This window comes from Theropithecus gelada, chromosome 4, assembly GCF_003255815.1.
Source record: "Theropithecus gelada isolate Dixy chromosome 4, Tgel_1.0, whole genome shotgun sequence".
Classification (NCBI taxonomy): domain Eukaryota; kingdom Metazoa; phylum Chordata; class Mammalia; order Primates; family Cercopithecidae; genus Theropithecus; species Theropithecus gelada.
In genome coordinates this window covers 34,705,687-34,849,865 of record NC_037671.1, presented here as the reverse complement: position 1 = coordinate 34,849,865, position 144,179 = coordinate 34,705,687, and the positions used below count along the sequence as shown (strand labels likewise).

Here is a 144,179-nt window from a genome sequence, read left to right as displayed (position 1 = left end):
GTTCATGATTAAGTCTAATGATCAATGAGCTTAATTTCCATGTGACATTTAACATTTATATTTCTCTAGATTTGCTCCAACCCTCATCACACAAAGACACAAAAAAGCCTATCAGTATTTAAAACCAGGTATTTGAATATACTTGAGGCACTCTTTCCATTCTTTAGGCTCATATATTTATTTTCTACATAAAGTCACTCCACTTAACTCTCAGTCCTGCTTTTGGAATCAAGAAATTTTATCATTTTTCTTTATGAATTGCTTAGGTTCTACCTGAAAGGACAGTTTATGTTTTCAATATATGCAGATTGCAGGAAACACTGATTATTTATACTCTTGGTACTTGTTGCCCTGAGCTAGCTGTAAACTTTCGTGAAAGGTTTGGCACCTTGTCAGGTGTCCCTGAGAAAAGAGCCTCGTTCCCTGGACAGCATTCAAATTCTGAAGGCATCCCTGACTCTTGAAAATCTAAGGAAGAAGGTGGCACTACCCACCTGCTCAGCAGATGCCAAGGTGAACGTCTGTGGCAAATTGGAGCAACAAAGATGCAGAAAGTTAGGGGCCATAAATCAGTGAAAGAATTGGTTCTAAGATTGGTTCTGACCCCGAAATCTGCCTAATTGTCCCATAGAATGAATGTTTGGTGGGGGTTGCATAAACATAAAAATTGATCCTCCTTGGTCTTAAAAATTGAAACTTACATTTGTGTTGTCTGAGTTACCTCCTCAGGAAACTGACCCTCAGACAAGGAACTGAAACTCATCAGCTCACCACATCCAGACGATGAGATGCCAGACCCTTCATCTGCCATGATCGCTTCCTTGTGCCCCGCAATTCCTGTTTTCCTGCACGTCATTCTCCTCAGCTGACATCACCCAAATAAAAAGGCTTTTCTTCTGGCAATTTTTGTTGTCTTCGTAACTGGTTTTCTCTGTGGTGAGCAACAGCCCCTAACCCCTGGCATTTCAGTCACAATGCACAGGTGGCATGCCAGGGCTGAAGGGAGCTCCAGTACTTTGCTGAACAAAGTTTCCTGCCAGACCTCTGCCGTCACTCTTCCCATTTCATTTTCATTGTTCCCCAGTCCTGCCACAGTGAAGGTTACCCAAAGGAAATGCGGAGCTATTCATTGCAGAATTATGCTCATCCGAAAAGACTAGAAATAGTCCACATGTTCATTAACCAGTGACTGTTGAGTAAATATAGTAAGGTCACACAATTCAGTGCAGTGCAGCTGTTAAAAAGTAACAATCAGGGAAGACGGAGGGGGCGGGGGCGGTGCGGGGGGCAGAGAGGCCCTAGAGAAAAGCGCTTGAGGCTTAGGTTTTGTGGCAAATAGTAGCTGTGTTAGCAGAAACTGCAGCTGAAGGTAGAAGCTGGAATTGGTTCTGGAAAGCAATCATGTGACTGAATGTTGGGGAAACCAGCCCTGCAGCACCTGGCAGGTACCCCGAGTCCGGCAGAGACAAAGGAGTTAGAAAGAGACAGAATAAGAGTTTAAAAGGTGGGTCCAGGGTACCAGAGCGTTCGAGGCTTGCTCACGGCCCAGAGCTCTCCAGAGCTCTCGGGTTTACAAGCTGGTTTACAAGAGCTTGGTTTACAAGCTCTTTGTTCTTAGGGCAGATGGGAGCGGGAGAAAGGGATGAGGAAAGGGATTAATCCGTGAAGGAGAACTCGTGAGTCATTCAATAAGATGTACAGCAGTGGCGGTTTCTGTGAATTTCCTTGAGCAAAGGTGTGTGTCTAAACTACTTAAGATCTTTAACTTATTGGGACTGAAACAGGTGGGAGCAGGTTTCAGGAGGAACCAAGTTGTTTGATTATACTCCGCTGCTTCAAGGGAGTGTTACCTCCCTGAGCAACTGTGGCATGCCGCTGAGCGGTTATGCTCTCGAGGCATAAAGACATGAAGGCAATAAGGAGACTTTTCTCCTCAGATGCCACCCATACTCCCTATGGGTGTCTCACAAAGGGGAGACCAACTCATCTGGCACCCCAGAAACTCTCTTTCCCACAACTGAACACTGGAGCAAAAAGCGTAACTCACCATGGAGAGGTTCCTAGCTTTACCAACCGTTCCTGGATTTCCTGGCCGTTGTCCTCTGCTCATTTAGGTATTTCTCCATAATAAACAAACTCAGGATTATTTTCCAACCCTTATTTATCTGAACCAGAGAAAACTCTGGCCATCACTGCAGTCACAGATAATAGTCTCCCCGTGTGGGCATGCCCCGTCCTGGTGAAATGCTTCCTGTTTCTCTGCCTTCTGACTGTGTCGACTACACACCACTCATTGTACAGAGAATTACTTCAAATAAACTGATATTATTTGGGCAAAGAGTGAGGGCTGTGGGACTATTGAGGCCTTCTGGGAGATAGTGACCTCCCTAAGGTGGCTTATGTGCTGCTTACACAGCGTGGTCAGCACACAACGTGGTCAGGAAGTGACTGGTTACTGTGGGAGTGTGGCCCTATTGACCTTCCAGCAGCCTCAGTGCTGACACAGTTCTAACCATTCCAAACAAACCAATCCACTTGACTTTTATATTGTGAAAGGAAAATAAAACTTGGGACTCCAATTCACTCTGCCAAGAGGAAAAAACATGAAGCTGAAAGCAGAGTCATGCAAGAAGCTGCCTTTCCTTTTGTTCCTAAGCAGATAGCTACATTTAAAAGATTAAATATCCCTACAGGTAGCTACCCTATGTTCACCTTATCTTATGTAAAGTACCGATTTACTGAGTGCCAGACAAATACACAATAGACTCTTCCCCTACCCGCTGCTTTTCTCTTGCATCTTGTGGATTCAGCAATGTGATGTTACCCTCCCCATTCCCCCTCCAGCCTGCTTTTCCCCTTTAAATATTGAAGCCTTCTAAATCATCTTTGGAGAAAGCCACAGACCCGTCTTCTGGGCATCATCCTAAACCCTAGCAAAATAAACTTCTAAATTGATTGAGACCTGTCTCAGATACTTTTTGGTTTAAAGTATTGTAAATATGGGCCGGGCGTGGTGGCTCACACCTGTAATCCCAGCACTTTGGGAGACCGAGGCGGACAGATCACGAGGTCAGGAGATCAAGATCATCCTGGCTAACACAGTGAAATCCCGTCTCTACTAAAAAAATACAAAAAAATTAGCCGGTTGTGTGGCAGGCGCCTGTAGTCCCAGCTACTCGGGAGGCTGAGGCAGGAGAATGGCAAGAACCCAGGAGGCAGAGCTTGCAGTGAGCCGAGATTGCGCCACTGCACTCCAGCCTGGGCAACAGAGTGAGACTACATCTCAAAAAATAAATAAATAAATAAAAATAAAAAAACTTTAAACAGTATTATAACTATGGTCTTTGTACCTGCCTCACTGCCTCCTCCCCATTTGATTTACCAATGCCCAATGAAGCCATGTTTCTAGCATACAAAACCCAGGAAAGAAATTCTACAAAACTTGCCAAGCAAGAACTCAATGTTGCACAAAACTCATAATGATAGTGCACCAGCACACCAAGAGGGGAGCCAATTCACAAATAAGCACGAGAAAATCTAGGTGAAGGCCATTTTACCAGCCCTAAAAAAGCTATTTCTGTTTATGAATTAAACTATAATTGATATGAAAATATATAAAGTTATTCAGTTGTTAATGGATACTTAAGTTGTTTTGATGTTTTGCTATTAGGAATAAAGTCATGAACTTGCAATAATTCTTCTTGATGTATGTTCAAGAGTAGTAATGTAGTATCATAATGTATATATATTTTCAACGTTACTATGTTATGTTGATTTGTTTTCCAAAATGATCCTAACAATTTATATTTCCTTCAGAGGTCTGTTGGTAGAAACATTGACCCACATCCTTGCTAGGTTTTGATATTTTTATTCTTTTTTCAGTGTGGCGTTTATTTACACTTCTCTGACTTATAATGAAGAGTTTGAAATTTTTTCACATATTCACATGTCATTTATACATGTTGCTATAAAATGTTTCTTCTTGCCTTTACCAATTTTTTTTCTCAGATAAATATAGTCCTTCACTAATTGATTTGTCAGAGGCCTTTCTATGTTCTGGGTACTAATCCTTTTCATGGTTTAATATGTTGCAAGTATCTTTACCCAGTTTACCAAAAAAATTTCCTCTCTCTAGTGAGTGATTCCAATCAGTATATAAACACGCCACCGCATTTCGTTTTCCCTAAATCCAACTTTGCTAATGAATTTTTACTTCTAATCTGAAGGAAACCCTTAAAAATACTGGGCTGCACCTGTTATTTCCATTCCTCCCCATTCTTCTTTCACTCTTCACAGATCAGGCTACAGTTCACATCTTTAACTGAGCTCCTTGTCATGGACATGTGTTAGCTCAATGTTGCCAAATCCAATGGTCATCTCTAGGATGTCATTTTATTCGTCATATCAGAAGCATTTTATGTAGTTAACAGCTACTGCATCATTGATGTATTTTCTTGACTTGTTACTAAACCTTACTGTCCTGGGATTCTGATCACACAAGAATAACAGCCAGGTTTCAGCCTGCCTTGCCAAGTCCCCCATCTTCCCAACCTCTGAATGACTGAGGGCCTAGGACTCAACTCTTGCATTTGTTCCTATGCATCTTCATTCCAGAAGCTCTCATGCATTCCCATAACTAAGCACAATTCTTTGTTAAAGTTGCTCTAACTTACATTCTAGCCTTGACATGTTGCCTGTAGCTTTGAAGCGTGACTTGAAACCAAGCTTTGCATATTTCTTCTGTTCTTTCTCAAATACATTTTGGCTATTGTAGATCCTTTGCGTTTTCATATAAATATTAGAATTGTCTATTGCTAAAAAATACCCAGTGGGAATATTGATCAAGATTGTGTTGAGAATTGGTATTTCAAAAATATTAATTCTTCCCAAATCAAAACATATTTTATCTCTTTATAGATTTAGAATTTTATCAGTTTCTCTCATCAATATTTTATAGTTTCACATCACACATCTTTTGGTTCAATTTCTGTCTAAGTATTTTATGTTTTTATTGGTATCATAATGAAGTGATTTTATATTTTTTATGTGATATTCTGCTGTGGTGTATAGAATTACAATTTGTTTTTGTATTTTACCGTTGTTAAATTCACACATTCTGGACATTTTCAATAGCTCTCTTAGGGTTTTTTATATAACCAATCAAGTTTTCCAGGCTACAATGTTTATTCTTTGCCAAAAGGAGTCTGAAATTATGTGAAATCTGCTTGGTTTAAACTAATTTTTAAAATAATATCAGTGTGAGGCTGGGTGCGGTGGCTCATGCCTGTAATCCCAGCACTTTGGGAGGCCGAGGCGGGTGGATCACAAGGTCAGGAGTTTGAGACCAGCTTGGCCAAGATGGTGAAACCCCGTCTCTACTAAAAATAAAAAATTAGCCAGGCGTGGTGGCAGGTGCCTGTAATCCCAACTACTCGGGAGGCTGAGGCAGGAGAAACACTTGAACCCAGGAGGCGGAGGTTGCAGGGAGCCGAGATCGCGCCACTGCACTCCAGCCCCAGCAACAAGAGCAAAACTCTGTCTTAAAAAAATAATATTAGTTTGGAATAAAAAGCCAGGTCAATTTAAAAAATAAAGAATATTTTCAAAATAGTTTCCCATGCCCAATTTTATGCTAAAATACAACCATAGTTAGTTAAATGTTTTATATATGGTCATGAAACTAAATTGTCCCCAATTATTTTCATATTCCAGTTTATATCAATTTCAATGGCTAGGCTCTCCTTTGGGGTATAGTTCTCCTTTCATTCTGCTAATTCATTAATTATCCTTTTCTGTGTGTCCACAAATGTCAGAGCTGTTTGAACCAGAGCAACTCCATCTTGAACAGGGGCTGGGTACAATAAGGCTGAGGGCTACTGGGCTGCATTCCCAGGAGGTTAAGTCATTCTCAGTCACAGGATGAGACAGGAGGTCTGCACAGGATACAGGTCATGAAGACCTTGCTGATAAAACAGGTTGCAGTTAAGAAATGGGCCAAAACCCACCGAAACCAGCATGACCACAAGAGTGACCTCTGGTCATCCTCACTGCTCATTATACGCTAAGAATAATGTATTAGCGTGCTAAAAGACACTCCCACCCACGCCATGACAGTTTACAGATGCCATGGCAACATCCAAAATTACCCTATGTGGTCTAAAAAGGGGAGAAACCCTTAGTCCAGGAGTTGCCCACCACCTTCCCGAAAACTCGTGAGTAACCCACCCCTTATTTAGCTTGTAATCAATAAATGCTAAACCTACATGAAGTATGAACGATTCCTTACGTTCCATCCCTTGCACCACATCCTCCCTGAAGCCTGTCTTGATTCCTTCATAGTTACTGAATTATTATAATATTAGTGCCTACGTTCTCTACTCTCAAGTGCAAATGACATTAAGAATTGAATTTATAATATTTTCTGCTTTGCTACCTTAAGAGTGCCTGGTATTGCGACGCGATCACAACGAATTTAAGACAATGAAGCAGTCAGTCCTCTCTCCCCATCTCCCTCATTTCCTCTCTAGCTCTCTCTCTGTCTCTCCTTCTCTCCTCCTCCCTCTCCCCTGCATTCTCCCAGGGTGATTCGGGGCAGAATTCTGTTGGGGCCTTTAAGAGAGAGACGCATATTCAGCAGCGGCAGCTGCAGTTTTCCAATTCCTGCCCCCATCCGCGGCTTTGAACTGCGTTTACTACGAAATATAAAAACACAATTTTAGAAAGAAAGAGATCAACAGTTAAGATTTGAGACTTTTCTGAATGGGACTCTCAGTCCTTCCCGCCACTCTGAAATCTCTGTGCGGTGGTAAAATCTTGGAGGCGGTTCTTGAACAAACCTGCCGTCTACTGACCGTATGAGGAACTGCAACAGCCCAATGGGAATGCACTTCGCAGAGATGGAGATCCTGTCAGAGGCACCAAGAGGACCAAGTAAAAGACCCCAGGATGAATGGCAGGTTGATGGCTGCAAATGCAGGAGGCCTAGTAGATCGGTGTGCTTTTCTTTAGCCTTCTTTCTCTCAATATTTGGAAGGGTCCCCTATTTCCAGTGTGAGACATGCCCGGATATCTCAGTGAGTGCAGCTTCTTTGGGGTCCTGGGAGGAGTGAGATGGTATTAACACATTCTATACACCCTCTCCCCGCAGTTCCCCAAGGGGGGCATCTGCGTTAGTTTAGGAGTCAACTGAGGTGGGCTTCACCGAAGCTTACATCTCTTCCTGGGAACTTTAGTCTTACAGGCTCCCAACTTCAGTAAAATCTATTTTAGGTAATTTCATCATTTTCAAAAAATAATAGATGATCATTGTGATTGTCTTAAACTTCTGTAACTCTTTCATAAAAGTAAATTTAAAAGTAAAATTTTATTTTATTTTTTGAGATAGAGTCCCAATCTGTCACCCAGGCTGGAGTGCAATGGCGCAATCTCAGCTCACTGAAACCTCTGCCTCCCAGGTTCAAGTGATTCTCCTACCTGAGCCTCTGGAGTAGCTGGGATTACAGGCGTGCACCACCATGCCCAGCTAATTTTTGTATTTTTAGTGAAAACGGGGTTTCACCATGTTGCCCAGACTGGTCTCAAACTCCTGACCTCAGGTGATCCACATGCCTCGGCCTCCCAAAGTGCTGAGATTACAGGTATTAGCCATCGCACCTGACCTAAATTTTTTTAAATTAAAAGTTTTAGAGGAACTGGTTTGTCAGACACTTTTTGTAAAGTATATGACAGCCATGTATGTAAAGAGCTCAACTTAGACTATAGGTCAGCCAGAACTAAGAATACCTCAGTCCTCCATCCCTAAATGTTTGGGCATTTTACTATTCAGAAGTTCTACTGCCTGCCCTTCCTCCCTTCTTCTCTTTTCTTTTCTTTCTTCTTTTTTCTTTTCCTTTCTTTTCCCTCCCTTCCTCCTCCCTCCCCACTCCCTCCCTTCCTCCCTTCCTTCCTTTCTTCTTCCCTTCTTTCCTTCTTTTTTTGCCAATCAAGAAATAATGACCAGATGCGCAGATTGAACTGTGGTCATGCTGTGAGGAAAGGCCTCCGTCCCGTGAGCACCAGCCTCCCCTCACTGGCCTCGGGAATCCCAGGCCCCCACTCACATCTGGGGGAGGAGGTGTAGGGCTTCTGCAGGTGCTCTCTCTCCTCCAGTCAGGCAGCAAACCGAGGGGGACTGTGGAGGACAAGCCACTGTGCCTCCAGAAGATGAGAGCTGCTGATTTTTCTTTCCTTTCCCTGAGGAAACGATACCTGTATAAGTCTCACTGTTGGGAGACTCCACAAAGTCATCATCTTTCCGGTGAGTTGATCTGAGAGCTCTCAAAACATCTTTCAATTAGGTCCCCAAGAAACAGCTGATGACGTCGCCTGAACTTCTCCATATTCATAGTAACTAACACTCCTAACATTGCTTGGATTGATCTTGTTTTCTTATCTTCAGTTCTAACCTCCTCTATTTTTCTATCCACCTTCTTTCCAAGGCCTTCCACTCCCAGTAATGACACCTTATAGCTATATAGGGATTTTGTATCATGATTATATTCTTACACTATCCTTACAACGGTACTTTAATGTGAGTCATCCACATACCATCCCTGTGTAAAAACTAAGAAAATTGAGACCCCTGAAAAGAACAGACTTATCCAAAGTAAAGCTAGCCCAAATGTACAGCAAAGCTAGAATGAAAATATCAGTCAGCCTAAACTCAGGGCTTCTTTTGTCGTCTAGGGGCTGAGGGAGTTATGAATGTGGGTCACAGGGGACCGCCGCATTTGAAGAAGGAAGGGTCTGTAAGTGAAGCCATGAAGCCGACAGTGAGCCCGTCTCTGCTGCCCTCTGGTGGCCAGGCCGATCCATGACTCCCCTCTCCTGTTCCTCCTGCCCCCGCCGGGTGCTTGTTTTTCCCTCTCCTTAGTTCTAGCAGCTTGTGCCTTGTTTTCCCGCTTCTCCTGGAAGTGGACTCTAGTCAGAATGGCAGAGATTGTGACTCTTTTTCTTCTCTCCCGCACACCAACATCTTCCGGCACAAAATGGCCTCCCATAACATGTAGCATAATTTAGGACACAGTTCTTATCTCAGCACAGGCAGACCTCCGAGAAAGTGTATGCAGATGAGTTGTGAGAAAACACGCACACGAGTGTAAACAGAGCTTCTTGACGCGGTGAGTTGGCGCTGATGTGACTGACCATAAACAAAAATTCAAATAATTCCAGCATTTGGTGCCATAGAGATGATACTACAGAATGCATGCAATGAGCAGCATCTTTTCACACATTCTGGTGTATAAAGTAAATGTCTATGTTTTCCTATTACGGATTTTAATTTGTATGCCAAGCACTATTATGTCTTCTGACAGAGGAGTTCATCTGGTAATTTCCAGATAAATTCGGTGGCTTTCACACAATTAGTTTAATAGCAGCCTCTCCTTCACCCACCGTGTGATTTCTAAGTTCTGAGGTGGGAGGTGGTGCAAGGCTGGTGTAAAAGTCTCTCCTCATATTTGCATCATCAGCTCCCATAATATGTCACTATCCCGTCGTGTTTCCTGTTCGTCACTGTCCTTCCCACAGTGGTGATGATCATTGTTATGTCCTTGATGCCACTCTCCCCTTGCTGGAACATTCCATGCCAGCATTTTAGGCAGCAAACTTTCATCCCACGGTTGGAGCCTTCCAGAGTCTGCCACTTCTTGCCTTGGGGAACTTTTCCTTTGCTGCTACTCTGAGAGGGACATCTGTGGGCATCGCTACCATTCTGGGAACCAGAGGTGAAGTGGGGTTCATTCCCCTCTACTCTAATTGAGAGAGAACCAGGGTAAAGAGACCCTCCTATCCTCACCCATGTTTAATTATGTTTCTCTTCTTTCCAAACCTCTCATCCTCTACAGTGAAGAGAGGGTCTTTGTCGAGACTGAAGGATGGAGGGGGAAACCCTTACATTAAGAATAGTAACCATAAGTCAGGGGACCCAATTATGGGCTGCTCATAACGGGAGGGGAAAGAAACTTCAGGAAAAAATCGGCTCAAACCTTGTAACATCATAATACTGCATATGCTTTTATTATTACATTGACATGAAAATCTGCAATTAAATTAAAAATTGTTCTGGAGAACTCTTGAAATCCTGAGACTATATCTGAGACCCCCTCTAGCTCAAGGAACACAGACTTCAGGGGAATGTAAAGGAAAATCTGGCAGAAACAAAAACACACACAAAATGTGCCTATCATTATACTCTTCATGCCAGATACTCTGCTGAGAAGCTTGTTACATTTCTTTGGTAAATATCTGAGAGCAATTAAACCTTTTATTACTCAGCAAAGGGAGATAAAGTACCTGAGTAAAAAGAGCAATAAAGTAGCCCACAAGGGACCTTGGCCCGGTGCTGTGATCCTGGAGAGGGCAGTTCCTTTCTCTGGGCCTCTGTTTTCTCATCAGTGGAATGAGGGATGGCACATTTGATATTCCGTTTTGCTTCCAACTCCAGCCCTATGAGTGCCATGCTCTGGTGGAGACTTGGCACTAGTCGGGAATCTTTGATGTGTGGCAAGGGAAGGGTGGACAGCACCCGCACGAGGTGCTGTGGGTCAGTGGGGTCTGCGTGAGGACCTAACTGGGGAGTTGCAGATGAGGCCTCCATAAATACCTTGGCTTTCTGGGGAAGGTGAGAATTGCCGGTGTCATCATTTTGTCTGCAAGTCTGCAGAATTCACAACCGAACCCAGCCAAAGTCCACTTGTCCCCTGAGTTTCACTTTTGAGAGGATTATAGCTGGTAGGAGGTGAATGTGCTATTCTGATTTTCAGAATGCAATCTCATTTTCAGAGGGCCTCCAGGATTTGGCTCTGTCTTCAGCTTGGGTAAGACGGCTTAAATCCTCCTTCACCCAAAGTCCTGGGGGAGCTGCAGCCGCCTCCACACTCTCTGGCTCTCCCACAGTTCTGTCTTTGATCAGCACACCCCGGGGCTCTGACCTGTTTTTGACCACCTGCTATGGGAATGAAGATACATCTCACTGCAAGCTCTGCCTCCCGGGTTCAAGTGATTCTCCTGCACCAGCCTCCCGAGTAGCTGGGACTACAGGCACCCACCACTGCACCCAGCTAATTTTTTTTTTCTTATGTATTTTAGTAGAGACAAGGTTTCACCATGTTGGCCAGGCTGGTCTCGAATTTCTGACCTCAAGAGATCCACCACCTCAGCCTCCCAAAGTGCTGGGATTACAGGTGTGAGCCACCACACCCAGCCTATTTTATTTTTTTTAGAGACGGTGTCTTGCTCTGTTGCCCAGGCTAGAACGCAGTTGCCCAATCATGGTCACTGCACCCTTGACCTCCTGGGCTCAAGTGATCCCCCACCTCAGCCTCCTGAACAGCTAGGATACAATGTTGCACTGGCATGCCCAGTTAATTTTTTTTTTTTTTTTAGAGATGAAGGTCTTGCTATTTTGCCCAAACTAGTATTGAACTCCTAGCCTCAAGTTATCCTCCTGCATCTGCCTCCCAAAATTCTGGAATTACAGGCATGAGTCATTACACCCAGCCTAACTCTGTTGAATTTAATATGCCTAACATTTTTCTTTTTACAGATTGGTGTCAAAAGCAAGACCCAATGCCAGACTCCAGTGACCCCAGGAACACCGGGCAACTGGGCACCTGCACAGCTCATTGTGCTTTTCACTCTCTTGTTTGTAGCTGGAGTTGTAGGTAATTTTTTTCTCTTGGGTTCTGGCTTCCATGGACATGTACTTATAAAGTCTACAGTAGTGTACAGTAATGCCCTAGGCTTCACATTTGCTCACCACTTACTGACTCACCCAGAGCAACTTCCAGTCCTGCAAGCTCCATTCATGGTTAGTGCCCTATACAAGTATAACATTTAAAATATATATTTTATGGCTGGGCACGGTGGCTCACACCTGTAATCCCAGTACTTTGGGAGGCTGAGGCAGGCAAATCACGAGGTCAGGAGTTCGAGACCAGCCTGGCCAACATGGTGAAACCTCGTCTCTACTAAAAATACAAAAAATTAGCTGGGCATAGTGTCAGGAGCTGTAATCCCAGCTACTTCAGAGGCTGAGGCAGGAGAATCCTTGAACCCAAGAGGGGAAGGTTGCAGTGGGCCGAGATCATGCCACTGCACTCCAGCCCTGGTGACAGAGTGAGACTCTGTATCAAATAATAAAATAAAAGATAAAAATATATATATATAATCATATTTATTGCTGTACCTTTTCTATGTTTAGAATACACACACACTTACCATTGTGTCACAATTGCCCATAGTGTTCAATACAGCAACATGTCGTACAGGTCTGTAGCATAGGAGCAATAGGCTATCCATATAGCCTAGGTGTCTGGTAGGCTGTACCATCTAGGTTTGTGTAAGTACACACTATGATGTTTCCACAATGATGAAATCACCTAATGCATTTCTCAGAACATATCCCCATCATTAAGTGATGCATGACTCTGTGTGTGTGTGTGTGTGTGTGTGTGTGTGTAGAACAACACTATTATACAATGTGATCTAATTTACACTACAAGCACAAAAAAGTGAATCCTGATGTATGCAAGATGTAAAATTCACCTAGGAAGTTTGGGAATCCCTGTCTGGAATCTAGACTATCACCAAAGAGTCTAACTGCATCAGGAATGCATAAAATAACTTCACTGACAAGAGAAAATGGTGCCAATTTGTAGGAAGTGAATTTAAGGATTTGGTGGCTGATCCAGCAAAAAGTTATGTCAATGAGGTGACAGTAGCCCACATGAACTTTATTTTGGCAAAATTTTGACAAGTTTGTACATGTGGGAAGTCTCTCACAGCATGAAACTGTCCAGGGGCTACAGAGATACCATCTAGAAGGAGAAGACGACATGAGAATTCAGGGACAGAGCGGGAGATGAAAGGAAGCTCACATTATAGGTGATATCACTCAATAGCACAATGGGGAGGTTCTGACTCAGGGCACTCTGAAGGACAGCAGTGACTTGGGTTTTTGTTTGTTTGTTTCATTTTTGTCCTAGAGTTTATCTTATCCTGGCTAGCACATGTCAGGTACAGTTTCAAGGTGTATGCAAAGCAGGCAAACTTTAAATAGCTAAAATTCTGTTCATTTGGGTTATATTTAAAACAATTCCATATGTAACATTTTTAGTTCCACACTAGTAGGCTTTTAAACTGAAAGTCTTAGTCTGCTGTGGAAAAATAAACAGCCTAAAGGTCAATATATAAGACACATTTTTGGCTCATTTGTATAACACAGCTTTGGAAATAAGAACGGTCTATAAGAATAAAGACAAAAGGAACTGCAGATCATTGTACCTTAGTTGGATAAATTGTTTCCTACAAGGATATGAATCTACAACTCTGAAAGGATAATACATGTATACTGGAATTAAACAATTAAGTAAGTGGATGGTGATGGTGGGAGTGATAGACAAGCAAGACACAGATAAGGTAGGTTATAGATAAGCAAAGAGAAAAGCTAGAATGACCCGGGTGTTACCAGACTGGACTTGGAAACAGTATGAACTCATACTGACCTTATGGTTACATAAATATTTATGGATATGTATATATTCATCAGTTAATATACACACATACATTTATTTCCTTGCTCTACCAGCCAAAAGCGCCTGGAGCAAATGACATCCCAGTAGCAACTCACACACCTAGAGCTGAGATTTTGGTTTTGAACACCATTCTCCAATAAAAGGAACCAGGGCTCCTTGGAGAAATGGCTGGTTCTAGGCTGAAGCGTGTAATACCAGAAAGTAAGAAAATGCTCAAAACAACCACAACAACAAGAACAGATACAACAATAATAAAAGTAAACACAATGATAGGAATATGTCACAAAAGCACAGGGGTCAGCTGAAAGACCTCCCAATGGACCACACTGGAAAATTTAAAGTAAAAATAAAAGAAAAGTTATTATTGAATTATAGCCCAAGTATAAAATAAATATCAATGATATTTACACTGAAATAAAAATGATTACATAATTTAATAAATTGAGAGAGATTAGACACATCTTCTGTGTGGGAAGAATTCCAAATAATTTATGTAGAAACCGTCCTCTCAAAAAGGTGGAATGTAACTTTCCACTTCTTAAGTGTGGATTGTACATAGTGATTTTCTACCAAAAAGTACAGTATGAGAAGGAGTAGAGGAAGAAGTCATTTTACAGTGAAGAAATCTGACAAACATTTCCTCAGCCAGGTGATCAAGGTTAACATCATCATAAGTCCTGTTGATTATAGGTATCCCTGATATTTTGTGATGAGAATTGTCCTATGCATCGGTGGTTTTATCCCCCAAACAAATTGTTCCTGTCTAACCATTTAAAAAATCAACAAAACCCAAAACGAGAACATGCTATAAAGTACCTTCCTCAAAACTGTCAAGGTCATCAAAAACAAGGAAAGCCTGAGAAACTGTCACAGACGAGAGGAGCCTAGGCTGACATGACAACTAAAGATAACGAGGCATTCTGGATGGGATCCTGAAATGAAGAAAGAACATTAGGTAAAAGTAAGAAAAACTGAGTAGAGTACAGGCTTTAGTTAGTCACAATGCAGCAGAATTAGTCCATTAATTGTAACTATTGAACCACACAAATATAAAATGTTAACAATGGGTGAAACAGGGCGTGGGTACATGGGAACTCCTGTACCATCTTTGCAACTTTTCTATAAATCTAAAACTATTCTAAAATCAAATCTGACTTCAAAATACATGTAAATAGACATACATGTAGTGCAGTCCTCAATTCTTAAAATCAACTAACATATTTATTTGTTACATATTTATTTAAAAATTAAGAATTGATTGAAACATGGGGACAATAAAAAATATATATACATATACATATATAAAGAAGTATTCAAAAACCAATAGAAGAGAATCTTCCAGAGATAAGGAAAGTTAGACATCTACAGATTGAAAAGACTCAGAATGGTCAGAGTAATAGGGTCATGGTAGAAATCCTCACCAAATTCATCTCCATGAAAAAGTCATCTATAAAACAGCACGAATCAAACAGGCATCCCATTTCCCATCAGCATTACTACATAATAGAAACCAGTACAGCAATGCCTTCTAATTTCTAAGGTGATCAAGAGTTTAATATTTAGCTAGAATACGAATAATATTTTAGGAGAAAGAATATTTTTAGTTATGCATGGTCTCAGAAATCTTACCTACTATATAATCTCTTGGGAAAATATTGAAGATAATACTCCAGAGGAATGAAGACCTAAGCCAAGAGACTGGATCCAGTCTAGTTAAATAGTGATAAGAATTTCAAAGTAACAAACGGCAGGAGATTCGGAAAGTATTCAAGTTTGCAGAAGCTGTGACTCCATTAAAATTGTAAAGTGGAAACTCAAGGATCTATTTCTGTTAAGTTTTAGCTGGAAAGATTTGTATTAAAGGACATCACATGGCATACCAACTATTTGGTAAGCAGAAAGCTAGACACTGACACATTCAGGCAGTAGTAACACTCCTCAGCATCGTGAGAGTTCTTTAGTGAAGATCCTCCTGCCCTGTCATTGTTTGCAATCAGCTTGGAGAGGAGAGCTCGTAATGTGGAAAAACAACAATAAGTAGGCAGTGTGTTCAAAGAGGGTGGGAGCCCACCAATGACAACTGTCTATGGTGTGAGTATAGAAGATTCAGGGAAAAAAACCATCCTGGATAAAGTACACGCAGAGTGGGAAGAGAAAATACTATGAGATAGATAAGTGTTTTAAAGAAGTATGGGGCATGATTTTATGCAATTGCTAAAGTATAAGAACAGATAACTCATTTGGTCTAATACTAGGAAAATTCTCCTTCAGAAGAAATTTTGATATAATCATATATGTTTTCTGTCAGTATTCAGATTTTACAGATGACCAATGAGCAAAAGGTAATAAGACTCTTGTCCTTTCAGGAAAGAATATCAATACTAATATCCATAACAATATAGAAGTAAAAGTGTAACTGGTGTAACTAGTGAAGAGTGGACAGATGCTTTTGTAGGAGTGAAGGAGGAAAATGGAGGAATGTCTGAAGCGAATATCCACATAGAATGTGTAAGTCCCAGCAATGCTGATATGATTCTATAGGCGATTGCCCTCTGGTGTTTGCAGAGTGTACTGCAAGTACATAAGCCTAAGAGTATTAGCTAAGCACATGAAAACGTGTTTCCCAGTGTGTTTTATTTAACCTGTTGAGAGACGCTAAGAAAGAACCAACTATTAGAGTCATGTTAGGCTATCTTATATGAATGTGTAAATTTAAAATAAATGCGCTGTTTAAAACTTACCAGTAAAACAGGTGTTACCATGCATGAGGAAGCAGCAGCAGGGAGGAGGGAGCCCCGAAGTTGGTGTGCATGGGAAGGGAATGTCTCATGGAAAGGGACTATGCAGGTCTGTCTGGGGCCATGACAGGGAAAGAAGTATAAAAATGAAGAATAAGGGACTCTTGTTTGGAAGAAATTGGAAAGCAGACAGAGAATTCCTCCTTAGGGAATAGCACAAAGAGAGGATCTTTGATGGGCAAGAAATACTTCAGTAAGAGGATCAGAATTCAAGTTAATTCCACAACCAAATGCTGAAGCACTGTCATTTTTTAAAAAACATGAAAAATATCAATGGTCACCAGTTGAGACTTCATAAAAACTATGGAAGTCTAGGTGATCCAACTTATGTATTCAATATAAGAATTCTTTAACTTGAAGTTGAATATCCATCTTAAGTTGAATATATTCAGAAATGTTCTTTTACAGTGATAGGTACCCCTGTCCCTTATCCATGTAGGACTACAGAGCAGCTGCTGAGATCTGGAAAGATTCCCTGAACCTTTTGAGTTTGTAAACTCAGTCTTTTTAGTTAGAAAAGAGGCAAAGAAGCTCCAGGTTGCTGGATATATTTTCCAATCTATCTTATTGCACCTTTATGATTCAAGAAATATATTTTACCTATGGAAAGGAGTATCTGTAATAGTCATTTTCAAGTAATGCGGGGAGCTAGACCTGTATGCATCTTATATAGGCCTCTTATATACAAGCACTCTTAAAATGTTTGGAGTGTTAAGCCTTTCCTAGGTCTGCATATTGAATTTAACACCCACATATAAGTTTATTCCAGTGAGAAAAAAAAGAAACTTTTTATCAGAGTAATCAAAAAATGATCAGGGCCAGAGAGTCATGTACCATTTCCCCCTTGAGCTAAGTAACCGTCTCCTGAAGCTGCTTGCTGTGTGGACACTTGACTGACTGCTATGAAAAGTAGCTATACATTAACCTAACAATGCCATACAATGGACACCATTACTCACACCTGGTAATTCAGCAATGTGCAGCCAATCACTCATCAATGTTATTTATGTAAACCAATGAGAATTCCTGACAATTTTGTCCCAGCCCACTCCTTATCCCTTTTTTGCCTTTAAAAACCAGCTTGTAACAAAGACCGAAGTTTATATTCAAGGTTACTTAGGTCTGAGTCTTCCAGGTAGCTGTCCACATTTTGGCTCAAGTAAACTCTTTAAAATTATATTTGTGCCTCGGCTTCTTCCTTTAGGTTGACACAAGTCTTCCTTTGAAACTTACATATCTAATAACCTCATTAAAGATTTGGGTTTTCATCTCCCAAACAGACATAGGTATGCAGGATATTGTGGAATATCTATTTGGTCTTTGGCCTCATTTCCTGGCATAAAACTCCTAAAATTCTTAGAAACTCCAGAGTGGTGTCTTTTTCTATGTTAAGGAGTTGACTGGTGGCTGGCAGCCCCTGTGTAGCTTCTGGATGGCCACTCATTGCTGGAAAGCCCAAGGAAGGATTAGAGGAGTGGGACTTTCAGCCCCACCCTCAACTTCCAAGGAGGGCAGAGGGCTTGTTAGGGTTTGGATATGCTTTGTTTGGACCCACAAAGTTTCATTTTAAAATTTGAACCCCAGCATTGGAGGTGGGGCCTGGTGGGAGATATCTGGATTGTGGTCATGGATCCTTCGTGAATGGCTTGGTGCCATTATCATGGGAGTGGGTGAGTTCTCACTCTTAGTTCTCTCAAGAATTGATAGTTAAAAAGAACCTGGCAGCTCCTCCTCCTCTCTCTCTTGCTTCCTTCCTCTTGCCATGGGATGTCTGCTCCCCTTTGCCTTCCACCATGAATGGAAGCTTCCTGAGACCCTCGCCAGAAGCAGATACTGGCACCATGCTTCTTGTATGCAGAACTGTGAGCCAAATAAACCTCTTTTTTTATAAACTAACAAGCTTTGGGTATCCCTTTATAGCAATACAGACTAAGACAGGGCTGGAAGGTTAAGTTGACAGTCAATAGCCAGTGATTTATTTAATCAGCCCTGCCTGTGTAATGAAGCTTTCATATAAACCTAAAAGGACAGGGTTTGGAGAGTTTCTGGATAGCTGAACACACAGAGGTTCCTAGAAGGTGGTACACGGGGGAGGGCACATAAACTCTGCACCCCTTCCCCTATACCTTGTCCTGTGTATCTCCTAATTGAGATCCTTTGTAGTATTCTTTATAATAAACCAGTACACATAAGTGTTTCCCTGGATTCTGTGAGCCTCTCTAGCAAAATGATCAAACCTGAGGAGGGAGTCATGGGAACCTCAGTTTATACTTGGTCAGTCAAAAGCACAGGTAAAACAACCTGAGGCTTGTGATTGGCACTGGAAGTTGGGAGAGGGGCATTCTTGTGACACTGTCTTCTCAACCTGTGGGATCTGATTGAGGTAAACGCCACTGGAGTTAAATTGGAGGACACCCAGCTGATTGCTTGTTTGCTGTATGTGGAAATAACCCCACACATTTAGTCACAGAAGTCTTTTGTGTGGATTGTTGGGGGTGAGAGCAGAGGAAAAAGCATTTTCTCCCCACAGTTTGTGTTGATTTTCTATCTCAGTGTGGATGACGTTATTATACGTTTTTCCCTGTATTTTTGTTTATTTTTATATATGTTTTAAAGTTTTATCTTGCTTTCAGTTGACATATAATAATGGTACATTTTCTGGGGTGCAGTGTGATGTTTTGATACATGTATACATTATATAATGATCAAATCAAGGCAGTTAGCACATCCATCACCTAAAAATTTTGTAATTTCTTTGTGATGAGAACATTCAAAATCCTCTCTTCTAGCTACTTTGTAACATACAATACATCATTGTTAACTAGGTCATCCTACTCTGCAATAGAATTCTAGAACTTATTCCTTCTCTCTAACTGTAACTTTGTACCAGTTGACCAACCTCTTTGTACCAGCTCACTCCTTGTCCCCTATTTGGCTTTAAAAACCTGCTTCTAACTTCTCTCTTCCTCATCCTCCCCAGGCTCTGGTTATCATTTTGTAGTCCCTACTTTTATGAGTTCAACTTTTTTAGATTTAATGTGTTAGTGGGATTATGCAGCATTTGTCCTTCTGTGCTTGGCTTATTTTACTGAACATAATGTCCTCTAGATTAATCTATGTGAAATGACAGGATTGTATAATTTTTAATGGCCGAATATTATTCCATTGTATATATACGCCACATTTTTTGAAATATATTCATCCATGGATGGAAACTTATGTCAATTTCCATATCTTGGTTATTGTGAATAGTGTTGCCATAAAAATGGAAGTGCAGACATCTCTTCAACATACTGATTTTTTAAAATATATACCCAGTTGTGAGATTGCTGGATCATATGGTAGTTCTATTTTTAGTTTTCTGAGGAACCTCCATACTGTTTTCGATAATGGCTGCACTAATCTACGTTCCCGACAACAGTGCATGAGAGTTCCTCTTTCTTCACATCATCGCCAACATTTGTTATTTTCCGACTTTGGGGTGTTATCCATTATAACTAGGGTGAGGTTCTTCTTTATCTAAGCATTGATACTAATGTTGGAGGGTTATGATGTTGCAGATTTACAGACTATATGTCACAGTTGATAGTAGCAGTTGGCAAACAATGGCCCACAAGTCAATTCTGGTCCACAACTGATTTCTGTAAGTTTACAACCTAAGTATAATTTTTACATTTTTAAGGGGCTGTGAAAAAAAGAATGATATATGACAGAATCTATATGTGTCCCACAAGCTTAAAATATTTATTATTTAGCCATTTACAGAAAAAAGCTTGATGATCCCTGGTCTATAGAATTCATCTCCCCAGAGATACGCAGGGCACTTTCTGAGCAGCTGTACAAGGTCTTCCTAATTGTTGAATGTTTTACATTTTGCATAAGACTCTATTAAGACTGGATTTTCTTTCCAGCCTCTGCATTAGATACCTATTTCTCTTTTAAATTAATAAAAATTATTTATAATGAGAAAACCTAACCCAGATTATTCTGATTTATTAATTCATTCCATTTTTACATGATCTCTTGTTTTTCTCCTGTGTAGCAAGAAGTTCTATTCAAAGAAGACCAAAATTAATACCTGTCAATTGTTCCTCTAGTCTGTAGTTCTGTACACTATGGTGATTCTTACATAAATAAAATTACATACCTGAAACATACTATAAAAGTAGCTATATATTGGTTCTTTGTAATATTCGACATATAGGGGTACTAAATCTGCTTCCAGATTTTCCAGGGGTAAATAACTTCTCCTGTCAGCATGAAGCAGACATATCAGTCTAGGCTGACTAAAATACTTTTTAAAAGGACAGTATTTTCCTAAACAGGACTGTTATGGGGCTTGAACTCAAACTGCCAAGTTTCATAAATAGAACCAAGTATAATATAAATATGCATAAATCTTCATGAGAGTTATGATACAAAAGGAATTTAAGCCACTTCCAAAAATACTATTATAAACATTTCCAATAAGCTAAGACATAGTGAATACTCTTTTATATTTCATTTATTATTTTACATATTTGTATTATTTTATTTTATGATTTGGGAAACAGTAAGTTTTATGACAGGGATTAGCATTTATTAAAATAACATTGGGTTAGAGTTCAATTACAGCATATTAAATTATTTGATGGACTTTATGTTGTTCTTCTGATATATTCTACTTCATTATTTACTAAAGCAACATTGGTGTAAAGCACGTCCTGTATAAGTAGCAAATTTTTTATGTATGCATAAGACCTACACAATAATAATAAGTATATGTTCCTGGAATAATGGAAGATTTTGGAATAGTCTGATGCAATTCATAGCAACTTTCAAACCAGGCATTTGAAAGGACAGTACTGCAGGATATGTTAATATTTGCCCATAAATAGTAAAAGAGAAGATAGGCAGCAGATCCCCTTTATGAGCAAAGTCTCCATGAGAGCTCATAAGAAAGAAGAGGAAACAATGGGGCTCGAAGAGCACTGTTTTGACCAAAGAAATAAGGTTTATTTTATGCACCATGGTCAATGTAAGGAACAGCAGAGCAATAATTTTGCAACACCCCGTAACTGATGTTCTTTCACTCCTATATCTTAAAATGAACATGAGTTGTACATGCATAGCCAGCAACCTCTTTCAATTTTTCTTATAAGAGAATCTCAAAGGTCTTTTGAAGGAACCATACCTTGTTGTTTACAGTACATGAATTTTGAGTGAGGCTCCAGATCCTGGACTATGGGTGAAATAGGAGATTAAGGCCTAGCTAGTTCATGTAACAAATCTTCTTAGCCACAATAATTGTTTCAGAAATAAGTGTGTTACCTATGTTTATCCATTCAAAGGGAATCTCTGGATTTGAGAGAGAGACACAAGGATGGGAAACTCAGTCTCTTTCACTGGGCTTAAATCTCTTCAGATACAAGACTGGCTCCACTGTGGATCACCCCAAAGATGAACTCTACTTCCATTTGAAGCCAATTTGAAGGAGAGCAGAATCAAGAGAAGACAACCTGGGGCTGACACTGCATCACATCTGGAAGCTACTCAGCTTTGACATTTTTTTCTATCACAGAAGACATTAAACTCATTTTCATCTTTGCATGTATTAGGCTTCCTATCACTTTTAAAAGGAAAATTTCTAACATGTACATCAATATTTCTTATTACTGCTGTTGTTGAGTACCTAATATGTGGAAAGCTGACTTTGGTAACTATAAGGATTTTATTGTTCTTCTACATTTTTCTGACAGCCAATGCCATAGGTTACGGCAACTGCTTCCAGTGATATGAAGAGACTTAGATGCTATTGTCTATGTTCCATATCTCACATGCACGGTCATCTTGTTTTTCTCTTGCATTTCATATACCAAGATTATAATCTTTGCATTTTTGTTTATTTCTGAAAATCATAAATTTTTCCCCTGAAACCTAGATTGTGGTAATGGGATATTTGGCAATTTAAGAGAAAAACAAATGGTTAAGTATATATTTTTTGGTAGAAGAGGTCTTGGTTGGTTTATGGAGTTAATTATTTTTTCAATTATTATGAGGACTACCCAGGTGAAGTAAGGATTCATAGTTAAAATTGAAGACTTTAGTATTAATAAGAAAGATTAAAAGAAACCAAAGATAACAACAATATAATTTGTCCACGTTAATTGTTTAAATTTATGAATCTTAGTGAGCCAAAATGTCAGACTATGTTTAATGGGTTTTGTTAGTTTTTTGAAATGGAGTCTCACTCACTCTGTAGCCCAGGCTGAAGTGCAGTGATGCAATCTTGGCTCACTGCAACCTTCGCCTCCTGGATTCAAGCAATTCTCCTGCCCCTGCCTCCCAAATAGCTGGGATTACAGGTGTGCACCACCACGCCTGGCTAATTTTTTGTATTTTTAGTAAAGACAGAATTTCACCATGTTGGCCAAGCTGGTCTCAACCTCCTGACCTAAAGTGATCCATCTGCTTGGTCTCCCAAAGTGCTGGGATTACAGGCATGAGCCACCGCACCTGGCCAGACATACATTTTCAGAACACCACTTGCAAATATGTGTCGGCAGTGTGTGGTAGTTGAACATCAGTGTGAGAAATATGTTAATAAAATTATGAAATATGTTTGAAATACGGTTTAGAGGCATGACCGGGAGAAGATTCATTAAATCCATTGAGTAATGTACACAGGGATCCAGAAAGTCTGTTTCAAGTGTATTAGAAAAGTTTGGCAAATTCCACTAGTTGTCCATTTTCAGTCAATCCCAGGTTTCCTCATCAGCCCAAGTGCTATCCAATTGCTAATTTATTTTTCCCTTTCTTAATTATGCAAGCAACCAATGAGTATGAGGTGGGAGAGGAAGATGTGGGCGTGAAATCCTTCTGAATGTTAAATCCATATCTGCAGAAATTATTTTTAAAAGATTTTTACGTGGAAGTTTGTAGAAGCTGATGGGACCCAAAATAACAATCGTATATATTTATGAGGCATAATGTCAAGTTTTGACAGATATATGTACCTCAAAACTATTTATACATATATTTCATACATAGCATATATATGAAGACATATGCTATACATACAAAAGACATATATAACTATATATAAACAATATATAACTACATATTCATAGATACATATAACTATATACAAACATAAAAATATAAAAATAAATCTATACATTATATATAGTGGAATTATTAAACTAAGCTATATAGTGAATGATTGAATTAAACTGATTAACATAATCACCACTTCATATGCTTATCAATTTGTTCTGGTGAATAGACTGAAATTTTCTCTTCGTAATTTGTAAAATATACATTATTATTAGCAATATATTTCAAAAACATATTCCTCTTGTGTAACTGAAACTTGTACTCTTTGACCAACATCTTCTCATCCCCCCCATCATCGCTCCACTTCCCCGGCCTGTAACCACCATTCTGCTCTCCACTCCTATGAGTCTGACTCTTTAGATTCCATGTATAAGTGAGATCACAGTATTTGTCTTTCTGTGCCTGGCTATTTTACTTAGAATAAGAAGAATCAGATTGCACCTAGCTCAGTTTACCCTTTGACTCTAGGTATAGAAAAAATAAAAACACAAAAATCAAATAGAAATTATATGTGTGTGTCTATCATCTATCTATCAAATACCTCTATTTAAATTTAAATACCATCTTTGATATTGCCCTGGAGGATTATTATCCACACCGTGATAATTTAGTAGATTGGCCCAGGCAATAGATCAACATTGGTGTTACCATACAATTTATAAATGTAGTTTTTAAAGAAAATGTCAAAGTATGTGGTTTAATTTGTAAAGTATATATTCTTATTTGGAATCTCTAAATGTAATATGTTTGTTGTCTCAACAGTATTACCCTGTTTCCAAATATTGCTTAAGGAGCCAATATGTCACAGAAGTTTTGCAGCAAGCAAATAAAATAAAACAAAATATGTATTTATTTTTACTTTAAAAACTATACATGCCTCTTTATTTATAGAGAGCTATAGCTACATCTGGATATGTATGAGACAAAGTTTTTTTACATTTAATCTATATATTTTGAACTTTTTAAAAAGATTTATTCCTAGGTAGTGTGTAATTTTGATGATAATGTGAATTGTATTTTCTTTTCAAATTGTATGTTCTCTTCATTTCTGTCTTATAAAAATATGTTGGTTCTTGGATATTATTCTTGTATTTAATAACTTTGGTAAACTTATTAATTGCAATAATTTAGCTATAGAATTTCTTGCAATTTCTAAATATACAATAATGCCCCCTTCATATGACGGTTTTATTTGCTCTAGTCCAATATTTGTTGAGAGTCCCCACCTCTGATATGTATCCTTTTGTCAGAGTTTGTTATTGAAATACTAAGATACCCTATATTCCTGTTATTCTAGAAGTTAGGAAACAAAATCAGAGCTAAAACTTGCCAATTGGTTGGACCCAGTAACCCAGACAGGGGACAGACTTTTCTTGTTAGATCACATTTAAGCCATGTAGGCTTGAGACAGATTCTGGAACCTGCAGGAAAGAAAAATGTGTTTGCAGATACAAAATACGGATTTAAAAAAATCACTGGAGAAAGAAAATATCTATGGCAAAGGGCCTAAGATTAGAATCTACTACACTCAGCTAAGTTGCACTCTCATCTAAGAAGTTCTTATCTAAATAACTGCCCTTTAGAATCCCTCTGTTAATCAATAAACAGCTGTATAATTAGACATTACTTTCTTTTCTGACAACTACTCCCATTTACTCTATTTCTGTTCACCTTTCTTTCCTTCCTTAGTTTTCAGACATTGTCTCAGATGTATCCTTAGACCCTTTAACCCTGGTCTGCATGAAATTCCATACTTATATTTATGCTTTCCTTAATGCCTAAGTATTGGCAATCTTTGGGAGTCATTCCCTTATCCCCAGTGGGGAAAATTTAAACACATTTCACCACTTTAGTAGTTCACAAACTAGACAAAGGCACTGTCAACGATTGCTTGGATAACTCTAACAGTAGTCTCCTTGCTTCTTCTTTTCCTCTTACTACTGTCTTTTCTTAACACAGCAGCAAAATTGTTTTATGTCTTTATGCAGACATAGGTAAAAACATGTCATTTGCCTACATAATGACCCATCTTATCTCTTTATTTCACTTAAGTTAAAATCAAAGTTCTGTCAGTAGCTCACTAGATGTTACAATTGTTTTTTGAGGCGGGGTCTTGCTCTGTTGCCCAGGCTGGAGTGCAGTGGAACAATCATAGCTCACTGCAGCCTCAACCTCCTGGGATCAAAGGGTCCTCCCCTGCCTCAGCCTTCTGAGTAACTGGGACTACAGGTGCATGCCACCATGCCTGGCTAATTTTTTTTTATTATTTTGTAGAGACGGGGTCTTGCCATCTTTCCCCGGCTGGCCTTGAATTCCTGGGCTCAAGGGGTCCTCCCATCTTGGCCTCCCAAAGTGCTGGGATTACAGGCATGAGCCACCATGCCTGACTGATCCATTACCTTTCTAACTTATTTTCCTACTGTTGTTTTCCTGGCTCAATTCATACCAGTGACACTGGCCACTTTATATTCCTTGAAAACACCAGGCACATTCCTACCGTATGGTCTTTGCTGTAGTTGTCTTCTCTGCCTGGAAAACTCTTCACCCAGAAATCCACTTAGATATCCACCCTACTTCCCCCAGGTATTACCGTCTCACAGAGGTATATCCAGAATACTCTATTTAAATTGAAATCCCTCTGCAGCTGCCAGTAGTTCTCTTTCACTGACTTGCTTTTTCACTTTTCACACGGTTATCACCTTCTAAGATATTGAAATGGGAAAGGTCTCCTTGTCCCCCTCACAGGGTTTGCAACAGCGGGAGTGGCTCACTTCTCAGTGCCCTGCTGCTCAAACCTCTAGGGAGAGCATACAGACGGGCAGGCTGTGGGACTCTGACCTCATGTCAGCATCTAGGGTGTATGTTTACGGTTCCTGAAGCCCCAGTGGGCGTGTGTTACTGTGGGCTCTTTTAGTTTTGCCATGTGTAGGCAGCTAGTGTTAACCAGCTCAGTTAGACCCTCTGCCTTATTGCAAGGACAGAGGGTTCTCTGTATCCCAGGTTCTTGCCTTGGTGTACCAGAAAAATCAGATCACATGTGGGCTTGAAGAATGAGTGCAAGATTTTATTGACTGGAAGTGACTCTTAGCAGATGGGGGAGCCAGAAGGGAGACAGAGTGGGAAGGTGGTTTTCTCCTGGAGTCAGGTTGCTCAGCAGCTGGGTTCACCTCCAACTGCCCCGGTCAAACTCCATGTTGTTCCGTTGGTCGATGGCCTGCCAGCGTGCCAGCATCTGCTGGTGCCTGTTGGTGTGATCTTCAACCAATGTATCCCTCTCGACATCCAGTCACTTGTGTATTCTTCCACTGATGTGTTCCTCTCGACATCCAGCTGCTTGTGTCTCTGCCTGCTAGGGTCTCAGGATTTTTATAGGCACAGGATGGGGGCATGGCAGGCCAGGATTGGTCTTGGGAAAGGAGTGTCTGTCCTCACCTAGGTCTGTGGGCACAGGCCCAGGGGTGGAGCCCTAGCCAGGGACCATGCCCTTCCCTTACCAGCACCTCCCTGCCCCTCTTACATATCACCTCCCCTGTCTGAAGAGGTATATCTAACTGCTGTTCAAATGTGGACGATGATGGGTCTTAGCTGCTTCCTGCTGATAGGGGCATTGTTTTGGGGAAAACAGCAGTCAGATTCTTCCCAGAGGTATATATAAGGGTTCCTAGCAAATGGGAGCCATCATCCAAGGCTCCGGATCCCTGACCATTTGGAGGTTGATGGCTTCTAGGTGTGAGAGAAGAAACAAGTTTCATAAGGTTAAGTATGCATGGATTATACATACTTGGGTATGTACACCCAAGTTATACATACTATATATACATACATACTATACATACTATAATAAATACATGTGTTATATAAGGAAAGAATTTAGTGCCAAAGATTACAGAGATAAGAAGTGAAATATATTAAGAATGACATTGTACCCTGAGGTGTTTTACCCTGGTGAAAGAAATTAAACGTTGTATGGAAGTGAATAAACTTTTAGAATGAGATAACAGTTCTGGCCATATCTTTAGTAGTTAACAGGTGTACCCTGGGAATTCCGGGGTTTGTGGGCTTGCCTGGTGGCCATTAAAGCTTCTGTCTCTTTCCTGTATTTCCTCTCTCTTTCTTGGGCCTCCCTGTCTGTATTGTAAAAGACTGAGGTGGCCACTTTCAGAAGGTCCTCTAATGTACTATCCAGTCCCGGGGCCCGTTTCTACAACTTCCTCCTGATGTCAGGAGTTGCCTGAGTAATAAATGTATCCTTTAGGGTTAGCTGTCCCTCGACTGAATCAGGAGATAGACAGGTATGCTTTACCAAGACCTCTCTCAGCCTCTCCAGGAAGGCAGAAGGATTTTCATCAAATCCCTGGTCAGTCATGGAAAACTTAGTATAATTGAAAGGCTTGGTCTTAGTCCTACAAAAGCCTTCCGTTATGCACGTCTGAAAGCGTCTCCTCTTCTACTCTTCCACCTGTCATTGGGATCCCATTTAGGGTCATTCAATTTTACTGCTTCTCTTCCAGTTGGATAATGTTCACTCCCTTCCCTGATGCCATATGTGATACAAAGCTCATTCCCAAATCTCTTTGCTGCTTGCAGAGCGGCCTGCTTTTCGGTGTCCATCAGGTTCTGATTCAAAAGTAGCATAACATCTCTCCAGAAGAGTTTAAATTTACGGGTGAAAGTCTGGAAACCTCTATATATCTATAAGGGTCATCTGAAAGCTTGCCAAGATTCCCCTTGACATGCTTTAAGTCCTGCAGGGAGAAGGTGGCCTGGATCTTACTGGGTGCAAATTCACTGGGCATTTGTTGGAGGGGCAAGACTGAGACTGGTTGAATGTTGAAGGTGTTCCTCAACACACACACACACACACACACACACACACACACACAGAGTTCCTTGACACTGACTAGCATAGCATTTGCTTTTTTGGTTCTAGGCATTGTCTCTGTTCAATCATTAGCTAATGACTAAGCTAACTGGGCAGAGACATCAAACGTTACATTCAGGAAAGAATGGAGACTTTACAAAATTAGATCAGAAAAATCTCTAAACAAACAAACAAGCAGTAATACAACAAATGCAACAACAGCAAACTCTGTAGATGGAGGAAATCTGGTTTCTAAGTTGCAACATTATAATATTCAAAATGTCTAGATTTCAGCAAAAAATAATGAGGCATGTAAAGAAAAAAGAAATCATGACCCATGCACAGAAAATAATAAAAAGAAACTGTTTCTGAAGAAGCCCAGACATTGGAATTAGTAGAATAAGACATGTCTAGAAAATAAAGTATAAGAATGATGTCTCAGCAATTTGAGAATATCAGAAGGAGAAATTATAGAAATAAACAGCAATTCTGCAGGTTAAAAATACAATAGCCAAAATGAAACACACACACACATACACACACACACACACACACACACACTAGAGGTGCTCAACAGCAGGAAAATTTCTGCAGGCAGAACAAAGAATCTTTGAACTTGAAGATGGGACAGTTGAAGTTATCCATTCGGAACAATAGAAGAACAAATTTCTTTTAATGAACAGAGCGTGTGAGACCAATCTGATATCATCAAACATCCCAACATAAACATAATGAGATTCACAGAAGAAAAAAAAGAAGAGAAGGGAGCAGAAGGAATATTTGAAAAAGTAATGGTCAAACCATTCAAAACTTGATGAAAAATATTAATGAGACATCCAAGATGCTGAACGAATTCCAAGTAGGAAAGAAAGGAGATCCACGCTGAGACACATCATCATCAAACTGCTAAAATTCAAAGACAAAGAGAAAATCTTGACAGTAGCAAGAGAGAAGAGTTTCAACATGGGCAGGGGATCCTCAATAAAATTAACAGCTTATTTATCATCAGGAACTGTGGAGGCCACAAAGCAGTCGAATGACATATTTAAAAAGCTAAAAGCAAAAAGAGATATCAACTAATAATTCTGTACCCATCAAAACATTCCTTCAAAAATGAAAGACAAATTAAGACATATCTAAATAAAGAAAAACTAAGAGAGTTAGATGCTAGTAGACTTGACCTGTAATACACGCTACCGGGTCTCTTTCAGGCTGAACTGAAAGGACACGCAACAGTAACTTACATTCATATGAAGAAATAAAAAACACTGATAAAAGTAACCACATAAGTAAATAAGACATATGTATGAATGTGGCTGGGCATGGTGGCTCACGCCTGTAATCCCAGTACTTTGGGAGGCCGAGGGAGGTGGATCACATGAGGTCAGCAGTTCTAGACCAGTCTGGTCAACATGGCGAAACCCTGTCTCTACTAAAAATACAAAAATTAGCTAGGCATGGTGGCTCATGCCTGTAATCCCAGATATTCAGGAGGCTGAGGCAGGAGAATTGCTTGAACCCAAGAGGTGGAGGTTGCAGTGAGCCGAGATCATGCCACTGCACTCCAGCCTGGGTGACAGAGTGAGACTCTGTCTCAAATTAAAAAAAAATATGTACGTATTCTTGTTTGTGGTTCATTTTTTCATATCTGATTTAAAACTACATAAAGTAATAACTACATATGCATAAAGTATTTAAAACTACATAAAATAATAATTATGAATCTAAGGAATCAGAGTTATTATATATCTAATAAATACGTTAATGGGCATATAATACATGAAGATATAATTTGCCATAATAACTACATAAAGGAGGGCTGAGGATACATAGGAGCAAAATTGTATATATTATTGAGATTATATTGGTATTAATCCAATCTATATGATTATACATTAAGATGTTAATTGTAATCCCCAGTGAAATTAGTAAGAATGTAACTAAAAATTATATAGTAATATGAACAGAAAAGAATCAAAATGGCACACTAGGCCAGGCATGGTGGCACATGTCTGTAATCCCAGCACTTTGGGAGGCCGAGACGGGCGGATCACCTGAGGTCAGGAGTTCAAGGCCAGCCTGGCCAACATAGTGAAACCCAGTCTCTACTAAAAAAAACCCAAAACATTAGCTGGACGTGGTGGCAGGCACCTGTAATCCCATCTACTCGGGAGGCTGAGGCAGGAGAATCACTTGAACCCGGGAGGCAGAGGTTGCAGTGAGCTGAGATCGTGCCATTGCACTCCAGCCTGGGCAACAAGAATGAAACTCTGTCCAAAAAAAAAAAAAAAAAAGCACACTAGGTAATATCAGTTTTACACAATGAAGGCATAAATGAAGGAATTGAGGGGAAAAATAAGATGAATTTTAAAAAGCAAAATGACTGAGTAAATTCTAGTTTATCGGTAATTACATTAAATGTAGAGAGATTAAAATCTCTATTAAAAGAAATTGGCAGAAAGAATTAAAAGAAAGCAGGATCCAGTTACATGTTTTCTATTAGACTCACTTTAGATTCACAGACACAAATAGGTTGAAAGTAAAAGATACAGACAGTAACAAAAGGAGCACTGGAGTGGCTATAATAATATCACACAAAATATACTTTAAGACAAAAAATGTTAGTAGAGATGAGGAAGGGTATTGTACAGTGAAAAAGTTTCAATGTATTAAGAATATATAAGATTTATCTCTCTATTTATCTCCCCCAAAATACATAAAGGAGAAACTGACAGACTTCAACGGAGAAATAAACCATTCAAGAATAATAATTGGAGATTTCAATACCTACTGTCTATATTGCGTAGAACAACTAGACATAATATTGACAAAGAAATAGAAGACTTAGACAACAGGATAAACCAGTTGGACACAACAATTTTCTATAGAACACTCAACAACAGCAAAATGCACATTCTTCACAAGTGCCCATGGAACACTTCGAAGAATGAGTCATATGTCAGGACACAGAATAATTCTTAATGAATTTTAAAAGACTAAAACCATACACATTATGTTCTCCAACCATAATAAAATGAATTAGAAATCAATACCAGAAGGAAATTTGTAATAATAACATACATGTGGAAATTAGAAAACATACTCTTGAATAATCCCTGGGTCAAAGAAGGAATCACAAAGGAAATTATAAAATACTTTGAGATAAATAAAATGAAAATAGAAAATACCAAAACTTATTGGATACAGTGAAAGTAGAGCTGAGAGGGCTATTTATAGCTGTAAACATCTACATTTTAAAAGAAAAAAATGTACCATACCTTACACCTTAAGATACTGAGAATTAAAAGATCAAACATAAAATAAGCATAAAGATAAAAATAGATTGGAGTAAAAATTAATAAAACTGAGTAGAAAAGCAATAGAGGATATCAATTAAACCAGAAGCTAGATTTCTGAAAATATCAGCAAGAATGACATTTAGCTAAGATGAGAGAGAAGGCGCAAAATACTAAAATCAGGAAAGAAAGAAGAGACATTACTAAAGACTTGATATAAATAAAAAGGAATATGAGAAATGCTAAGAACAATTATATGCTGAAAAATTAGACAAACTCAATGAAATAGACAAATTCCTAAAAACAAACCACCAAACGGACTCAAGAAGAAATAGAAAATCTGAATATATCTATAATTAAGAGTTTGTTTTAGTGAATTTAAAAAAAAAACAAAAACAAACAAAAAAAAAAACTCCAACAAAGAAAATTCTGACCCAGATGGTTCACTGGTGAATTCCACCAAACAATTACAGAAAAATTAATACCATAGTTTCTAAACTCAAAAGGCGGAAACACTTTCTAATTCATTCTATGAGGCCAGTGCTACTCTGATATCAAAGCCAGAGAACGATAACTTGAGAAAGGAACTACGAAGTAATATCCCTTATGAATATAGATACAAAAATCTTTAACAAAATGCTAGCAAACTAAATCCAATAGTATGTTAAAAGGATTATACACGGTGGCCAAGTTGGATTTATCAGAAATGTAACATTGGTTCAACATATAAAAATCAATTAATGTAATACACAGATAAAATAAAATATAGGAAAAATACATACCAATTATCTCAATTGATGTGAGAAATATCTGACAAAATCCAACATTTTTTCCTGTTTTGCAAAACAATGAACACACTAGGAATGGGAGAATGCATACTCAATCTGTGAATTTAATATTGTATTTAATATTGAAAGCCTTAAATCTTTCTAAGTTCAGAAACAAAAAACATGTTAATTCTCAGCCGGGCACAGTGGCTCACGCCTATAATTTCAGCACTTTGGGAGGCTGAGGCGGGAGGATCATCTGAGGTCAGGTGTTCTAGGCCAGCCTGGCCAACATGGTGAAACCCTGTCTCCACTAAAAATACAAAAATTAGCTGAGTGTGTGCCTGTAATCCCAGCTACTAGGGAGGCTGAGGCCAGAAAATCACTTGAAGCTGAGAGGCAGAAGTTGCAGTGAGCCAAGATCTCACCATTGCACTCCAGCCTGGGTGACAAGAGCAAGACTCTGTCTCAAAAAAAATAAAAAGTGTTAATTCTCATCACTTATAGTCAACATTTTACTGGAGGTTATTCTCAGAAAAATTAGGCAACAAAATTAATAAAATACCTCCATCTAGGAAGTACAATTATTTTTATCTGCAGATGATATCATGTTAAATATAGAAAATCCTAAAGAACACACACCCACACACACGCACACACAGACATACATGCACACACACACACTTAAAGCTAATAAGTTTAACAAAGTTGCAGAATATAAGATCAAGACACAAAAGTTAGGTACCTTTCTACACACTAGCATTGAAAAATGAATGTAAAAGTGAAATAAGGAAAATGTTCCATTTACACTACCACCAAAATAATAAAACATTTATGAATAAACATAACCAAGGATGACTTTGGACTGTTTGTTCTTTTCTCTTTTTTTTTTTTTTTTTTTTTTTTTGAGACACAGTCACACTCTGTCACCCAGGCTGGAGTACAGTGGCACTGTGTTGGCTCACTGCAACCTCCACCTCCCAGGTTCAAGCAATTTTTCTGCCTCAGCCTCCCAAGTAGCTGGGATTCACATCACCATGCCTGGCAATTTTTCTATTTTTAGTAGAAACGGGGTTTCACCATGTTGGTCGGGCTGGTCTCAAACTGCTGACCACATGATCTGCCCGCCCCGGCCTCCCAAAGTACTGAGATTATAGGCTTAAGTCATCATGCCTGGCCTGTTCTTCTTTTTCTAGTTCCTTGAGGTGTAATGTTAGGTTGTTTATTTCAGATCTTTCTCTTTTTTGGATGTAGGTGGCTTCTGCTATAAACTTCTCCTTTAGAGCTGCTTTTATTGCATTCCATAATTTTTGGTATGCAGTGTTTCCATTTTCATTTGGCTCAAAATGATTTTTATTTCTCTTTTAATTTCATTTTGACCCATTCATTATTCAGAGCATCTTATTTAATTTTCACATATTTGTGATTTTTCCAAAATTCCTTCTGTTATTTTCAGTTTCATTCCATTATGTTCAGAAAAATATTTGATATAATTTCAATCTTCTTAAATTTGTTAAAGACTTGTTTTGTGGCCTAACATATTATTTATCATAGAGAATGTTTCATGTGCTTTGAGAACAATGCAGCTATTGGATGAAATGCTCTGTATATGTCTAAGGTTCACTTGGTCTAATGTATGTCAAATCGAGGGTTTCCTTACTTATTTTATGTCTGGATGATCTCTACATTGTTGAAAATGGAGAATTGAAGTCCACCAATATTATCATATTGCAATCTATCTCACTTTTTTGATTAATATTTACTTCACATATTTAGGCATTCTGATGTTGGGTACATATATATTTACAATTAATATTTCCTCTTTATTGGCTCACCCCTTTATCCTTGTATGATGACCTTCTTTTTCTCTTTTTATAGTCTTTAAAAATCTATTTTTTCCTGACATAAATATAGCCACAATTGCTCTCTTTTAGTTATACTTTTCATGGAATATCTTTTTCCATTCCTTCACTCTCAAGCCTATGTGTGTCCTGAAGGCTCAAGTGGGTCTACTGTAGACAACATATTGTTGGATCTTGTTTTTTCTTTTTTTCAAAATCATTCAGCCACTCTGCGTCTTTTAATTGGAGAATTAAATCTATTTATACTTAAAGTAATTATTTATATATAAGAACTTATTGACATATTGTTAAGTTTTTTACTGTTTTGTAGTTCTTTTGTTCCTTTCTTATAATCTTGTGTCTTCCTTTGTAATTAGTAGTATTTGTTAGTGGTTTGCTTTCATTTCTTTCTTTATCTTTTGTGCATCTGCTGGAAATTTTTTCTTTGTGGTTACCATGAGGCTTATAAAAGTTATTTTATAGTTATAATACCCAAATTTAAGCTATAACGCCTTAACTACAATACAGTACAAAGACTCTACATTTTTGCTTCTCACACACATATACAGTTTATGATATTGGTATCTTTATATATCTGCAAACCAATTACTATAGCCATAGTTATTTTAAATACATTTGTTTTTTAACTTTTGTAAGAGTGATTATACACCACCTTTACAATATTAGAGTATTCTGAATGTGGTTATATATGTACATTTACCATTGGGTTTTATATTTTTTCTTTTTCTTTCTTTTTTTTTTTTTTTTTTTTTTTTTTTGAGACGTAGTCTCACTCTGTCGCCCAGGCTGGAGTGCATTGGTAAGATCTTGGCTCACTGCAAGCTCTGCCTCCCGGGTTCACACTATTCTCCTGCCTCAGCCTCCCGAGTAGCTGGGACTACAGGCCCAGCTAATTTTTTTGTATTTTTAGTACAGACGGGGTTTCACCATGTTAGCCAGGATGGTCTTGATCTCCTGACCTCATGACCCACTCGCCTCGGCCTCACTTTTTCTATTTTTAGGTTGTTACTTACTGTCCTTTTGTTTCAACTCCAAGAACTCCCTTTAGCATTTCTTGCAAAGCTGGTCTCATGGCGATGAAATCCCTCAACTTTTGTCCTCACATGTCTTTATCTCTCCTTCATTTGTCATAGATAGCTTTGGCAAGTATAGTATTCATGGTTGGTATTTCTTTTTCTTTTAGTACTTTAAATCTGTAACCCCACTCCCTCCTGACTTGCAAGGTTTCCGTTGAGAACTCTGGTATTGGAGATCTCTTATATGTGATGTTTCTTTCAGAATTCTCTCTTTGTGTTTGACCTTTGACAATTTGATTATAGTATATCGTGGAGTATGTCTTTTTTGAATTGAACTTGCTTGGGGTGCTTTGATCATCTTCAATCTGGATGTCCATATCCCTCTCAAGATTTGGAAAATTTTCAGATAATATTCCATTGATTAAGCTTACTGCCCCTTCCTCTTTCTCTTCTGGTACTTCCATAATTCATATATTTGTATGTTTGATGGTGTTCCATAAGTATGCATAAAACACTTATGGAAAAATAATCTCAAACTTTTTGAGTGGAGCAACCTAAAACTAGAAGGCATCACTTTCCTCTTCAAGTGACTGACTTCTTAACCTAGAAATCACCACCACAGGATGCATATAAGACTGAAACAAAATGTGGCTTTGTGAATACAGTGTGGGCTTTGGAGTCAGAAACTGCCATTTGTTGGCTGGGTAACTTCTAGTGTCTTTCTCCATCTCAAAGAATTTCATTGTACAGTTTATTAGGGATTAAACAAGTTTGTGCTTATAAGGTACTCACTATAGAACTTTGTAGTCAATAGATATGAGTATATATATAAGGTGTTTATTACTCTCCTTGTTCTCCACAGTGGCTTATGACATCCCATTTACTGGCTCACTCTTCCTAGCACCACAGACCTCTGGACTGGATTTCTTCTTGCTATCTAACTCCAACAACTTGGCTTCTTTTGTTCACCTTCATTTGTTTCAAGGCTCTTTTTTTAACTTTTAGTTCTAAGGGTACATGTAATTGTTTGTTATATGGGTAAATTGTGTGTTGTGGGGTTTGGTGTACAGATTCTTTAGTCACCTGGGTAATAAGCATAGTACCTAAGAGATATTTTTTCTCCCTCCTCTTAGCCTCCATCCTCAAGTGGGCCCCAGTGTCTGTTTCCCTCTTAGTGCCCATGTGTTCTTGTTGTTTAGCTCCCACTTATAAGCGAGAACATATGGTATTTGATCTTCTGTTCCTGCTTTAGTTTGCTTAGAATAGTGGTCTCCAGCTCCATCCATGTTGCTGCAGAGGACATGATCTCATTCTTTTTTATGGTTGTGTAGTATTTCATGGTGTATATGTACCACTTTTTCTTTATCTGGTCTGCCTGTTTTTAAATATAGACATTCTTCTCATTTTTAATTATCAAACATTTATAAAGTGACTATTCTGTGGAAGGTTCTCTGCCTCAAGAGTTACAAAGATTAGGCCGGGGGGAATGGCTCACACCTGTAATCCCAGCACTTTGGGAGGCTGAGGGGGGTGGATCACCTGAGGTCTGGAGTTCGACACCGGCCTGACCAACAGGGAGAAATCCTATCTCTACTAAAAATACAAAATTAGCCGGGCGTGGTGGCACATGCCTGTAATCCCAGCTACTTGGGAGGCTGAGACAGGAGAATGTATTAAACCTGGAAGGCAGAGGTTGCAGTGAGCTGAGACGGCACCACTGCACCCCAGCCTGGGCAACAAGAGTGAAGCTCTGTCTCAAAAAAAAAAAAAGTTACAAAGATTAATGATATAGAATCTCTGGCCTTAAAAATCTCTGAAAAACTAGAAATAATTCTAAAGCCCACATAGAGTGAGTTCCCTTCCAGTATTCTATACAAGTTCAAGGTCCTCCAAAGTATTCTTCAATCTTCCTAGCCTTTTGATCCTCCTCTGCCTTTTATCCTGCCTTGCTGATGTTCTAAGTCTCTGTTATGACACAGATTCCAGAACCTTCACAGGCCACACTCCCATCATTTGCTTAGGTCTGATCAATCTGCTCCACACAATTTCTCAGTGATCCTCTGCATCTCTGCCTACAAGGGCCTCCCTGACACCCAAGTTCATATTGCTCAGAAACAGTGAACTTGAGTTTTTCGTTTTATCTTGATCTCTCTCTGACAAAGAAATCCAAATGATGCGAGACCTGCTGAAGACAATACATGGAAAATGACAGTCTTGGGTATGGACTAACTCCCTCTTTGAGGCTTTCTTGACTCTAATGGTTCAGGAGTCTCCTCTTAGGGACTTAGGGACTTTAACACGACTGCTTTATCTTCCTTGCCTACTTCCTTTTCAAATTCAGTATTTTTTCTTTCAGTCTTATTGATTCCTCTGGAAGCCTGGGGGAAACAACCCACAGTTAACTAAGCTGTGGGCTGATCGTGCTGGTTTCTCCCTTGGTTTCTAGAGGTTAAACTGAACAAAGAAAATAACCATCCTCCATAGCACTAGGAAAATTCCTTAGCCCATTATCTCACTTCCTGTAGTATGGTCACTCTATAATCTACCTCAACTCAGAAATAATGATTTCCTCTCATTTTCCCTATTAATAGGGGGGACCATCTTCTAACTGCCCTATAGATGGGGCATTTCAGACACTAAAGGAAGAAAGGGAGTATACAGTAGTACTGAGTACACCACCTAGTTATCCTTCCCTCCCCGATGAGTTATTTAAAACTAGAAAAAAAAAGTTCACATAATAGAGGCCATATTGATTACTTGCTGTTCATTTTAGTGGTACATTAGAAGAAAATCTCCAAAAGTTGATTTGGCAGGAGAATTTTCTCACAGGACCAAATACCTAGAAGACTTAGTAGAGAAATGCCTAATCTGCCCTGATTGGAGGTGTGTTATTACATCTTGAGATGGATTCACCTATTGTTTGTTTGAAGTAGTCTTAATGTGCGTATAATCTACTTTCTTAGTCTTTCAGAGTTCAATATTCTTCAGAGTTTTTACTTTCACAGGGAGATTTATGGTTGGTTTTTTCTTCTTTCCTTTCTCTCTCTCTCTCTCTTTCTCTGTCTCTCTTCTTTTTTTCTCCCCCCAGATCCTTCATAGCCACTGCCCTTTATAACCATATGATACTAAGATTTTTCTTTCCTACGACTGCAAGACTCTATCTTACAGCAATTGAATGCAAATCAATGACACATAAACAAACACAAGTTAAGCAATCCCTCCATGTTTTATCCTACCAACCACAACAACAAACCTCACAAATATCCATCTTATTATGAGGAGGTTGGCGAGTGATGACTGAAAGGTTTTTCTGTGATAAGAAATTTTTGTCCTTTGCTGTGGCTTTCATTAATAAAACCATTTTGAGTCAGCATCCTTTAGTCAGGGTGCTGAAAGTTTTTTATCACTCACTCATAAAAATGTTTTGAGTATACATTTCCTATGCAAGTATATTTATAAATATTATGAATTCACAGCTATATGTATATATAGCTATACATACACATATATACATATCTAGCTATATATATACACACATATATAGCTATATATATACAGAAAATCTTGCAACTTTAAAGGTATGAGTTAAAATTACACAGAAAATAGAAGTTCTAATATTTTCCCCATACCACAGTGGATAGCTTCGTAGACCACTGATTCTCTTTAACATTCTTCCTGCCTGGGGAGTAAAGGGTTCAATTGAGGAGGAAATCTGTCAGCTTGTTGACTCTACACCAAGGGTACACAGCATCTGAGGTTCTTAGCATGTGACCAAAGAACCAATGTAAGAGCTAAAAATGGGCAGGGGCAGGAATGTGAGGACAGCAATACCAGGCAAATAAATGAATAAAGGAGTTGAAGCAGCAGAAAGGGGAAGGAAAAAAAAGTCTATCTGGTGGATAGTAAGAGGTGATCAGAAGTTGTTTCTGGTAATTTCCTGGTCTAAATAAGCATGTTTACAGGTGAGTTTTTGTTTTCAGAAATAATTTTGGCTGTCATCCTGACTCTCCTGGGACTTGCCATCCTGGCTATTTTGTTAACAAGATGGGCACGACATAAGCAAAGTGGTGAGTAATAATGAGTCAAAATGAAGATTTCCTGTGAAAACCACAGAGGAAGGAATGCCAGGATTCAGTCTGAGTTCATCTCTACTTATCAAACAGCTAGAGACTTTGCCAATATTCTGGGAATCTGTTTCAATACTTGAGTCAAAGAATCTCTGACCTATTAGTGATTCTCCCTGCACTTTTAACTCCCAAAGTTTACATTATCAATAATGTCAAACAAAAAATCACAGATAGGCTGGGCGTGGTGGCTCAGGCCTGTAATCCCAGCACTTTGGGAGGCTGAGGCAGGTGGATCACAAGGTCAGGAGTTCAAGACCAGCCTGACCAACATGGTGGTATCCCGTCACTACTAAAAATACAAAAATCAGCTGGGCGTGGTGGGAGGCAACTGTAATCCCAGTTGCTTGGGAGACTGAGGCAGGAGAATTGTTTGAACCCAGGAAGCGGAGGTTGCAGTGAGCTGAGATCACACCACTGCATTCCAGCCTAGGTGACAGGGCAAGACTTCATCTCAAAAAAAAAAAAAAAAAAAAAAAAAAAAAATTCACAGAGTTTAGCAAAAGTAATAAGAATACTTTAAAAGAAAATTACCTGAGCTCCAAGGGAAATTACCTGAGTTTAAAAAATAAATAAATAAATAAAAGTGAGAAGACAGTAAGTTGGTAAACACCAATATCTAGTATTATATAATAAGAATTGGAGACTTTCAGTGACTTAATTTGGGGAGATGATAAGAAGAGACAAATACAGAGTAGTACTTGTCAATGAAACAGAGATGGAGCTCATAAAAGCTAAGACCTATTTCTATGCCACAAAGTCCCTCTTTCCTGGATTTTTCTGTTTCTCTTCCACAACTTTCTTTTTTTTTTTTTTTTTTTTTTTTTTTGAGACGGAGTCTCGCTCTGTCGCCCAGGCTGGAGTGCAATGGCCGGATCTCAGCTCACTGCAAGCTCCGCCTCCCGGGTTCACGCCATTCTCCTGCCTCAGCCTCCCGAGTAGCTGGGACTACAGGCGCCCGCCACCTCGCCCGGCTAGTTTTTTTTGTATTTTTTAGTAGAGACAGGGTTTCACCGTGTTAGCCAGGATGGTCTCGATCTCCTGACCTTGTGATCCACCCGTCTCGGCCTCCCAAAGTGCTGGGATTACAGGCTTGAGCCACCGCGCCCGGCCTCTCTCCCACAACTTTCTAATTAGCCATATTCCCTCCCTGTTTCCCACCCTCAATGCCTGTGAGCCCTCAAAGCTTAAGTATTATGAAAAGACAGATAAAAACAGGGCTGATGGGAGATGTGGAAAATGGGTGAAAGCAATAATGCATTATATCAGGAGGACCACCCTGGGAGACAAGAAGCACAGCTTAGAGTAACGAGAGTTGGATCAGAGGAAGAACACTTCTCACAAGTAACTAATAAAAACATTTTGCCTAATTCTTCCACAGAAATGTATGTCTGCAGATACAGTTCAGAACAAAGTAAGTACTTATACTCACGAGAAAAAGAAATACAGTAAGTATTTATAGAATTTTCACAAGTCAGCCGGGCGCGGTGGCTCAAGCCTGTAATCCCAGCACTTTGGGAGGCCAAGACAGGCGGATCACGAGGTCAGGAGATCGAGACCATCCTGGCTAACATGGTGAAACCCCGTCTCTACTAAAAAATACAAAAAACTAGCCGGGTGAAGTGGCGGGTGCCTGTAGTCCCAGCTACTCGGGAGGTTGAGGCAGGAGAATGGCGTGAACCCAAGAGGAGGAGCTTGCAGTGAGCTGAGATCCGGCCACTGCACTCCAGTCTAGGTGACAGAGCAAGACTCCGTCTCAAAAAAAAAAAAAGAATTTTCAGAAGTCAAGAATGAAATCTGTCTTGTTTACAGTTGTGTTTCCAGAACCTTGCATAGTGCACCATTGCATGAACTGAACTGCTTCTAAGTGACTGGGAGAAATCTACCTGAGGTTTCTGAGTAGTACTGAATGCCAAACTGGAGTTGGGGAGAATTAATTAATACTGGGCAGGCCCGCATAATTCTGAGGCCCTCTTCAGATGTTTCCTGGTCTGAGAGCAACAATAGAGATATTAACCCATGGAAATAGCAAACTCCTCAGGCACTGAAGCAGATGGTTCAGTAAAAAGCCTAAATCTATTCGTGAAGAGGGTCTTAGTAAGGTGGCCGGACAGAAAAATCTAATGTATCCTAGAATAACGAGAGTGAACACAGTTAAGGTAATTATGATTGAGGAGAGTACCAACTTCAGGATGTGAAGAAGACTTTCCATGGAAAGGTCTGGAGAGATGCCAAAGTTGCTAAGAAAGATAGCACAGGATTGGTATAAGGCAAAAAATAGGAGACTAGCTTCTGAAGTATCAAGAGGTAAAAGAAACTTTGAAATTCCTTCTGACTATCATTTAGCTTGGCTAATATTATAAAACTGATGATTGGCACAGTCACTTATCATCATCAGTTCCTGCAACTTATGCACAATTCCTAGTTCCAGCAAAGTAAATTAATTCACATCATTATTCACCATTAGGAGTTCATGTTTACATTAGTTCTCAGAGTCTTAAATCCTCATTAATAAGAAGCAAAATCATGTGCTCTCCCTTTTTTTCTAGGTGCTAGACTTCTGGACTATGAGGATGGTAGAGGTAAATAGATTAGCAACTACTAGAGCGTTAATGAAGGAATACACTCTTCAAAGAGTGAATCAATTCATCTCCCTTTGAGCATGATTTGTTGAGTCAGCATATCTTTCGTTGTTATAATATCCAAATGCTTATCACTCCTCTCTCTCTTTCTCTCTCTCTCTCTCAAGAAAAATTGAGCATTTTTCTCAGAAAAGGTAAATAATTATCCTTCTTAAGACCATCAGAAGAATTCATTTCTATCTTCTGTTTACCCTCAACATATTAGAAAGGTTAAGGAACCTCTCCGAAACAATTTCCTGGATGTTTAAAATGTGGATAAAATGAATATGAAATGGAATAGTATATGTGAAAATACACTTTGAAAGCCATTCAGTGTAAGAGGTAAAACAAAAAGCTTATCACCATTTAAGAAGATGAAATTTATGCTCAAAAGATTGAGACTTACTCAAGTTCACCTAGCTGAGGAAGGAGCTGGATATCAAATTCAGGTTTTGAAATGTGATAGTTATGAGAAGACAGCAATGTCCTGTCTACTTTTTTGAGGGAACACACCAGTACCACTAATTTCAATGTACGATGGCTATCCCTAACCCTCACGCCCCAACACTCAATGTTCTCTTTCAATATCCACTCTCTAGGGTTGCCTATAGATGTTCCCTCGGCTCTCTTTCTCTCTCTCTCTCTCTCTTTCTCTCTCTCTCTCTTTCTCTCTCTCTTTCCTTCCCTCTTTCTCTCTCTCTGACTAGTCCTATCTCCAGAACTCAACAAGAACCACTAGAGCTACCTCTCATTCTTGTTGGAAGCCACTAAAGTTGTCCACACCAGGCCCACCAGCTACACCAGAACTATAAGGTCATGAGATTGTGGATGTGGAAATAATCACACACACATACACACATACACACACACACACTACAAGCATATAGATCCCGGAGAGTTGAGGAAAGAAAAGAGAAAGTAACTCAGTTACTTCGCTTGCTGTCCATGCCCCACACTTGGACTCTTGGTCCATCCTTCTTACCTCTATGATTCATCTATCATGAACAAGAGTGAGGAGCAAAGTGCCATGGCATTCCCTGTTTATTTTCTGAAATGGAACCTAAAGAAAATGGGAATATCTGGGAAACTAGCAAATCTTTTAGTAGTTGGATTGAGACTAATGATAAACTGTTTTTGTTTGTTTGAGACGGAGTCTCACACTGTCGCCTGCGATCTCGGCTCACTGCAAGCTCCACCTCCCGGGTTCACGCTATTCTCCTGCCTCAGCCTCCCGGGTAGCTGGGACTACAGGTGCCCGCCACCGTGCCCGGCTAAAACTTTTATATTTTTAGTAGAGACGGGGTTTCACCGTGTTAGCGAGGATGGTCTCCATCTCCTGACCTCGTGATCCGCCCGCCTCGGTCCCTCAAAGTGCTGGGATTACAGGCGTGAGCCACCGCACCCGGCCAAGTCACAATTCTTTCAAGCAGGGGAAATTTTGGAGCTGAAGAGTGCAATGATTAAACTTAAAAAAAAAAGAGAGAATAGAGAGCTTCCAAGATAATGGATCAAGTACAAGAAAGAATAAGAGAAGTCAAAGACCAATCATTTAAAATTATCCAGTCAGAGTACAAAAAAGAAACACAAAGAAATGAAGAAATATGTATAAGATTTATGGGACACCATCAAGGAAGCTAACTTTTTCATTATTGGAGACTCAGAGGAAAAGAGAAATAAAACAGAATAAATGCTTATTTAAGGCATAATTGCTAGAAACTTTCCAAATCTGTAAAGAGATATAGACATCTCGATATATGAAACTCAAAACTCTCCAATCGTAGTTAACCCAAAGAAGTCTTCTCCAAGACATTATGTCAAATTGTCAATAATCAAAGTTAAAGAGAGAATCTTGAAAAAAGCATATCACATTTAAAGGTACATCAAAAGGATATTAGCACTTCTATACAGACATTTTCTAGGCCAGTACATAGTGGGATGATATATTCAATTTGCTGAAAGAAAAAAACTGCCAACCAATAACTCTTTACCCATAAAGCTGTTTTTCAGATATGAGAAAGAGATAGTCCTCATCAGACAAACAAAAGCTGAGGGAGTTTATCACCAATAGATCTCCTTACAAGAAATGCTAGAGAATGTTCTTCAAGCTGAAATGAAAGGCCAATAAATTAGTAAAATGAAAACATATCCAAGTATAAAATTCACTGGTAAGGTAAATATACAGTCAATTCAGAATATTATAATACTGTAATGATAGTGTATAAATCACTTTTAATGCTAATATAAAAGTTAAAAGATAAAAATATTAAAAATATATCATTTGTTAATGGATATACAATTATTTTAAATGTAAAATTTTGACACTGAGAATGTAAAAAGTAGGGAGAATAATATGTAGAGTTTTTGTATGCAGTCTATTTTAAGTTATTATTAGCTTAAAATAGACTGTTGAAACCATGTTTTATGTAAGCCTATGGTAACCACAAACCAAAAACCTATACTAGATACACAAAACAGAAAGATATTAAAGCATACTACTACAGAAAATAAGCAAATCACAAAGAAAGAAAGGAAGAAAGGATATACAAAACAGCCAGAAAACAACCAAGCAAATAGCTATATTGAGTCCTTAACTATCAATAATTACTTGAACGTAAATGGATTAAATTTCCTAATGAAAAGACATAGAGTAGCTAAATGCATTTAAAAACAAGCTGCAACTATATATGCTGCCTATAGCAGACACACTCCAGCTCTAAGGATACACACAGAATGAAAGTAAAGGGATGAAAAAAAGATGCCCCATACAAATGGAAAACAAAAGAGGGTAGGGGTGGCTATACTTATATCAGGCAAAATAGACTTTTAGTCAAAAATTATAACAAGAGACAAGAAGGTCATTATATAATTATAAAGGGGCCAATTCATCAAGAGGATATAAAAATTTTAAGTACATATGCACATAATGTCAGAGCACCTAAATATATAAAGCAAATATTAACATAACTGAAGGGAGAAATAGACAGCAATATAATAATAGTAGTGGACTTCAGTAACCCATTATCAACAATGAATAGATCATCCACACAGAAAATTAATAAGAGAGAAAATAAAGTTACCAAGAATACACAATAGGGAAAGGATAAATGTTATTGGGAAAACTGGATATCTATATGCAAAAAAAAAGAAAGAAATTGGCCCTTATCACATACTATACACAAAGATCAATTCAAAATGGAATAAAGACTCTAATGTAAGACTTGACACCGTAAAACTCCTATAATAAAACAGGGAAAAGTTCCATGACATTGGTCTTTGCAAGTTTTTTTATATGACACCAAAAACACAGTAACAAAAGCAAAACTAAGTGATATCTCATCAAACAAAATTGTTTCTGAACAACAAAGGAAACAATCAACAAAATGAAATCCAACTCACAGAATGGGAGGAAATATTTGCAAACCATATATCTGAATAAGTGGTTAATATTTGTCTTAATCTGTTTCAGTTGCTTACAGCAATATCTGAAACTGGGTAATTTATAAAGAAAAGAAATTAGGCCGGGCGCAGTGGCTCCCGCCTGTAATCCCAGCACTTTGGGAGGCCGAGATGGGCGGATCACAAGGTCAGGAGATCCAGACCATCCTGGCTAACACGATGAAACCCCGTGTCTACTAAACATTCAAAAAATTAGCCGGGCGTGGTGGTGGGCGCCTGTAGTCCCAGCTACTCGGGAAGCTGAGGCAGGAGAATGGCCTGAACCCGGGAGGCGGAGCTTGCGGTGAGCCGAGATTGCGCCACTGCACTCCAGCCTGGGTGACAGAGCAAGACTCCGTCTCAAAACAAAAAAAGAAAAGAAAAGAAATGTATGATTATTTCTTACAGTTATGGAGGACGGAAAGTCCAAGGCTGAGGGGGCGCATGTGGTGAGAGCCTTCCTGCTGGTGGGGACTATCTGCAGAATCCTGAAGTGGTACAGGGCATAACATGGCAAGGTGGCTAACATGCTATGATTAGGTCTTTCCTCTTCTTATGAAGCCACCAGTTCCACTTGCGTGACAACTCATTAATCCATTAGTGGATTAATCCATTTATGTGGGTAGAACCCTCATGATATAATCACCTCTTTAAGGCCTCACTTCTCAATGCTGTCACATTGAGGATTAAGTTTCAACCTGAGTTTTGGAGGGGACATTCAAACCACAGCAATATCCAAAATATATAGGGAACTCATACAACTCAAAAGCAAGATACAACTCAAAATACAGCTCAAACAAACTGATTTTAAAATGGACTAAGGACCTAAATACAGGTTGGTTCACTGCACAAAGGGCTAAGGGAATTGAAATCCCCAGCAGTGTCTCTGGGGTGGGGCTGCATTCACCTGGAGGAAGGAACACCTTTTCCTAACATGCACCAAAGCAACCTGTAGGCTACTGGAAGCCTTGGACAGCCAGGGAGGGAGGGATTTTGGGGGAAGGATTTTGGGGTAGTTCATTTTTGTGTGGTTGACAGAGTTGACAGCAAGCAAAGTGACTCAGTTACTTTCTCTTTTCTTTCCTCAACTCTCCGGGATCTATATACTTGGGGGGGGGGGTGTGATTATTTCCACATCCACAATCTCATAACCTTATAGTTCTGGTGTAGCTGGTGGGCGTAGTGTGGACAACTTTAGTGGCTTCCAATAAGAATGAGAGGTAGCTCTAGTGGTACTTGTTGAGTTCTGGAGATAGGACTGGTCAGAGAGAGAGAAAGAGGGAATTACCTCAGGTAATCCACCCACTTTGGCCTCCCAAAGTGCTGGGATTACAGGCGTGAGACACCGTTTTTAAAATCCCCATAGAACCATGAGAAACAAGTAACATTATTATAAAACAGAGAATGTGTTTTGTACTTGATTCCCACCAGAATGACTACTAAGTATGGAAGGAGAGCGCTCATTTTCAGAAAAGAAGCTGAAAAAAAAATACCGTTGTCTTTACATTTCTAAGTAGATCTTTAACTATACTTTAGTGAAATATCAAATGATATTATGATTCAACATAATTTAAATCAATTACAAAGTATCAATATTACTATTTGCTTTTACACTTTCATGAAAACAACAGTGATAACATGACTAGTTTTTCATGTAATTTGCTTTGTCTCTAGATTTCTTAAAAAGTCTGTTTCCATGACATCACTAAGAAACAAGTCTTAGATCATAGGATGCACATTCAATTGCAATCAATATACACATTTGTATTCATTATAATTTGCCATATTGTCGTTGAACTTGAATTCTCAATCAGCTGAGTAAATATTTTACCATTCCTTCTTTTATTTGACCTCAACCTACCTTATAACTATATTCCTTTGTTTTAATGTTTGCATGCATAGTTTGTTATTTCTTCTCACTACATGTATTTACCTTAATTAATCTTTGCCTGGTTTTTTATGTCATTAAACTTACAAATTCAGCCATGAGAAGATTTTGTCTCCAGTTTCCTGCCTAACTGGGTATTTGAGGGTGTTGATTGGGTAATTCTCTGTAGTGATACCAAAACTACAGGAATAGAATATCCAAATTGATTTTTCTTTCTTTCGTTTGTGTTTTTAGAGGGATCCAAAAGAGACTACAGTAAGTATTATCTTGTTTCTCAACAAAAATGTGCTTCCCATTAGTAACATTTCCCTAGATTGTAAACGCTTTGGAGGAAAGAGAAATCCTGTCATATGTCAAGTCATGTGAATACTAAGCAATAGATAAAGTTTTCTAGTGCTGGTTTAGAGTGATCTGGCTGGGAGAAAAGGAAAACAATAGAAGAAGTGATGAGCAAGAGAAAAGGAAAGTAATAAAGATAAAAGGGAGAGAGAGAAGAAAATAGAGAGGGAAAAAAGGGAGGGAGGAATTAGGGCAGTAGGAATGGCATCTGCCTACTAAAAATTAAACCCATTTGTAGAGATGGAAAGCATATGCAGTAGCTGGTGGGAGTGGCCATCAGTACCCATCACCAGATCAGTGATGACTCCCAGGGCCTAGGCTTTAACTCCTGAGAAGGGGGTAACAGCAACTGAAGCTGATATGCAAAGATTAGGGATCCAAATTCTCATGATTCACCTCATGTTTTCTGTGTGTGTATTTTAGCACCATCAACCAACTCTCTAGGTAAGTGCTTTGTGGTTTTCTTTCAATTCTACTGTCATCTGGTTTGCAAGCCATATTGTTTCTGTATTTTTTCTCTTTTAAGAAAGATTTTAAAATTAAGTATAAAAATAATTAACACTTGTATATCCACACCTTACATGTGACAAATTGATAATATTCTTGTTATATTTCTCAACTTATTATAGACATATTCCACTCCCTTCTTCCCAAAGGCTTATTAATATACTTTAAATATTTAAGTCTATTTACATATATTTATAGTCTCTACCTATCACTGAACAAAATGTAGTATTATTTTTTAGATGTTTAATTTTACAAAAAATGGCATCTGTCTGATAGTATCATTGTGGTTTGCATTTTTCTCTCAAAATGTAATTTTGAAATCCAAGTTATACACTTTGTTGAACAATATTCCACCCTATGAATATACAATATTTTTCTATTATTTTCTCCTACCAATGCATTCTCAATGTTTCCAGTTTCTGCTATCACAAATAATGCTGCAAAGATAGTCCTTAAGTAGATGGAAAAGAGTTTATCCAGGGTACATACCCCGAAGTAGGATTAGTGATCACATTGTATATGAGCATTTATGTAATTTATGCATAGTTTAAATTTTACTAGCTATTAATGAATTAAGCCCCTTGGTAGCTACATAGAGGCATACAGAAATAAATAAAAGTTTCCAATTTCTCTGCATTAGTAACAATCCCAGATTTTGTCATATTTTTCTATTATTGGCACTTGAATACGTGCACAATTTTTTAAATCTGCATTCCCTGCTCACCCCTGAAATTGAGTATCTTCTCATAGGCTTACTAGCTAGTTAGGTTTCACCCTATATAAATTGCTTGTTCATTTACTTTACTCATTTATCTATCAGTTATTGTTCTGTAGTAATTCTTTATTATTATTAAAGATCAACTTTCATATGTTACGTTAAATATTTGCAATTATCTCCTCCAATTCTATCTCTTAGCTTTAAATTTTTATGGTGTCTCTTGACTTTTAGAAGGCCTCCACTCACTCTCCCCCAACACCACACAATTTATTGTAATAAAATTTGTCAATCTCTTGTTTTCTTTTAGAGTTTCTGCTTTTTTGTTTGTTTGGCCTTACCTCGGTATCACAAAGATTTTGTCTAATACTTTCTCTTAATAGTTCTTAAATTTCCCTTTCTGCATATAGGCCTTTAATCCAAATGGGGTTTTGTTAATTGTTTTTTGGTTTTGGTGAGTGATTTCAGAAATAATACAGGTGAGATCTAATTTTCCGCTCATCTGGAAAACCAACTAGATGAATTTCTTCTCATCTTGTTCCAGCTAGATTTATTGACTGGTGTGTTCTTTCTCTGCTGATTTGTAATGCCATCTTCATCTTATATATTTGGTTTTTCCATGAATTTTACTTTCTGTTCCAGTGATCTTTTGTCTTTTACTGAACCAATACTACATTGCTTTCACTACTAAAACTGTAAAACATTTATTATTTAAAAATAGCACATTATCTTTGTTTTTTTTTCAGAAATGTGTTCAGAAATGTGTTCTTCGACCTTTTCTCTTACACAAGAATTTTATAATTTCTCAAGATCCATAAGAGTCATATTAGGATTTCACTGAAATTTCATTGAGTCGGTAGATAAATTTGTAAAATCAGTTCTTCCCATGCATTAACATGGTTGCCTACTATTCAAATTTTCTCATATACCCTTCAATAATGTAATATAATTTTCTTCAGAAAGGTTTTGCATATCTTTTGTTGGATTAATTCTTATACAAATACTTGTTTTTTGTTTCTGATGTGAATACTATCTCTCTATGTGGATTTTACAAATAATTATTGTTGGAATATAAGTTATATGCTGTATATCTGAGAGTAGATTTTGTATCTAGCCACCCTGCTGTGCTCTTAGAGTTCTAATAACTTTTAGATTCTCTTGAATTCTATATGTAAAACATCATGTCAACTGCAAAATCTGATAATCTTGAGTTTCCTTTTCCAATTCTTAAAACCATTTTCTTGTCATAGCTTGGGCTATGTACATCTATGGGTAAAATTCCTTCTCTTTACTTTTGCTTTATTTTTGTTCCTTTTTCTAGCTTGCTATATGAAACTCTTAATTAATTTCCAGACTTTCTTATCTTCTTTTTTTATTTTATTTTTATATGGGATACTTTACAAATTTGCATGCCATCCTTATACACGGGCCACACTAACCTCTGCATCATTCCAATTTTAGGATATATGCTGACAAAGCACACGCTCTTATTTTCTAATATAAATATCTAAGTAACTTCTAAATGCTGCTGAAACTCATGTCCTCATATCCACTCATATCCTCATGACTATTTTTTGACTTAAATTCTACACTGTCTGATATAAACATTGTTCTAACAACTTTGTTTTAATTAGTATTTTCCTATTATACATATTTTTCATCCTTTTATTTTGAATCTTAAGAGTTTGTTTTTGTCTTGTGTCTTTTTTAAATGGCATATTGCTTGACTTTGTTCATATTAACAATGTAAAATTTTCCATTCCCTAATAGATGAATGTAACTCACTTTATATTGTGAATTTTTATATGTTTATCTAAATGTTTCCTTTTTTTTTTTTTTTTTTTTTTTTTTTGAGACGGAGTCTCGCTCTGTCACCCAGGCTGGTGTGCAGTGGTGCAATCTCAGCTCACTGCAACCTCCGCCTCCCGGGTTCAAGCAATTCTTCAAGCAAGCCTCAGTCTCCCGAGTACCTGGGACTATAGGCGCCCACCACCATGCCCAGCTAATTTTTGTATTTTTAGTAGAGACGGGGTTTCACCATATTCACCAGGCTGGTGTCGAACTCCTGACCTTGTGATCCCCCTGCCTTGGCCTCCCAAAGTGCTGGGATTACAGGTGTGAGCCACCGCGCCCAGCCAATGTCTCCAATTTATATTGTGTTTTCCACTTACAGTACTATGCTTTGTTCTTTCATTTTTAAATCTTCTTTCCTACCTTCTGCTGGTATATTAGATTTCCTTTACAAACAAGCCTGGATGACTTTCATATCACTTCTAACAACATTAGATTGACTAGAACTCAATCATATAGCCACACCTAACTACAAGGGAATTTTGGGGAAATAGTCTAACCATGTTGTATTAGTTTTCTATAGCTGCTCTAACAAATTACCACAAACTTAATGGCTAAAACAACACAAATTTATTATCTATCAATTCCATAGTTTATAAATCTGTCATATATGTCTCACTGGACAACAATCAGGTTGTCAGCTAGACTGTATTCTTTCTGGATGTTCTAGGAACAAATCTGTTTCCCTGCTTTTTCAGCTTCTAGAGGCTGACCACATTCCTTGGTTCATGACTCCCTTCTTCTGTCTTCAAAGTGAACAAAAATAAATCAAGTCCTCACATCACATCATTCTGCCCTTCCTCCATCGTAATACCTCTTTCTCTTTCTATCTTTCTCTCTTCTGTCTCCTGCTTCCACTCTTAAAAATCTTTGTGATTATATTGGGCCCACTCAGATATACCAAGATCATCACCCTACTTTAAGGTGAGCTATTAGCAACTTTAACTTCATCTGCAATATTAATTCCCTTTTCCCATGTAACCTAACACATTAAACAGGAAGATAATCCCAGGTTCTTACAATGCATGAGGCCTGTGGCCTTGATTTCTGCTGGTGATCAGGTGTTTAAGACTCAGTCCTCCAATAAGATATCACATGGGTGGTGAAACTTCTCATTCATTACCAAGAATATGGGTTCCTTCTTGATATATTTTTCTTGAATATATTACTTCTCTTTTTAGTTTTCAAGTTCAGTTCTACTTTATAAACTTTAAAAACTACCGTGTTCAGAGTAGTCACTTAAAGGAGAGGATGAAATATCCCCCTCTATAGCAAGCACCCTTTCAGTAAGCCCTGAGGTTCTAAATACTTTCACTACTTTGACTCTAGCTTCTAATATTATTTAAAAACTTCCTGATTTGGTCTCTTGCTATTCTTCATCTCCATAGGGCACAAGTGAATTTTGGAAAGTGGAAACCCCTGTTGAAGCAGTTAGGTGGTAATTGTTTGGTGTAACAAAAAATATTTTTGAACAAAGGTGAAAAAAAGAAAATTAAGGGAGAGAGGAACAGGTGGAAGAAAGGTAGAGAAGGAAAGAACAAAGCAGAAGAATCACCAATGAAAGAAGACTTATAGGGACAGAAAAATGTCCATAGATTGAGAAGCTAGCAATCTCCAAATATATTTTTATTCTGTTACTCACCAAAATTGAAAGACAGGTTGCATAGATCTTGTAGTCCCACCTTACCACAAAAGTATTGCAGTCCATATGTAGATATCCAGCTGCTTACCACATTGCATTGCAATTGATAACAGGAAATGAGTTGTGACTCATTTCTATCCTCTTTCCCACAACTTTTCTGCAATATAGTGTCTACGGCATCTAAGTTCTCCCTGGGACAAACAGAACTCATTCTTGTTTTGATGTGTTTTATTTTAGCACTGTCTCGATCAAGTATTGGTAAGTTCCTTTACTTTTCTTTAATTCTGCTGACATTTAGCCCCCTTTAATCAAGAGGATATCTTCCTAAACTTCCCAGACTTCTTCACTGAAGCACAGCAGAAGTTTGAACTTCACGTTTATCCAATTTCTTTGTTCTCCATAACCAGACACCTCAATAATCAGTCAAAAGTAAATGCAAGTTTCTAGTGGTTTATTATGATGACACGAAGAGAGCAATTTCCAAGCCTGAAGTGTTGGAAAAACAGAGTAAATAAAGAAGGATGAGAGCAAGAAGTTAGTAAGAAAAATAAGGTGAGGATGAAGATAATATAGAATGAGGGATAAATGATATTAGCTGTGTCCTCAGAATTTCAAAGCTTTGCATGGCTAGCCAGAAAGAACAGCCTTCCCTGAGGCATCCCCAAGTCAGGCTGGCAGCAATGGAAGAGATGGCTAATTCCCTATCTCCCTGAGCTGCAACTGACACTAAGGGTTTGGTGCTCCCAGGTGTTCTTGGTTCCAATACTCATCCCTGCCCTGTCCCCTGCGAAAAAAATAAGAAAGAAAGAAATGGATAGTTTTTGAGCCAGACAACCACATGAATTTTTTGTTTGTATTTATTTTTAGGAGAGCAAGGGGGAAATTTTCATATTTCCAAATTCTAAGTCTCTTTGGTGTGTCACAGAACTAAAGAACATTCCCTAACCCTGCTGAGCTCTTGTCCCTCACCTCCTTTTCCTTCCCCATCATTGAGCGTTTTGTCTAAAATTAATGAGACCTTCAAAGAATGAGACGTCCACTGATTAAAGAATAAAGAGAGGATTAAAATGGTTTTAGCTGGCAATCATAGTTTCAGCAAAACAGTAATAGCTTCATTAACTTAGGAATAGGAGGAAAGAAGAGAGAGGTTTGTGAAGAGACCAGGGAATGGGAGTAGGGGACAAGGAGAGGGTTGTAATTAAAGTGGGTCGTGTTCCTTGACTATTTACAGATATTACACATGAGGAAAAAATGAAGTTTAAAGATATTATTTAACTTGACCAAAGGCATATAGCTAGTAAAAGAGTAAAACTGAGGTTCTAAACACTGGCCTTTGGACTCCAAGTCCTGAGCTTGTCCAGCTACCCCCAGGACATCATTAAATATATTTACTCTTCCAATCCAAAGTATTCTTTGGAAACAAAATGTTTGTTCCAAGGAATTTAGAAAATTATGCATATGTTAAAAATATATTACTTCAATTTTTAAAATGTAATTTGAAAATCTTAAAATGTAAATTAATATAAAATATCAGAATTAGTGTGCTAATCCAATACTGTGCCATAACCTTATCCCATGAATAAGGCTGTTTTGTTGTATATATAACTGTTAACAAGTGCCCTTAGAAAGCTATTAAGCTCAATATTTTATTACTTTTATGATTAAAACATGTTTTATCTAGTTTTGGTTTGTTTTCATCTAACATACAGAAAGGGTAAAATATTTGGGGGTTGAAACATGCTAAACAATAAACTCAAATCTTCAATTCATCCAGCAAAATCTGCAGAGGACCCATGTGAGACAGGCTTGCCATAAAAACCCTCCAAAGGGGAAATTTAGAGCATTGCAGCTGCTCTGCCTAAGACAATATAAGTACTGTCAATATAACAATATAAGTATTTCATAGACAGCATAGATTCTAGTGAGGTAAGACAGAAAATAAACACGTAAGCAAACAAATACAATAATTTCCCTTTCTAGATTAATTCCTACTATGATTATTAGACTATCACAGTACATTCTACGGAGAAAACAAATTAAGATAATATGATACAGCAAGACCAAGAAGTGAGGGCCTTTAGCTAGGAGACGGAAAGAAATTTCCCTGAGGAGATATTTGAACTGACACTGAATGGTGAAAAGGTGGCAGCCACAGGAGGATCTTAGGGAAGAGTATCTCAGGCAGAAAGAACACCAAGTTCCTGAGAGGGGAAGAAGAGTAGCTTGTATGAGAGATTGCTGAAAGCCAGTTGTGAATGATGGTGGAGGAGTCTGAAAGGTAGGGAGAGGCCAGATCACAAAAAGTCTTTTAGAAGAAAATATGGAGAACACTTCTGAGCACCACAATAAAAGCCATTGTTTTCATCAGGGAAGGGATAAAGCCACATTTATGCTGTAAAAAGGTAACCCTGTCTTCTGGTAGAGAATGAAATGGGAGAGAATGACCATCATATTTATTTATGATAGCAACAAGGAGAGAAGTACAGAGTAAAGTCTCATATTGCTTCAAAGACAACAGGGGTTTCTACTGGAGAAGATATTGTTTGGAAACAGCAATGGGGAGCAAAAATGACATTTACCTACATTCAGGCATGTATATGGGTATGGACTTTTTCTAAACAAACAAACAAACAAAAAACCAGACGTCACAGCCTCAACAACAGAGTGAGACCCTGTCTCTACAATGAATAAAAAATTAGCCAACTTGGTGGTCCCAGCTACTTGGAAGGTTGAAGTGGGAGGATCACTTGAGCCAAAGAGGTCAAGGCTACAGTGAGCTGTGATTGCACCACTGCACTCCAGCCTGGGTGACAGAGTGAGATCCTGTCTCAAAAAAAAAAAAAAAAAAATCACTAAGAGGGCTGTAAGAGACATGGTTTTTTAAAAATGTTATCATTTTTAATTGACAAAAATGTATATATTTATGGTATACAACATAATGTGTTGATATATGTATACACTGTAGAATGACTAAATCAAGCTGTTAACATATCCATTTCCTCACACACTTTTTGTGGAGAGAACTCTTAAAATCCACACTCTTAGCAAATGTCAAGTATAACATATTATTAACTATAATCACCATGTTGTACAAAAGATCTCCTGAATGTATTGCTCCTATCTAACTGAAACTTTGTGTCCTTTGAGCAACATCTGAGATACAGGTTTTTTTTGTTGTTTTTTTTTTTTTTTTGGTTTTTTTTGAGATAGAATCTCACTCTGTTGCCCAGACTGGAGTGCAGGGCACAGTCTCAGCTCCCTGCAACTCCACCTCCCTGCAACTTCCACCTCCCGGGTTCAAGCAATTCTTGTGCCTCAGCCACCCAAGTAGCTGGGATTACAGGCGTGTGCCACCATGTCCGGCTAATTTTTGTATTTTTAGTAGAGACAGGGTTTTGCCATCTTGCCCAGGCTGGTCTTGAACTCCTGGCCTCAAGTGATTTGCCCTCCCCAGCTTCCCAAATTGCTGGGGTTACAGGCATGAGACACCGCACCCAGCCTTGAGATACAGTATTTTAAAGGACAGTCAGGCATATTAAAGCAAGATGGTGAAGAAAACGTTTGGAGAAGTTCAAGATATAGGAAAATTTGCTGATACGAATTTCTGACAGCATGGTGTGTTTTAGAGAGTAAGGAGAGGTGGAAGGAATGTCCAATTAGGAATTTAAAAAAGCATTATGATAATAAGCATCCTTAAGATGAGGATTATCTTCAGATGGTGAGTAAATTAAATGAGGATGTGACCCATTTGGGGATTAATCTCAAAGGATGATGAGTAATTAGTTACATAGAGTATTTAGCTGAAAGATGCATAGGGCCACCAGGAAGCTATTCATCCCTGAAGCTCAAGATGATATGTGGTCCTAAAGAATGGATGAGGCCCTCTTGAGAGATAATTCTCATAGGCAATTCACTGGACTGTGGTAACTTGAGAAAGGGCCTCTCAAACCAGGACCTCAAAGGACTTGATCCTATTATTTCTTTGAAAATCTTGAACTAGCATAGTGCCCAAGATAGAGGCGGCTGCGGTCCATTACCCGTACATGTATAAACAGATAAGGACTGCAATCTGAAATGATGATATAATAATATGTGTTGAGCATTATGCTCCAGGCTCTGTCCTAAACACTTCTTCATAATAATCCTAGGAAGTAGATATTATTATAAATTCTATTTTTAAAATGAATAAACTTAGGCATAAAAAAAAAAAAAAACAGGCAGAGTAACACAGCTAGTAAGTAGGGGAACCAGGATTCAAATCCAAGCATTCTAGTAGTTGATGGCCCATTGTACTTAATGAGACCTAATCAAGGGTCCCCTTTCTAAAATGATTTCGGTGAGAATTATATACTTTGTAAACCAATTAACTCAGACTGATGTGGATTTTTATTATTATTGCTCAGTGCCAACTCCAGGAATCATATTTCAGTTTATTTTCTATTTCTAATTTAGGAAAGAGAAATGAGAGCAAGCAGATAATAAGAAGGAAGTACATAGGGAAACTAAGGAAAGTTTAATTAAGCCTAAGGTCCTCCACCTCCTCAAAGCAAGTAGAGGAAAAAGAAGAAAAAAAAAAACTAAGGGCCAAGCATGGTGGCTTACACCTGTAATCCCAGCATTTTGGGAGGCTGAAGTAGGAGGATCCTGGAGGCCAGGAACTCAAGACCTGCCTGGACAACACAGTAAGGCTCTGTCTCTTCAAAACAATTAAAAGAATTAGGGCATGGTGGCATGCCTGTAGTCCTAGCTACACAGGAGGCTGAGATGGGAAGATCACTTGAGCCCAGTAGTGAGAGGTTACAGTGAGCTATGACAGAACCACTGACCTTCAACCTGGGCAACAGAGTGAAACCCTGTCCCAGAAAAAAAAAAAAAAAAAAAAGACTAAGGTCTTCCAAGTTTTCTTAAGAGTTTCAACCTTTACAAAGGCTGAGAAGAAAAGGAAAAGGGAATCACCTTCTCTGCTCATTGTTAGTCCTACATGTCATTCTGGGCCTTGGCCACACCATCAGAGTACAAGATGCCTAAACAATCCATGAAAAAAATCACACTACAGCTGGCACAGAGGATCTGATACCCCCTGGGGAAGGTAGCATGAGGGATATTTTTTCTGATCTTCTTTTCAAAGGGGGATTAACGCTGATGCTTTTAAGGAATTGATGTGCCCTTAGAGATGTGGGTATTTAACACAGTTTACAAGGGAATTGAGCCAAGTTCTTGGTTGTTTCAGTACCATAAACCCTTATTTGTCTAGGGACCTCGTCCTCCTTATTTGCCTCTTTCTAGGCAGGCCCTATTTCTAGAAAGTCAGCCTTTTTTGCTTCTCCAACCAAAACGTACCCTAAGGCTAAAAGACCCAAGAACACAGGGCTTTCGTTTGTGAATGTAGCCTTATTGAATCATAAAAGTTGAGAAGAAAAATTATTAAACCCTGTCATAGATGAGTTAAATGCAGTTCCAAAAGATGGTGAGAATTATCAAACTTTGCATAGTCATTTAACAGTCAATGTAAGACAAATAAGACTAATATCCAGACTTTCTCCACTGAATATAGTGAGGGTTCATTCTATGGTAGCTTGTACAAATTACTATCAAAGTTAATATAATTAAAACTTCTACAAGCTTTGCCCTAGAATTTAGGTTATTTTACAAGGGGAACATTTTAAAGATGAATAAAAACAACAGAAAAAACTGTTGGGGAGGGAAGATGGTCAATATGTTAAAGAAAAAAAAATTTTAAAGGAATATTCCAGAAAGAAGAGAAAATTGTAAAGAATATGAGGGAAAACGTGCTGAACTTAAAGTGAAGAAAACTGGAGGCTAAAACTGCCTTTAATTTTTTGCATACTCAGGCACAGCCCTTCTCTTTCTCAATCTCGGTGTTCTTTTCTTATAAAACTAGAACCTTTGTAATATTGCCTTTCTTTGGTTCTTGAGGCTATCACATTAGGGAAAAAAGACTCTCCAAACTGAAAAGATGAAAGAAAAAGGGAGGGAGAAATGGAAAAGACAGGAGAAAGGTGGTGAATGAAATCAGAATATTGGAAATATAGTTAATCTGAATATTCCCCTGTAACTTTCACCCCTGCATAGTGTCTAAGGGGGAAAAGACATGGGACCACCTGCAAGTGTGACCACTTTATGAGCCTACCTACAGGGGAATGGAAAGTCTAATAACCTAAGGGAGGACCTATTTCCAGGAAGACTCTTGCGAAATTGATGGATTATTGAAACTTTAGACTGACTTGAATAATTGTTATTGTTCTTTAGCTTCAACTCAAGGATCCATGAGTAAGTTTATCTTTTTGTTTCAAAATCTAGTGTTGTTGGGCTCCTACACAAGGCAGAGGACTTTTCCCTGTCTTAACTATTTTCTGTTTCCTACTATGTCAGTGTAACAGGGCTTAAGACTCATGATTCTCCACCTTGTCCTTCATTAGCCATCTTAACTGGATCATGCCCACCTTTATCACCTTTCCCCCCCTCTAAGACAATGAGACCTCCCACTTGCTTAAGCAAATTCCTTCATTCTTGCCTTTGACCACATCCTCTCACTCCCTTATTTCTTCAGAAGTCATTGCTTCTCTCTTCTACACCTTTAAATATTTTCCTTCCTTTAACTGCTTCTCCTTAAGGTATAGAACAGGTTTGATTTTCTTCCATCTTAAACAGATCCTAACTACGTCCCTCTCTAATCGCAGCCTACCTTCAAGGGAGGAAATTATGCTGTACACTCTGACTGTGGGCTTAGAAAAAAGTTACTGCTCACTTCTTATCTGAACTATACACTATTTCTCCATGAATTGAGAGTAATATAAGACCTACTAAAAATCACTTTTAAAATACATTTGCTTGTTAATTATTTTCAATTTACAGAGGACTATTGCCTAGAAGTTAAGCATGCAGACCCTAGAGTCAGGCTAACTAGAGTTGTATCCCGGTTCCCTACTTACTATTTGTTTGGACATAGGCAAGTTACTTAATCACTCATTAAAATGTCAAGTCAGTTATATAACTAATTTCAACAACTAGTTGAAAATTAATCAAATAAAAGAACAGAGAAGAGGCTGGGTACTGTGGCTCACGCCTGTAATCATGACACTTTAGGAGGCTGAGGCGGGTGGATCACCTGAGGTGAGGAGTTCGAGACCAGCCTGGCTAACATGGTGAAACCTCGTCTCTACCAAAAATACAAAATTAGTTGGGCATGGTGGTATGTGCCTATAATCCCAGCTACTAGGGAGGCTGAGGCAGGAGAATCACTTGAACCCTGGAAAGGGAGGTTGCAGTGAGCTGGGATCGCACCACTGCACTCCAGCCTGGGTGACAGAGTGAGACGCCATCTCAAAATAAAAGAACAGAGAAGTGAAGGAAGCTGAAAAAAATGAATGGAGAAGAGAGGAAAACCAAAGAGGTAAAATTTAAATAAACCTTCTGGAACTGATTTCAATTGGTTGTCAAAAAAAAAAAAAAAAAAGAACACATTTTCTAAATGAAGGGAAGATTGTGACAGGAATGAGGAAGAGAGAAGTGAGGAAATCGGGAAAAAATCCAAAACAGATAACTTTGGCTGGACAGATTTTTTTTCTGATCTATGTGCTTTTCCTACAAAATTTTTCATATTGACTTTTACTTTTGTGGTTGCATATTAGGGTCACATTTCCTATTAGCAAAGTTGTTTCTTGTTCAAAGACGGAATTAAATATATCATATTTCATTATTTTTTTCTAAAAGGCATCAAAACTTTCAGATGCTTCACAGTCTGAACAAGTTTATTACTCACAGGTTTTAATTAAATGTGACCCAACCAATACCTGTCCTTAAAATAATGAAAAGAAAGGGATTCACTTGCCCTATCCCGACTCAGGCCACAACCCATATGATGCTGATCTCAAACTGCACTGTTGCTGAAGTATAGATGGTACTCATTTAAATCATCTCTTCTTATCTGAAAATACAGCTCCCAAATTAGCCAACAGTAGCCCAGTGCCACCTGTAGATGTGTTTTGTTTGGCCAGCACGGCATTATATTAAACTTTGAATTTGAATGCCTCTGAGTAGGGCATGGACTTTTCACCATCTCTATCCCTTGTAACTCTAGCAGATTCACAATCATGAGACCTGCTGGACCCCTTAATGCAAGTGAGTTTGTGATCCCCACAAAGATAATGAGGAATTCGGTCTGGTATGGAAAATGTGGTACTCTCTAAACGAACTAACTTGGATGTTCCCATTAGGAAGAATATCCACAGAGACAGTGTCCTTAATCCAAAACACATAATATTCAGTATTTTGGCAGGATATGTACATCCTAAGTTTTTTTATCTGCTTCTTTGCTCTGTAAGGCAACAAGTAAATGCCTTTCACTGCCCTGCTTATTTGTCTTCAGCTGGGAAACGGCACAAAATACTCAGTTCAAGAATTTCCTTTCTTGGCCCAGTACGGAGGCTCATGCCTGTAATCCCAGCACTTTGGGAGGCCGAGGTGGGGGGATCACTTGAGGCCAGGAGTTTCAGACCAGCCTGGTCAACATGGCGAAACCTCATCTCCAATAAAAATACAAAAATTAGCTGGGCGTGGTGGCGCATGCCTGTAATTCCAGCTAATCAGGAGGCTGAGGCACAAGAATGCCTTGAACTCAGGAGGCGAAGGTTGCAGTGAGCCGAGATTGTGCCACTGCACTCCAGCCTGGGTGACAAAGACTGTCTCAAAAAAAAAAAAAAAAAAAAGAAGGAGAGAAAAGAAAAGAAAAGAAAAATTCCTTTCTCCTCATTATTCCATATTACTTTAGGTCAGGAATGGAATATATATGACCTGTGTTACATTTCTGCTCATGCCTTTGCCTATGGCAGACATCAATAATTGATCATGATTCTCTTACCTGCTCAGCCCACATGTATCCTAAAATTCTTCTCATCTCCAGATAGTCATTACTAATTGATCAAAATTAAATATGCATAACTCAAGTATACTTGTCACTCCTAACATAGGTTAATGTCTTAAATCTTAAAAATCTTAAGTATAGAAAACTGTCCTTTTAAAATTATCCTTATTTGGTGGTGGAAGTGGCTTCACCTTCTCAAGAAACTGACAGTTCAGTGATTGATGGTCTAAAATACCACATAGAAAAACAGACATCTCTTTCCAAATGCTGAGGGTAGATCCTGTTGTTTCTGGGGAAAGCTACCATTTCCCTCCCAAAACAGCAATGTAACAAATAAGCGAAAAATAATTATACACAAAGAAGGAAACACATTATTCAATTATTTTAAGATAAAAAATTGCGAAATTTTCAACATCTTAAAATATGATTGGGTATTTCTCAAGACAGAAACAAGAGAGATTAAAATGACATAATTAAGGTACTAAGGTACACAAGAAGACAGGGTTATTTTAAAGATTAAAATAACACAAATTAATAAATCAAAAATAAAAACACAATTAAGTGCACATTATAATGCTTTGCTGTCAGGACTCAGAACTTTTCAAATGACAGTCAGAAATAAAAGGAAAAAATAAAGCAGAAAAAAAGTAAAACAAAGTAGCTTACTACTTTGCCAAAGTATTTCATTCATTTATAGTTACTGAATATTTCTTTCCATAACATTTCTAATACAACTTTTCAGCTTTCCTTTCTGTTATTACTCCTGATTTTTCACTGCAACTTCATAATATAAGTAAGACAGAGGACACCACTTCTGTTTTAGAGATGAGAAAATTAATGTTCAAAACATTTAGTGACTTGCCCAAAATCACAGAGCTAAAGAATAGCAAAACTGGGACTCAGGTCTTTAACCTCAAGACTGTTTGTACCACACCTGGGGAGGAGGAGGAGGGAATGGGATTATCTATCTCCATGCCTTCTGAAAGTCTAAATCTAATTTAGTCTAAAGTCTAATCTAAATCATATCTAATAATATACTTTTCAATTTTTATTACAGGTAGTACAAAATGTTTAAAAACAATTGAAGAACCTCTCTGTAAGTTTCCCATATACACAACTCAGTCCTTTTTTTACTGACTCCTAATAATTGTACAAATTTATGGGATATATGTGATATTTTGATACATGCATACCAAGTGTAATGATTTGGATGTTCTACAATGTGCCTGCTACCAGAGGAATGGGGAGGGTGGTGAGAAGGCACATAAAGGTGGAGGAAAGGAGAAAAACTTGCAATTTTACTGTTCTCTCTTTATTTTACCAGTATGAGGAATTTGAGGCTGATTTCAAGATCCTATAAGTGACTGATTAATTTTTTCATTTAGCAAAGGGGAAATTCTTATAATAAAAACTAGATTAATTAATGAAATTGTGAGAAAGATTCTGGGGCCAGGGAAAATTATCTATAATCTTTAGAAGGATTTGACAGCAGGAAGATAATGAAAATTGAGAATAATAACTGCAGGGAGTATGATTTTCACAGTCTCCTAAGGAAAAAAGGAAAATGCCTACTTACGTTCTTGCTGCCTTTTCATGTAAATCAAATATGTAGTAAATGCTGGATCTGAAACTCCCTGAGATAAACACCCTTGAGTCATGCTGTCTCTAAACTCATCTTTTTTGTTTGTATTTTAGCCAGAACTGCAGGAGCCATTAGTAAGTTCTTTTTCTACCCTTTAATTCTCATGTGCTTTGCTCTACTAAACTGTTAGAATATGTAAGACATTCATATTTCTAGGTGTTTTTGTTTCTTTCACAAATTGTCCATTCTTTTCCCGTTCTTTATTCCCTATTCTTATCTTAATAAACTGCGGTGCCTCTGTAAGAAAGTACTATTACCTTTAACTTTTCCAAACTCTTGAGATTCAACAGCAAAAGGAAAAGAGTGAAGAACAAAAAATGGTCAAGTGAAAGGAAGAAAGATTCCCCTGTGAGAAAACCCAGTAACACTCAAAGGAAAGAGGCTTGATGGTGGCCATTCTACTTAAGACCCACCAAGAAAATTTCAGTGACATGCAGTGAGTCCCAGCTCACTGACCGAGGATCCCAGACTGTCACTGATGTTTGTGTGGGATGTATATCCCCTGCTATGAACAAAGAATAAATCTGAAAGAAGTATCCAGATAGAATTTTAAATGAAACTGTAGCGTACATCTCCGGAAGAAGCATTGGTTGGGAACAGAGAATAAGGGATAAGTGAGAGGAAGTTGATTTAAAAAGGAAAAAAATAATGGTAAATGGAAACAATGACTTTTATATGATCTGAGATTTTACCAGCCCTTTATGGCCTTGATGCTTAAAGTGAATCCAAGGACCTGCATCCACATCACCTTGGAGTTTTAGAGATGCAGAGTCTGAGCCTGTTGCCCACCCCCGACCTACTAAGTCAGACTTTGCATTTTAATAAGATGCCCAGGTGATTTGCGTGCATACCAAAGTTTAAGAACCATTGCTCTACAGGATTTTAATTCTCTGCCCTGAGAGAGGAAATAAAAAGATGAGTGCACTTGGTCCAAATTTAACCGGCTTTTCCAGCCCTGCCAATTCCCCACACCAAGAGTGATCTTAAAGTCAAAGACAAGAAAGATGAAACTCATCAGGGTTTAATTCACTTTCTAACACATTTCCATCCTTCATTTTTGAAGATGTTCAGAGGTTGAGCCCCTGAGGCAGCACTAACTCTAAAGGAAAAAGAAAAAAAGTGATTTGAGAATTAAAGCTCATGGTATATCACATCCTATGTCTACTCCTCTTGGAGTATTTATACAAATGAAACATTATTAAAATAATCAAGTCAAACTTTGAGAGCAAATACTGGGTAGGTATCATAAAAGCACATATTAGGCCAAGCACAGTGGCTCATACACGTAATCCCAGCACTTTGGGAGGCCAAGGTGAGAGGATCACTTATAGCCTGTGAAGTGTATGAGGTGTGGAGAGGTGTAGAGAGGTGTGGTGGGGTGTGTGTGCGTGTGTGTGTGTGTGTGTGTGTGTGTGTGGTCATAAATAAGAAGACTGTTACTGCATTATTAACAAGTAGGTGGGTCTAGTGTCTCAATTCCTTTGCCCACTACTCATACCTATAAATGTCTTAAGTCAACCTAGCAGTTTCTATTCCCTCTTATATGGCAGGCCAAGTTACTCTATTGAATACGGGCCAAAATCACTACAGAGACAGAAATTCCCACTGTCTCCTTCCGAAGATGAGGCTATAGATTCTAGCTAAGCAAGTTCAAATTAGCCAGCTGGAAGACAGGCAATGGCCTGTGTAATCTACTGAGATACAAGCAGGACACCCATCGGGAAAGGGGAAGGAACGCTGCCTGACCAAATGTGCATCCCTACAGTTCCAGCTGGCAGATTCCAGCAGTAACCAGGGTCCTCCAAGATGAAGAAGGAAGCATTTGTAAACTTTATTTGTTCCTCCACGAAGTGGAAATTTTGCTCCTGGTATCTACATTTGTGATGTTTTCCCAGAAAGAATTTTAATGCAAACAGTATTTTCTCATTAGTTCTATTTTGTTTTTTCCATATTTTAGCTGGAACTATTAGACCTATAAGTGAGTTCCTTTTCTGTTTCCTCTAACATTCTTCGGCCTTCTGTGGGATATGGGGTCCTCTCTACATCCTAACTGTTACCATTTCTACCCCTACAGGATTTCTCACTCATACTTCTTCATTGTATTCAAATCTTCTGACACCTTCTGATGCCCAAGCCATCAGACACAATATCCTGAATTGTTACTGAATTTAGGATAAGGGAAAGCCACATAATTCATGTTTAAAATTGTATTTTATTTTAATTATTTATATTTATTATTTTTTAGTTACCTAAATTTCTCATTTAAGATGAATGCTGAATGATTTAAACTGGTAGGAGGGTTATGTGGCTTCCAGGCTAAGATTATCTACAGTCCCACAGTAGTTGTTCTCCTCTGGTTGAATTGTTTCATAGTTTATTTAGAAACAATACCGGTAAAATGAAAATTCTATTAATGTCAAACCACACTTTCCTCCTTTTTGTATTTCAGTGCAATTCACAGCCCCTATTCGTAAGTATCAACTTTGTTTTTCCACTGTAGTCCCTTTGATACCTGACCTACGAGGTCTTGGGGCCTGATCTGCTCTGCATTTTTCTAAACAATTTCAACTTTTATTTTAGATTCAGGTGGTGCATATGCAGGTTTGCCAATGGGTATATTGTGTGATGCTGAGGTTTAGGGGTGACATGCTTTCTTAACACTGTCTTTCTCAGTTCCCCTAGCATTCCTGTTACATAGTTTCCAAAGAGGCCATCCACGAAGTGTTAAGAAATCTCACAGGCCAACATTTAAAAATATAAACCAAAACAGCCCTCTTAGTAATAGTCATAATGATCCCTCAGCAAGAGAAGGTACATCTTTCAAATAAACCATGTCTCTAAAGAAACTGGGGGTAAGGGGCAAGAAAATGTAAGAAGAAAAATAGAGGCATAACAGATTAATATGGAGTGAGTCTTTCCCAACCCTCTGAAGATTTCCAACCATCACTGAAAGCAGGAGGAGGCCTCCATCCCTGTAGGTCCCTTATATTGTGCAACAGGGAGCCTGCCTGAGGCTCGCCATACAAGCAACTCTTGATCTTCCCATTGTTTCTATTTATGATACTCCCTAGAGCGAGTGTTAGGCAATGGGAATTTCCTTCACAGTGGTGAAGCATACGGATATCTTTTTCTTTCTCCTTCTCTCTCTCTCTGTCGCAGCTGGAGCTACAGGACCTATCAGTAAGTTTGCTGTCTGATTCTCCACAGTGAGCATTTTACTTTCCTGCAGTATCTTAGGGATCGCTACCTGGTTTCCATGTTGGGATTTCAAGGGTTTGGAGTTCACATTTTCTTCAACCTCTTATTTTTCTTCGACCTAGCATTTCAGTAAGTCATGATTAGCTCTGTGAACGTACACTTCACCAATAAAAACAAATTACAAAGTGGAGGATGAACCCTTGCAGATTTTCAATGGCTCCTCACCATCACACAAGGGATTTTTAGATGAGGAGGCCCTTATATGTACTAGCTTGCCATAGCAAGAAAGTCACCATTTCTACTACTCAGCTGCAGCTGAACTTGACATTAGTGATTCAGATTCCTACTGGGGAAAGTATATAAATGAAAGTACATAAATAAAAGGTATATATAAAATATATATATAGCTACTGATTTCTTTTCTCTTTTTTCTTTAGAGCTCTCTCACAAAACCATTGGTAAGTCATCTGATTCTCAATTATAATACCTTTTGGTACTTTACTTAGAACATCAATCTATTTTTAATTCAATTATTCATGCCCAAGGACTCAAGGATCAAGTCCTTCTGCCACCTCATAATTTCACCCAGTGCTCCTTCAGGTTGGACTCATCCAGGTTTTGCAATAAAAATATATTTTAACTATGAAGCTGAAATGCAAAGTGAAAAATATCCCGCTAGAGATGGTCCTAAGCTGTTTCCACTTCAGCATGTCATCTAGCTCTGTAGAGCCAATATTTAATAAAGATTTAGAACCCAGCACCTAAACTTCCTGCTTTGCTTTCCATGCAAATGATTTTTCCATTATTAGATAATCTTCACTTTGTAAAATAATGCAAATTTTAAGTTTTCTTTCTTTCTTTTTTTTTGGGGGGACAGAGTCTAGCTCTGTGGCCCAGGCTGGAGTGCAGTGGCATGATCTCGGCTCACTGCAAGCTCTGCCTCCCATGTTCAGGTCATTCTCCTGTCTCAGCCTCCTGAGTAGCTGGGACTACAGGGGCCCGTCACCACGCCCAGCTAACTTTTTGTATTTTTAGCAGAGATGGGGTTTCACCGTGTTAGCCAGGATGATCTCGATCTCCTAACCTCGTGATCCACCCGCCTCGGCCTCCGAAAGTGTTGGGATCACAGGCTTGAGCCACCGCGCCCGGCCTTTCTTTCCTTTCTAATTGCCCTGAAAAGTTCTCTCCAGAAGAGTTAGGCTCTATTTTCAGCAACTTTTAGCAACCTAGTCACATTCTTTGAGTGATCCCTATAATGTCTTACTACTGTTTTTCTAACACTCGTGTACATTACTTTGTTGCATCTAAACAACATCAAATGGCAGTGGGTAAGGCAGTTATTATCCTCATATTTAGAAATGAGGAAACTGAGGGCCAGGAATCATTTCTCAAAAAAATAAGAGGATGGGTTAGTTAATAAAATTAAGACTAAAGTTTTTACTAACTCTTCATTCTTTCTACTATCTTTCCATTTTTGGGTGTTATAACAGGTTATTAACAGTGAATAAAATGAACTTCTAATGTTGAGATTAAAAGGTAGTAAAGGCCTAGAGGAGATAAAGTGAGAGAATGAGTAACACAAATAGTAACAGATAAAGAATGAAGATGCAGGTTAGAGAGAGATAAATAGGAGAAAATTTAAAAAGAACAAAAGTAGGAAGAAAATTGGAAGGAGAAAGAGTAAGTGAATTGGCACATAAGAGAATAAAGAAGAGAAATGAATATGTTGAGAAAGAGAATAAAAATAAAGGTACAAGAAGTCACAAATTGAAACTAGAAATGGGAAGAAAATATAGAAAAACCGAAGAAACAAAATACATTTTGAAGTGATCATCTATCCAAGGATTTAGTAACTTATGTCAAGAGGGCAGGTTTCCTAAGAGTTCTACTTCAGAATCAAAGATACATATTTGTAGATACAGACAAAGCAACTATTAGCATAATATCTAAACGTATAACTGGTCTACTGCTCATAGCCAAGGGCATCCAGATCTGGAAAGCCACCTTCTAGGTGTTTCACACAGAAAAAAAAAAATTCAGAGTTAAAAGTTCAGGGATTATTGATCAAAACTTGAATGTTTCTCATCCTGAGTGATAGTGAAGTGAAGGATTATTAACTGCTATGCCCACTGGGTGAGGATATGGTCTTTTCAGATTCAACTAACCTTGCAGACTTACAAGATTACCATAGCTCTCATCTGGCATCAGTCTACTCAGTAGGACCTAAGGCAGGACGCACAGCTTGCCAGCAAGGGCATTATCAGCTATCCCTCTGCTGTGGGAGCAGTACTCGCCATGATCTATGCAGCTGTCCACATAGCCACCTAGGACCTATTCTGCTTGGCCTTCTGTTAGATGAATTGGGAGCTGACCTGGCTTAGAAACCCCACAGGTCTACCAGGAACTAAAATCTCCTATAAGAACCCCATACACATTACCTGCAGGGATCCCGTAAGGAATATGACCAAATACATGGGTCACTGCACTCAGGGAAGCCCAAAGTTATAGCTTCTTAATACATATTTACAGTTCTCCCAGTTCAGATGCAGTCTGACATCAAGGATCATTCTTATGCAAGCAGTGTTGCTAAATAACATAACAGGCTTTCGGCCAGGCGCGGTAATCCCAGCACTTTGGGAGGCCAAGACCAGCGAATCACAAGGTCAGAAATTTAAGATCAGCCTGGCCAATATAGTGAAATCCCATCTCTACTTAAAAAATACACAAAAATTAGCTGGGTGTGGTGTCGTGCGCCTACAGTCCCAGCTACCCAGGAGGCTAAGGTAGGAGAATCACTTGAACCCAGGGGGTAGAGGTTGTAGGGAGCCAAGATCATGCCACTGCACTCCAGCCTGGGCAACAGAGTGAGACTCCGTCTCAAAAAAATAAATAAATAAATATAACAGGCTTTCGATATTTATCAGGTCATCAAGTGATCAGAGCTAGAAAACCAACTGAAGGTCAAATTCTCATTAAAAACTGAAAGTTTTGGCCAGGCATGGGCTCACACCTGTAATCCCTGCACTTTGGGAGGCTAAGGCAGGAGGATCACTTGAGACCAGGAGTTCAAGACCAGCCTGAGCAACAACAGAGCAAGATCCCATCTCTACAAAAAAATTCTTTTTAATTAGCCAGGCATAGCGGCATGCAGCTGTAGTCCTAGCTACTCAGGAGGCTGAGGTGGGAAGATCACTTGAGCCCAGGAGGTGGAGACTATAGTGAGCTATAATTGCACCACTGCACTCCAGCCTGGGTGACAGAGTGAGACCTTGTCTCAAAAAAAAAAAAAAAAAAAAAAACCAGAAGGTTGTGTTGACTCTTTGCTCACAGACTCTAAAGCTAATCAAAGCAGCAGTCACTGCTCTATCACTCTCCAATAAGCTGGAAGCTGTGCGAAGAGGAAACTGGATTCTTACCTCCTATTCTAATGTCTACCTCTGGAACATATTAGTTGATCAGAAATAAAGATTTTAGTGAAAGAACAGTCCCTTGGGAAAGAAATATTTTCTACTCCTGCTGACAGGAAGTGTTTCACCTTTCCCTCCTATCAGTAATGTTAATACCTAATAACAAAGTTTCACCTTTCCCTGGTATCTCTTAGGTTGGCAAGAATCCTACAAAAACCTTCACCTTGGGCTGACATACTGCAGTAAATGCTAAATATCCTTTTTCCTTTTTTCTATAGTTAACATAGTTGGATTAATTCTCCCTAATGATCTCATAACTGATATCACTTCTTCTCCCCTGCTCTACCCCTCAAAGCCTCACTTCTAGGATAAAATTAGTGAAAAATATACTGCCCAGTCAAATAACCATACTAATATGCCAATTTGAACTTCTTTTTAGTGCAAACTCCAGGACCTATTGGTAAGCTGCCTGTATATATCAACTTATCTCTGTTGGCTTCTTACTATGTCTGAAGGAGACTGGCTCCAACTGTTTAAGTATCTGGGTTAAAGAATCTAAAAATCGTATGTCTTAGACTTTCATTTCCCCATATCCTAACTGTTAGGTTTTGGAGGGAAGGCAAGGGTTAAAGAAAGACAGAGAGAGAGTGGTGGCTCTACAGCAAATGCAGGCTTTATGTCCAGCATAAGACCTACAGAAGTGGGGAACTAGCCTAATGCCAGTGTCCACCGCTGCTTACAGGCTGGGGATACTTATAGGTATGGGTGGGAGGGGTCTGGGTAGTATGGCTTGCTGCCTGGCAGGATATTGATAAGATGTTCCCGTGATAAGGGGGTTCTGGCCCTTGTTCCTGCAGAATGTGGTGTTCCTTGTACTTTCTCCCAGCAGAATATGATAGGGAGGTTTCTTTAGTTGGCCCTTTGTCCACCTTGTAGTCAGGTGGTTAGGCAGAATGTTTCTCACAGCCTGAACCCCTGTGGAATGTTTCACTTTGACCAAGGTCTTCAAAATAGCTGGAGGCTTACAAAATGGTGCAGTTTGGATTAACACTGACATCTCTCTGGGCAACCAATTATATTTTAGCAAATGGAAATTCCATTACCTTAAAATTCATAACAGACAGGCATTGTTCTAATAATGATTATAGTGGCTTGTCAATAATCATTAGAATAGCTTCCTAAGGCAAAGGTGTAATCGAATCTGGAAAAGAATATAAGAAATGAACAAGAATATAAAAGAAAGATAGCTGAGAGTGAAACAGAGTGATGTGAGGAAAAAAGACTGGGGGAATATGGGGAAAGGAATACAATTAAGGATCTCACCTCCAACACCTATAATGAAAAGCAAGAATGAAGTGGTTATGCTAACTAAAACAGGGTTAATAATCTCCTAGAAGAAGATCTGGTTCTTATGGAGAGGCTACAGTACAGCAGTAGTGCAATGAAAAATATTTAATCCTGAATAATGAGATTTAGTAATTCCTGAGAAAATCATTTTCACTGCTTGCCTTTGAAAAACAGCACTAATAGAGGTATTTTTGGGCCAGGCGCAGTGGCTCACACCTGTAATCCCAGCACTTTGGGAGGCCAAGGTGGGTGGATCACCTCAGGTCAGGAGTTCAAGACCAGCCTGGCCAACATGGCGAAACCCCATCTCTACTAAAAATACAAAAAATAGCCAGGCATGGTGGCGGGCACCCGTCATCCCTGCTACTCAGAAGGCTGAGGCACGAGAATCACTTGAACCCAGAAGGTGGAGGTTGTAGTGAGCCAAGATCACCCCACCGCACTCCAGCCTGGGCGACAGAGTAAGACTCTGTCTCAAAAAATATAAGTGTGTGTGTGTGTGTGTGTATGTGTGTTTAATTTGTTTGTTTCTATTTTTTAGTACAATATCCTGGACCCAATGGTAAGTACCTTATCTATCCTTCTCCCTCCAGGCTCCTTGATCTTCTACAGTGTCTAAAGGGCCTGTTCCCTGTCTGAAATGCCCTAGATATGTCTTACTGCCATAAGAGCAGTTGTTTTATGCATGTTTTTATGCTTCCTGGTTGCAACCTACTGAGAATTCTCCAGGGCTATTTTTTTTTAAAGAAAGAGAGTAAGAAAATTTCCCCAGAAATAGTCATAATGTCTTCTATAACAATACAGAAGAATTTTCTAAAGTAGCAGAGAGAGAATAATAAGGGCAGCTTTCCAGTTCTGAAGTGCTTTGTAGTTTCTAAAGGGCCTACTCAAAGATAATGGAGACTATGAGGAGGAAATGAGAAAAGAAAATCAAATTTTAAGAATAAATACAAAAGGGAGAAAAGACAATAAAATTTTACAGGAAATACTATTCTGGGTCTAGTCTAACCTGAGTTCTCCGGTCTTCTCTCCAAAGGCCTTTCTCTTTCCTCATGTCCTATCCTGCTCTCTATCTCCAAACACCTTTCATCCCCACCACACGTGTGCGCATGCGCAAACACACACGACAGAGAGGAAAAGAAAGGACAGAGCACCTTGTGGAACACGTTATGGCAGTAATTGGGCTGTAATTACAGGAACTGACAGAAGCATCACATATGGAAGATAATAAAGTGAAAGTCCATATTGTGACGAACTAGGGAGAAACCGGTGTTAAAATATACGGCATCAAACCAACCCCAGGACATGGGAAATTCTGAGTCTAGAAATTAAGGGGTAGCATTAGAAAGTTTAAGTCAAGCAGGAAGGATTATCAGAAGGCAAGTTGCATATATTCAAACAAACATTCCTTCATCTAGCTGATCTCCTAGCATATATCAGATACTAAGCTGAGCACTGAGGATAAAGTCATGAATAAGGAAGAGAGAGATTTGGTTGGTCTCTGGTGCCATGGAGTTTACAGTCCTATAAGATCACTTGGGAAAACAAACCCAAAATGTGTAGAGGGCAGGCAGCATCCCACACAATCATACTATGACCATTAAAACTAGATGTTTACTGCCCTAAATTCTGGTTCTAACTATCCTTTTTGTGCATGCGTAAGAGCCATTTGTTATTGACTATTCCCCCTGAATCAAGACTGATTTCCTCAGTACTCACAGATATTGCCAAGACTTATAGCCTTGGAAGTTCTCATAATTATTACTCAGAGGATAAACATAAGCCAGCCCACCTCAGAGGATCTCACTGGGGCTAAAGGAAGGGTCACATGTGGTCCAAAGTTCCCTAAAAGCCACCATGTGCCAGAGAATCTACATGGATACATGAATTCCCTTTCCCTTTTCTCCCCTGCCTGACTCCCTCTCTCCTATGTGTAAACACTGTAAAAATATGATAGTGTATAAATGAAAATTATATTGCTATTTTATTCCTTCCTAGCTTTTCCCTAAGTTATAAGTGATTTGGAGAAAGTGCAAAATGAATTGATTAAAATTTAAATGACTTTAACAAAAATTAGTGGTTCCCAACAGCCCTAGTAAAGAGAGTAGGAGGAAAACTTTTCAAGTCAATTGAAAGGTAGAATATTCACTATTTGGGTAATGGGTACACTAAAAGCCCAGACTTCACCACTTTGCCATATATGCACATAAGAAATCTGTAGTTGTACCTCTTAAATATAATTAATTAATTAAAAGGTTAGGTAAAAAAGAGTGACTAAAGAAAATGAGGTCGGGGCCGGGCACAGTGGCTCATGCCTGTAATCCCAGCGCTTTGGGAGCCCGAGGCAAGTGTATCATGAGGTCAGGAGTTTGAGACCCGCCTGACCAACGTGGTGAAACCCTGTCTCTACTAAAAATACAAAAATTTGGCCAGGCACAGTGACTCACTCCTGTAATCCTAGCACTTTGGGAGGCCGAGGAAGGTGGATCACTTGGGGTCAGAAGTTCAAGACCAGCCTGGCCAACATGATGAAATTTCGTCTCTACCAAAAACACAAAAATTGGCCGGGAGTGGTGTCGCACGCCTGTAATCCCAGCTACTCAGGAGGCTGAGGCAGGAGAATCGCTTGAACTCGGGAGGTGAAGGTTACAGTAGGCCGAGATAGTGTCACTGCACTCCAGCCTGGGCAACAGAGTAAGACTCCGTCTCAAAAAAAAAAGATGCTGGGCGCAGTGGCTCACGCCTGTAATCCCAGCACTTTGGGAGGCCCCATGGGCCAGATCACTTACAAGACCAGCCTAGCCAACATGATGAAACTGTGTCTCTATTAAAAATATAAAACTTAGGCCAGGCGCAGTGGCTCATGCCTGTAATACCAGCAGTTTGGGAGGCCAAGGCGGGCAGATCACGAGGTCAGGAGATCGAGACCATCCTGGCTAACATGGTGAAACCCCATCTCTACTAAAAATACAAAAAAAAAAAAAATTAGCCAATTGTGGTGGCGGGTGCCTGTAGTCCTAGCTACTTGAGAGCCTGAGGCAGGAGAATGGCATGAACCCAGGAGGCAGAGCTTGCAGTGAGCCGAGATCACGCCACTGCACTCCAGCCTGGGTGACAGAGCAAGACTCCGTCTCAAAAAAAAAAAACAAACTACAAAAATTAGCCAGACTTGGCGGCAGGCACCTGTAATCGCTTGAACCCGGAAGGCAGAGGTTGCAGTGAGCCAAGGCCATGCCACTACACTCCAGCCTGGGTAACAGAGCAAGATTCTGCCTCAAAAAGAAAAAAAGAAAGAAAATAAACGAAAAAGAAAAGGAGACTGACAAAAGTACATATAAGTATAAGTTTAAGACATTAGGAACCTCTAGAAGTGTTTCAAGCATTTACTGTCACTGAGTGAAATAAGAAGGAAAAATAAAGCCTCACTTTATCACTTTATAACTAATCTCCTGCCTCAGACCAGCAGAAACAGGTCTGAGGCTACAAAGCACAAAGTAAGGCACGTAAGACTGGACATGCACTGAGCTGTCAGATCTTAGCGCCCCCCATATCCTCTCTGCAGTTACCCTGTTTAAGCCTATCAAGGGAGAACTGAATTCACTTGTTTCTACACATGTTGATTTCTCCATTGTGTGTTCCTTCTGTTTCTTACCACCAGCTGAAACTTCAGTAATGACTGGTTAAGTCCCATGCCTATTATAGGGCCTAGCATACTTTTCCTCTCTGTTCATTTCTGTCTTGTGTGTGTAGAAACTCATATTCCTTCATCTCTTTTGCTTATTCCACTATTTAGCTGCTGCTCCACCCCTAAAAGGAATGAATAAAGGAGAATACCAAACCCACTGATCAACCCAAAATAGAGAGATATACTTCAGAAACTACCCTAAGTTTATAGTGACTTGTCAACAAGGGAAGGGAAGGATATTTGTATGAATAAATGAAAGCTTTCACAGAATGGCAGAAATAGGGAGAAGAAAGGTAAAGGCAGCACAGTTTAAAGAAATTACCAATCCCCTGCAGGATTTCCAGCAGTAACCACTCACTGCAAAAAGGGAAGAGATAAATCATCTCCCTTCCCTACAGCCTCCTATACTAAGCAGAAGGCAGAATCCCCACAAGGCATGATGGCAGGTATATTCCCCAGCACAGAGCTCTATGCCCCTGCCCTAAGAAGGATGTTTCTTCCATTGCCATTTCTGATATTTCCTTTCAGGAAAGTAGTACAAAAACTAGCTCCTCTTTCAGCAGCCTGTACACATTGATTTATCTCTTTGTTTTTCAGCTATCGGATCCTCTTGTGAGTTTGACTATTTCCCTTCATGATTGAAACTCAATTGTCTCCAGCAGTGTCTAACATATCTTAAGCCAAAATGTATGCATTCACATTGTGATACGATAAACTTCCAATTTCCTTGGTCCCTTATTTTTCCATTACTCAGAACACAAATACATTATTTTTTTTTTCAGCATCACAATCAGACTATTGCATTTAGCAATCAACAGCATGGGTGCAAAAAAAAAAAAAAAAATGTACATCAAAACCCTTTGTTGGATTGCTTTACACTTTCCACAGAACGGAAACTAAAATAACCTGTTATACAATTAGTCACAAATACGGTCCTTGAGTTTTTTGCCCATACACATGAGTATTTGTCTAAAATATGTCTTCTTTGTACCAGCTAGACCCTGCCACCATTGTGCTTGGCTGAGTTCACAAATCTGTTGTAACCTATAGCTTCCCTGTCACTTCTCTGGCTCTCCTCTCCTACTAAGCTTTGTTTCCTAATTAAAATCTTCTGCCACTGCCATAGCTACTGCTGCTACTGGAACCACCATAACCACTTTGGCTTCATGGTTTTGCAAAGTATTGGCATCCACCACCACAGGGGCCAGAGCTTCTGCCTCCAAAGTTTCCTCCCTTTGCGGGTCCAAAATTTGAAGGCTGATTGTTGTAATTGCCAAAATCATTGTAGCTTCCACCACCTCCAAAATTGCTTCCATCATTACCAAATCCATTATATCCATCCCCACTGCCACCATATCCACCACCACCATGGCTGCCATCAAATCCACCACGACCACTAAAGTTTCCTCCATGACCAAAGTTGTCATTCCCACCAAAACCACCTCCACAACCACCACCAAAGTTTCCAGAACCACTTCGACCTCTTTGGCTGGATGGAGCACTAGCCATCTCTCGCTTTGACAGGGCTTTTCTAACTTCACAGTTGTGGCTATTCATAGTATGGTATTTCTGAATGACAGTCTTATCCATGGAGTCATAGTCATCAAAGGTCACAAAGGCAAAGCCCCTTTTCTTGCCACCACCTCGGTCAGTCATGATTTCAATCACTTCAATTTTTCCAAACTGTTCAAAATCATCTCTTAGTTGATGCTCTTCAGTGTCTTCTTTAATGCCACCAACAAACATCTTTATCACAGTTAAGTGGGCACCTGGTCTTTGAGAATCTTCTCTTGTGACAGTTCTCTTTGGTTCCACAACTCTTCCATCCACCTTGTATGGCCTTGCATTCATGGCTGCATCTACCTCCTCCACAGTGGCATATGTGACAAACCCAAAGTCCCTGGAGCGATTGGTGTTTGGATCTCTCATGACCACACAGTCCAGGAGTATTCCTCATTGCTCAAAATGGCTCCTCAGGCTCTCATCAGTTGTTTCAAAGCTCAATCCTCCAATGAAGAGCTTCCTCAGCTGTTCCGGCTCTTTAGGAGACTCTGACTTAGACAAGACGGCCGGGGAAGAGAGACTTTAACGATGCTTCTTCCATAGCGTCCATGGGCAGAAAGGCATAAATACATTATTAATAAGTTTCTAGAACATTCACTGACTTGTATAAAAAATAAACAGAGAAAAATGTTTCTACATGACTCTAAAGAATGTTAATTAGGAACTTTCCATGCAGAAGGAAAAAAAAATGAGAGGAAAATGATATAGATCCATTTCTGCTTTCTAGAGAAGTCATCTATACAGGCAATTAGTCAGTTATTTGTTTCTCTGTGGTGCACTTATCAAAGTCCACTATGCCTATTGGAACTTGAGATGCAACATGGAACTTGAAGTTCTATTTTCTCAGCCTTTTGTTTTCCCATTGTCCAGAATTCAACCAGCTGATAATTAGTTTTCTGGAAATTTCTAGTGCCTTTGATTTAAAAAAAAAAAACAAAAACAAAAACAGTTCAAGCAAGTATATCATAGTGATATTTGCCAATAGAAAAAAAAATTTGCCAATAGAAAAAAAAAATGAGTAGGAAAAGAAAAGAAACAAGAAGGGGGTAACAAAAAATATCTTTGCTTGTTTTTCAGTCATATCGCATCCTCACACAATCAGTAAGTCTATGTGTTCATTTAATTCTCCCCTTTAGGACTCAGTTGGTCTCTAGGGGAGCCTGAGAGTCTTTATCTGACCATATTGGGATACAAAGGGCTTGAGATACATCTTGGCCCCTTGCTGTCTCATTATCAAAACCTCTCTAGATTATTAATGATGTACTGGAAAGTTTTAAGACTACCAATTTACAATCCCTTGCAGGATTTCAAGCAGTTATCAGTCACTGCAAAAAGGGAAGAGATAAGTCAGAGCAGAGAAAAATATTTTACAAAATTTCAAAGCCCATCAACAAGAGACTATCTTACCAAACACCACATGTTCTCACTCATAGGTGAGAACTGAACAATGAGATCACTTGGACACAGGAAGGGGAACATCACACTCTGGGGCCTATTGTGGGGAGGTGGAAGAGGGGAGGGATAGCATTAGGAGAAATACCTAATGTAAATGATGAGTTAATGGGTGCAGCACACCAACATGGCACATGTATACATATGTAACAAACCTGCACGTTGTGCACATGTACCCTAGAACTTAAAGTATAATAAAAAAAAAAAAGAGAGAAAGAGAGAGACGATCTTAAAAAGGGAAAAAATGGTAGGAGAGAAAGGAGTAGATAAGAAGTTTCTATAACCCTTTTTCATTTGACCCTCCTGCTGAATCTGGTCTCTTTTTCCACACTTAAATTCCAAAACATCTAAGAAAATTTTGTATCATCTTTTAGAGACTTTAGAGGATTTAAGCCTAAACTTTAAATAACAACTTTAAAAAATTATAGGGCATTTCCTCCATGTTTTGCTTTCACGTGACACATCATTCTCTCACCTTTTAAATAACTCTATGGAAAAAATCAAACTTACTATTTTATTAAAAAATAAAGAGCAGGGGAGAAAGTTTATCAGCAGGTCAAAATGATATATTACAAGGGACTTAACAAATGGAAAGACAATTTGAGCAAAGGGGAAACCAAAAGGAGATAATTTTCTCTGGTCTATTTACAAGCTGGATTCATCTCACCCGCTATCAGTAAGTCCATGTTTTCAGCACTGTAGGATTCTAGAATCTCTCCTTTCCCTGGTACGGCTAAGATTTCCGGGTTTGGGGTGCCTACTACTTTAACCATTTACCTTCCCATCATCAACATTCCATGAAGTTACTGATGATTTTCTGAAAGTTCACATTGTGCTGATTCATATTAAAAGTAAATGAATACCAAAGGGAAAGTTTTCCCTATTGTTATAATGACCCCACCAAGAAGAAACTCTCTACATAGAAAGGAAAATATCATGGAGAAAAAACAGTTGCTAAGATACCTCTCTGTTTTTCAGCTGGTCCACCTTCAGCACCCTGCGGTAAGTTCAATTTCTTTTTCTACTGTTTTCTGTTGTCGTTCTTGTTGTTCCCTGCAAGGCTTAGAGACCTGTCTCTACCCTGCTCATTTCTAACTGTGTGTGCAGCTGCCGGACTCAAAGCTTCCAGTTTCCTCTGCCTTCTGCTCATCCAGCTTCTCCCTGAGAAGGAAGTTATATTTACATAGTTTCAAACATATATTTACTTTGTATCTCCTCTAGAACTATTTAAGTGCTTTAATTACATTATCTCATTTAATCCTCAGAATAATTCCACTAACCCCTTTGTAAGAGATAAGAAACTGAGCCAAATACTTAATCAAGAATACTTAGTCATAGAATCATAATTCGGACCCAGAACGGTGTACAAGATTCTTCCCTACACAAATATACCTCCCTAGAGGGAACCTTGTTTCCTTCAAAGAAATCTTCACTGATATCTAATTTGGTTTTTAGGTCCACCCGTGGTACCCATAAGTAAGTATAACATCTCTTTTTCTTCTTTGGTTCTCTATGGTCCCCTTCATTTCACTTCTGTCAAAGTGATTTGAGTTTCCCATTCTTCTCTTGCTTCCTTATTACCCTGCTTGCCCTATAATTTTTTTAAAACACTAATTAAAAGCGGGAGTAAGCTAGCATTCATCAACAATAAACTGAACAATACTATGAAATAACAAGTAGGAGGAATTTTCAGGGGGGTGAAGAGAGAAAGAGAGAAAGAGAGATGAAATCCAAAATGATGTCTAAATGGAGAGAAACCTTCAGTGTTCCTTCAAACATTATAGTGCAAGGATCCAGTGGTCTTTTCCCAACACTATGTCCAAAGCTATTCAGGTCCAATAAATGAAGAGGGCCTTTAAGGAAACTCTACCTTTGATTTCATCATTACATCATCACTGTTAAATCTTACCTCTAGTTTTGCATTATAAAACTAATCTAAAACCAAATGATCTATAGGGTGGTTTGGAATACCTCCTTCATTACTCACCCAAGTCCTCCCCTCACAGACTCCAGCAAAATATATTAGATAATACTATGTGTTTTCTATTTGAGAAAAATTAAGTGGATTTTTGTTTGCTTATTTTTCAGTAATTTCGCAGAGAACCACAAGTAGGTACCTTTACCTCTCAAGCTGGTCATATGTGGAGACTTATCTTAGATGTTTCTATTTCTAAATGCCTCATATTTCTCATATTCATTTGCTTCTACATAACCCAAAGTCTTCAATATTAGGACTGCAAGTCAGCCTTTTTGATTCGTAACTGTAGTATTTCCCATTATAAACTCAGCTTCCAAGGTAACACATATGAACAGTGACTCAGTATTTAAACCAGATCAAGCACTGACAATGATGATATTTAATATAGAATTCATGAAACCACCTTTCACACTATGTCTTAGTTTTCCAAAATGCAAATCTGGTTCTCATATCTCAGTTACAAATGATTTAAGCAAACCCAACATCGCTCGGATTCCTCAGCCTGAAATTATATCACATTAATATTAAAACCCAAAGTTCCTGTCAAGGTTAAACACGCAGATGCCAAAAGAGCCCAGGCAGGTCAGTAAATGAGCGAGATGAGGTGCGTCTCCTGGGAACTGTGTAAAACTGGGAGGACACATACAGTCTGAAGAGGGTAGCTGTTGCCCTGCTCCAGCCAACCTCTTCATGCAAGAATTCACATCCAGAGTTGTCAAAGCATCTCACTTAATCCAGAGAGTAGGTAAAATTTTCCAAGCTTTAAACATGGCAGACATCTCGGTTACTCTAACAGACTGCAAACATACTTATATACTCCCCTCTAGTTCCATCTAAACACATTCTGGATATAGTTTTCATAATAACATTTTACTCATTTCAATAATGTTAGGACAAAGGCATTGGTATTTGAGAGAGGAGAATTGGAGCTATTCACACGGAAGTAGCCAGTGTCTCTCCAAAGTCCTCATCCACACATCTTTCCGAAGTCTGAGCAAAGAGGCTGATTGGCTAAGTATTCTCACTGCACAGATGAAAATACAGAGACAGTGGCTCCGACCCAGGGATGAGGCTGCAAAATCCATATGCCCATGTTTGGGCATAGACCCTATAATTGGGTACAGGGACCAAGGCCCACCTGGTCTCACAGCTAGAAATTACAAGCCAAAATCCAAATAGAATGCATAGTGTCCTTTTCAGAGAAGTCATCAGAGAGTATGGGCAGGAAAAAGATGTAAAAATCCAAGACCCAATAGATATATAGGGTCTTAGACCCTATATATCATCCTAGTAGAGAGGATGAAAAAAGCATGCCAAAGTAACTAGGGATTATACCACCTGCTTTTTGGATAGCTAAGTGTTGGCTGGCCAATCCCATTACTGGGTATAGACTCAAAGGAATATAAACCATTCCATCATAAAGACACATGCATGGTTTCGTTAAACACAGAACTATTCACAATAGCAAATACATGGAATCAACCTAAATGCCCATCAATGGTAGACTGAATAAAGAAAATGTGATACATATACACCATGGAATACTATGCAGCCAAAAAAAGAATGAGATCATGTCCTTTGCCGGAACATGGATGGAGCTAGAGGCCATTACCCTTAGCAAACTAATGCAGGAACAGAAAACCAGATACCGCATGTTCTTATTTATAAATGGAAGCTAAATGATGAGAACACATGGACACACAGAGGGGAAAAATAGACACTGGGGCCTGTCAGAGGGTGGAGGGTGGGAGCGGCAGAGGATCAGGAAAAAATAACTAGATTTAATATCTGGGTAGCAAAATAATCTGTACAACAAACCCCCACGACACAAGTTTACCTAAATAACAAACTTGCACAGGTAGTCGTGAATTTAAAATGAACATTTAAAAAGTGTTACCTGGCAATATCTTTAAATGAAAAATATACAGCCAAGCTTAAACATAAGAAAGGTGGGTAAGAATGATTTCCAAGGAGCAGAAATTGAATATAGGAACACATTGTAAGAAGCAGCTAAAGTTAAGCTCTTGATGGGAATAGTGAGGGGATGAAAAAATAGAGGTAGCAGCTTTGCCTCAGGAGCAAAGGTAGGGTTTCAACATTTGCTCCCAAATGACAGCAAAAGCCTCAAGATCCAACATGCGGAAAACTGAAATTAGGCCCCTCTGAGTAAAGCCAGTAGCAGAAAATATACTGCCTCCCCATGCAGAGAAGCCAAAATATCTTCACCCATCTGCCCCAAGCATGAAAACAGAGCCACCCACACAAGTCCAGAGTTAGATCTGTCCAGGGTGCAGAGCCCTGGTGGAGGTGTGCTACCCATGCAGTGTGCATAATATTCCGAGTCAATACAACTGAGATCTGGTTCAGTGACAGTGTACCCAGGAAGTTAGGAAGATAGTCAGCAAGAAGAGATCCACAATCCAGGGTATTTATATCATAGAATATCCATGAAAGCTAGCCCCCAAGGAATAAGTAACTACTAAAAGTTATGAAATCTATGAGGAAATCCAGCACCATGTGAGTGATACCTCACAAGCCCCCAACAAATTGGAGAATTCCAGCCCAGAGAAATAGAACTAGAGCAATCTGAAGAAGACTAAAATAAGAAACCTAACAGCATTGAACAAGTCAAACACTAAAAGAAAAAAAAGTCTTCAAAGATATTAATGCATTTAATAAATATATGTATTCAACAAATATATATTGGCCTATTCTCGGCCAGGCATTATCCTAAGCACTGGAAATATAGCCATGAGCAAGACAAAGTCCTTGCACTTAAGGAGTTTATATGTTGAGATAAAACAGGCAAATAACGGCAAGTAAACATACAGTAAATGTCAGGCAGATAAATTCATGGAGAAAAATAAGAAGAGTAACAGACTAAAGAAAGATGGTATAGAAGAGGGACTGTGCTTCAGGCAAAAGGAACAAGTACAACATGCACAGGCCTGCTATGGGGATGCAAAACAGCCAGCCAGGCTAGAAAGAAGGAGGCAGAGCAGGAGGTAGGGCCAGAGTGACAAGAGCCAGATTATGTCCGGCCCTGCAGTCCTTAATCAAAATTGCAGATTTCATTCTAGGTATCATGAGAAGCAACTGAAGGGCTGGAACAGGGTAATGATAGGGTCTACTTTATAATTTTAAAAGATCACTCTGTTGTTGTGGAGGATTAACTGGGGTGGGAGTGAGGGCTCAAGAGAGGAAGCAGAAAGACCAGTTAAGAGGCCTGAAACTAAAGGTGAGTGTGGCAAGGAGAAGAGTGATCAGAGTAGAAGTGGGAAGAAGGTCTTCAGATTTTATTTATTTTGGGGGCAAAGCCAACAGGGCCTGCTGTTCGACTGAATGTGATTTTAAGGGAAAAAGAAGACACCAAGGGTTACTCCTAGATTTGGGGTCTAAGTAACTTGACGAATGAGACTATTTATTGATTTCGGTAGCGTGGAAGAAGAGCAGATTTATAGCATGCTATTGTGAGTTCAGTTTTGCATTATGTTAGGTTCCAGATGCCTGGGACATTTAGGACTAATTAATTAGTCTGACCTTAGTGGGCTTCAAGCATGTTTTCTGGCAAATATCTCCTCTGTCCCTTAATGATGTCTTAGAACCCATAATTTTATCTTTTTTATCTTTGTAAATAACAGCTTTATTGAGATGATATTCACCTATGACACAATTCACTCATTTAAAGTGTGGAATTCAGTGCTTTTTAGTATATTTACTGGGTTGTGCAACCATCACCAGAATCAATTTTAGAACATTCTCATCACCCCCCCAGAAAAACTCTGTTTAGCAATCACTTCCCACTATCCCCCAACCCAAAACCCTCTCCACACCATGGCCCCAGGCAACCACTAATCTTCTTTCTGTCTCTATAGATTCAGCTGTTCTAGACATTTCATATAAATAGAATCAAACAGTAGGAGGTCTTTTGTGACTGGCTTCTTCCGTTTAGCATAAGGTTTAACAGGTTCACCCCCATGATAACATGCAGCAGTAATTCAGTTCCTTTTATGGCCAAATAACATTTCATTATATCTTTGGTTGGCCTTTTTTAGCTTTTCCTTTATTTACTTGTAGGAAATATTATGATAAATAGTATCAACTTGCTTTCTTTATTTTTATTTAAGTTTTAAGTTCAGGGGTACATGTGCAGTTTTGTTATATAAGTAAACTTGTGTCACGCGGGTTTGTTGTACAGATTATTTCATCATCCGGGTATTAAGCCTAGAACGCATTAGTTATTTTTCCTGACCATCTCCCTCCTCTCACCCTTCAGCCTTCAATAAGCCCCAGTGCCTGTTGTTTCCTTCTGTGTCCATGTGTTCTCATCATTTATCTCCCATTTGTAAGTGAGAACATGTGGTATTTGGTTTTCTCTTCCTGCATTAGTTTGCTAAGGATAACACCCTCCAGCTCCATTCATGTTCCTGCAAAGGACATGATCTTGTTCTTTTTTATGGCTGCATGGTATTATATTGTGTATATGTACATTTTCTTTATCCAGTCTATCGTTGATGGGCATTTTTTTATTATTATACTTTAAGTTCTAGGGTACATGTGCACAATGTGCAAGTTTGTCACATATGTAAACATGTGCCATGTTGGTGTGCTGCACTCATTAACTCGTCATTTACATTAGGTATATCTCCTAATGCTATCCCCTCGCCCCCGCAATAGGCCCTGGTGTGTGATGTTCCCCTTCCTGTGCCCAAGTGATCTCATTGTTCAATTCCCACCTATGAGTGAGAACATGCGGTGTCTTATTTTCTGTTCTTGCGATAGTTTGCTGAGAATGATGGTTTCCAGCTGCATCCATGTCCCTACAAAGGATACAAACTCATCCTTTTTCATGGCTGCATAGTATTCCATGGTGTATATGTGCCACATTTTCTTAATCCAGTCTGTCACTGATGGGCATTTAGGTTGATTCCAAGTCTTTGCTATTGTGAATAGTGCCACAATGAACATATGTGTGCATGTGTCTTTATAGCAGCGTGAATTATAATCCTTTGGGTATATCCCCAGTAATGGGATGGCTGGGTCAAATGGTATTTCTAGTTCTAGATCCTTGAGGAATCACCACATTGTTTTCCGCAATGGTTGAACTAGCATTTAGGTTGATTCCATGTCGTCGTTACTGTGAATAGTGCTGCAATAAACACACGTATGTTTCCTTATGATAGGACAATTTTTATTACTTTGGGCATATACCCAGTAATGGGATTGCTGGGTCGAATGGTAGTTCTGCTCTGGGGTCTTTGAGGAATTGCCACACTGTTTCCCACAATGGTTGAACTAATTTACGTTGCCACCAACAGTGTAAAATTGTTCCTTTTTCTCCACAGCCTCCCCAGTATCTGTTATTTTCTGACATTTTGATAATGGCCATTCTGCCTGGTATGAGATGGTATCTCATTGTGTTTTGTCTTGCATTTCCCTAATAATCAGTGATGTTGAGCTTTTCTTCCTATGTTTGTTAGCTGCATGTATGTCTTCTTTTGAAAAGTGTCTATTCCCTTTTTTGCCAACTTTTTAATGGGGTTGTTTGTTTTTGTCTTGTAAATTTGTTTAAGTTCCTTACAAGCGCTGGATATTAGACCTTTGCCAGATGCATAGTTTGCAAACATTTTCTCCCATTCTGTAGGTTGCCTGTTTACTCTGTTGACAGTTTCTTTTGCTGGGCGAAGCTCTTTAGTTCAATTAGATCCCATTTGTCAATTTTTGCTTTTGTTACAATTGCTTTTGTTGTCTTCATTATGAAATCTTTGCCCATTCCTGTGTCCAGAATGATATTGCCTAGGTTTGTACAGCTTTGGGTTTTACACTTAAATCTTTAAACCATCTTGAGTTAATTTTCATATGTGGTGTAAAGAAGGAGTCCAGCTTCAATCTTCTGCATATGGCTGGCCAGTTATCCCAGCATCATTTATTGAATAAGAAGCCCTTTCTCCATTGCTTGTTTTTGCCAGCTTTGCCAAAGATCAGATAGTTGTAGTCATGTGGCCTTATTTCTGGGCTCTCTATTCTGTTGCATTGATCTATGTGTCTGTTTCCTACCAGTGTCATACTGTTTTGCTTAATGTAGCCTGGTAGCATACCATAATTTTCTAGTCATGATAAATTATTAAAAACACGCAGGCCAACCCCTCTTAAAACCCTCTCCTCTCCTAGTGGCCAGTCTCAGGCATACTGACTCAGAATAGGGAGGAGAAATGCAATGTGCTTTCCCTTCCTGCCCACTCTCCCTGTTGTTATAATTCCCACTGTGTTGAGGCTGAGAGAATGGATTTGGGGCATGCAATCTCCTTCCTGTTAGTTGCAGATTTTTTTCTCTGAGAACCTGAGACTGACTGTGCTTTGATGTTATCTAGGGCAGACACCCAAATGTCTTGCAGAGATACATATTTGAGTTCTTTGGAGGAACCTACAAAAACTTGACCAAGTTCTGAGATTCCACTGCACAGTCCCTGATATGGCGGTACTGACTCTAGTCTTGCCTATTCCAGAGCCCCTCAGCTCCCTCTCCAGCAATATACTTCATAGCCTGTACTACAAAGATGCCCTTACTAAGTAGGTCACCCACCTGAGTGACATACTAGCAAGAAGGCTCAAGTCTGTGAAATGGGAAAGGTTCCTTTGTCCCCCTTGCAGTGCATGTGATGGGCAGTGGCTCTCTTCTTCAGTGCCCCACGGCTCAAACCTCTAGGGGAGCATGCAGATGGGCAGGCTGTGGGGCTCCAACCCCATGGCAGTGTCTGGGAGGGGAGCTTTTATATCTCCTGAAGCCCCAGTGTGCATGTGTTACAGGGTGCTCTTTTAGTTTTGCTCTTTTAATTTTGCCATCTAAAGGTGGCTTGTGTTAACCAGCTCAATTAGACTCCCTTCCTTATCACAAGGACAGAGGGATTTCTGTATCCCAGGGTTGCCTTGGTGTACCGCAGGAATCAGATCACACATGGGCTTGGAGAATGCAAGATTTTATTGAGTAGAAGTAGCTCTCAGCAGATGGAGAAGCCAGAAGGCAGATGGTTTACCCCCGGAGTCCAGTTGCTCTGTCACCCGACTCCTCCAACCGCTCTGGAGAGATGCCCCATGATCCTGCTGGTGGATGGCCTGCCAGCGTCCTGGTGCCTACTAGTATGCTCTTTCGCTGGCATGCTCTTGATGACCAATGGCTTGTGTCTTCTTCCATGGAACTGTTTCTCATGACATTCAGCTGCTTGTGTGTGTGCCCCCTAAGGTCTTGGGTTTTTACAGGCCCAGGATGGGGCTGTGGTGAGCTAGGGTGGTCTTGGGAAATGCAACATTTGGGCGCGAAAGCGGGAGTGCCTGTCCTCACCTAGGTCCGTGGAGGTGGAACCTCAGCCAGGGAGCCACCTTTCTCTACCCAGCACTTCCCCAGTTCCTGTATTATTTAAAGAGACCAAGTTCTTCCCTTCCCAGCACTCCTGTGACCTGGATGTCTTTTGCACTGCCCACTGAACCCTCAGGAAGCTCAAGCATCCTTGTCACAGAACAAGGACACTCTGCACTGCTGTCTCTCTCCAATTTTCCACCTATTCAGATAGGCACAAAACAAATCAACAAATCTACTATTCAACCAAGAGATGGGTTGCCACACATCCTTTCTCACAGATACCCCCAATCACTGTAAGCAAATCTCAAAGTGCTTCTCATTTTGCCTTCAGAAAAAGAAAGCACAATTCCTTCCTCCCCTACAACAGCATTCCTTTGTTAACTACTCACAACTCCAAAGACTCTTAAATCTCCTACCCTTTACAGTTGTTTGCTTATGTTGGCTTGGAAAAAGGGTGACATTTGAGATAGGAGAGCTAATTTGGCCATCACTGTCAAGGCCTGCGAATAGCACCTCTGCACTGCACAGCTTCAAGAATCCTTTCGCTTTGAATTATGGAGTTGGCAATGCTGCAATCCCTCCTGAGGGCTTGTCTCACCCCAGTTTGCTGAGGAGGAGAATGGGAAGTTATAGCCTCCTTTTCCTCAGCTTTGTGATCCTACTTGTCAATTTGGGAATAACAAGAAAAGTCTCACTCAACATTCTGCCCCCCATCCAAGCATATACTCTGTATTCAAAAGCAATTAAATAATTGTGTCTGAAGATTTAGGGAGAGATTGAGTGGGAAATAAATTAGACAGTAATCAGCATATAGATAATATTTAAGAACACTGGACTAAATTAGATAACCAAAGATGTATGTAAAAATGAAGGGGTAGGGATTAATCAGTTTTAGAAGTTTAGAATAAGGGGGAAATCTAACTAAGCATATAGAAAAGGGGTGAACAGGGAGAAAGGAGAACAAGTAAAGGTGGGGTCTCACAGAACTCAAGAGAAGATGTACTTCAATATGGAAAGAATGAACAACAGCATCAAAAACAGCCAAGCATTAAATTTTTGGAGTAAGAATTGATAATGATTTTTGCAAAGATATCTGAGGAAAATTTCCCTGACCATTTAAGGATTTTAGTGGCTTGAAGTTGCTATTTCCTTGATGTCTTGCTTTCACATGACCCATCATTATCTCAATTTTTAAATAATTATATGGTGTATTAGTCCATTCTTAGGCCGCTATGAAGAAATATCTGAGACTGGGCAATTTATAAAGAAAAGAGGCTTAATTGACTCACAGTTCCACATGGCTGGGGAGACCTCAGGAAACTTACAATCATGGTGGAAGGCACCTCTTCACAGGGAGGCAGGAGAGAGAATGAGTGCAAGCAGGGGAAATGCCAGACACTTACAAAACCATCAGATTTCGTGAGACTCACTCATTATCACAGGAACAGCATGAAGGAAACCACCCCAGTGATTCAATTACCTCCACCTGGTCCCGCCCTTGACATGTGGGGATTATGGGGATTACGATTCAAGGTGAGATTTGGGTGATGACACAGAGCCAACTCACATCATATGGAAAAAACAAAACTTTACTATTTAATTAAAAAATAAAGAGCAGAGGGGAAAGTTTCTCAGTAGTTTAAAATGCAGCATTATGAGGGAAATCACAAATTGAAAAACAATTTGAACAAGCAAGTAAAGTAAAAGATAATTTTCTCTCTTTTATTCACCAGCTGGATCCATTCCACTTGCCATCAGTAAGTCCATATTTTCACAACTGTAGGGTCCTAAAATCTCTCCTTTCCCTGTAAGTGTTAAGATTTCTGTGGTTGGGGTGCATACTTTTCTAACACTTTAACCTTTCTGTCATCAAAATTCCATGAAGTTATTAGTGATTTTTTGAAAGTTCACATTCTGCTGATTCATATTAAAAGTAAATGAATACCAAAGGGAAAGTTTTCCCTATTGTTTTAATGACCTACCAAGAAGAAACTCTCTACAAAGAAAGGAAAATATCATGGAAGAAAAAATGGTTCCTAAGATACCTCTTTGTTTTTCAGCTGGTCCATCTTCAACACCAACACCCCGCCGTAAGTTCAGTTTCTTTTTCTACTGTTTTCTGTTGTTGTTCTTGTTCTATACAAAGCTTAGAGACCTATCCCTATACTGCTCACTTCTTTTTTTTTTTTTTTGAGATGGAGTCTCCCTCTGTGGCCCAGGCTGGAGTGCAGTGGCATGATCTTCACTCACTTGCAAGCTCCACCCCTGGGGTTCATGCCATTCTCCTGCCTCAGCCTCTCGAGTAGCTGGGACTACAGGGGCCTGGCTAATTTTTTTGTATTTTTAGTAGAGTATTTTCGCCAGAATGGTCTCGATCTCCTGACCTCGTGATCCACCTGCCTTGGCCTCCCAAAGTGCTAGGATTACAGGCGTGAGCCACCGCATCCAGCCTACCCTGCTCATTTGCCTCTGTGTGCAGCTACCTGACTCAAAGCTCCCAGTTTCTTCTGCCCTCTGCTTATCTAGTTTCTCTCTGAGAAGGAAGCTTACATTTAGGTGATTTCAAACACATATTTACTTTGCACCTCCTATAGAATTATATAGGTGTTTTAATTACATTATCCCATTTAATCCTTAGAATCACTCCACTAACCGCTTTGTAAGAGATAAGAAACTGACCCAAATACTTACCCAAGAATGCATGGTCATAAAGAATTGGAGCTGTTAACAGAGAATTAGCCATTGTCACCCAGAGCTGTGTGACTACCAAGATTCTCCCCTACACAAATATCTCTCCCTAGAAGGAAACTTGTTCCTTTCAAACAAATCTTCACTGATATCTCATTGTTTTAGGTCAGCTGGCAGCACCTATAAGTAAGTACTATGTGTCTTTTTCTACTTGGTTCTCTTTGGTCCCCTTCACTTCACTTCCGTCAAAGTGATTTGCGGTTCCCATTCTTCCCTTGCTTCCTTATTACCCTACATGGTCTATATTACAGAGAATCTTCTTAAATACTAATTAAAAGAGGACTAAGCTATGATTCATCAATAGTAAACTGAACAATATTATGAAATAACAGGTAGGCGGAATTATTGAGAGATGAAATCCATAATGAAGTTTAAATGGAGAGAGGCTTTCAGTGTTCTCTCAAACATTATAATGCTATTCAAAGGAAACAGAAAGATACAGCAGTCTTTACCTGAGACTAGACCCAAAGCTGTCAGGTCCAGTAAATGAAGAGGGCCTTTAAGGAAACCCTACCTTTGACTTCGTTACATCATCACTGCTTAATCTTACATCTAGTTTGGCATTGTAAAACTAATCTAAAACTAATCTATAGGGTGGTTTGGAATGCTTCCTTCTTTGCCTACACAAGTCCTCCCCTCACAGACTCCAAGAAAATATGTTACATAGTACTATGTTTTTCCATTTAAGAAAAATTAAATGGATTTCTCTTTGCTTATTTTTTAGTAATCTCGCGGAGAACTGCAAGTAAGTTCTTTTTCAGCTGATCGTATGTGGAGATTTATCTTAGATGTTTCTACTTCTAAGTATCTAAAAGATTGAGACTCATCTAAATATTCAAAAGATTGAGACTCATATTTCTCATATTCATTTGCTTCTACATTACCCAAAGTCCTCCAGATTAGGACTGCAAGACAACCTTTTTGATTCATAACTGTAATATTTCCCATTATTTTCGTTGTTTTGTTTTGTTTTGAGACAGAGTCTCACCTGTCACCCAGGCTGGAGTGCAGTGGTACCATCTCGGCTCACTGCAAGCTCCACCTGCTGGGTCCAAGTGATTCTCCTGCCTGAGCCTCCCAAGTGGCTGGCAATACAGGTGCAAGCCACCATGCCCAGCTAATTATTGTATTTTCAGTAGAGACAGAGTTTCCTCATTTGGCCAGGCTGTTCTCAAACTCCTGACCTCAAGTGATCCGCCCACCTCAGCATCCCAAAGTGCTGGGTTTACAGGTATGAGCCACCACGCCCAGCTCCATTATTTTAGTTCTAAACTCAACCTCCAAGGTAACACATACCAACAGTGACTCAATATTTAAACCAGATCAAGCACTGACAATGATGGTATTTAATATAGAATTCATGAAACCGTCTTTCACACTATGTCCTAGTCTTCCAAAATGCAAATCTGGTTCACATATCTCAGTTACAAATGATTTAAGCAAACTCAATACCAGCTGAGATTCCTCAGCCTCAAATTAAATCACATTAATATTAAAACCCAAAGTTCCTGTCAAGGTTAAAAACACAGATACCAAAAGAGCCCAGGCAGGTCAGTAAATGAGCGAGATGAGGTGAGTCTCCTGGGAACTGTGTAAAACTGGGAGAACACGCATAGTCTGAAGAAGGTAGCTGCTGCCCAGCTCCAGTCAACCTCTTCATGCAAGAATTCACATCTAGAGTTGTCAAAGCATCTCACTTAGTCCAGAGAGTAGGTAAAATTTTCCAATTTTTAAACATAAAAGACATCTATGTTATTCTAACAGATTACAAACATGCTTATATATCCTCCTCCAGTTCCTTCTAAACACACTCTGGATATAGTTTTCATAACAACATTTTACTTATTTCAATAATGTTAGGACAAAGGTGTTGGTATTTGAGTGAAGAGAATTAGAACTGTCAGCAAAGAATTATTAGTGAGTGTCTCTCCAAAATCCCCATCCACACACCTTTCTGAAGCCTGAGCAAACAGGCTGATCAGCTAAGTATTCTCACTGCACAGATGAAAATACATACTCAGTGGCTGAGACCCAGGAATGAAGCTGGAAATTCCAGATGTCTATGTTTGCACATGGGCCCTATAATTGGGAACAGAGACCAAGGCCCACCAAAGTTCAGGAGAAGGGATTATTGGTCTCACAGCTAGAAATTACAAGCCAGAATCCAAATTAAACGCATAGTGTCCTTTTCAGAGAAGTCATCAAAGAGGATGGGCAGGGAAATAATGTAAAAATCCAAGACCCAAGGGGCAGGGAGAAAGAAAAATGGAATGCCAAAGTAACTACGGGTTATAACACCTAATTTTGGGCTGGCTAAGTCTTGGCTAGAAATAGTTTTAAATGAAAAATACACAACCATACCTACGCATAAAGAAGGAGGGTAAGAGTGATTTCCAAGGAGCAGAAATTGAATATAGGAACACATATAAAGAAAGGAAAGCTAAAGTTAAGCTCTTGGGAGGAATGGTGAGGGGATGAGGAAACAGAGGTAGCAGCTCAGGAGCAAAGGGAGGGTTTCAACACCTGCTCCAGGATGGTGGACAAAGCCTCAAGATGCAACATGTAGAAAACTGGAATTACACCACTCGGAGTAAAGCCAGGAGCAGAAAATACACTACCTCCCCATGAAGAGAAGTCAAAATACTCCAAGAATGAAAACAGAGCCACCCACAAAGGTCCAGAGTTAGATCTGTCCAGGGTGCAGAGCCCTGCTGGAGGTGTGCTACCCATGCAGTGTGCATAATATTCTGAGTCAATACAACTGAGATCTGGTTCAGTGACAGTGTACCCAGGAAGTTAGGATGATAGCCAGCAAGAAGAGATCCACAATCCAGGGTATTTATATCATAGAATATCCATGAAAGCTAGCCCCCAAGGAATAAGTAACTACTAAAAGTTATGAAATCTATGAGGCAATCCAGCACCATGTGAGTGATACCTCACAAGCCCCCAACAAATTAGAGAATTCCAACCCAGAGAAATAGAACTAGAGCAATCTGAAGAAGACTAAAATAGGAAACCTAACAGCATTGAACAAGTCGAGCACTAAAAGAAAAAAAAGAAAAAGTCTTCAAAGATATTAATGCATTTAATAAATATATGTATTCAACAAATATATATTGGCCTATTCTAGGCTAGGCATTATCCTAAGCACTATTATCCTATAGCCATGAGCAAGACAAAGTCCTTGCACTTAAGGAGTTTATATGTTGAGATAAAACAGGCAAATAACGGCAAGTAAACATACAGTAAATGTCAGGCTGATAAATTCATGTAGAAAAATAAGAAGAGTAACAGACTAAAGAAAGATGGTATAGAAGAGGGACTGTGCTTCAGGCAAAAGGAACAAGTACAACATGCACAGGCCTGCTATGGGGATGCAAAACAGCCAGCCAGGCTAGAAAGAAGGAAGCAGCAGGAGGTAGGGCCAGAGTGACAAGAGCCAGATTATGTCGGGCCCTGCAGTCCTTAATCAAAATTGCAGATTTCATTCTAGGTATCATGAGAAGCAACTGAAGGGCTGGAACAGGGTAATGATAGGGTCTACTTTATAATTTTAAAAGATCACTCTGTTATTGTGGAGGATTAACTGGGGTGAGAGTGAGGGCTCAAGAGAGGAAGCAGGAAGACCAGTTAAGAGGCCTGAAACTAAAGGTGAGTGTGGCAAGGAGAAGAGTGACCAGAGTGGAAATGGGAAGAAAGTCTTCAGATTTTATTTATTTGGTGGGAAAAGGAAACAGGGCCTGCTGTTCAGTTGAATGTGATTTTAAGGGAAAAAGAAGACACCAAGGGTTACTCCTAGATTTGGGGTCTAAGTAACTTGACGAATAAGACTATTTATTGATTTCGGTAGCGTGGAAGAAGAGCAGATTTATAGCATGCTATTGTGAGTTCAGCTTCGCATATGTTAGGTTCTAGATGCCTGGGACATTTAGGACTAATTAATTAAATAATCTGACCTTAGCAGGCTTCAAGCATGTTCTCTGCTATATATCTCCTTCCTGTCACTTACTGATGTCTTAGAACCCATAATTTTCTAGTTACGCTAAATTATTTAAAATGCTCAAGTCACCCCCTTTAAAACCCTCTCCTCTCCTAATGGCCAGTCTCAGGCACACTGACTCAGAATAGGGAGGAGAAATACAACGTTCTTCCCCTTCCTGCCCACTCTCCTTGTTGCTGTAATTCCCACTGTTCTTATAATTACCACTGTTGAGGCTGAGAGGATGGATTTGGGGCATGCAATCTCCTTCCTCTGTTAGTTGTAGGTTCTTTCCTCTGAGAACCTGAGACTGACTGTCCTTTGATGTCATCTAGAGCAGACACCCAAATGTCTTGCAGAATACATATTTGAGTTCTCTGGAGGAACCTACAAGAACTCGACCAGCTCTGAGGTTCCACTGCATAGTCCCTGATGTGGGAGTACTGACTCTAGTCTTGCCTATTCCAGAGCCACTCAGCTCCCTCTCCAGCAATATACTTCATAGCCTGTACTGCAGAGATGTCCCTACCAAGTAGGCCACCCACTTGAGTGACATACTAGCAAGAAGGCTCAAGCCAGGATGTATTTTGCACTGCTCAATGAACCCTCAGGAAGCTCAAGCATCCTTGTCACAGAACAAGGACACTCTGCACTGCTGTCTCTCTCCAATTTTATTTTCCTTCTATTCAGATAGGCACAAAACAAATCAACAAATCCACTATTTCACCAGGAGATGGGTTGCCACACATCCTTTCTCACAGATACCCCCAATCACTGTAAGCAAATCTCAAAGTGCTTCCCATTTGCCTTCAGAAAAAGAAAGCACAATTCCTTCCTCCCCTACAACATCATTCCTGTGTTAACTACTCACAACTCCAAAGACTCTTAAATCTCCTACCCTTTACAGTTGTTTGCTTACGTTGGCTTGGAAAAAGGGTGACACTTGAGATAGGAGAGCTAATTTGGCCATCACTGTCAAGGCCAGTGAGCAGCACCTCTGCAGTGCACAGCCTCAGGAATCCTTTCGCTTTGAATTATGGAGTTGGCAATGCTGCAATCCCTCCTGAGGGTTTGTCTCACCCCAGTTTGCTGAGGAGGAGAATGGGAAGTTATAGCCTCTTTTTCCTCAGCTTTGTGATCCTACTTGTCAATTTGGGGGTAACAAGAAAAATCCCACTAAACATTCTGTTCCCCATCCAAGCATATACTCCATATTAAAAGGCAATTAAACATTTGAGTCTGAAGATTTAGGGAGAGATTGGGTGGGAAATAAATTAGACAGTAATCAGCATATAGATAACATTTAAGACCATTAGACTAAATTAGATAACCAAAGGTATATGTGAAAATGAAGGGGTAAGGATTAATCAGTTTTAGAAGTTTAGAATAAGAGAAAAATCTAACTGAGCATATAGAGAAGTTGTGAGCAGGGAGATAGAAGGAGAACCAGCAAAGGAGGGGGAGTCTCACAGCACTCAAGAGAAGATAGTATTTCAATATGGAAAGAATGAACAGTATCAAAAACAGCTAAGCAATAAATTTTTGGAGTAAGAACTGACAAGGAATTTTGCAAAGTGAACGTCATGAGTAACCTTGATAACATAGGAGGGAAGAAATGCTTAAATGGAGGAGGTGAAGGAGATAGTAAAATTTTAAACAGTAAGGCAGCTGATATGGCATATGGCAGCTAGTATAGCATGAAAAGGCCACGAAAGGCTGGAGTTCTGCTAGGTTGTGGTTTACCTATTGGGGGATAAAAGAAAGACTACCCTTTCTAAAAAGATAAAAGAAAGAAATGTATATATATATATTTTATATATATATATAATATATATGTATTTGAGAGATAGTTTGAAGAAAGAACAGGCAGATTTTAAAAAGAACCAAGCTGAAATCTTGAAAATAAAAAAGCTATTAAAATTGAAACAATTGTTAGATAATATATAAATACTAATATATTATTAATCACAGTTTTAAAAAGTAAACTGGAAAACAGAACTAAAGAAATCTCAGTTCAAAATAGTACATGGAAGATATTGAAAATCTCAGTTCAAAATAGTACACAGAAGATGTTAAAAATATGAAAAAGAGGTGTAAATAGAATAAGATCAAGTGTAATAGGAATTTGATAAGAGAGAATTAAAAGAATAAATGTCAGGTAATATTTTTAAACATAATAATTAATAATATTCCAGAAGAAAAGAGACATAAGTCCTCAGATCAAAATGGTCCACTGAAAGCTGAAATTAGATAACTTTAAAACACACAGACAGATACACACATACACATGCACACACACACTTACATGTGCCAAAACTCAGTGTAGTAAACTGACAAACAGACATTAAAAAGCAAATCATAAAGACAACCGGAGAAGCAGATCACCTCCAAAAAATCATGTTAACACTAGACATCTCATTAGTAATAATAAGTGCCAGAATACAACAGAACAAGAATGAGATCCAAACAAGAATGAGACCCTATCATTTGCAACAACCTGGATGGAAATGAAGGTCATTATGTTAAATGAAATAAGTCAGGCATAGAAAGACAAACTTCACATGTCCATACACATCTGTGGGAACTAAAAATTAAAACATTGAACTTATGGAAATAGAGAGTAGAATGATGGTTACCAGAGCCTGGGGAGGGTAGTCAGGAGAGAGGAAAATTGAGAATGGTTAATAGGTACAAAAATAGTTAGATAGAATGGATAAGATCTAATATTTGATAGCACAACAGGGTGATTATAGTCAAAAGAAATTTATTGTACATTTTTAAACAACTAAAAGAATATAATTGCAATGTTTGTAACACAAAGAAATGATAAATGCTTAAGGCGATATTCAATTAACCCTGATGTGATTACTACAAATTATTACACATTGTATGAATGTACCAAAATATTTCATGTACCCACTTGCACCTACTATGTACCCATAAAAATTAAAAATAAAAAAAATTTTTAAATAATACAAAAGAACAATATCATCAGAAGACCAAAGGAAAATTACTATAAACTCATATGATAACAATCAGCCAAATTATCATTTATGAGTAAGAATGAAATGAAGTCATTTTCATATATTCAAGAGCATAGAATCTCATTAAACACAGGTCCCCAGTGAAAGAATTATCAAAGGGACATACTTCAGGGAGTTTACTTTTGAGTAAAAACTCAAAAAGAAGTTAGAACCAAGAAACATATGTAAGAAAACAAATCAACAAAACCTGATAGTAAATTAAAATGTTGACTATAAAGAAGAAAAAGAAGGAAGAGAAGGAGAAGGAAAAGAAGCAGAAAGAGGCTGAGCACAGTGGCTCATGCCTACAAGCCCTGCACTTTAGGAGGCCAAGGCAGGTGGATTGCTTGAGCACGGGAGTTGGAGACCAAGCTGGGCACCATGGCGAAATCCTGTCTCTACAAAAAATACAAACATCAGCTGAGTGTGGTGGTGCATGCCTGTAGTCCCAGCTACTCAGTAGGCTGAGGTGGGAGGATTGCTCGAGCCTGGGAGGTCAAAGCGGCAGTGAGCCGTGATCATGCCACTGCACTCCAGTCTAGGGGCAAGACCCTGTCTGAAAAAAAAAAAAAAAAAAAAAATGCAGGAAGAAAAGAAAGGGAAGGAGAGAGTGAAGGAGAAATATATTAGTGTGCTTTAAAATGAGTAGACCTAAAGCTTTAGAAAAAAAAAAACCTTAGAGACAAGGCTAATGATTATGAACTAAGATTATTTGACAAAAGGTCAGATGTACTGATTAACTTTTCATCTTATTAAATATATACATTTGAATATTTAGGGCAAAAATAAAAGACAACTATTAATATAATAGAAATGTGACATACACCTTCTGAACCCATAGGGAAAATAAAAATAAGAAAGAATATTAATCCACAAGAAAGCAAGAAAAAAGAAAAAGAGAAAGCAAATGCAAATTTTTTTTAAAATGAGGGTCAAAAAAGTCTAAATATGTCGCTTAACATAGTATTACACAATAGTAGATTAAACTCATAGATTAAAAGCTAGAAACTCTCAGATGTAATTAAAAGTTAAACTTTTTTAATTTTTTTATTTTCCTGTAAAAAAAATAAGAAAAATAGCTAAACTCTATTAAGAAATATACCTAAAATAAGGTGACACACAGAAAAATTTAATGAAGGAATTTTAAAACATACCAGGCAATTGGCTGGGTGCAGTGGCTCACACCTGTAATTCCAGCACTTTGGGAGACCAATGCAGGTAGATCACTTGAGGTCAGAAGTTCAAGACCAGCCTGGCCAACATGGTGAAACCCCTCTCTACTAAAAATACAAAATTAGCCAGGCGTGGTGGCACATGCCTGGCATCCCAGCTACTTGGGAGGCTGAAGCCGAAGAGTCACTTGAACCTAGGAGGCAGAGGTTGCAGTGAGCCGAGATTGCACCATTGCACTCCAGCCTGAGTGACAAGAGCGAAATTCTGTCTCAAAAAAAAAAAAAAAAAAAAAAGGCAATTAACAACAAAACAAAACTTGATATAATTGTGCAAATATCAGATAAAATATAAGTGAAAGCTGTGAGCTTATAGCATAGCTTTCTAAATACATAAAACAAAAACGGACAAAATAACAAAGATACCTGTAACTAAAGAAAGATATTTCAATAACATTTCTCTCATAAAATAAATAAATAAAACACAAAAATTAGTAAGGCTAGAGAGGCTTTGACATATTTTAGAAAGCTTTATCTAGTGATGTACACTGAACATTCTACCAAGCAAGCACGGATGGAAAAGTTATTAACTTGACCACCAATTCCTTCAACTAGAGCAAGCCTCAACTAATTTCAAAGTACACTTCAACATAACAGAAATCACATTTTCTGAGCGCAAGGCAACAAAAGAGAAATAAATAACAAAAAATATTAACATATACATATTTAGAAACAAAAAAGCATACATCCAAGTAATCCACAGGTTACAAACAAAATTGTGAGAGAAATTACCAAATATAGAGAAATAAGTGAATATAAAATCATTACTTAAAGCACTTAGGATATAGCCAAAATATCATTTAGAGAGAAATTATTAGGGTAAATGGTTTTAATAGAAACTATTCATTAATAAAGATAGATGAACTAAACATGAGCTCAAGATGATTGAGAAAAATCTCAAAAGTAGGAAACAATAATAAAAAGTCCTACTTTTATTAGGCAAAAATTAATGAAATTAAAAGTATTTAAAAATAATCAACAAAACAATTTTGATTTTTTGAAACAAAATTAAATAAAGAAAAGAAAAAGCACTAACAATACAAGGAACAAAATAGAAATGTAGGGAGACAGCAAAATTTCCTCAAAATCATAAGAAAATGCACTAAAAAAATGCAAATACTACAAAATGAACACTTTGTTAGCCTAGCCAAATCATCCATTTTGCCTGAGCATTTGACACTACTCATGACAGTCAGAAAAACCTTGTATCATGAGATAAACTGAAGATGGCAGCAGGTGAAAAAGAAGGAAAGAAAACCAGAAGGAAGGCAGAGAGAGAAGGAGGGAGAGGAGGAGGGAGGGACAGACAACAAGCCTTATATGTTCTTAAATTTAATAATAGCTCCATTTAGCACTGGAACCTAAAATAAAGGCTTAAGTTCATATGCTTTACATTGCTGGCTTCCTAATAGAAACAATTTTAGTGCTGATTTTTACAATATTGATACATATAAATCTAAGTAACCAAACCCAGGTTTGACTGCTTGCGGCTGAAAAGCCAGACATGAGAGACAAGGGTGAGCGAGACTCCGTCTCAAAAAAACAAAAAAACAAAAACAAAACAAAAAAAAAAAAAGCAGATTGAATTGGAAAGTCAGCAAACGGAGAAGATGGAGAACCAGCATTCTAAAGTACGATCCTTCTAATGTCTTTCAGGCTGGCTGGAGGGTTTCTATGGGAGGCGGGATATGGGGAAACTATGCGCAGGAGTTAAAATCAAGAGATGACTGAGGAACACAGAGATCTGAGTGCCAGCAAGAGTCACAGGAGGTTGGGAATGTCTTTGTCCTTGGTCAGGTCACAATGCTCCCATAAATCTTTAGCAAAACATAATTAATGTTTACATAATTCCCCCTTAGTCGCACAGTTAGTTTCAAAAATTACATGATTGCTGTTTCTGCATTTTATCTCAGTGTTCTAAAATTGTCCCAGCCTACATGCAGGAATGGGTAAAGGTCCCTTAAACAAAAAAAGAGTTCATGTTAGTTATTTTGCTGTTTCACTGTCATACAAATGTGTTGTGACCCTTGCCAATATATAATCATGATGGAGAATTATTTTCCCACCAATGAGAATAATCAGCAAACTAACTTTATAGATTATGCCCCTTAAACTCCTGCTATGTCTCTGATTAAGTGAGCCAGTTCTTCTGAAGACAGGACTAGCTTGCAAGCACTGCAACTTAAAAAAGAAAAAAATGTTTCTCAGTTCCAATTTGCCTCCAGTTTTTATTGACAATACAGATCTTTAAAAAAACATATGACCTGGCCAGGCGCCGTGGCTCATGCCTGTAATCCCAGCACTTTGGGAGGCTGAGGCAGGCAGATCACCTGAGGTCAGGAGTTTGAGACCAGCCTGGCCAACATGGTAAAATCCTGTCTCTACTAAAAATACAAAAATTAGCTGAATGGCACACACTTGTAATCCCAGCTACTTGGGAGGCTGAAGTAGGAGAATCGGGCTGCTTTTCTTCATGGCCCAATAACAAGATGCAGATGAACTGGGAAAGAAGATAGTTTTTATTTATGTAACTGGGTACAGAGAGAAGGCCTAGAAATTTTTGCCAGACCAACTCAAAATTACAAAGTTTTCCAGAGCCGATATACCTTCTAAGCTATATGTCTACGTGTAAGTGTGCATTCGTCTAAAGACATAAGTGATTAACTTCTTCTAATCTATGACTAAGAAGTGAGTCCTGAAGACCTTCCTCTGGAGCTTCAGTAAATTTACTTAATCTAAATGGGTCCAGGTGCTGGGGTGATTACCCTTATCTTGTCTCCTGCTAAATCATGGAGGTTTATGGAGTTCCTTCAGACCCCCAATAAACTTGTTTGTGGAGGCCTGGGGATTTTCTTCAGATCCCCCAATAAACTTGTTTTAATCCTAAATGGGTCCTGTTAAGAATTCCTTCGTAATCTTGTCATGCTTCAAGGCCCAGGAAAGGCCTAGGCCAACTCTTGGTGGGCTTGTTACAGTCCAGCCTGGCTCTATCAGCTTTTAATATTTAACTTAACCCCTCAGTCAGTGCTGAAACTGTTGTTATGGAGGCCTGTGTTAGTGAGACCTGCCCTGCCACAGTAAGGCAAGGAATAAGTAAACTTAGTAATGGAAATCTAGAAGAAGAATATAATGAACCGTGAAGAATAGAACAGATATTTTGAGACTAGAGACTGAAATAGGAAAAAAAGTAAAAGAGGCAAAACTTAAAATAAGTATTACTAACTCTTGAAGAGTTTTAAATTCTCATAAAAACTGAAAAGAAAAAGTAAAGGTGCTAAACTCAACTGCATTTTTCGCACTCTAAAGATATTCACCATGAAAGATGTAGGACTATAGAAGAGGATCGGAAAATGTAAGCTCTTAGGATTTCTTGTTTGTCGTTATAATATCCTTGCTCTGCCCTATTCTAATACCTCTGGGAAATGTGCTAGTAAGAACTTTTGTCTCCATGTCCAAAGAAAATCACATTATTTTTTGTTGGTATTTTAGCAAAGGGTGTGTCTTAGTCCGTTCAGGCTGCTATAACAGAATACAATAAACTGATAAACAACAAACATTTATTTCTCACTGTCTAGAGGCCGGGAATTCTGAGATCAAAGTGCTAGCTGATTTTGTTCCTGGTGAGGGAGGTTTTCCTGGCCTACAGACAGTTGCCTTGTTGTGTCCTCACATGTCAGAAACAACCTCTCTCATGTCTCTTCTTATAAGGGCGCTACTCCCAATCATGAGGACGCTACCTTCATAACCTAATTACCTCCCAAAGGCGCCACCTCAAATGCCATCACATTAGAGATTAGGGCTTCAACATACAGATTTGAGGGGGACATAAACATTCAGTCATAGCAAGATGTAAGCCTAACATATAAATTCCTTTTCTCTTAATTCTACTGCTCTTCAGTATCCTAAAATATCTGAAGGGTTTCTTCTAACATATGTTATTTCCCAAGCCAGCTTTAAAATTCTGATTAAATTTGAGATTATCAGAAAGAAAAAATACAGAAAAATTATCATTACAAACATTTTAAAACATAATTACAAATAAACTTTCTGTACTGTAAAAAAAAAAATACAGTGAGAGCTGGTTTAATGGTAGAGATGTGAAAGGAAGAGAAAAAAAAAAAAGACGATGAAGAGATAACGTAAATTAGTAACCTTTAACTATTAACCAGTCTCCTGAAAGAATGTGACCTAGATTAAGAATGTTTGAAAAAATATTTTATTTCATTAGGAAAAAGTGGCCTTCACTCATATAACCCATCATACGGGCCATTCAAAATGGCCTGGATATTTAAGTTATTAAAGTGGAGTTAAAATTGACTTAATAAGAGATAGCATATTCCTAGAAGATTTAATGTTTCCCAAAGGTCTATTTTCTGGTGTTCCAAGTGGATTTTCAATAGGAACTCAGTACATAATTTTTTTTTAAAGTAATTTGTTTTATTTTTAGCAAATGGTCCAATAGCAACTGGTAAGCTCCTACTGTCTTTCTCAGTCTCCTCTGGTCTTTGGTAGCATCTCGATTCCTTTATTTGTACTGACATTTTTTTGTTTTTGGTTTCTATTTTGGTTTAGTTTGGGTCTTTCTTTCTTTCTTTTGTTCATTCACTTGTTCTTTCTTCTTCCTTTCTTTCTTTCTGTCTTTTAAATAAATAAAAGGCCCACAGAAACAAGAAACCACATAGAAAGGACCAAAAACAAGTTGTTCTTCTGGTTAGAGAGTTAAGTTGCAAAAGAGAAGCAAGAAGAAATAATGCTGGCAAAATATGCTGGGAAGACCACGGGAAAAATACACTAAGAAGTTTATATCACAATCTGAAGTCACAGGGTCACAAAACAAAACTCCAAAAGATAAAAGGTAGAAATAATAAAAATGAGAAGATGTAGCAAATGGGAGTCGAAGAAGGAACAGACTGCAAACAAAGAAAACACTAAAATAGAATTTAAGATAAAAAGGAAAGATTGATCTTCGTCTTTTCCTCCGTAAAGTTTATTACATCTAAACTTGTACCACTACTGCTGCAGAGATTAAGCCTTTTCTGACTTCCCCTCCTTGAAAGAATTGGGACTTGCCTCTCATAACAATCAGGCAAATCACATGAATTTATTTTGTGTAGGTCTAAATACACCAATTTTTTTAAAAGATTACCAAAGTATATTAAAAACATGACCTAACTATATCCTATCTACAAGAAAGTCACTTCAAATTTAATAATAAAAGTTTAAAAAAATGAAAAATATATGCCACGAAACTAATTTTTTCAAAAAAAAATGGCAGAAGTGGCTACATTAATATCAGGTAAAGTGGACCTGAATGCAAAGAAATTTACCAGGGATGAAAGAGGGACATTATATCATGATAAAAATATCAATGTATCAAGAAGACATAGAAATCCTATGTATGTATGCACCAAACAACAGTGCTTCAAAACACACTGGAAAAAAAAAAAAAAAACACCCACTAGAACTGAAGAGAAACAGAAAACTCCACAACTACAGTTGGAAAGTTTAATGCCTCATTCTCAGCAATTGCTAGAACTACTAGATGGAACATGAAATAGGTGAGACAATTAGCCAGGCAATATCTGAGGGGGGACTATTTCAATCAGAGAAGACAACAAGTAAACCACCCTAGGGTAGGAACATTTCCAGACCATTTGAGGAAAAGCAAGAAAGCAAGTACCATATAGCTGGAACAGAATGAAAAGTGACATAAAAGAAGCTATAAGAGAGATTTGGAGGGACAGATCTTCCAGGGCCACCTTTGAAAGCCAGTGTTGTGATTTTGACTTTTGTTTAATCAAGATGGGGAACCATTGGTGGATCTTAAGCTGGAGTCTTGCTGACACTTTAAAAGGGTCCCACTAACTGCCCTACTAGGAATTGACTGGGAGGCAAGGGTGAAATCAGAGAGCTCAATTAGAGAGACAACAATAAGTTGGACCACAGTGAGAGTCATAAAGGTGATAAAAGGTGTCAGGTTCTTATAACACACTAAGGGATCTGTTGTCTCATCATATTTCATTGTATTCTGCTAGAAGTTGTTATGGTACTCTAGAAAAAAGAACTAGGGAATTGGGAGTGGGAAAGAACTGTATTTCTGTTCAAAAATGCTATCACTAACCTATTTTTCTTGTTTTGATTTTCAGGAATACCTCAAGTTCACACTAGTAAGTTTCTAATGTATTTTTAATACATTAGTTTCTTGCAGGGCTGGGGTGAGCAAATCTTTTCTACAAATATTTTTAATGTTTTATATTTGTTTTAGTTTGTTGGGTTTTTGTGGTTTTTTGGTTTGTTTGTTGTTTTTGGTTTTGTTTTGAGACAGGGTCTTGCTCTGTCACCTACCCTGGAGTGCGGTGGTGTGATCATAGCTCACTACAACCTCCTCTCCTGGGCTCAAGCAATTCTCCTGCCTCAGCCTGCTGAGTAGCTGGGACTACAGATGTGTGCCACCAGGCTTTGCTAACTTTTTTTTATTTTTTGTAGAAACTGAGTCTTGCTGTGTTGCCTAGGCTGGTCTCAAAGTCCTGGCCTCAAACAATTCTCCTGCCTTAGCCTCCTAAAGTGCTGGATTACAGGCATAAGCCACCATGCCCAGCCAAATATTTTAAATTTTATAAGCCGTAAAGTCTCTGTCACAACTACTCAACTCTGCTGTTGTAGCACAAAAACAGTCATAGACAATATATAAAAGAATGAGCATGGATATGTCCCAATAAAATACCATTTTAGACATTGAAATTTGAATTTCATACAATTTTCATGTGCCACAAAATATTATTATTATTATTTCAACTATTTAAATATGTAAAATCCACTCTTACCTAACAGGACATGCAAAAATAGCCAACATACCAGATTTATTCCATGGGCTGTATTTTGCCAACTCCCACTCTATGGTTTAAATACCCTAACTCAACATATTTATCTCTGGTAAACCATCTTGGTATTATGCTTCTTACAATTTCATGCTTTCTTATTATTTTGTGCTTTTTTTTTTTTAAAGACAGAGTTTCACTCACCCAGGCTAGAGTGCCCTAGTGTGATCATGGCCCACTGCAGCCTTGACTTCCTAAGTAATCCTCCCACCTCAGCTTTCTGAGCAGCTGGGACTACAGGCACATGCCACCACACCCAGCTAATTATTTTCTATTTTTTGCAGAGACAGGGGTCTCACTATGATGCCCAGGCTGGTCTTGAACTCCTAGGCTCAAGCCATCCGCTTGCCTCACAGCCTTCCAAAGTGCTGGGATTACAGGCATGAGCCACTGTGCCAACCTATTTTGTGCTTTCTATGTAGGTTTATCAAGTAACATCAACAAAAAAGATATACCTATATTTCAGTACTTGGTAACAACTTTACCTTAAATATTTCACACCAGGCCAGGCATAGTGGCTTACACCTGTAATCCCAGTACTTTGGGAAGCCAAGGCAGGTGGATCACTTGAGCACAGGGTTCCAGACCAGCCTGGGCAACATGGTGAAACTCTGTCTCTACAAAAAAAAAATATTAAAAAATTAGCTGGGTGTGGTAGCAGGCACCTGTAGTCCCAGCTACTCAGGAGGCTGAAACTGGAGGATCGCTTGAGCCCCGTAAGTGGAAGCTGCAATAAGACATGTTCGTGCCACTGCACTGCAGCCTGGAAGATTGAGACCCTGTCTCAAAAAAAAATATTTAAAAAAAACTCGTATCAAACAATGTCAAAAAATAATGTTAGCACACATCTTCTAAGCAAGATGTCCTATATTTTATAAATTGTAATCTTGACATTCTAGACAAAATTGCTAATGGTCAACGATAAGTAAAGGTGATTTAAAGTAGCTTATCACAAGGTCTTTGTAAACTACACTGGGCAAAGAGAAGGGGGAGGGGAAATGAAGTTTCTTCACATTTAAATAAATGAAATTTAGTTGTTAATGATGCAGATGATCCCATTCAATGCAGAAGCTTAGGGACTGGGAAGACAGGAAAGCCCAGTACCTACTGATGTGTTTGCCTTTGTCTCTTTCAGTGGACAGTTCTGGAAAAATCAGTAAGTTTGGATCATTTCCTTGACTTACCTATTTCTGTGCCTAGGACCTTTACATTCTTTTTCCCAAATGTTCTTGTATTACAAATTCTTCTACCTTAGAGCAGTCAAAATTTCTTCAATGAGTGATTTCCTCATATTTCAGTTTTAATTCTTCTTATCTATTTTCCTTTTGTAACAAAGTATAATGGCCTTGTGTTTGATTCTAGTTATTTACTACCAAAGATTTTTGGTAGCATATATTCCCAGCTAATCTATCACAACAGAGCCTAGTTCCTCTGTGCTATAATCTGGCAACAAATAATTTTTAATAAAAAAGAAAATCCTCTAAGATTGACAAAAAGAGTATGTGTCAGGATGAGAGGTGATTTTGGTAATTGACCAACAATACACATTTTTCAAACTGACCAGAACAGTGAGCAAAAAACTGTTTTGCAGAAGACATGTGAAAGACTTATGAAAGAACAAAGAAAGGAAGGAAATGCAATAGTTTAAATTTCAGTAGAATTGATATTACCTACCCAAGATTTCAAATCCCTATATTAACTAAATGGCATCCTAAAGACAATCCTCTGTGTGGAGTGGGATGTGGAGCATTGGCCAGCAACACTCCTGAGGATGAAACAGAGAGTTTTATGCTCCCTCCAAGTCCTATTTCTAAATTCACCTAGGAAGGATACTATTGGAAGGTGGGTTCTTCTTGAGTTAGAAAATCCCCACTGATCTTTCTTTTGTGTTTTGTTTTTAGCACTGACTCCTGTGGGTAAGTTCCATATCTCTTCTCAACTCTGATATTTTACATTGCTTATTATAATTCTTTTGTGATCTGTCTGTTTCTACTCCTGAAATAGAGACCTGTGCTTCTAAGGCTAATTTGAATGTTCCTATCTTCCAGAAACTTCCAAGGTTTTTCTTCCCCCCTTTCTTTTTGAGACAGGATCTCTCTATGTTGCCCAGGTTGATCTTGAACTCCTGGGCTCAAGTGATCCTCCTGCCTCAGCCTCCCAAAGTTCTGGGATTGCAGGTGTGAGCAACTATGCCAGGCCCCAAGTTTTTAAAGAACTACTTTTTAAGAGATTGCTGTAGAAGAGGTGAAGTTCATATGAAAGACTGCCACAATCTCTGGCCATCCTCTAGGCTCTGAAAAAGAATCTCCTCCCTGATTCTCAGCAAAACATAATGAAAGGAAGATTGGTTTCTGAATTCCATTGGTTCTTTGCTGGGAATTTTGAACTCTTTTTTAGTTATAGGTGAAGTCCCTCTGAATCATATTAATAGGGGGAAAAAAAACTAGTTAAAAACAAAATCCCTTCTACTTTCTGTTGCCTTATAAATAACTTTACCTTTGAAAGACAGTAGGTATTGAGTATTGACTATGTATTGTACACTGTGCTAGGCACTTACAAAAGTAGCATCTCTTATTCTTACCATATCCCTGCCTGGTAGCTATTATTATTCCCCATTTTACAGATTAGGAAACTAACTCAAATATTTACCCAAGGTTAAAGACTTGGTAAACATTGGTGTCAGTATTTAAACCCAGGATGTCCTATCTCCAAAATACACACCCTTCCCATACTAACACATTGCCTCCTACACTGAATCATAAATGCATTTTTTGTGATTAGTCATGAAACTTGATGGAATGTTTGTAAATACAAATATACATCTACAGAAAAGCTGGATAATTAAATGTACACAAAAGGATCCTTTTAAAAATAGAAGACCACATTTAAATCAATGTTTGACTTTTTTAACTGTTTTCTGGATTCAGATTTCTCTCTGTTGGGATTATTTAATATATGGCTCAGCTCTTCAAGCAAGGAAACCATACAAAACAAAGCAGAATAATAACTTTTAATTCTGTAAATATATGATCAAAAGAAGCAAATAAGACTTAAACCTAGTGAGACATGTTTCAAGCATTTCAAACATTCCAAACACTGACACGAACACAAAATACGTCTTTATATTTAATCATGTTTAAGCCTCATTCTTCTTTCTCAGTTCACACTAGAAAGAGAGTGGGTTTGGAGGGAGAGGAAGGCAGAGAGATGAAGTTGAAAGGGGCAATTAATGTCTTTTTTTTTTTTTTTTTTTTTTTACAAATTTCATTCTTGTCGCCCAGGCTGGAGTGCAATGGCGCGATCTTGGCTCACTGCAACCTCCGCCTCATGGGTTCAAGTGATTCCACTGCCTCAGTCTCCCAAGTAGCTGGGGTTACAGGTGTGTGCCACTATGCCTGGCTAATTTTGTATTTTTAATAGAGACAGGGTTTCACCATGTTGGTCAGGCTGGTCTCGAACTCCTGACCTCAGGTGATCCGACCGCCTCGGCCTCCCAAAGTGCTGGGATTACAGGCGCAAGCCACCGTGCCCAGCCAGGGAAATTAATTTCTTTTGACTCATGGTACAAGAAACAGTAGGCATTCAGAATAATCATAATGTGTCAACATCCCTCAAATGCTCTCCTCACATAGAAAAAGTGATAGGACTGTGATCTTGTGAGTTTTTTACCAAAAAAAGAAAAAAAAAAGGAAAAGGTGGGCTCTGACAATTGATGTTATATGTCAACTTGACTCAGAAGAACCCTGACTAATACAAGGGCTCTGAGAAGGGATCACAGGCCAAGTCTCTTCCCAGAGGTAATAAATTTTTAATGAATACTAATTTTTTAAGTTGCCAGAGAAAAATCCATTTAATCTTTTCTAAAAAATTTTTGTAAAAGATATATTCATATTGATATAATCTTTCAGACACATTCTTCCCAATTGATTTTTTTTCTATTTCTTTTAAAAAATAGAGATGGGGGTATCACTATGTTGCCCAGGCTGGCCTCAAACTCCCAGCCTCAAGTGATCCTCCCATTTCAGCCTCCCAAAGTGCTGGGATTACAGGTGTGAGCCACTGCATCTGGCCCCAATTGATATTTTTAGAAAAAAGAGGTTAAGGTTTAATTCAGTGTTCAAAGAAAGGTTTAAGACAGATTAAACCAACAACCATCATCATCCCAGCAAACTGAGTCTCTTATTTCTCACTTCCTTATTCAACTAATAAGTATATGATATTTTAAAATATAATTCATAGCCTGAGAACTATAATGATTCATCCCTCTGATACTGAAGAGATCTTTTACGGTCTAGATCCAATTGTGCTGTCCCTGCCAACCACTGGATTAAGAACCTAAGATTAGTTTCCTAATAAAGCCCACGTTCTATTTTCTACATTAAGTATCATTTAGATAGAATTGTTAATGTGATAGCTATTTCATGATATCTTTTAGCTTTAACAAAAATTAATCCAATTTAAAAATTGTGATAATTACTTTTTAATCAGCTTGAATGTATTATGATGATCCCCAAAGTCTTGATTAAATCTTTTGATTGTATTAAAATTTTGTAGTATGGGCTACTGCCTGCAATAAATGTACTTGCAGCCAGGGCTTCCAAGTCTTTATATCATGAAGATTTACACTGTAAGTGTAGGATGATTATGAGGTCCAAGAGAAGGAAAACATGTATGAACTATCTTGAAATCTGGGAGAAGGAAGAAAAGAACTTAGAATGTGGTGGAATAATGATTTGTGGCTTACTTTTGCAATGCAAACTTGAAATAAAAGTGAACCTCACTTTATGGGATAGCTGGATTCCTCAAAAATAAATCCTGTAAATCTAATCTATGTTAATTAAATATAAGATTTAAAAGATGACAGCAAATATATTAAAATAAGGGTATGAAGATTCTATTAGAAGTAACTAGAGATATTTTTCAGTGTAGTGGGAGAAAGAACAATTTTTTTTTAATTCTGTGAAATTAGGAAAGGTGCAGCTAGAATAAACACTGGGTGCTTCAGGAAATCCTATAATACTTAATTTTGGTTTACAAAACCTATATAATTTAGAAGGTAAATTTAGGTTAAAATGAGTCATGAAGTATTACACACAATAGCAAATAATCACCCCCAACAGATAGTAAAACTAAAAATATTCATAACTTAAGAAAAATCAGCTTATGTGAGGATTACATTCTATGAAATTCTTAAGGTTAGAAGCTTCAATGGAAAAGCATGATCTTACCATTCCACACCACCATACCCCTAAACAAAACAAAACAGTGTCCACTGGTAGTGCTGTCGAAGATCAAAATATTCTGAACTATTTTTCTCAATTTAGCAATGCTTGAAATATATTACCACTGATTTTCATTAGGAAATTGAAAATTGATTGTCTAGAATAAAATGTCAGTACCATATTTTAATGAAGGACTGTAAGGGGGGAAATATACAAAAAGGTTCAGAAAACATTACAGCAATTTTCCTAATGTTATTTTTATTTAGATATCAACAGCTGAAAATAATAAAACACTGAACTACAACAACCCTTTTGATTTATAGTTTCTTACCTAATACAGGTGTGCCTCATTTTTATAATTGATAAAATTCTGAAGTTATGTGTATGCCAATTTTTCAAATGTCAAACCCTAAACGTAAAAAACGAAAAAGTCCCATAATTCATTTTTAAGCAAGAAAATTTTCCTGTAATTGGCCGGGGGTGGTGGCTCACGCCTGTAATCCCAGCACTTTGGGAGGCCAAGGCAGGTGGATCACCTGAGGTCAGGAGTTCAAGACCAGCCTGACCAACATGGAGAAACCCCATCTCTACTAAAAATACAAAATTAGCCGGGTGTGGTGGCGCATGCCTGTAATCCCAGCTACCGGGGAGGCTGAGGCAGGAGAATCGCTTGAATTCGGGAGGCGGAGGTTGCAGTGAGCCAAGATCGTGCCATTGCACTCCAGTGTGGGCAATAAGAGCGAAACTCCGTCTCAAAACAAAAAAAGAAAGAAAAAAAAGAAATGTTCCTGTAATACAATCAACCACTCATGTAAATTATTTGTTGGAAACTAAGAATGCCTTGTCTTGATTGAATTAGAGAGTTTTTTCCTGTACTATCTCATTGGGAAGTAGTAATGGCCAATATTTATTGACTGCTTATTATGTCCCATGCACTGTACTGAGTGCTTTTATTTAGATAACATTATTTAATCTCATAACACCTCTTTGAGGTAGCTACTACTATTGCCCCCATTTTACAGACAGAAAGTAAAGTTTGCCAAAGGTCACCCAGCTAGGCAGGTGTGGCAGGCAGGATTTGAACCAGTCTGTCTCCAAAGGCTATGTTCCTTTAACATTTGTCTATAATATTTAAAAACTCTACAAAGTGAGCAGATCAAACTAAATATAAAAACAGTGAGTCTTTGAGGATTAACCGATTTACCTTAATAAACCCATTAAACCCGGATAGCAGAAATAGTAAACCTAGGTCTTCTTCTTTTCTTTTTTTTTTTTCTTTTTTGAGATGGAGTCTCGCTCTGTCACCCAGACTGGAGTGCAGTGGGGTGTGATCCCAGCTCACTGCAATCTGCGCCTTCCGGGTTCAAGTGATTCTTCTGCCTCAGCCTCCTGAGTAGCTGGGGTTACAGGTGTGCGCCACCATGCCTGGCTAATTTTTGTATTTTTAGTAGAGATAGGGTTTCACCATGTTGGCCTGGCTGGTCTCCAACTCCTGACCTCAAGTGATCCGCCCACTTTGGCCTTCCGAGGTACTGGATTACAGGTGTGAGCCACCGCTCCCAGCCTAAGTCTTCTGATTCAGCTTTTATAATAAGTATTATTTCTACCAGACTAAATATTAAATATTAGATTTCCTCAAAGCAAGACATGCCTCTGCTCCATGGCAAGAACTCACACAACTCCTTGGTGGCTCAGATATTTCTTTTACCTAATTTAAGGAACCATATTACTTAAAAAAAAAAAAAAAAGCAAATAAAAAATACCTAGCAGAAGCTAATAAATTCAAGTTTGTTAAATCACACAGGAATTGAGACATAACAGCTAATTTACCTGAACACGATCAAAGGACCTGAAATTTTTGCAGAGTTTGCAGATATTGCAAGAAGTAGTCTATGGTAATGATCAAAACCGAACTCTGGAGTCTGACCACTCAGGTTCAAATCCCAGCTCCACCACCTACTGATTACATAACCTTATTCACATTCCTTTAAGCATTCTGTGCCTCAGTTTCCTCATCTGTAAAATGAGGTTAATAATACCCTACCTGGTTGTTGTGAGTATCAAATGATTTAATACATAAAGTGCTTAGAACAGTGAGTACTTGGTATGTGATAAGCACTTAGTAATTATCAGCTAGTACTGCATAATAAGATATGCTTTTATTCAATATGGAAAGCATATTTGAGTTTCCTTTTTCTATCTTGAGAAATATAATTATTGCTTCCTCCCACAATTTTTCCTTAAAATAAATTCTATTTCTTTTCAGAATACATCCTCTGTTAGCCACTAAGCATTCATTAGCCATAATCCACTGAACAAATGTCAGTTCATTTACAATACATTTCCTTTTCTCTCATTAGTCTTCCAAATTATTGAAAATAGTCCAGAATTTGGCTGGGCACAGTGGCTCACGCCTGTAATCCCAGCACTTTGGGAGGCCGAGGTGGGCAGATCACCAGGTCAGGAGATCGAGACCATCCTGGCAAACATGGTGAAACCCCGTCTCTACTAAAAATAGAAAAAAAAAAAATTAGCCGGGCTTGGTGGCGGGCGCCTGTAGTCCCAGCTACTCAGGAGGCTGAGGCAAGAGAATGGTGTGAACCTGGGAGGAGGAGCTTGCAGTGAGCGCAGATGCACCACTGCACTCCCGCCTGGGCAACGGAGCAAGACTCCGTCTCAAAAAAAAAAAAAGAAAAGAAAAGAATCCAGAATTGTATAGATACTTTTATTATTTTATGTATAGAGAGCCATCATTTTAGATAACTTGAGATTCAGAAAAATTTCAGTTTGTCAGTTTTAAGACAAAAAAAGGAACCAGTATCAAGGGGGAAAAAAATAGAAATAAAGAGAAAATACTTGCTATCTAAATCATGCCCTTTTGTTGTATGCTCAGTTATATTAACAGGTTACATGGATGAAGAACTTGCAAAAAAATCTTGTTCCAAAATCCAGATTCTAAAAAGTGGAGGCACTGCAAGGTCTCAGAATAGCCGAGAAGAAAACAAGGAAGCACTAAAGAATGACATCATATTTACAAATTCTGTTGAATCCTTGAAATCAACACACATAAAGGAGCCAGAAAGAGAAGGAAAAGGCACTGATTTAGAGAAAGACAAGATAGGAATGGAGATCAAGATAGACAGTGACGCTAGAATACCAAAAAGACAGGAAACCCAACTAAAAATCAGTGAGATGAGTGTACCAAAAGGACAGGGAGCCCAAATAAAGAAGAGTCTGTCAGGTGTTCCAAGAGGACAGGAGTCCCAAGTAAAGAAGAGTGAGTCAGGTGTACCAAAAGGACAAGAAGCCCAGGTAACTAAGGGTGGGTTGGTTGTACTGAAAGGACAGGAAGCCCAGGTAGAGAAGAGTGAGTTGGTTGTACTGAAAGGACAAGAAGCCCAGGTAGAGAAGAGTGAGATGGGCGTGCCAAGAAGACAGGAATCTCAAGTAAAGAGTGAGTCGAGTGTACCAAAAGGACAAGAAGCCCAGGTAACGAAGAGTGGGTTGGTTGTACTGAAAGGACAGGAAGCCCAGGTAGAGAAGAGTGGGTTGGTTGTACTGAAAGGACAGGGAGCGCAGGTAGAGAAGAATGAGATGGGTGTGCCAAGAAGACAGGAATCCCAAGTAAAGAAGAGTGAGTCAGGTGTCCCAAAGGGACAAGAAGCCCAAGTAAAGAAGAGTGAGTCAGTTGTACTGAAAGGACAGGAAGCCCAGGTAGAGAAGAGTGAGTTGAAGGTACCAAAAGGACAAGAAGGCCAAATAGAGAACAGTGAGGCAGATGTGCCAAAGGAACAGGAGGTCCAAGAAAAGAAGAGTGAGGCAGGTGTACTGAAAGGACCAGAATCCCAAGTAAAGAACACTGAAGTGAGCATACCAGAAACACCAGAATCCCAACTAAAGAAGAGTGAGTCAGGCATACTAAAAGGACAGGAAGCCCAAGAAAAGAAGGAGAGTTCTGAGGATAAAGGAAATAATGATAAAGAAAAGGAGAGAGATGCAGAGAAAGATCCAGGTAAAGAAGAAAAAGGTGATAAAAACACAAAAGGTGACAAAGGAAAGGACAAAGTTAAAGGAAAGCGAGAATCGGAAATCAGTGGTGAAAAACCAAAAGGCTCAAAAAGGGCGAAGGCAAGTAAAGGAAAGAAGTACAACAAAAAAGCGGAAGAGTAAGGATATGTTTTTTAAAGGCCCATAAGACAAGTGATTATTATGATTCCCATCCTCCAGATACAAAACATATCCCAGCCATTGCCTAAACAGATTATAATTATAAAATCCCTTTCATCTTCATATCCCAGATTCTGCTCTTCAGAAGTGTCACCCTTTTTAATCTCTCAGTCACAAACCTCAGTTTCCAAATATTTGTTTTATAAGTTAATATGTATATGATTCCGTCAAGAAAGACTGGATACTTTCTGAAGTAAAACATTTTAATTAAAGAAATATATAGTAATATCCTTTGACAAGTATGTCTATGATAGCCTCTCCAACCAATCAACCAGTAACTCCTCATGGCAGGCCTAATGTTTGCAAGGCGCTGGTCTAGCAATAAGGGGTGTACAGAAAAACACAAGTCAGAGCTCCTGCAATCAAGTAGCTTACAATATATATAGTGATATATGTATACATGGCAATTTTTTAAGTAAAATCTAAGTTACAAAAAATAGTTTAGATGGACAGCATAATCCATCGTGGGATGAGAAAGTAGAGGTGATAACTTCCTGGGGAAGGGAGTAGTGGTATATGATATGTCACAGCAGATGGATAAGATGTTGATATGCTGAGTGAATTACAAGTAAAAGAAGGGCAAAGGGTTAAAGGCTGTCATGCCATGCTCCAGGTGCAGTAGGCAATTTTGCTGTTACGGCAGTTTGAAAAGGAGAATATAAATGGATTTGAAAAACAAGCCAGGGGCCGGGCGCGGTGGCTCAAGCCTGTAATCCCAGCACTTTGGGAGGCTGAGACGGGCGGATCACGAGGTCAGGAGATCGAGACCATCCTGGCTAACACGGTGAAACCCCGTCTCTACTAAAAAATACAAAAAACTAGCCGGGCGCAGTGGCGGGCGCTTGTAGTCCCAGCTACTCGGGAGGCTGAGGCAGGAGAATGGCATGAACCCGGGAGGTGGAGCTTGCAGTGAGCCGAGATCCGGCCACTGCACTCCAGCCTGGGCGGCAGAGCGAGACTCCGTCTCAAAAAAAAAAAAGAAAAACAAGCCAGGAATTTATATTTTCCTCTTCAGGCAGCTGGAAGCTTTTCACAAAGTTTGAGACACAGAGTGAAATGAATAAGGTTGTATCATTTTAAAAATAGTTACTCTTGTGATTGTGAAAAATAAGATTAAAAAAAGAAACATCATAGATAGTAAATCTAATTAAGAAGTACTTGGAGTAAGTAATGGAAAGAGAATAAATAGAAGAAAATTCAAAGAATCACTACTTCTGATGCCTGCATAGGAGTAAGGAAAAGTAAAAAAAAAAAAAAAAATGATAGTTTCAAAACTTTTGAAACTAGGTAACAAACTAGGAAATAGTTTGGGGGACAGGGAGGGAATAACAAATTGTTGTTTTAAGGGGAAAAGCAATAACATTTGTCATTCAAGAGATATCTGGAATTAGATGAGTACAAGCAATAAGAGTGAGTTCTTCAAAGCAGAAAGTACAGGACTAACAAAAGCAGAAGTCCAAGGACTGAGTTTGTTATATGTAACATATTGAAGAAATTTAACTAAGGGATAGGAAGATATAAGGAAAACCTGTATAGTGGAATGTTCCAATAATTAAGGAAGATTAGAGTTTTGAGAAAAAAATGAATGATTAAAGGATAGCTGAAACTTCAAGGAAAATAAGGACTGAAAGAACACTGTAGTTGGTATTTGGAGATGACTAATGAACTTCTCAAGAGTACTTTCCAAAGAAGGTAGCTAGGAGAAGGAAGGTAAGCAGGAAGAATATAGAGATACAAGTAAGTAGCTGTGAGATGTGCCTTTCAAACAACCAAAAGAGTTAATTTATTTTAGTCTATTTTAAAATAATCATTTTTAGAAATTTTACTTTTTACTGTTCAATTCTGTGCTGGTTAGCCCACACCCTGAATATTACATTCAGCTCAATCATGGGATGTGGATAAACTAAATGCCTTCAGGAGAGAAAGACTCAAGTGAGCAGGAAGTTGCAGAATTCCCCTGGGAAGTCAAATATGAGGAAACAATGAGAATTACGTTCAAATAGGTGAAAGTTCATAAGGGATTAGAATATTTTGTATAGCCCCAAAGAAATGAGATCAGTGAATGGAAGGTACGAAGTAACAAATTTTATCTTTGTAATAAGGAGAAGCAGAGGCCCAAAGAGTTTAAGCAAGAGTTTAAGGCTCATTCAGTGAGAATGCCACAGAGGAGACTCAGGAAACAGCTGAGTAATTGGAATAAATTATCTTTATGGTCCCTTCCAAATAGACTTCCTGAGAGTCTATAATTCTAGTTATCGAATTCTTTGGACTAACAAAATGTCTTCCAAGGAATCTTTCCATACTGATATGCTATTCTTTAGAGATGTTTGATGAAAAAAGGAGAGAAACCAGACATTAGTCTCTGCCCAAAGTGTAAAATGTTTCATAAATATTTCAGGCTACCCAACCACAACCTTAAAAGAGTATCTCCACAATTTCTAGCACAATCTAATCCACTGTATGGCTGTCTACTGTGTTCTCACAGCCCTGCCACAGGTATGGAAGCCTATGTTAATTTTAAAAGTCACAGAATCCTCAGGTCTTTGATGAGCTGCATAGGTTTAGCAAAACCAAGTTGCCAGAGACAGGGAGTGAGAGAGAAGAGGATGGAAGACAGATATTGAACATGGATTTTAATATTGTAAATTGCTTTTGTCATCTGCGGAAAATACACATTTAGAGATTTTACCAGTCTTAGCTGGCATATGTTTTACACACATTATGCTGTTATCAGTGAAAATTTTTGACCAGAAAGATTTTCACAGTTAAAAGTATTAGATTTTCATCATACTCATGTCATTTTCTTCAGCCTCTGTGGTCCATCTGACAGCTAACTAGTAGGTTGTTTTGTTTGTTTGTTTTTCCTCACTCTTTACCCAGGCTGGAGTGCAGTGCCATGATCTTGGCTCACTGCAACTTCCTCCTCCTGCGTTCAAGCGATTCTCGTGCCTCAGCCTCCTGAGTACCTGGGATTACAGGGGTGCATCACCAAGTCCAGCTAATTTGTGTATTTTTAGTAGAGACGGGGTTTCACCATGTTGGCCAGGCTGGTCTCAAACTCCTGACCTCAGGTGATCCACCGCCTCAGCCTCCCAAAGTGCTGGGATTACAGGCGTGAGCCACTGTGCCCCGCCACTACTAGGTTTTAGAAGGGTATGACTAATGCGACTTTTCTCAGATTTCTGGTAAGAAGCAGGGACCCTGTCAAGGCAATTACTAAAAAACAATAGATAGGCTTCAGCAACCCAGCTCAGCTGACTCCTTATCTGTGTGTATGTCCCACTGAAGCAAGAATTCAGAAGAGATAGATCTATAGAAACCTTCCTGGCTGGGCGCAGTGGCTCAAGCCTGTAATCCCAGCACTTTGGGAGGCCGAGACGGGCGGATCACGAGGTCAGGAGATCGAGACCATCCTGGCTAACATGGTGAAACCCCGTCTCTACTAAAAAATACAAAAAATTAGCCGGGCAAGGTGGCGGGCGCCTGTAGTCCCAGCTACTCGGGAGGCTGAGGCAGGAGAATGGCATGAACCCGGGAGGCAGAGCTTGCAGTGAGCTGAGATCCGGCCACTGCACTCTAGCCTGGGCGACACAGCAAGACTCCGTCTCAAAAAAAAAAAAAAAAAAAAGAAACCTTCCTGTATCTTCTCCATAACTTCTAACTTAGGGTCAAAACATTTGCGCTCCCACTAGGTCTTTGAAGGCAAGTAAATCATACAATAGAATACTCCAACTATAAAAATTTTGTGGCCGGGCGCAGTGGCTCAAGCCTGTAATCCCAGCACTTTGGGAGGCCGAGACGGGTGGATCACGAGGTCAGGAGATCGAGACCATCCTGGCCAACACAGTGAAACCCCGTCTCTACTAAAAAATACAAAAAAACTAGCTGGGCAAAGTGGCGGGCGCCTGTAGTCCCAGCTACTCGGGAGGCTGAGGCAGGAGAATGGTGTAAACTCGGGAGGCGGAGCTTGCAGTGAGCCGAGATCCGGCCACTGCACTCCAGCCTGGGCGACAGAACGAGACTCCGTCTCAAAAAAAAAAATTTGTGGACCATTTTCTAAAGGCCAGTGAAAAACTGACAAATTTAAAGCAATTGTTAGCCCTCCTGTAAAGATACAGATGTGGAAATCTTAAAGGACCCCAAAAAAAGAAAGGAAAAAGGACAAGCTATCAAAATGACACCGTTTAACAAAATGATGAAAATTTTAAGAAAATACATAAATATGTACTTCTAAGATAGTGGCAATATAAAAGTAGGAATGTGAAACTTACCTTAAGAAATCAATAATAAATTTTGTTTTGCAAATAAACTAATACAAATGTCAAATGTCCTGTTCACAAGAATGGAATGGAAGTCAATTCAATTAGTCGTTTTTCATTTAGGAGCAGAACATAGGAAAGAAAAGCAGAAAGGTGAGTTTAGAGATAATGAAACTGAATGAGAAACACAAAATATTAGGAAACAAACAATTTATGTAAAATCAGTTAATGCAGCTCCTATCCCAATTAAAGACTCCCTGAGTTAGTATTGCATTAAAAATGCAATTTCCTGACCAGGCATGGTGGCTCATGCCTGTAATCCCAGCACTTTGAGAGGCCAAAGCAGGTGGATCATGAGGTCAGGAGTTCAAGACCAGCCTGGCCAACATGGAGAAACCCTGTCTCTACTAAAAATACAAAAATTAGCCAGGCGTGGTGGCGCACACCTGTAGTCCCAGCTGCTCAGGAGGCTGAGGCAGGAGAATTGCTTGAACCCGGGAGGCGGAGGTTACAGTGAGCTGAGATCGTGCCACTGCACTCCAGCCTGGGCAACAGAGTGAGACTCCATCTCAAAAAATAAAAATTAAAAAATGCAATTTCCCATTTTCCCCTAAATATCTCTCACCCTAGGTTATAACTGACATATCAAGGAAGTGAATACAGGGAACTGGGAAAGGGGACAAGATATAAAAGGAAAAACAGGATCCAAAGGAACAAAAGAATAAGCTGAAAAATTGATCAAAATATTCAGTTTTATATTTGATGAGATTCCTTTACTTTCCCCCTTAAAAACAATCAGGAATAGAAAAAAAACAACTAGTGTTCCTACACTCTACTTGAGAAGTTCCAATTGTGGTTTTGAAGAAATCCAAGCCTGTAATCCTAGTGTTTCAGGAATAAAGACACTCTTATCCATCGTCATCCAGAAGCTTGAGCACTTGCCAAGACGGGGAAGTCAAACTTGAGATGCCATACTACAGATTACACACATTGTAAGCTAGGTCTCAATAAATTTTCTATTTAAATCTTTATTAAGTTTCTCTCTTCAAAAATTAAAAACTCACAGTATTCACTTTCTATAAATCTCTCCACATCTTAATCCATGTTTATATAAAAATGTATGCAAATATGAGTATATGTAGGAATTTTTTTCTAAAAATGGGGTCAAACTATATACATAATTCTGCAACTTGTTTTCTTCAACTAACAATACATCATGGACAACAACACATCAATCTAACATTTTAATAGCATAGCATCCAGTAGTGTGTATGAATTGCTGCTTATTCAACCATTTCCTTAAAGATAGACATTTAGCTTGTTTCCAGCCTTTTGCCTTTGGCTAAATGATTCTGCCATTGCCAGATGATACTGCAATAAACATCTCTATATATGATCACAATTTTATCTCTCTAGGATAGATTTCCAGAAGTAGAACTGCCAGATCAAAAGAAATGTGTATTTTAACGTTAATGGATATTACCTAATTACTTTTCCCAAAATTTGTAAAAATTCACATTCCTACAGGAATATATGAGAATCCTATCTTCCCCATACTTGCACTGGTGCTGCAAGCGGTAGCTATTTTTAATCTTTGTCTATTGAGAAAAGTGATATCTAACTGTTCCTTTAATTATATTTTCCTGACTACTAGTGAGACTGAACATTTTTTCATAAGTTTAACGGTATTTTGAATTTTCTCTCCTGTGATTTAATTGCTTTTCAGACTGGTGGTTTGCCCTTTGTCTTACTCAGTTTTATGCATTTTGCATATTAAGTTGTTATCTGCCATTTGTGCTGAAAATATGTTTTCCCAATCTACTCATTCTCTACATCCAATTCATCAACCTGTACCCTAAAATTATATCTTGAATCTGACTACTACTCATTTCCTTCATCAAGAAGTCCAAACCATTGTCATATCTCACCTGCATCGCTGTGCCTGCTTCCAAACTGAGCTTCTCAATCTCACTCCCCACTCCCAACAGAATCGTGCTTTCAAAATGTAAATCAGATGAGGTGACTTCTCTACTCAAAACTCTCCAAAGACCAATCCCCATCAGTGTAAAAGTTGAAAATTGTTTTTTGTTTGTTTGTTTGAGACAGGGTCTCGAGCTGTTGCCCAGGCTCAAGTGCACTGGCAAGATCACAGCTCACTGCAACCTCAACCTCCCGGGCTCAAGCAATCCTTCCATTTGGCCTCCTGAGTAGTTGGGACTACAAATGCATGCCACCATGCCCGACTAATTTTTATTTTTTAGGTTTGGTAGAGATGAGGTCTTATGTTGCCCAGGCTGGTCTCAAACTCCTGGGCTCAAGCAACCCTCTCGCCTCAGCCTCCCAAAGTGCTGGGATTAGGCTGAGTCACCACGTCCAGCTTCATGAAAGTTCTCATCATGGCCTTCAAGGCCTTACAGTATCTAGCTTCTCACTTCTCCTCTAGCCTCATCACCCACTCTCCATCTCCCTTCCATTGCTGCAGCCACACTGGCCTCCTCATTTCTCCTCATGCCTGCCAAGCATGTTCTTGCTTCAGAATCAGCCTGAACACTCCCCCTCAAACATATGCAGTACTTGATTATTTTAAGAAATATGCTTAAATTTGACTACCCTAACTAAAACAGTACCACCCATTCTCTATCTCTTTGCCCTGGTGTATCTTTATTCCTAGCATTTATCACCTGACATCATATATTTATTTTTGTTTACTGACTTTCTCCCCCACACGAATGTAAACTCTAAGGGACTCTGTTCACTGCAGAATCTCCAGTGCTTAGAAAAGTGCGTCACACATAGTAGATGCTCATCAAAGATTTGTTAACTGAAATGAAGTAAATTAAATGAAGGTACATTTTACTATACAAAAATGTATTTCATCTAGTCAAATGTGTCTGCCTTATCCTCGGTAACTTCTGGGCTTTCTAAAGGGTCTCTTTGGAATGCATATACACAATTAGTGAGAATGTAAGTTAGTCCAGCCACTGTGGAAAGCAGTTTGGATATTTCTCAAAGAACTAAAGGTAGAACTACCATTTGGCCCAGGAATCCCATTACCATATGCGTGTATACTCAAAAATTATTCTACCAAAAAGACACATGCATTCATATGTTCATCGCAGTGCTATTCACTATAGCAAAGACATGGAATCAACTTAGGTGCCCATCAGTAGCGGACTAGATAAAGAAATGTGGTACATATATACCATGGAATACTACTCAGCCATTAAATAGAATGAAATGTCCTTTACAGTCACACGGATGCAGCTGGAGGCCATTATCCTATGCTAATTAACACAGAAACAAAACCAAATATGGCATGTTGTCACAAGTGGGAGCTAAACATTGGGTACACATGAACATAAAGATGGGAACAATAGATACTGGAGACAAGAAGAGAGGGGAAGAAGGGAGGAGGACAAGGGCTGAAAATCTACGTATTGGCTACTGTGCTCACTACCTGGGTGACAGGATCATTCATATTCCAAACCTCAGCATTACACAATATACACAGGTAACAAACCTGCACATGTATTTGCTGAATCTTAAAAAAAGTTGAATAAATAAATAAATAAATAAATAGTCTTCTTGACTACTGTGGTACACATATTTATATTCATTTAATTTTTTCTATTTTACAATTTTTATTTTCTATTTCTTTTTTATAATTAAATATTTAATCCATTTTGTTATGAACAGAGGTTTCACTTTTTTTCCTTCCTGACAGATACCAAATTATATCAGCAACATTTGTAGAATCAACTATTCTTTTTCCACTAAATTGTGCATTCTCAACAGGGGCAACATTGCCCTCCAAGGGTCAAAAACGAGTTCCAGGTGGATCAAGAAATCCAGTGATTTATTGTGATTTATTCTTTTCAGGTATAAATCACAGATGTTCAGTAACCTGAGACTTTGCTGAAGTTGCTTATCAGCTTATGTATAAAGTACATAAACACATATATAGACAATAAAATACACAAGCAGACACACAGTATATTGGTAATATTACAGTTTTGTAAAGTGAGGCAATTAGGATAAAAATGTCATATCATACTGTTTCGATCATACAGGGTCTATGAAAAGTTTGAGTATCTATTAAACATGTCTTATTCTACTCTTTTTTCATTGTTTTCTTGGCTCTTTTGGAATATGTTCTGCCATATGAACTTTAATTTTACCTCACTCCCCTCAAAAAAAAATAGCATTCTGACTGAAAATGAGTTATCTATTTGGAGCTATTTGACATTATTGTTATTATTGAAGTCACTCCATGCAGAAATGTTGTATGAGTCTTCATTGGTTTAGGTCTTCATATTGGTGTTTTCACAAGACTTTACAGTTGGTGCTTTCTCAAAAGTTTAGATTTCTTCATATTAGTTCTTGTTATATTTACTCCTACGTACCTGTAATGTTTTGTTGTCATTGTAAGTGGGATTTTTACATTTTTAAAATTAATTTTAACAAGTATAGAGAAAAGTAATTCATTTTTTATATTTTCAGACTCTCATATTATTACTAATAGTTTTCTGGCCATTTCTTGGATTTTTTAGTATACTGTGGAAAGAGATACAATTTTGCTTTATACAATTTATATTTACACATTCTTAGTATGTGTTCTGTGTATATAGAATCCAGATTTTTCCAGGAGAATAATTTTTTATCAATTTTAATGATATTCTTTCTTTTTTTATTATTATACTTTAAGTTCTGGGATACATGTGCAGAACGTGCAGGTTTGTTACATAGGTATTCATGTGCCGTGGTGGTTTGCTGCACCTATCAATCTGTCATGTAGGTTTTAAGCCCCACATGCATTAGGTATTTGTCCTAATGCTCTCTCTCCTCTTGACAGGCTCCGGTGTGTGATATCTCCCTTCCTGTATCCAGGTGTTGTCATTGTTCAACTCACTCTTATGAGCAAGAACATGCAGTGTTTAGTTTTCTGTTCCTGTGTTAGTTTGCTAAGAATGATGGTTTACAGCTTCATCCATGTCCCTGCAAAGAACATGAACTCATTCTTTTTTATGACTGCATAGTATTCCATGGTATATATGTGCCACATTTTCTTTATCCAGTCTATCATTGATGGGCATTTGGGCTGGTTCCAAGTCTTTTCTATTGTAAATAGTGCTGCAATAAACATACGTGTGCATGTGTCTTTATAGTAAAATGATTTATAATCCTTTTGGGGATATACCCAGTAATGGGATTGCTGGTTCTAGATCCTTGAGGAATCACCACACTGTCTTCCACAGTGGTTGAACTAATTTACACTCCCACCAACAGTGTAAAAGTGTTCCTGTTTCTCCACAGCCTCTCCACATCTGTTGTTTCCTGACTTTTTAATGACTGCCATTGTAACTGGCATGAGATGGAATCTCACTGTGGTTTTGATTTGCATTTCTCTAATGACCAGTGATGATGAGCTTTTTTCATATGTTTCTTGGCCACATAAATGTCTTCTTTTGGAAAGTGTCTGTCTGTTCATGTCCTTCGCCCACGTTTTGATGAGGTTGTTTTGTTTTCTTTTTTTTTTTTTTTTTTTTGAGACGGAGTCTCGCTGTGTCTCCCAGGCTGGAGTGCAGTGGCCTGATCTCGGCTCACTGCAAGCTCCGCCTCCCGGGTTCACGCCATTCTCCCGCCTCAGCCTCCCAAGTAGCTGGGACTACAGACGCCCGCCACCACGCCCGGCTAGTTTTTTGTATTTTTAGTAGAGACGGGGTTTCACCATGTTAGCCAGGATAGTCTCGATCTCCTGACCTCGTGATCCACCCGCCTCGGCCTCCCAAAGTGCTGGGATTACAGGCTTGAGCCACCGCGCCCGGCCTGTTTTCTTATACATTTGTTTAAGTTCCTTGTAGGTTCTGGATAGTAGACCTTTGTCAGATAGATAGATTGCAAAAATTTTCTCCCATTCTGTAGGTTGCCTGTTCACTCTGATGATAGCTTATTTCGCTGAGCAGAAGCTCTTTAGTTTAATTAGATCCCATTTATCAATTTTGGCTTTTGTTGCCATTGCTTTTGGTGTTTTAGTCATAAAGTCTTTTTTGCCCATGCCTATTTCCTGAATGGTATTGCCTAGGTTTTTTTCTAGGGTTTTGATGGTTTTAGATTTTCTGTTTAATTGTTTAATCAGGTAATTTTTGTATAAGGTGTAAGGAAGGGGTCTAGTTTCAGTTTTCTGCATATGGCTAGCCAGTTTTCCCAAAACCATTTATTAAATAGGAAATCCCTTCCCCATTGCTTGTTTTTGTCAGGTTTGTCAAAGATCAGATGGTTGTAGATGTGTGGTGATATTTCTGAAGCCTCTGTTCTGTTCTCTTGGTCTATATATAGTTTTTGGTACCAGTACCATGCTCTTTTAGTTACTGTAGCCTTGTAGTATAGTTTGAAGTCAGGTAGCATGATGCCTCCACCTTTGTTCTTTTTGCTTAGGATTGTCTCGGCTGTACGGGCCCTTTTCTGTTCTATATGAAATCTGAAGTAGTTTTTTCTAATTCTGTGAAGAAAGTCAATGGTAGCCTGATGGGAATAACATTGAATCTACAAATTACTTTGGGCCGTATGGCCATTTTCACAATATTGATTCTTCTGATCCATAAGCATGGAATGTTTTTCCATTTGTTTGTGTCCTGTCTTATTTCCTTGAACAGTGGTGTGTAGTTCTCCTTGAACAGGTCCTTCATGTCCCTTATAAGTTGTATTTCTAGGTATTTTATTCTCTTTGTAGCAACTGGGAGTTCATTCATGATTTGGCTCTCTGTTTGTCTATTATTGGTGTATAGAATGCTTGTGATTTTTGCACATTGATTTTGTATCCGGAGACTTTGCTGAAGTTGCCTATCAGCTTAAGAAGTTTTTGGGCTGAGACGATGGGGTTTTCTAAATATACAATCATGTCATCTGCAAACAGAGACAATTTGACTTCCTCTCTTCCTATTTGAATATGCTTTATTGCTTTCTCTTGCCTGACTGCCCTGGCCAGAATTTCCAATACTATGTTGAACAGGAGTGGTGAGAGAGAGCATCCTTGTCTTGTGCCAGTTTTCAAAGGGAATGCTTCCAGCTTTTGCCCAGTCAGTATGAAATTGGCTGTGGGTTTGTCATAAATAGCTCTTATTAGTTTGAGATATGTTTCAACAATACCTAGTTTATTGAGTGTTTTTAGCATGAAGGGGTATCAAATCGTATCAAAGGCCTTTTCTGCATCTATTGAGATAATAAATGTGGTTTTTGCCATTGGTTCTGTTCATGTGATGGATTACGTTTATTGAGTTGCATATGTTGAACCAGCCTTGCATCCCAGGGATGAAGTCGACTTGATGATGGTGGATAAGCTTTCTGATGTGCTGCTGGATTCAGTTTGCATGTATTTTACTGAGGATTTTTGCATCAATCTTCATCAGAGATATTGGCCTGAAATTTTCTTTTTTGTTGTGTCTCTGCCAGGTTTTGATATCAGGATGATGCTGGCCTCATAAAATGAGTTACGGAGGAGTCCCTCTTTTTTTATTGTTTGGAATAGTTTCAGAAGGAATGGCAGCAGCTTCTCTTTGTACCTCTGGTAGAATTCGGCTGTGAATCCATCTGGTCCTGGACTTTTTTTTTTTGGGGGGGGGGGGGCGGGGGTGGTAGGCTATTAATTACTGCCTCAATTTCAGAACTTGTTACTGGTCTATTCAGGGACTCAACTTCTTCCTGATTTAGTCTTGAGAGGGTGTATGTGTCCAGGAATTTATCCATTTCTTCTAGATTTTCTAGTTTATTTGCATAGAGGTGTTTATAGTATTCTCTGATGGTAGTTTGTATTTCTGTGGGATCAGTGGTGATATCCCCTATATCATTTTTTATTGCATCTATTTGATTCTTCTCTCTTTTCTTCATTAGCCTGGCTAGAGGTCTATCTATTAATCTTTTCAAAAATCCAGCTCCTGGATTCATTGATCTTTTGAAGGGTTTTTTGTGTCTGTATCTATTTCAGTTCTGCTCTGATCTTAGTTATTTTGTATTTCTGTGGGATCAGTGGTGATATCCCCTATATCATTTTTTATTGCGTCTATTTGATTCTTCTCTCTTTTCTTCATTAGCCTGACTAGAGGTCTATCTATTAATCTTTTCAAAAATCCAGCTCCTGTATTCATTGATCTTTTGAAGGGATTTTTGTGTCTGTATCTCTTTCAGTTCTGCTCTGATCTTAGTTATTCCTCATCTTCTGCTGGCTTTTGAATGTGTTTGCTCTTGCTTCTCTAGTTCTTTTCATTGTGATGATAGGGTGTCTATTTTAGATCTTTCCCATTTTCTGATGTGGGCATTTAGTGCTGTAAGTTTCCCTCTAAACACTGCTTTAGTGGTGTCTCAGAGATTCTGGTGCATTGGATCTTTGTTCCGATTGGTTTCAAAGAACTTATTTCTGCCTTAATTTCATTATTTACCCAGTAGTCATTCAGGAGCAGATTGTTCAGTTTCCATGTAGCTGTGTGGTTTTGAGGGAGTTCTTAATCCTGTGTTCTAATTTGATTGCACTGTGGTCTGAGATACTGTTTGTTATGATTTTCATTCTTTTGCATTTGCTGAGGAGTGTTTAACTTCCAATTACGTAGTTTAGAATAAGTGCTATGTGGTGCTGAGGAGAATGTATATTTTGCTGATTTGGGGTGGAGAGTTCTGTAGATGTCTGTTAGGTCTGCTTGGTCCAGAGCTGAGTTCAAGTCTTGAATATCATTGTTAATTTTCTGTCTCATTGATCTGTCTAATATTGACAGTGGGGTATTAAAATCTCCCACTATTATTGTGTGGAGTCTAAGTCTCTTTATAGGTCTCTAAGAATTTGCTTTATGAATCTGGGTGCTCTTGTATTGGATGCACATATATTTAGGATAGTTAGCTCTTCTTGTTGCATTGATCCCTTTACCATTATGTGATGCCCTTCTTTGTCTCTTTTGATCTTTGTTGGTTTAAAATCTGTTTTATCAGAGACTAGGATTGCAACCCGTGCATTTTTTTTCTTTCCATTTGCTTGGTAAATATTCTTCCATCCCTTTATTTTGAGCCTATGCATGTCTTTGCAAGTGAGATGGGCCTCCTGAATACAGCACACTGATGGGTCTTGATTCTTTATCCAATTTGCCAGTCTGTGTCTTTTAATTGGGGCATTTAGCCCATTTACATTTAAGGTTAATATTGTTATATGTGCACTTGGACACAGGGTGGGGAACATCACACACTGGGGCCTGTCGTGGGGGGGGGCAGGGAGGAGGGATAGCCTTAGGAGGAATACCTAAAGTAAATTATGAATTAATGGGTGCAGCACACCAACATGGCATATGTATACATATGTAACAAACCTGCATGTTGTGCACATGTACCCAAGAACTTAAAGTATAATAAAAATAATAATAATATATTGTTATGTGTGAATTTGATCCTGTCCCCATGATGCTAGTTATTTTGCACATTAGTTGATGCAGTTTCTTCATAGTGTCATTGGTCTTTATATTTTGGTGTGTTTTTGCAGTGGCTGGTACTGGTTTTTCCTTTCCATATGTAGTGCTTCCTTCAGGAGCTCTTTTAAGATAGGTCTGGTGGTGACAAAATCCCTCAGCATTTGCTTGTCTGTAAAGGATTTTATTTCTTCTTCCTTTATGAAGCTTAGTGTAGCTGGATATGAAATTCTGGGTGGAAAATTCTTTTCTTTAAGAATGTTAAGTATTGGCCCCTACTCTCTTCTGGCTTGTAGGGTTTCTGCAGAGAGAGCCACTGTTAAGTCTGATGGGCTTCCCTTTGTAGGTAACCTGACCTTTCTCTCTGGTTGCCCTTAACATTTTCTCCTTCATTTCAGCCTTGGAGAATCTGATGATTATGTGTCTTGGGGTTGCACTTCTCAGGGAATATCTTTGTGGTGTTCTCTATATTTCCTGAATTTGAATGCTGGCCTGTCTTGCTAGGCTGGGGAAGTTCTCCTGGATAATATCCTGAAGCTTGTTTTCCAACTTGGTTCCATTCTTCCTGTCACTTTTAGGTACACCGATCACTCGTAGGTTTGGTCTTTTCACATAGTCCCATACTTCTTGGAGGCTTTGTTCATTCCTTTTCATTCTTTTTTCTCTAATCTTGTCTTCACACTTTGTTTCATTAAATTGATCTTCAATTTCTGATACCCTTTCTTCTGCTTGATTGATCTTGCTATTGATACTTGTGTACGCTTCACAAAGTTCTTGTGCTGTGTTTTTCAGCTCCATCAGGTCATTTATATTCTTCTCTGAACTGGTTATTCTAGTTAGCAGTTCCTGTAACCTTTTATCAAAAGTTCTTAGTTTCCTTGCATTAGCTCAGAGCAGTTTGCTATTACCCACTTTCTGAAGTCTACTTCTGTCAATTCATCAAACTCATTCTCTGTCCAGTTTTGTGCCCTTGCTGGAGAGGAGTTGCAATCATTTGGAGGAGCAGAAGCATTCTGGTTTTTGGAATTTTCAGCATTTTTATGTTGGTTTTTCCTCATCTTTGTAAATTTATCTACCTTTGATCTTTGATGTTGATGACCTTGGATGCGGTTGTTGTGTGGGCATCCTTTTTGTTGATGTTGATGTTATTGTTTTCTTTTTTTTTTTTTTTTGAGACAGTCTTGCTCTGTTGCCCAGGCTGGAGTGCAGTGGCACATGATCTCAGCTCACTGCAACCTCCACCTTCCAGGTTCAAGTGATTTTCCCACCTCAGCCTCCCAAGTAGCTGGGACTACAGGTGCACACCACCATGTCCAGCTACTTTTCATATTTTTAGTAGAAACGGGGTTTCACCATATTAGCCAGGCTGGTCTCAAACTCCTGACCTCGTGATTTGCCCACTTCAGCCTCCCAAAGTTCTGGGATTACAGGCGTGAACCACCATGCCCAGCCGATGTTATTGCTTTCTGTTTGTTGGTTTTCCTTCTAACAGTTGGGCCCCTCTTCTGCAGATCTGCTGGAGTTTGCTGGAGGTCCACTACACACCCTATTTGCCAGGATATCACTAGTGGAGGCTGCAGAACGGCAAAGATTGCTGCCTGCTCCTTCCTCTGGAAGCTTCATCCCAGAGGGCACCAGTCTAATGCCAGCCAAAGCTCTCCTGTATGAGGTGTCTGTTGACCACTGCTGGGAGGTGTCTCTAAGTCAGGTGGCATGGGAGTTAGGGACCCACCTGAGGAGGCAGTCTGTCCCTTAGCAGAGTTTGAGAACTGTGCTAGGAGATCTGCTGCTCTCTTTAGAGCTGGCAGGCAGGAATATTTAAGTCTGCTGAAGCTGCTCCCACAGTTGCCCCTTCCCCCAGGTGTTCTGTCCCAGGAAGATGGGAGTTTTATCTACAAGCCCCTGACTGGGGCTGCCTTTCTCTCAGAGATGCCCTGCCCAGTGAGGAGGAATCTAGAGAGGCAGTCTGGCCACAGCTGCTTTGCCACATCACAGTGAATTCCACACAGTCCGAACTTCCCAGTGGCTTCCTTAACACTGTGAGGGGAAAACTGCCTACACAAGCCTCAGTAATGGTGGGCGCCCCTCCCCCCACCAAGCTGGATTGTCCCAGGTCAACTTCAGACTGCTGTGCTGGCAGCAAGAATTTCAAGCCAGTGGTTATTAGCTTGCTGGGTGCCATGGGATTGGGACCAGCTGAGAGAGACCACTTGGCTCCCTAGCTTCAGCCCCCTTTCCAGGAGAGTGAATTGTTCTTGCTGGGGTTCCAGGTGCCACTGGCGTATGAAAAAACAAAATGAACAAACAAAAACTCCTGCAGCTAGCTCGGTGTCTGCCCAAACAGCTGCCCAGTTTTGTGCTTGAAACCCAGTGCCCTGGTGGCATAGGCACACAAGGGAATCTCCTGGTCTGTAGGTTGCAAAAACCACAGGAAAAGCATAGTATCTGGTCGAGATAGCATAGTTCCTGGTCCAGATAGCACAGTCCCTCACAGCTTCCCTTGCCTAGGCAAGGGAGGTCCCGGGTCCCTTGCACTTCCTAGGTGAAGCAACACCCCACCCTGCTTCTGCTTACCCTCCATGAGCTGAACCTACTTTCTTTTTCTTTTTTTTTTTGAGACGGAGTCTCGCTCTGTCGCCCAGGCTGGAGTGCATTGGCCGGATCTCAGCTCACTGCAAGCTCCGCCTCCCGGGTTTACACCATTCTCCTGCCTCAGCCTCCCGAGTAGCTGGGACTACAGGCACCCGCCACCTCGCCTGGCTAGTTTTTTGTATTTTTTAGTAGAGACAGGGTTTCACTGTGTTAGCCAGGATGGTCTGGATCTCCTGACCTCATGATCTGCCCGTTTCGGCCTCCCAAAGTGCTGGGATTACAGGTTTGAGCCACTGCACCCGGCCTAGCTGCACCTACTTTCTAACCAGTCCCAATGAGATGAATCCAGTACCTCAGTTGGAAATGCAGAAATCACCTGCCTTCTGCATTGGTCTCCCTGGGAGCTGCAGACCAGAGCTGTTCCTATTCGGCCATATTTCCCAGGAACCTCTGATATTCTTTATTTCAAATAATAATTTCTGATTTAAATTCTATTTTAAATAATAGCTTTTGTTGGTTAATATTTTCTTCTGCTTTGTCTTTCCCTATTGTTTTACTTTTCAGATTCCAATATGTCTTGTGAATAGAAAATAACTGGATCCTTTTTCCCTGTCTTAGAGTATAGGTCTTTTAAGTGGCACGTTTAAACCATTTATATTTATGACGATTACTGATTTATTCAGTTTTGTTTATGACACCTTACCTAGTGCTTTCCATAGTGCATAATTTTTACAGTACTATGCCACTGTCTTTGCTATTGTTGTCTGATATTTTCATTCTGCTACATTTATGCACCCTAAAATTAGTCATGATAAAATTATTTTTACAATCTATGTTTTTCAGATATATTCATGTATTTACCAATATTGCTTGCTATTTCTCTTTGTATCTTAATCCTTGCTTTGTGGTTTGTTTTTTAGTTTTTTTGTGTGAGACAGGGTCTCATTCTGTCACCCAAGATAAGAGTGCAGTAGTGCGATCTCGGCTTACTGCAACCTCCACCTCCCGAGTTCAAGCAATTCTCCCACCTCAGCCTCCCAAGTATCTGGGACTACAGATATGTGCCACCACGCCCAGCTAATTTTTGTATTTTTATTTGTTTTTGTTGTTGTTGTTGTTTTGAGATGGAGTCTCTCTCTGTCGCCCGGGCTCACTGCAAGCTCCGCCTCCCGGGTTCACGCCATTCTCCTGCCTCAGCCTCCCGAGTAGCTGGGACTACAGGCACCCGCCACCTCACCCGGCTAGCTTTTTTTTTTTTTGTATTTTTTAGAGACAGGGTTTCATCGTGTTAGCCAGGATGGTCTCGATCTCCTGACCTCGTGATCCGCCCGTCTCGGCCTCCCAAAGTGCTGGGATTACAGGCTTGAGCCACCGCACCTGGCCAATTTTTTGATTTTTAATAGAAACAGCGTTTCACTATGTTGGCCAGGCTGGTCTCGAATTCCTGACCTCAAGTGATCTGCCTGCCTTGGCCTCCCAAAGTGCTGAGATTACCAGCACAAGCCACCGCACCCCGCCTGTGGTTTCATTTTTAAATGAGGATCTGTGAATAATAAACTCTTGGATTTTTGCCAGAAAAACTAGCTTCATCTTCATTATAAAATAATAGTTTTGCTGAATAAGGAACTCAATGTATTTTCTCAGCTAATTGAAGATGTTATCCATTGCCTTTTGGCCTTTGTTTTTGCTCTTAAGAAGTCTGCTTAATACCTAGTTTGCAGGTTATATTGTCTTTTTCTGTCTGGTAACATTGAGAATTTTGTTTTGTCTTGGTGTTGCACAGTTTCACTACTACGTGTCCAGTACATTTTCATTATTCCTGCTTTAGGAGTGTGCATCTTAAATTTTTAGAGTAATGTCTTTCATTAATTTTGAAAAATTCTTAAGCATTCTTTCTTTGAACTTTACTTTTCCTCCATGCTTTCTATATTCTCTTTCTGGAATTCAAATGCATTTTGGATCTTCTCATTCTAGTCTCTATTTCTGTTAACCTTGTTTTTATGTATTTTTAAGTCTCTCTGCAATGCAGTATAGACAACTTCCTCAGGTCTACCTTCCAATTCACTGATTTTCTCCTCAGTGTCTAATGTCCTGATTAGCCTATTGAGTTTTAGTCAATTACTAATATTTATTCTTTCTAAAAGTTCGAGTTTCTTCTCCTAATATTTGTTCATAGTTTCATCTATGTGTATGTGTTATTATCACCCAAAGTTCATAGTTTAAGATTTACATTATAGGAAATTTTTCTTTATTTTTCCATACCCCAGTGGCGCCTGGAATGCCAGCGAGACAGAACTGTTCACTCCCTTGGAAAGTGGGGCTGAAGCCAGGGAGCCAAGTGGTCTGGCTTGGCCGGTCCCACCCGCACAGAGCCCAGGAAACTAAGATCCACTGACTTGAAATTCTCGCTGCCAGCACAGCAGCAATCTGAGATCTGCCTGGGACGGTTGAGCTTGGTGGTGGAAGAGGCGTCTGCCATTGCTGAGGCTTGAGTAGGCGGTTTTATGGCCACGGTATAAATAAATTTGCTGGGAAGTTCAAACTGGGCAGAGCCCACTGCAGCTCAGCAAGGCTTCTGTGGCCAGACTGCCAGATTGCTCCTCTCTGGATAGGGCATCTCTGCAAAAAACACAGCAGCCCCAGTCAGGGGCTTATAGTAGACTTAAACGTCCCTGCCTGGCAGCTCTGAAAAGAGCAGTGGACCTCTCAGCACAGCATTCGAGCCCTGATAAGGATCAGTCTGCCTCCTCAAATGGGTCCCTGGCCCCTGTGTATACTGACTGGGAGACACCTCCTAGTAGGGACTAACAGACACCTGATACAGGAGAGCTCTGGCTGGCATCTGGCAGGTGCTCCGCTGGGTCAAGCTTCCAGAGGAAAGAACAGGCAGCAATCTTTGCTGCTCTGCAGCCTCCCCTGGTGATACCCAGGCAAACAGGGTTGGGAGTGGACCTCCAGCAAACTCCAGCAGACTAGCACCAAAGGAACCTGTTAGAAGGAAAAGAAACACACAGAAATGATTAGCACATCCACTCAAAGACCCCATCCGAAGGTCACCAACATCAAAGACCAAAGGTAAATAAATCCACAAAGATGGGGGAAAAACTAGTACGAAAAGGCTGAAAATTCCAAAAACCAGAACGCCTCTCCTCCTCCAAAGGATCACAACTCCTTGCCAGCAAGGGATCAAAACTGGACAGAGAATGAGTTTGACAAACTGACAGAAGTAGGCTTCAGAAGGTGGGTAATAACAAACAACTCCAAGCTCAAGAAGCATGTTCTAACCCAATGCAAGGAAGCTAAAAACCTTTAAAAAAGGTTAGTCAAATTGTTAACTAGAATAACCAATGTAGAGAAGAACACAAATGACCTGATGGAGCTGAAAAACACAGCACGAGAACTTCATGAAGAATACACAAGTATCAATAGCCAAATTGATGAAGCAGAAGAAAGGATATCAATTATTGAAGATCAACTTAATGAAATAAAGAGAGAAGACAACATTAGAGAAAAAAGAATAAAAAGAAACGGACAAAGCCTCCAAGAACTATGGGACTATGTGAAAAGACCAAATCTACGTCTGATTGGTGTACCTGAAACCAGTGATGGGGAGAATGGAACCAAGTTGGAAAACACTCTTCAGGATATTATCCAGGAAAACTTCTCTAACCTAGCAACACAGGCCAACATTCAAATTCAGGAAATACAGAGAATGCCACAAAGATAATCCTCAAGAAGAGCAACCCCAAGACACATAATTGTCAGATTCACCAAGGTTGAAATGAAGGAGAAAATGTTAAGGGCAGCCAGAGAGAAAGGTCGAGTTACCCACAAAGGGAAGCCCATCAGACTAACAAGGGATCTCTGCAGAAACCCTACCCTATAAGCCAGAAGAGAGTGGGAGCCAATATTCAACGTTCTGAAAGAAAAGAATTTTAAACCCAGAATTTCATATCCAGCCACACTAAGCTTCATAAGGGAAGAAGAAATAAAATCCTTTACAGACAAGCAAATGCTGAGGGATTTTTTCACCACCAGACCTGCCTTACAAGAGCTCCTGAGGGAAGCACTAAATCTGGAAAGGAACAACTAGTACCAGCCACTGCAAAAACATATGAAATTGTAAAAAACCTTGACACTATGAAGAAACTGCATTAACTAATGGGCAAAACAACCAGCTAGCATCATAATGACAAGATCAAATTCACACATAACAATATTAACCTTAAATGTAAACAGGCTAAATGCCCCAATTAAAAGACACAGACTGGCAAATTGGATAAAGAATCAAGACCCATCAGTGTGCTGTATTCAGGAGAGCCATCTCATGTGCAAAGACACACATAGGCTCAAAATAAAGGGATGGAGGAATATTTACCAAGCAAATGGAAAGCAAAAAAAAAAAAAAAGCAGGAGTTGCAATCCTAATTTCTGATAAAACAGACTTTAAATCAATAAAGATCAAAAGAGACAAAGAGGGGCTTTACAGAATGGTAAAGGGAACAATGCAGCAGGAAGAGCTAACTATCCTAAATATATATGCACCCAATACAGGAGCACCCAGATTCATAAAGCAAGTTCTTAGAGACCTAGACTCCCAAACAATAATAGTGGGAGACTTCAACACCCCACTGTCAATGTTAGACAGATCAATGAGACAGAAAATAAACAAAGATATTCAGGACTTGAACTCAGCTCTGGACCAGGCAGACCTAATAGACATCTACAGAACTCTCCACCCCAAATCAACAGAATATACATTCTTCTCAGCACCTCATTGCACTTATTCTAAAATTGATCACATAATTGGAAGTAAAACACTTCTCACAGCAAATGCAAAAGAATGGAAATCATAACAAACAGTCTCTCAGAACATAGTGCAACCAAATTAGAATTCAGGATTAACAAACTCACTCAAAACCACACAAATAAATGGAAACTGAACAACCTGCTTGTGACTACTAGGTAAATAATGAAATGAAGGCAGAAATAAAGATGTTCTTTGAAGTCAATGAGAAACAAGACACAACGTACCAGAATCTCTGGCAGTGTTTAGAGGGAAATTTATAGCACTAAATGCCCACAAGAGAAAGCAGGAAAGTTCTAAAATTGACACCTTAACATCGAAATTAAAAGAACTAGAGAAGCAACAGCAAACAAATTCAAAAGCTAGCAGAAGACATGAAATAACTAAAGAGAAGAACTGGAGGAGATAGAGACACAAAAAACTCTTCAAAAAATCAATGAATCCAGGAGCTGGTTTTTTGAAAAAAAATCAACAAAATAGATAGACCACTAGCCAGACTAATAAAGAAGAAAAGAGAGAAGAATCAAATAGATGCCATAAAAAATAATACAGGGGATATCACCACTGATCCCACAGAAATACAAACCACCATCAGAGAATACTATAAACACCTCTACACAAATAAAAGAGAAAATCTTGAAGAAATGGATAAATTTGTGGACACATACACCCTCCCAAGTCTAAGCCAGGAAGAAGTTGAATCCCTGAATAGACCAATAACAATTTCTGAAATTGAGGCAGGAATTAATAGCCTACCAACCAAAAAAGTTCAGGACCAGACGGATTCACAGCCGAATTCTACCAGAGGTACAAAGAGGAGCTGGTACCATTCCTTCTAAAATTATTCCAAACAATAGAAAAATAGGGACTCCTCCCTAACTCATTTTATGAGGCCAGCATCATCCTGATACCAAAATCTGGCAGAGACACACACAAAAAAATTTCAGGCCAATATCTCTGATGAATATCAATGCGAAAATCCTCAATAAAATACTGGCAAACCGAATCCAGCAGCACATAAAAAAGCTTAACCACCATGATCAAGTTGGCTTCATCCTTGGGATGCAAGGCTGAATCAACATATGCAAATTAATAAACATAATCCATCCCATAAACAGAACCAATGACAAAAACCATATGATTATCTCAATAGATACAGAAAAGTCCTTTGATAAAATTCAACACCCCTAAAAACTCTCAATAAACTAGGTATTGATGGAATGTATCTCAAAACAATAAGAGCTATTTATGGCAAAACCACAGCCAGTATCATAATGAATGGGCAAAAAAACTGGAAGCATTCCCTTTGAAAACCAGCACAAGACAAAGACACCCTCTATCACCACTCCTATTCAACATAGTATTGGAAGTTCTGACCAGGGCAATCAGGCAAGAGAAAGCAATGAAGAGTATTCGAATAGGAAGAGAGAAAATCAAATTGTCTGTTTGCAGATGACATGATTGTATATTTAGAAAACCCCATCATCTCAGCCCAAAACCTCCTTAAGCTGGTAAGCAACTTCAGCAAAGTCTCAGGATACAAAATCAATGTGCAAAAATCACAAGCATTCCTATACACCAATAATAGAGAGCCAAATCATGAGTGAACTCCCATTCACAATTGCTACTAAGATAATAAAATACCTAGGAATACAACTTACAAGGGATGTGAAGGACCTGCTCAAGGAGAACTACAAACCACTGCTCAAGGAAATCAGAGAGGACACAAACAAATAGAAAAACATTCCATGCTCATTGATAGGAAGAATCAATATCATGAAAATGGCCATAGGGCCCAAAGTAATTTATACATACAATGCTATTCCCATGAAGCTACCACTGACTTTCTTCACAGAATTAGAAAAAAACTACTTTAAACTTCATATGGAACCAAAAAAGAGCCTGCATAGCCAAGACAATCCTGGGCAAGAAGAACAAAGCTGGAGGTATCATGCTACCTGATTTCAAACTATACTACAAGGCTACAGTACCCAAAACAGCATGGTACTGGTACCAAAAAAGATATATAGACCAATGGAACAGAACAGAGGCATCAGAAATAACACCACACAGCTACAACCATCTGATCTTTGACAAACATGACACACAGAAGCAATGGGGAAAAGATTCCAGATTTAGTAAATGGTGTTGGGGAAACTAGCTAGCCACATGCAGAAAACTGAAACTGGACCCCTTCCTTACACCTTTTACAAAAAATCAACTCAAAATGGATCAAAAACTTAAACATAAGACTTCAGACCATAAAACTCCTAGAAGAAAACCTGGGCAAGACCATTCAGGACAGAGGCATGGGCAAAGACTTCATGTCAAAAACACCAAAAGGAATGGCAACAAAAGCCAAAATTGACAAACGGAATCTAATTAAAGAGCTTCTGCACAGCAAAAGAAACTATCATCAGAGTTAACAGGCAACCTACAGAATGGGAGAAAATTTTTGCAATCTATCCATATGACAAAGGGCTAATATCCAGAATCTACAAAGAACTTAAACAAATTTACAAGAAGAAAACAACCCCATCAAAAAGTGGGCAGAGGATATGAACAGATACTTCTCAAAAGAAGACATTTATGCAGCCAACAGACATATGAAAAAATGCTCATCATCACTGGTCATTAGAGAAATGCAAATCAAAACCACAGTGAGATTCCATCTCACACCAGTTACAATGGCAATCATTAAAAAGTCAGGAAACAACAGATGCTGGAGAGGTTGTGGAAAAATAGGAATGCTTTTACACTGTTGGTGGGAGTGTAAATTAGTTCAACCATTGTGGAAGACAGTGTGGTGATTCCTCAAGGATCTAGAACTGGAAATACCATTTGGCCCAGGAATCCCATTACTGGGCATATACCCAAAGGATTATAAATCATGCAATGATAAAGACACAGGCACACATATGTTTATTGCAGCACTATTTACAGTAGCAAAGTCTTGGAACCAACCCAAATGTCCATCAATGATAGACTGGATTAAGAAAATGTGGCACATATATATCATGGAATACTATGCAGCCATAAAAAAGGATGAGTTCATGTTCTTCGCAGGGACATGGATAAACCTGGAAACCATCATTCTCAGCAAACTATCACAAGTTCAGAAAACCAAACACCGCATGTTCTTGCTCATAAGTGAGAGTTGAACACTAAGAACACATGGACACAGGGAGGGGAACATGGGGCCTGTCAGAGGGTGGGGGGTTAGGGGAGGGATAACATTAGGAGAAATACCTAATATAGGTGACAGGTTGATAACCACCAGGGCACATGTATACCTATGTAACAAAACTGCACGTTCAGCACATGTAACCCAGAACTTAAAGTATACTTAAAAAAAAAAAGAAAGAAAGAAAGAAAAGAAAAAATGAACAGAGCAACAAATATCTGTGGGACAATAACAAAGTCTCTAACATTCCTATGACTGGAATTACAGAAGGAGAGGGCATAGGATGCTAAAAAAACAAAAAAAAAGAGACAGGCTCTCACTCTGTTACACAGGCTGGAGTGTGGTGGAATGATCACAGCTCACTGCAGCCTCAAACTCCCAGGCTTAGGCGATCCTCCTGCCTTAGCCTCCCGAGTAGCTGGGACCACTGACACGTGCCACCATATCCAGCTAACTTTTTTTATTTTTTTATAGAGGCAGTGTTTTGTCATGTTGCCCAGGCTGGTCTGAAAAAACTTCTTAACAAAATAATGATTGAAGACTTCTCAAACTTAATGAAAGACATAAATGTGTAATTCAAAAAGCTAAAACAACTTCTAATATAATAAACCCAAAGAAATCCATGCTCAGATACATCATAATCAAATTTCTGAAAACTTAAAAAAATCTTGAAAACATTCAGAAAGAAAAAGCATTATTTATAGGAGAACAACAATTAGAATTACAGTGGATTTCTCACCAAAAAACACAAAACGGGAAGAAAGTAGCACAACATTTTTCAAGTGCTAAAAGATAAGACCTATCAGCCCAGAAGCTTATATCCAGAGATAATAATCGAAGGAATCTTCAAAAACATTTTTAGCAATATTACAGAATAGTAATCAATTGTATTCCTCTATGCTAGCAATAAAAAATAGGAAGCCAAAATTGAAGCACAATACTATTTACAACCACTCCAAAGAAAATTAAATACTTAAGTATAAATCTAACAAAATATGTACAGAATCAGCAGGCTGAAAACTACAAAATGCTGATGAAAAAATAAAAATAGATCTAAACAGACGGAGAGACATGCAGTGTCAGTTAACTGGAAGACAACAAAGATGTCAATTCTCTTCAAATCGGTCTATAGGTTTAACATATTTCCTATCAAAAGCTTCCTTTTGTAGATATAGACAAGCTGGTCCTAAAATCTATATGGAAAGTCAAAAGAACAAACATTGCTAAAACAATATTAAAGAAGAATAGTAAAGTAGGAAGAATCACACTACCCAATGTTAAGATTTACTACTGTAGATTGCCAGGCCAAGATGGCTGATTAGAAACAGCTGTAGTCCACAGCGCTCGCAGAAAAGAGGCAAGTGAATATAGCACCTTCAACTGAAATATCCAAGTACTTGCATTGGGACTGATCAGGAAAACAACTCGACCCACAGAGAACAAAGAAAAGCAGGATGGGGCGATAGCCCCCCAGGAGCGACACAGAGTTCCAGCCAAGGGAAGCAGTGAGTGATTGTGCGACCTCAGGAAACCATGCTTCTCCCATGGATCTTTGCGACTGGTGGATCAGGAGATTCCCTCATGAGCCCATGCCACTAAGGCCTTGGGTCCGACGGAGCACAGGAAGGGCCTCAAAACAGATTATATCACACCTGTTGCTCTGGGAGAAAGTAAAGTCAAAACAGCATTGCATTTAGTTCAGGTTTCAGCCAAACTGCGAGATACCACGTTATTTAAGAGGCGGGCGGAGAAAGGAAACCTACCGCTTTGGAAGAGGCGGAGGAAATCGCTTTCTTCCTTGTGACTCAGCCCTGGAGGAATTTAATTTCCCTTTTGAAATCTTTCGGTGGCGAGTAGGACCGCCAGGCCGGCGACCGGGAGGCGGCCTCCTTGTAACCGCCAGGCGGCGACACCGAGGGCAGCGCGGCCGGGAGGCGGGACCTCTTCTCTCCTCGCGGTTCCCCCTCGCGCCACTTCTCCCCTCGTCGTTCCCCCTCGCGCCCCTTCTCCTCTCACACTTCCCTCTCACAAGCCTTCTACCCTCCTCGTTCCCCATCAAGCGCCTTCTCCCCTCAGATCTGCCCCAGGTTCCTTCTCTCCCTCCCATTTCTCTCCCCATTCTTCTACCTCTCCTAGTCCCGCCTTCCCCAGCACGATGGCACCTCTCTCACCCTAAATCCTCCCCACTCCCCTCAACCCACTGACCGCCCCGCGCCCCGACCCCTCATCCCCTCTTCCCGCACGCACCGTCTACCTTTCTGTCCCTCTGCACTCCCCGACTTCTCAAGCACGTACAACCCAGCCTCGTCTCACCCATCCCGGCCTATTCACTCCCTGAACCACCCCACCCCATCGTCCTCTTCCTCCCCCATCTTCCACCTCCCCAGTAGCTCTTCCCCCTCTTCTTCCTGACTTCCCCACCCCGTCCGTCACACCCCTCTTCCTCTCCCTGCCCTGGGTCTCCTCCCTTTCACTGTGCTCTGGGAGAAGAGTGGTTATACCCGAGGAATAAAAGGTATAACCCCCGCCCCAAACACTGCTAAAATGACTCTAAAAAGAAATAATCAGCCAGACAAGGGGAACAGGGAACAGCAATAGACTGTAATGCTTTTCTGGCAAATTGGTGAAAAGCAGAGCTGATGAAAGTGGAACCTATTGTGCACCCAGAGAAGGAAAACCACTGTTGAGACAGAGCCCTAAATCTCTAGAAATGGAAAGCTAAAAACTAAGAAAGTCTAGGGTAAGAGGTTAAACCTGAAAAAGGTGGACCTATTGAAAATCTGTATAAGAAGGAGTTAGGTGGCCAGGTGCGGTGGCTCACGCCTGTAATCCCAGCACTTTGGGAGGCCGAAACGGGCAGATCACCTGAGGGGGGAGTTCGAGACTAGCCTGACCAACATGGAGAAATCCTGTCTCTACGAAAAATACAACATTAGCCGGGCATAGTGGCGCATGCCTGTAATCCCAGCTACTCAGGAGGCTGAGGCAGGAGAACGGCTTGAACCCAGGAGGCGGAGGTTGTGGTGAGCAGAGTTCGGGCCATTGCACTCCAGCCTGGGCAACAAGAGCAAAACTCCATCTTAAAAAAAAAAAGAAAGAAGGAGTTAGGGCTGAGATCTTTCCCTTATTCTTGGTCTGCACATCAATGAACCTAACTTCCCCCCAATACCATTCTTTTTTTTTTTTTTTTTTTTTTTTTTTTTGAGACGGAGTCTCGCTCTGTCGCCCAGGCTGGAGTGCAGTGGCCGGATCTCAGCTCACTGCAAGCTCCGCCTCCCGGGTTCACGCCATTCTCCTGCCTCAGCCTCCCAAGTAGCTGGGACTACAGACGCCCGCCACCGAGCAATACCATTCTTGAATGAAAACAAGAATCAGTCGTTATGCACATGTGATGAAGAAGAAGAAGAAGAAGAAGAAGAAGAAGAAGAAGAAGAAGAAGAAAGAAGAAGAAGAAGAAGAAGAAGAAGAAGAAGAAGAAGAAGAAGAAGAAGAAGAAGAAGAAGAAGAAGAAGAAGAAGAAGAAGAAGAAGAAGAGGAAGAGGAAGAGGAAGAAGAAGAAGAAGAAACAAAGAAACAAAGAATCCATTGAAAAAAAAAAGAATCAGTAAACTTTTTCTATAAAGGGCCAAATATTTACTTTGACTTTGTAGGTCCCTATGGGCTCCATCACAACTACTCAGCTCTGCCTTTATAGCACAAAAGCAGTCAGAGACAACACATAAAGGAATGAAGAACATGGCTATGTCCCAATAAAGCTTGATTTATGGACACTTAAATTTGAATTTCATATAATTTTCACATGTCACAAAATACTATGTGACGTTTTACATGAAATGTAAAAATCATTCTTAGATCATGAGCCATAGAAAAAAAAAGTGGCAGACTGGATTTGGCTCATTGGGTGGTAGTTTGCCCATCCCTGGCTTAAAGAAAAAAACAATTAATAAACCAGGAATAAGGCTGGGCGTGGTGGCTCACACCTGCAATCCCAGCACTTTGAGAGGCTGGGGTGGGCAGATCACCTGAGGTCAGGAGTTCCAGATTAGCCTGACATGGTGAAACCCCATCTCTACTAAAAATACAAAATTAGCTGGGTGTGGTGATGCCCACCTGTAATCCCAGCTATTTGCGACGCCAGGTTCTCTTGAACCTGGGAGGCGGAGGTTGCAGTGAGCCGAGATCGTGCCATTGCACTCCAGCCTGGGCAAAAACTCCATCTCAATAAATAAATAAATAAATGAACAAACAAACAAACAAACCAGGAATAGAATGGAACTTCTTTAACCTGATAAAGGGTATCTACTTTTTTTTATTCGAAAACACATCTTCCAAAAAGAGAAAGTTGGGATGCATTCTCATTAAAATTATGAAGACAAGGAGACTACTGTCATCACTTTTGTTCAACATTGTATTTTGGTCATTACCAGCATAATGAGATAAGAAGAAGAAACCAAAAGATTGGAAAGGAAGACATAAAACTGTCAACATTTACAGAGGACATGATTACACCATAGAATCTAAAGACAAATGAATCTAAAGACAAATTACTATAAATAATACGACAGTTTAATGAAGTAACTGATATAAACTCAGTCCTCTATTTTCACATCTTTTCTTTTCCTATTGCCTATGTTTTTATCTTTTTGTTATACTTGCTGGGATGTTTCTTCTCCTTTACCTTCCCAAACCTTTATTAAGTATTTATTCTGAGTTCTCATATTTTAAGTTTTCAGGAGCTGTTTACTTATTTTTTAATCCTTCCCTTATTTAAGTATCTTGTTCTTTCATAGATGTGATACCTGCTTTTATTTCTTTGAAGACATTGATTATGGTTGTGTTTTAAAGTCTTTTCTGAATTGTCTCTGTTCTTCCAAGTTCTTCCTTGTTTTGAACTCTGCCTTTGTTATTGGATACTTTCTTTGCATTTTAATTAGACTCAGAGGTCTCTTCTGAAACCTTACACACCAGCATCTCACTCTCCAACCAAAACCCAACATCTTTGCAGCTGTAGTGCTCTAGAGTTCCCACTGCCTTTCTTCTTTGACCTCCCTAATACCTTCGGGCACTTCACCCTTTTGTTTCCAGTCAGTCAGCTTCCTTCCCTTACTGACTGCATTACCTGAAACTTTCTGGCCTAAACCATGATCAATCAATTCAGTTACACCCACAAGTCAAACATCCCCTTACTGGATCAAATTAACTCTGCCCTCTCAGTTGTCAGAAGATTAAAATGTCTTCATGTTGGACTCCCAATTCTTCGTCTCCATGTTCCTCTGAGCCTCTAACACGCTTACTTAAGCATGTCCTTCTTCTGTTGACCAAGGCAGCTTTTGCAGACCTTCAGCAGAGGATCATGCCTTACATCCTTATCTCATATCTCAGTGTAAGTGGCAGTCCTGCTTCCATACAAATTTTCCATACAAATTTTCTGTCTTCACCTGTGCTCTAGCCAAGCGATTCTAAACTTGAGCATGCATCAAAATCACCCGGTACATTCCTAAAGCCCCACTCTCACAGATACTGATTCACTGTCTCTGGGATAAAGTCTAACAATTTTGTATTATGACTCAAGTGCTAAACCCAGCAAACAAGGTGCTTATTTTTCTTGATGCTGTTGGCCTTAATTCTTTCCCTAGTTCTAGAAGACACTACATGTCTTATGACCTGCTGAAATTAGGGCCATC

At 39.1% G+C, this 144,179-nt stretch overlaps 3 protein-coding genes and 1 pseudogene across 3 annotated transcripts; 1 reads left to right on the top strand and 3 right to left on the bottom strand.

Annotated features, from left to right (window-relative positions):
• Nucleotides 1–37,474: 37,474 nt before the first annotated feature.
• C4H6orf10 (chromosome 4 C6orf10 homolog) lies at nt 37,475–114,439 on the top strand. Its single transcript, XM_025383354.1, has 25 exons — nt 37,475–37,487; nt 39,250–39,336; nt 40,775–40,807; nt 41,943–41,975; nt 43,266–43,277; nt 46,490–46,512; nt 46,771–46,786; nt 47,572–47,592; nt 48,100–48,120; nt 52,560–52,649; nt 62,333–62,371; nt 62,971–62,991; nt 65,367–65,387; nt 66,077–66,097; nt 66,553–66,573; nt 69,962–69,982; nt 71,411–71,431; nt 78,548–78,571; nt 79,025–79,045; nt 79,658–79,678; nt 104,033–104,053; nt 105,900–105,920; nt 106,666–106,680; nt 112,880–113,343; nt 113,566–114,439. Exons 1-25 carry the CDS (start codon nt 37,475–37,477, stop codon nt 114,154–114,156), a joined length of 1,692 nt encoding a protein of 563 aa, XP_025239139.1. The 3' UTR covers nt 114,157–114,439.
• Nucleotides 50,280–50,379, bottom strand: LOC112623943 (annotated as a pseudogene).
• LOC112623144 lies at nt 52,363–140,875 on the bottom strand. The gene is made up of 2 exons (XM_025383356.1): nt 140,259–140,875; nt 52,363–52,877 (listed from the first exon to the last, which is right to left on the bottom strand). The coding sequence occupies exons 1-2, from the start codon at nt 140,612–140,614 to the stop codon at nt 52,835–52,837; spliced, it is 399 nt and encodes a 132-aa protein (XP_025239141.1). The 5' UTR covers nt 140,615–140,875; the 3' UTR covers nt 52,363–52,834.
• On the bottom strand, nt 75,719–76,483 carry LOC112623143 (heterogeneous nuclear ribonucleoprotein A1-like). Its single transcript, XM_025383355.1, has one exon. The coding sequence runs from the start codon at nt 76,481–76,483 to the stop codon at nt 75,719–75,721; it is 765 nt and encodes a 254-aa protein (XP_025239140.1).
• Nucleotides 140,876–144,179: the final 3,304 nt, after the last annotated feature.

Coding starts and splice junctions, on each gene's coding strand:
- C4H6orf10 (XM_025383354.1), top strand. Junction 66,098..66,552: donor TGGAGCTACAGGACCTATCA/GTAAGTTTGCTG, acceptor TTTTTTCTTTAG/AGCTCTCTCACAAAACCATT. Junction 66,574..69,961: donor GCTCTCTCACAAAACCATTG/GTAAGTCATCTG, acceptor ACTTCTTTTTAG/TGCAAACTCCAGGACCTATT.
- LOC112623143 (XM_025383355.1), bottom strand. CDS start 76,483: ATGAGAGATCCAAACACCAATCGCTCCAGGGACTTTGGGTTTGTCACA.
- LOC112623144 (XM_025383356.1), bottom strand. CDS start 140,614: ATGGGGAGAGAAATGGGAGGGAGAGAAGGAACCTGGGGCAGATCTGAG. Junction 52,878..140,258: donor CCTCCGCCTCTTCCAAAGCG/GTAGGTTTCCTT, acceptor CCAACACTTCAG/GCTTGGAAATTGCTCTCTTC.